This window comes from Tachypleus tridentatus, chromosome 2 (assembly GCF_004210375.1).
Source record: "Tachypleus tridentatus isolate NWPU-2018 chromosome 2, ASM421037v1, whole genome shotgun sequence".
Lineage (NCBI taxonomy): Eukaryota > Metazoa > Arthropoda > Merostomata > Xiphosura > Limulidae > Tachypleus > Tachypleus tridentatus.
The window spans coordinates 94,188,970-94,333,148 of record NC_134826.1 but is presented as its reverse complement, the minus strand read 5'-3'; the positions used below and the strand labels follow the sequence as shown (position 1 = coordinate 94,333,148).

Genomic DNA, 144,179 nt, shown 5'->3' with positions numbered 1-144,179 from the left:
ATAAGCTTTGACTTATGTGGTGAATAGAAATAGTATATTATAACTTGAGAAAATGACGGTATTTACTGACGTAGTCAGTGGAAATAATAGAAGGTATCATCCTTGGCATAAGGACAGTGTTTAGATTTACATATTAACTAGAGATAATGGACTGTAATAAATAGTGTGTAATAATGACAGTTTTGGATAGTAACTAGAGACAATAGTGAAAGTATGGTAACAACTTTGACATAGTAACAGAATCTTCTGATGAGAGGTTTCACTGACATGGTAACCAGAAATATTAGAATGTAAAAGCATAGATACAGCGGTAGTACAAAATGGGAGCAGCTATGATTTGTTTGGTAACCAGACATAATAGAAGGAAACAATGTAGACACAGTGACTGTATGTACGGATGGCAGTTTTGTTGACATGATAATTAGAAATAACAGGAGGTAAGAGTCTCGACACAGGGACTTTATGTAGTGTTTGTTTGGAGTTAAACATAAAGTATCATAATGGGATATTTGTGCTCTGCCCACCACGGGTAACCAACAGTTATAGTGGCGATTTTAAAGTGAAATTATCATATACTGTATAGTAGTAATGGAGCAGAGAATAATTATTAACTTCATGTGGATAATTATTTGTTTTGTGTTGACTTTGAGGAAATTAAGATAATTATTTAAAACTCTGGATACATTTATTGATTGTTTGTTTGGAATTAAGCACAAAGTTACACAATTGACTATCTGTGCTCTGCCCACCACAGATATATGTTTCTAGTGATGTAAGTCCGCAGAGATATAGCTGTGCCACTGAGGGCGCTTTGGATAAAACTGTGATAATATAGTATTTTAAAACAGGCAGGCTGTATGCTGTTTGTTTACTGTTGAAATATTCATAAAACCTGACACATATGTATGAAAGAAACTATTACTTCATATTTATGTTAACTAGGAAATAACTACAGAAACATATAAACACACTTTTTTCCTTGGAAATGATATTAAATTTGATATGTTAGTACTGAACATTTTATTTTTTCCAGTGAGGTCATCACACTCTTTTTTTTTGCTTTCCCTGCTTCTTACCAGTAGCCTTCCAGTAATAAATCTAGAGTTATATAAAAATTTACATATATAATTTGTGTATCCAAGGGGCTTCTTTTAAAATGTTTTTAAGAAAGGGAAAGTTTTTAATTTGATAACTGTTGTAGCTCGGGGCATTAGGGTGCTGACTGTGCAACCATATTATAGTGAGTTCCGGAAGTATGTCTCCCCACAGGAAAAAGAAAAAAGACCAAAATGGTCCAATCTAAGAAGTAAATTACTGGAAATTATTTTTTAGATGATCCACTAGCAAGTAAATTATGGCGAATAAAACATAATCAGGGGACGTAATACGGTTAGTTTTGTTTTTTTCTGGTAATGTCCAAAACGGTAAAATTCGAAGGATACTGAGCTCTTTTCATACCACAAGTGTTCGCTTTGAAATAAAAAGCTAAATTTTGCAGAAACAAAAAATATTATAGGAGGTTGAGTTAAAAATCCAAACAAACTTGGTGTATATATGTTTACAGAATGTAAGAATGTATTAAATGGTTACTAAACTACAGAGGAGTATAAACAGTCTGCGTACAGTTTCATATTTTAATGTTTTACAGTTATTCTGAGTAATGGTTATTTTTGTTTCACCAATGATGTGAAAAATTAAAGCTGAGTCATAAGAATAACCATATGGCTGGTGTTTTAAGTTTCCAGTGCTCTTATTGGATACGTTTTATTTGTTTTTTGCTCATTATTTCATTTGTATGTTCTTGTATCGTGAATATATTTTAGCATTGCCTGTTATTTACCTAGCAAATCAAGTTATACGTTCATAGCCCGATATTAGAAATAGTAGTCAACTTTTAGACTGCACCAGTCATTTTGTTCGTTAGTTTGATGTGGTTAAAAATAGCTTTTAAATTATTTTGTTAATTTATTATTAAGCACAAAGCCACACAATGGATTTTCTGTAATACGTCAATTAATGACGGGTATTGAAATAAGGTTTTTAACATTTTAGCATAAGCCTCGAAACTCAATTTTAAACCACTGACGGAGACTTTTAAATCCACAAACTCACGCATACACACATGTCCAACATGTTACCCTAAGCTTCATAGATATAGGTGCGGTTTATGCCCTTGATAAACAGTGGCTGTTTTATAAGGTAATATTAACTTTGGTATGGTTGGTGTTTGGTTTATTTATCTCGGGGGTTTCTTATGAGACACTCCTATGGCATGAAGTTGTGTATAGAAATATTTGACTGATGGAATCTTTTAGAATGTTTGTAGACTATGAGTGCCTGATGAATGTATTCATATAGACGACCAAACATGATAAGATGTTTATCAGGTAGTTGCAGCTCATAAATACGGTTTTCGAGATTTAATATTTTTCAGAGTATTTAGCAAAATGTAATTTTTATCAATGGATCTGAAGTAAAACATGTAATATAACCAGTGTTGTAGATATTGTTTTAAAATACTTCAGCTACACAGACTTTGTGAAGCCTTCAGCGTTCATTTAAATCACATTTCTATACACTATACCTGATTTTCAAATCTACATTAAGAAAGACTGTAATTTTAAGAGCTACAAACAGAAATATTTGTAGACATAACTTTGTAGTAATCAATTTTGACAAATTTTATATGTTCATAAGCGTCTTTGAAATTCTGTCACTAACATTACTATGGTATATACGAACGCCTTGTTTTTGGTGTTTTCGAACAGATTTATGCGGATCAGTGGTAAGTCTGCAGGCTTAAAGCGCTAAAAATCAGGTTTGGACACTCACAATGAGACAAGAGAGCACAAACAGCTTATTACTTAGCTTTGTATTTAACAACAACCAAGTCTCCATTGTCTGATGATATTGATTTGAAAACAAGGAATGTACTCTTACACTTTGGAACCTATAACGTAAGAGCTCCCTTTCAAGCTGACAAATTGGACGATACGTACAAGAAATGAATAATATGAACCTTGATATGCTAGGACTAGTGAAAATAAGATAGACTGAAAATAGAAAGATTATGGTGGTAGATCACAGTACAGCGTATTCAAGTGGTGTAGGACATAAAATTAAGTAGACATCATATTGAAAATGTGTGTAGCTACATTAATGATTGGTCTTGGTTTGCAGACTATATCAGAAAGAGTAATCATGGTAAAACTACAAGGAAAAACTTTTAATATTAACATAATACAAGTGTATACACCTACACAATATCATGATTATGATGAAATTGAACGATCTCATGAACAAATACAGAATGTTATGAAATATGTTGAATCACGTGATGTAGCTTGTGTTACGGGAGATTTAAATGCGAAAGTTAGAACAAAAGTTTTTACCAACATAGTTAAAAATTTTGGGCTAAGAAATATGAATTAACGGGTAAAAAGGCTACTACGATTCTGCTTACAGAATAACCTGGTAATTTTCGACACTTTCTTCCAACAACCACCAAGAAAACTTCATACACGGAAAAGCCCAGATGGCATCACAAGAAACAAATTATATATTGATAAATCAAAGATATCGAAATTGTATGAAATTACTAAAGACATACCCAGGAACTGATGTCAACTCTTAATTATAATTCAGTAGTAATGAAAGCGAAGATCAAGCTAAAGAAAATACAGAATTTTCAACTAAAATAACTACTAGGTGTTGACCTATGGAAATGTGATAAATATAAGATACAATATAAAAATGTAAAGATGTAAAATACAATGTTGGTATCATAAATAATTTTGACCTGTTCTACGCTGAATAATTAGAACAACAGTAAGACGACACAATGAATGTAAAAGATATGGTAGAAAGAAGATGGAATAAAGTTCTGATGAAATACTGAAGAGCTATTAATACCAGCATTAATACTTATTCTATACACTAATATTCACTACAGAAATGAGAGAATGAAGAAAATGGAATTGAAAAAAAAATACTGAAAGATATGATGCGATAAACAGAGAAATAATAACTGAATGCAGAAAGGCATATAAAAACTAGCTGAAAGACCAATGTCAGAAGACTGAGAAACTTTAAAGTTTACATAGATGTGAAGAAATGTATGATAAATTAAAATATTGAGTAATGTAAAAAAAACAACATAAGAAAAAATAATGTATGGATAAAAGACAAGATTAGGAATATCCTATTTAATCAACAAGAGATTTCAAAAAGACAGGTAGAATACATAACGGAACTACAGTACTGTGTAAAAGTGTTAGGACAAGACAATTTTTTGTCATTATTTCCATTTTGGAATCTAATTCTTCCTTGTCATTAGATACTGTAAATTTTAACACAATAGTAGTGCTTCATTGGTTCCTGTTAACAATTGAATGAGACAGGGCGAGAATACTTACTATTCTTTAGAATTCCCACACACTTGTACCAAAGGCATGTCATAAGGGTTCTGCTTGAATGAACATACTGTGATCAAATTTAGGATATAAAATAATGTCATAGTACATGCAGTATCTTAGCTAAGTAGAAAAAAGCTAGTAAGGTAGTATCATATAGCTCCTGTATATTCTAGAATGAATCAATTGAATAAATCTACATAAATATTCCTAGATAAAAACAGTGTTTTTACTATATATGAAGTTTTGTTGTCACGTCACGGGCCAAAAAACGTAGAGAATTGTCAGAAGAGCAGAGTTCGTATAAAATTTCTACGCGATGCTGATTAGATTCAAGCTGAAGGCTTGGAATGCTCCTCAAACACTGTAAAGATTTCCCTAGATTGTGAGACCAAGACAGGTAAATATAAAAATAGGAAACGAAAAGGTAGAACGCTTAAACTCAATGATACTGATGTTAAGTATCCTCGTTTATTCAGCCTTCGGGACAGAAGGAAGACTACCACTGGTCTTGATCTCAAGCATGAGATAAACAATCATGTATCAAATGACAGAAAAGTGTTCAGATCTACAGTGTCAGGAATATTCAACGAGAATGAAATATTTGGTCGTGTAACAGTTAGAAAAACTTTACTTCGGTCTCCAAATATTATCGAAAGACTGACATTTGCTAAAAAGTACAGAACTGAACTGTTTATTATTGGAAAAGGGTGTTATGAAAGGATGAGTACAAATTTAAATATTTGTTTCAAGGCGTAGGTTATACATCCAGCGGAAGAAAAATGAAAGATACTTACCTCATTGCATAGCACCTACCATGAAGCAGTGTGATGGTTAGACAGTGCTTTTCTGCTGAAGCGACAGAAAGTATTTTCAAAATAGATAGAATAATTAACCAGTGAAAGTACCATCACATATTGACCCGTCAGAGTATACGCAGTGGTTTGCATATTATTCGCAAAGAATTCTACTACCAAAAATATAATGACCCCAAACATTCATTCAACCTACGCAGAAATCCTAGCTAAGAAAGAAACTGCTGGAGTCATACAACTGACGTATATGGCCTTCACAGATCCCTGATCTCAACTGAATTGAGCAAATCTGGAATTTGATAGATCAAAGCCTTAACAAATAAAAAATTACTTTCAAAGAAACTTTATGAAAGTGTGTAAGAAACATTTGGAGTAAAATTCCAAATTACACATAGAATAAGTGTGTTGTAACAATGCATGAAAGACTCTGAAGTTATTAAAGCAAAAAGTGGATACACGCAAAATATTAGCTGTTTGTTGAAATCAAACATGTTCTTTGAGTTCCTGTTGTACTAAATTTGAAATAAAATTTTGATGTTTCACTTGTGATTTACCTTCCACTATTCTTTGAAAGTAGCCTGAAATCTAATTTTCGACTTTGTTCTGATACTTTTGCACAGTACTGTAGATAGTACACATGAACACTGAAAATGGTAAGAGCGAAATGGAAATTCATAAAAGAATCTAAATAGCCAGGAGTGCATTTAACAACATGCCAAAAATATGAACGTAACAACACGGGATAAGACTCTGCTATATGGTGTTGAAACGTGGACAATGTCTTAAGTGATTACTAAAAGGTTGAGACATTTGAATGTAGATCTATAGAGGAATACTGAAAATATCTTGAAGAGAACATAAGATAAAGAAACAAATGTGTGTGTGTTTTCTTATAGCGAAGCCACATCGGGCTATCTGTTGAGCCCACCGAGGGGAATCGAACGCGTGATTTTGAAAATAAAGCATAGAACAAAATTCGACCTTTTTAGGTCGTCTTCAGGTAACAAGGTCGAAATGTTGTTTTGTACTTTATTTTAATTAAAGTTTTAAATACCTACACCAGTCGTCTTTATAATACATTTTTCTTCAAATGGGTTTCTCTTCATCATGAAGTATTAGAAATAATGAAAACTAAAAGAACACTATTATTAGCTATGAAGAAAGGAAAGTGTGAGTACTTTGGACATACTTAGAAGAAATGGAACACAAAGACTGTTCCTAGGAGGGAAAGTTAATGGGGAAAAGAGAAAAAGGCAGACCAGGAAATATGTGGATGGTTAGCATCAAAGGCTGGAAGGGAACGTTATATAGTAACTATATTAGAAGGGCAGAAAGAAAATAACAATGGCACTCTATGATAGGTAATATGCTTGGAGCAGATGATGCATTGTGATGAAAACCCCAAATATTAATTATAAAGTTTTAATTTATATTTATTGCTATTTATTCGTTTACCTTATAGCTTTATTATTTATGAAAGGTTTTCTCAGTAATGAACCTTGCTATTGTTGTTACTGATTTACATTAACTCTTAAAATCTTTGATGAAAAAAACAAACAAACTTTATTTCACTTTAACATCTTTTTTTCCGTTCCGTGTACGTAGGACGCGATTACAATAGGTTACCTGTTGTTTCCCAACAGAAGAAGACCATGCCTTCTACTACGTGTTCGTGACTTTCCCCGGGGCCAAGCAATTAAGTAAAGTACGTTTGACACACCATGAGGTCAAGGACAAAAAGCGAAACTGACGAGAAAAGACTAGCAGTTCCCCTCCTTGAAATAACTTGACCTTATTTTAACTGATATTTTAACAGTTCATATTTCACTGCATGTTTTTCGCTCTATTTTTACGTGTTGCTGATTGTGCTTGTGTGCGTCATTTCCCAGTGATGTCACTGGTTTTGTTAAGCCTTACAAGCTGATGAGGAAAAAAAGTTGGCTGAAAAGTTTGAATTGATCCTTCCTTCATCTAGGAGCTAAAAAAATTACTCTGGTGTCAACTTTCAAAACTTTTATCTTATTTTCCAGAAGCATGTACAAGCCCTCAAATTATTTCGAGTGAGTTGATTTAAATAAAATAGGTTTCAAGTATTGTCAAGAGGACACTCATGTATTTAAAAGTGCTACATCGAAAATATATTTTGGTGAACGTGAATTAGTTCTTTGTTTAATATATAAAATTTCGAAAGCCCCTTTTGGTGCTTAGCGAGAGATGAAGTAAATTGTGACGTCTGTCTAGCAGTTAGTGCGAAATAAATTATAAGAGAACAAACTGAAAAATAAAATGAGATTATTATTATTGTTTGCTGAAAAATTACAGCTTCTTCTTCCTCCTAAGTAACAGCTATGTTACTTGTAATTTTACTCAGATATATATTTGACTTTTTTATGTAAAACCCATAGTTTAAACATACGTATATATAAAACACATTATCCCTAAACGTACACAGAATCGTGGTTTAGAATAGATCTCTCTTAATACACGTACTTCTGATGGTATCTCAATTATATATACACAAAAGCTTAAGGGATTATAAGCTAAAATTCGAGGTTAAATCCCTTTGATGGGCACATTAAGATAGCCATTGTGATTCTTTGGGCTTATCAACAAATAAAATTCATCCGATTGTAACGGATATGCTGTATTGTATGAATATTATTTTTATAACACTTAGAACAGAATTACTAGATTGAAATCGAAACTGTACATTTATTTATTATTATTTTTCAGCTACAAATTTTTGTATGTCTGTCTGCGCCCCACTTCAAAGTTCATACGTCACCTCGTGATTCATATAGCCCCAAATGTACCGACCAAACTCCATCACCAGGGGCATAGCTTCTGTAGGGATGGGGGATACATTCCCCCTTCATTTTAGGTAGGGGGGTATGGTGCATACAATCATCCCCCCCTACAGTTTGGTCTGTTGAATTGTTTTATTGCATCACAGGCCTACAAATTGTGTGTTTGTTCTTGCGATTCTCGTGTTCTTACCAATCGAATTACATAATTAGGCTTGGATGTACGCTTTTTCAGTAGCCGAAATGTATATCTTTAATATAAGTGTGCTTCTATGTTTTTCGATCTAAGCGATACTTCGTAAGTATTAGCCAGTAGGCCTAAGTTTACATGCAAGGCTTGCAAGCACGATCACAGAATCTACCTACGTCTTGTACGTAGTGTAAGATTAAGTAAAATTGTCATCACAACAGATTGAACAGAGCATGACATTCGAAAATATTACTCCCAAGCGTAAACTCCTGTGACCTAGATCTGGCAGGCCATTTGTAGCTTGTAGCCGCATCAATCTTATGTGTATATTGTGCGGTTTTCCTACGCCATTTGTTCTTATACATGTCTGGCCGATTTTATTGTCGAACGCTTTACTCTCCTTAGTTTTCGTAGCAGCTGACTATAGTGTACGTTTAGAGTACAGTTAACGACATGTTCGGGCCGCTCGGATCCAGACGCGCCCTACATCACCCCCCCTCCATTCATTTAGTCTGAGCCTCGATTTTACAACAGGGCTCATTAGACCTGTGTTTGTGGCCCTCATTAATCCATGAAATTTCAGATTATCACCGCCCTCTAATAAAGAAAGTGCTGGTGCTTTATGGTAAAAGAACAATATATTCTCTTATCATAGATAGTAAAAATATTGTATTTTCTTGTATAATTAGAACACAAAAGGAGCGATTTCAACGACCTGAAGCCTCTACTTGAATTGTATTGCTGGTTTTTGTTTAGGTGTTTTTATTTAATATACGTGCTTATAGACATTATATCACAGCGTGTTTGCCTTTTGATGAGCTTTAACAGGAATATAATATATTTGTGATTGTTTATTTTTCGAAAAATTTGCAAATACTTGTGTTGTAACTAGCACACATTATTGTCCCACCGATGCCCAGGCGTTCAGTCGGCTCGGTAGTCACTGAGGTTCGCGCGTTCGACTTAAATGCATTGTACAGTTCAGTGCTACTTCCATTCTGTTCTATCTTCGTTCATTGTACGTTAAAGTTTTTCAATAAATACTGTATTTTAGCCTGTTGAGTCATCTGGGAAACAGATTCCAATTATGACAAGCAAACGTCTGAAACTTTCCGATATTAGACAGTTCTACAAGCCACTTACTAGTACTATAAGTGACAATGCAGATGCAGGCAATCCAACAATCTCAAGCAAAGGAATAGAAACTTGCCATACAGAGGAAATACCATGTTCATCAGAGAACGAGTCTGAAAATGCGTGTGCAACTGTTGCACATCATGAACCACAAGATAGTTATGAAACAAGTTTGTGCAGCAATGAAAAATCTGACACTCCACAGATACAGTGTGGAAAGCCGTATCATCCAGACGGACAACTAATACCACGACAGAAATCAAAATCTCAAAATATCAACTTCCAGGGCAAGTGGTTTGATGAGTTCCCATTGCTGCACTTCGACAATCAGACTTAAAAAAGTCATATGCTTTCATTGTGCCAAGGCGGAAAATAGAGGCCTTTTAACAGGGAAATTGGAGAGACCAGTGGAATATACCTTGATATCCACTGGTTTTTGCAACTGGAAAAAAGGCAAAACAGAAATTCAATGAACACCAATCCTCCTCTCAGCACAGATTCGCTATATCTCCAGTGACTGTCCAGCTACATGATGGAAAAAAGAAGAAGCAGGAGGAATGCAAAAGAAGGAATGCCAAATTATTCAGAAGTTTACGTTTCTTACTGCGTCAAGGTATAGCATTACGTGGACATACTGATACGGAGAAGAACTTCCTGCACTTAATGAAGCTCCTGGAAGAGAAAGGTTCTGAGTTGACAGCCTACTTGCCAAAGAAAACCACATTCACATCACCCCAGGCTCAGAATGAAATAATGGAGATGTTCAACCATCAAATACTGAAGAATATAGCACACGAAGTGCAGCAAAGTAAAATCTTTGCATTAATGGTTGGTGGCACTCAAGATGTTACAAGTGCCGAACAGGAAGCAATATGTGTTCGATACGTAGATGAGTATTTTTAGGGCCATGAGACATTTCTTGGTTTGTACAGTGTTTCCAATACAACTAGTGAAACAATATCCTCGACTATACTTGATGTACTGACTAGACTCAATTTACCACTGTCAGCATTAAGAGCACAAACATATGATGGAGCCGCTAACATGAGTGGTGTGTACCATGGTCCAGTTAAATACTTCCGCCCACTGTGTCCAACACGCTGGTTGTGCCGCCTATCTGCAATTACATGTGCTAATGATCACTAGAGGGACATTCTTGATTCTTTGAATTAGCAAATGAAAACTCAGGTGTAGCAGTGAAAGCACGGGGTCTGCTGGACAGATTTGACAAAGGGAAGACAGTTTTAGGATTGTTGATAGCTCAGCATCCATTAGCTGAATTAGAGGAACTAAACCGTGCATTCCAAACAAAATCAGTGACAGTAACTGGCATGATTGAAGCATCTGCAATGACAGTTGAGCAACTGCAGGTATTGCAAAGAGAGGAAAATTACAATAAGATATTTGATGAAGCTGAGAAAAAGATAACGTTTCTAGATCTGGTGCCTATTGAACTACCACGAATTCGCAGACCCCCCACAAGGATCACAGGTGATGGCTCAGCACACCATTTTGCAACAGCTAGAGATTACTACAGAAGCCAATATTTTGAATTTGTGTTCACAGTCACAGAACATCTGACCACTAGATTCAATGCAGACAACAATGACTTGAAGCAATATTTGGCACTTGAGAACATGATCGCATTTGGCAAGATTGACAACTCGGTTATAAACTTCTATTCAGAAATATCTGCACAACGGCTCGAGTTTCAGTTGCCCATGTTCAAAGGAACAACAAAAGCAGTATCTCTGAAAGGTGCGAAGCATGCTTACTGTAAATGCATGAAACAAGCCAGCAGATGTTTAGTGAAGTGTTTCTTTTCATGAAAATTTTACTTATATGTCCATTATCCAGCTGCGGATGTGAATGCAGCTTTTCTGCATTAAGTCTCTTGAAGACGTGGTTAAGGTCAACTATGTCTCAGTGCTGCCTCAACCATGTGGCAGTTTGTCACATTCACAAAGATGAGGTCGACAAGATAAATATAGAAGAGCTTATGAAAGAATTCATAAACAGATCATCGCAAATGAGGTCTACGTTTGGGAACATGTAGACTAGAGGACTAAATGAATCTTACTTCAATGAAAATTATGAATAATTATGTGATACATTGTAATGATGTGTAATTTTCAAGAGTTCGCAAAGATATTTTAATTATTTTTATCAAACAACATGAACAGTTTTTCAGTAGATATAAACTTATCAAGGGTAATTATTAATTTTATTAATATTTGAAAATGTAATTCTTGCAATGAAAGTTATTAGTAACCTTGTCAAGTATAATGGCCATCTTTTATACTGTGCAGTGTGCAGGAATAAATTCATGTGGCAGTTAATTAGTGTCACATTTTTCTTTATTCTATTAACATTTTGAAAACTGTTCACAACACTTCACTTATACAAATCTACATGAAATCCTTGAAGTATCGTGGGAACAAGATTACTCTGTGACTGCATGTTTACAGCTTTCAGGTTCACGTAATCAGAAATTACTAATTTGCAAATTGAACAGTCCACATAAGTGGTTGCAAAAATCATCTCCCCCATCGGGTGTAAAAAATCTACGCCCCTGTCCATCACTATTCCCAGGTACAAACCCTAAAATAAACCCTTTTAGGGCACTCATCCGAGGCATCTGAACACCTGAGAAAAATTTGGTCAGTGATTAAGGATGTGAAGACAGTTTCAAACATGTCAAACACAAAATAAAATACCATATTCGAGTTTAGCGACCAAGAAAACTACATCTGGACTTCCATCATGTTTGAGTGATTTTCCGAGAGCATTTAAGCGTCCTTGGTATAGGTCAGTGGTCGCCACACTTCGGCCCGCGAGATCATTTTGTCCAGCCCGCCAGCATCTAGCCGCTTGGAAATAAAAAGTGACATTTCATCAAATGTCCGACTGTCATAACAAAATAAATCACACCGATGGTCGCTTTAAGCTGGCAAACACAAGACGTTATGATAAAAAGAAACAAGGCTGTCACGCGCATTTTTAACCAATAGGAAAATTCTTCTTTCGTCCTTGCTGTCCGTTTATTCATATCGAGGCACGTATCTATGAAAGCATTAGGATTTCAAAAACAAGTACAGACTTAACCCTCGTCCTACCGACTCGTCTTTTAAATTCAGCGGCCTAGGGTTACCGCTTCAGCAAACTCATTTCTCTTAGTAGTCGGGTTATACGATTTTCGTAACTCGTTCTTAGGTGAGTGTCGTGGCAAACGTACGTTTCAATATATTTTTGTGCGTTCCTGGACCAGTACAATACTTTTCTCACAGCGTTCTGTGTTTTTCATTTTCATATCCTGTTTGTTTGTTTTCACCCATCGTCATGACTGCTTTTAAAAGAAGAAAAGTGGAGTCTGAATGTCGTGCTTTCAATAAAGAATGGGGAGAAAAGTACTTCTTTGTGGAAACAAAAAACCAGAAAGCTACTTGTGTGATGTGCACCGAAAGTGTTGCCGTTTTGAAAGAGTACAATATTCGGCGTCACTATGAAACAAAACATCTATCAACATATTCGAAATTTTCAGGAAAATTCCGTTCTCAGAAATTTAAATCCATGAAACGTGTTTTTGAATCTCAAGAGAATCTCTTCACGAGAAAGTTTGCTGAAAATGAATCTATCACTTGTACAAGTTACAAAATAGTGCATAGGATGGCAGAGCGAGGAAAACCTTTTACTGACGGCAACTTCATCAAAGAGTGTGTGATGGAAGCAGCAAATGAGCTGTGTTCTGAAAAAGCCAATTTCTTTGAATGTATCAGCCTTTCAGCAACTTCAGTTGTACGGAGAGCAGAAGAACTTGGAGAGAACATCGCAACACAGATACACCAAAAAGCTAGAAACTTCCTATGGTATTCTCTGGCACTGGATGAATCTACTGATCTCTCGAGTACGTCACAACTTCTCGTGTTCATTCGTGGAGTTAATTTGGACTTTCAGATCACGGAAGAGTTGGCATCAGTTTGCAGCATGCATGGAAAAACAACTGGAGAAGACATTTTCATGGAAGTGCATAAAACTTTGCAAGACTATAACCTTCAGTGGAATCAGATTAGAGGTGTAACAGTTGATGGAGGAAAAAACATGGCTGGAGTAAAGAAGGGTCTGGTGGGGCTGATCAGGAAACAGTTGGAAAATCTTCAACTCCCAAGCGCTCTGTTCATACACTGCATCATACATCAGCAAGCACTCTGTGGAAAAGACTTAGATATTTCTTGCGTACTGAAATCAGTCATTTCTGCAGTGAACTTCATTCGGGGTCATGCACTTAATCATCGCCAGTTCAAAGCGTTTCTTGAAGAAATTGATTCGGATTTCTGTGACTTGCCTTATCACACGGCGGTGAGGTGGCTCAGCTGCGGTAAAGTCTTGTCTCGTTTTTATAAGCTGAGAAGAGAAATAGATATATTTCTTATCGAGAAATATAGAGCCGATCCACTTCTGTCGGAACCAACCTGGTTGTCAAAGTTGTCATTTTTAGTTGACATCACATCCCACATGAATGAATTGAACTTGAAACTTCAGGGGAAGAATAACCTTGTCTGTGATCTCTATAGAATCATTAAAGGATTTCGGAGAAAGCTGTGATCGTTTGAAGCACATTTGGAAGGAGGAAACCTCTCTCATTTTCAGTGTTTCAATGAGTTTCATGCTGGAATCACAGAAGATGTCAACCTGGAGTTTCAAAAAAAAGATTATTGGTGATTTAAATAAGCATTTTTAAGAGAGATTTTTGGATCTCGACAGAATCGAAAGTGACATTCTCCTTTTCATTGTATCATTGATGACGTGCCAGTGGAACTTCAGCTGGAGGTCATCGATTTGCAAGGAAATGACTTGTTGAAAGCAAAACACAAGAGAGGAGCAACTTATTGAATTTTACAGCTGCATACCTGAAGATGATTTTCCAAAGCTGAAACAGTTCACATCTGGTATGGCATCAGTGTTCGGAACAACTTATGTCTGTGAACAAGCATTTTAAAAAATGAAGTATGTGAAGCCGGTACATCGATCAAGGTTGACTGATGAACATTTGAAAGCAATTCTAATGATGCGGCTTAGTTTTCACTAATTCAGATATGTACTCACTATGTGGGATGTAACAATTGTTTTTGTTAATGTCACCTTCTTTGATAACCTTTTAGTGAATGAAAATGTTGTTTGTATTTCTGTTTTTTATTATATGTGTGTATTGTATGCTACTCCCACATGGCTAATGTGGTATCCTAAACTCAGTGTTAAGTGTTTCACAGAGAGCTTTCGTTCTAGCTTATGAGTATTGAACATAATGATCATGTGGCCCGTGCTTCTCATTCCTCAAGTAATCTGGCCCCCTCTGAAAAACGTTTGGTGACCATTGGTATAGATGAAGAGAGTATACGTCAGAGAGAAACTAGTTCCAATACTGTGGAAGGTGTTTGCAGACAAACAGACAAGTTCATAAACATACAACGTGAATTAATATTGCGAATTAAACCTATTACGTCAGATTAATACTTAAAGATTTAATACTGAAGTAATTTCAATGCTATTAGAAATTCCTCGCGTGATATCATATTAACGTTATTAGACGATAGAAAAAATTAAGATTTTAAATATTTTCTCAAATGACGTTGATCAACTCTGAAGAAAGAAACAAAAGTGTCGTTAACATCATATTAATAGATGAAATATTCGTCTTTTAATTCGTACATTTATGTGTTTTTATCGTAGAACTTTAAATATTTTGCCTCTACAAGGTCACGACAATAACCACTTGTTAACCTTAACCAGAGTTCACTGGCCACATTTATATGTTACTAGTGTATAAACCCGTCAGAAATGACGGGGAACATATATTATAACCATTGTATAGGTTAACCTCACATTTGATAGCCGACTGAAATAAATAAATTTTGCGAAATCAAGTCTGACCAACAAAAAGCAGAGAAGTGCAGTCGAGGCAGTTAAACATCGGTAAATTCCTCTGTAATCCAATCAAAATTAGACTCTTTCATGAAATGAATTCGCGGCGTATTCGTAAAATTATTATTGGTAAAAATAGGTTAGAAAAATAACTTCTAATATATGAAAAAGCCAGTGGCTTTTATGTCATGTTGCTCGGCGACAAAAAAACAACAATAATGTTGAAAGTTTGATTTGAATTTCGCACAAAGCTACACGAGGGCTACCTGCATTAGCCGTCCCTAATTTAGTAGTGTAAGACTAGAGGGAAGGCAGCTATTCATCACCACCAACTCTTGGACTACTCTTTTACCAACGAATAGTGGATTGACCATCACATTATGACGCCTCCACGACTGAAGAGTAAACATGTTTGGTGTGACATGTAGTCGAACCCATGAGCCTCAGATTACGAGTCGAATGCCTTAACCACCTGACCAGGTGAAATGTAAAAACACCAAAACTGGAAAATAGTTTATTTCTTAATTTCGAGTCACTGTTGATTAGAGAGGGTTTTTATTAAAAACGTTGTAATATAACACAATAGTTTTATTCAGAAACGATATTGAATTGATATTTTTACTTTTATGATAAATTTTATGCAATTCGTTCTAGGCTTGTGTGAACAATTATAAGGTTTTACTACAACCCTCTCACGACCTCTTTCCACCCTTGTCACGTAATAGGCAGATGGTAATCGAACTATTCTATTCGGAAAAAATGATTTTTGGCTTTTATGGTTTCGAGAAATCAAGCGTGATGGTGAAGGAATACCACACTGGCTTTTATATAGGCTAGATCGTTAATGGCAATACGTGTGGGATTCAATCCATCTCGTGTGAGTTAAACAATCAAGCTGTTTAAACGTAGTAAAAAACTGTATATACAAAGTTATCAACATATTCTAAGTCTCTTATTACCATGGAGAAATATAGTTTAATAAAGTATTCATAGTCAAAGCGACTATCTGGTTCATTAAAATATAAAACTGTTGTTGTACAATATATTAAAAAGAGAAAATCCAGGTTTGCTGGTTATGATATTCTGTTTAAGAAACAGAATAATAAATATAAGTGCTCCAGATTATCCTTTAGTCTTTAACTTGATCCTATCCTTTGCCCATGGAAAAACGTGCAGTGTTTTTAAATTTCAAAAATTATGGTAAAAAACGCATGCTTTAGCGTTGAAACGGATTTAGTACTATATATTTAATTTAATATCGATGCTTGTTTCAGTTAACTATATATGTTAAGAAATGTATATAACTTATACTGTTAAATTTGTATTGCGAAACTCACGAATATTCACTAAAGTTGTAGAACACTCTACTGTAAAAATCAACATATGTACTATGTGTATATGTAAATACTAGTGATTGACAGTATTCTTACCAACTGAACTTACGAGAACCCCACATAACGTTTATAAACCAACGCGTCAGGAGAAAATATATTATTGCTGGTTTGCTGTAGTTGGTATACTATAAACCTCGGGAGCTATAATTGTGATAAACGCTTATTAGTCGAGAAACTACAAATGTTTGATCAGAAACGTATATAGATTTTGAATATTACAAATCGTTCAACTTGAATGGATTAACATCGGACGTTACTATTTTTACGAAGACACTATATAACCTCAGCACTGAAAAACTCATGGGATCAGTGAAGAGCTAGCTATTTACCAAATAACTAACTGTACCGACATCAACTTGAAATTAATTTGCTAGTCGTGAATACCTGATGTCAATGAAATTCCGGATCAGATGGAAGAGAAGACTCAATATTCTTTGTAAGTTTGTAAAACTTTGCACATAAATCATTATTTGTAGTAACTATTCGTAATAACTATTATTATAAATCGTATTATTGTGTGCATATAAATATATATGTATTAAAAAAAGAAACAGTGTCTATCAATCTTGTTGCCGAGTGTCATGAGTATGCTACATATGAACATTTAGTTAATTTCTAAATATAAATTACAGTTTAACTTAGTTTTAGGCTGTATGAAATCGTAATACGTAATATAATAAACTGGGGGCTCGTCCTGAATAAATTATAACACGTAACAAAGTCAAAATTCAAAACTGAGATCACGAGCTTGAAGCTGATGCAGTCATTTGCCTAATGGTCTTATCTATTGGTTAAACTTGGGAATTGACCAAGGCCCCACACATAAAAGAGCCCCTGATGCTATGCGTTTTAGTTTACTATTGAGTTTTCTTATCACATTATGGAGCCCCATTTACCGAATTCTGCTCAGAACTCCAGAATGTTTAAGACCGCACCTTATCATATGAACACACATATAGAGAAAAATGTACAGACACGTGCAAATGAGAAGATTGTAATCTAAGCATTAGATTTTTGGATTTCCCAGAAATTTAGGGATCTGAATGTGTTTTTTATTATAACATGTTTATATTTTTCCTATAAAAAGGAACCATTGCTATAAACAACAAAGTAGTAGCATTTATAATTACTTTTATGATGGGCTGGTAACCATAGTCGTTGTTTTTCTGTGCCTGAAAACTAAAGTGTATTTGTGCAACACAAATTTCTTCCTGATATCGTTACACAGGATGATTTACGAAAGGGGCGAGAATAAAGTTTGTCGGAGATACAGAAGTTATCTCCATCATGCTGTACTTATACATAAGCTTTAGGGGTATCTACACTGGGGTGTATTTGTACGTTTATTACATTTGATAGGAAACTGGCATTTGGTCTCTGGAGACTTAAATCGATAATTTTTTGCTGAATACTTAAAAAGAAAATAGATTAAATCCAAATATTTCAAAAGTAGGGTTATAGGGTTTTGTATTTTTGTTTGGTAAGGGTATTTCATTTCCGCCTGTAGTGATTACGTGGTCGTGCCAGATGGTCGATCAACAGAATAGCTCGAATATACTTCTACTGTTTAACTCAAATGTGTACAGTTCTTTTGTTTGAATACATATCTATAGTGTGTGTTTGTGTGACAACACCTGCATGTCTGTACCCGTAAGCATCACATCTCCAAATTTACACCAAAATATGTATAAAAATACTTAGAAGGTCACTTTTTTCCAATTATACACATAAAGATTCTACAGGTTCGTACAGATGGGTTATTTTAGCACGTAAAGAAGACGGTTGTTTCCATTTGTTCAGCTCAGATTATCCACGATATACAGGGGAACACATGTGTCACCTATAAACAGAAAAACTGGTACTGTCTACCACGATTCACATGTCTATATAGCCTAATTGCAGAAAAAACTGGGGGAACAAATTTAGCAAAAAAGAGAAGACACACATGTTGTTGGAATAAAATGTTTTGAAGACATATAACTATTTGTTTAGAGAATAATTGTTTTAACTGTACGAATGTTGACATTGGCAAGCCTTGAATTCGAATAAGGTCCCCTTAAGAATGTTTTTTTTGTGCCTAAAATATGAGCATTAAATCAACTCCTTGAACTGGAAAAAACAAGAATGAAAAAGAAAAGGCAGGAAAATAATTTCATGCGAACATACACTGGTAAGTTGACAGTTAGGAGAGCATATGAAATTGAGCCAACTCATACAAATTGCTACATGGATTTCTTCACTTAAGAGTGAAACTTACCTTGGAAAATAGAATTGTAAAAATATCTCTGTTAAAAAAAGTTAGAGCTGTATAGAGACTTGTTTAAACTTAGACTGCATACAGAAACACTTGTGTTATCATCATATCTTGTTTTTTCCTTGTATACACGATTTAAAGATTCGGTGTTGGTTCTATCGTGCAGATTACTGGTTTTAAGAAATACTATAGCAACCTGAATTGCTATCATGATGCATGAAGAAATATAGACTCGCCAGTAGACAGCTGGAAGCCCCAGTAAAAATATTCGTTGGTTAACTCCCACAGACTAGTGTTTACAGATATAGGAAGATCGATATTAACAGCTGAGGTCATTTATTATTTATTTTGCTCTAAAATATATAGGTGAATATTTTTTTCTAACGACGTCTTCCTTAAGTTTCATTCTTTAGTTAGGTTAATTTAATAATTTTTCAAACTCTTCTCACCCCTTACATTGTTTTATGTGACACTCCCGCTGTTACATCTAACGTGTTTTTTTAGAGTTTTTTATATTCTTAATTCTTATTTTTTGAGAAAGTATTATGACAATTTTAGCAACTTGCCGTAATACAATTTATAAATCAGGGGGTTAACTAAGCCACACGTACAATCGATCCATTAAGAAGTAGTTGATATCCTATCCTACATTTGTTTGCTTTACAGAATCATACCACATTATATAGGTGATATGTAAGCACACTGTCTTTACATGAGATAGACGTTATGTAAAGGTGAATTGTCTGTAACTTAGGTTCACATTTATGTATACTTATATGTTCTTGTTGTTATGCAAAGACAAACCGCATGTAGTTGAGATTAACGTCTTGGCCAGTTTAGCGTTATGTAAAGCCGAACTGTCTAAAACTAAACTGATGTTCAGGTACACTTATTTATGTATGCTTGTTGTTTTGCGAAGATAAACTCCTTATAGCTGAGATTTACAGTTTGATATGAGGGGCCATTTTAGTGTTATGTGAATATAAACTTTATAGCTGAGACAGACGTCTAGGTACACTTATTTCTGCTTCTTATGCAAATTCTGATAGTTTATAGCTGGGATAACGTTTTAGTACACTTACGCCTGTTTGTTCTTATGTAATGACAGCTGTCTTTTCCAATGAATAATGTTTTTGTACATCTGTTTTGTGTTAAGTAAAGACGAGCAGTTTACAGCTGTGATTGACGTTTAGGTACACTGCCTGTTTAGTGTTGTGTAGGTACGAACTGTCTGTAGCAGAGACCGACGTTTTGTTACTCTTATGTTTGCGTGTTGTTACGGGAAGAGAAACTGTCTGTGGGTTATGTTGTTTTGGTACACTTATCTTTGGTTGTTGTTATTGAAAGTCGAACTGTCTGTAATTGAAATTGACGAGTTGGTACACTTATAACTGTTTGGTGTTATATTAATACGAACTGTCTATAACTGACATTGTAGTTTTGGTACCGTTATGCTTGCCTTTTGTTATGTATAAACGAACTGTCTGTAGCAGAGTTTGTCGTTTTGATATACTTATGCCTTGTTTAATGTTCTATAAAGACGAAGTATCTATAGTAAAGATTGAGGTTTCATTGTGAAAAAAAATCAGTATTCATACGTGAAATTCCGTTTTTGGTATGATTATGTTTTCTAATTTTATGTAAATATAAACTGTCTGTAGCTAAGACTAACATTTTGATAAATGTATGGCTGTTTAGTGCTATATGTGTAGGCCTGGCATGGCCTAGCGCGTTAAGGCGTAATCTGAGGGTCGCGGGTTCGCGCCCGAGTCGCGCCAAAATATGCTCGCCCTCCCAGCCGTGGGGGCGTTATAATGTGACGGTCAATCCTACTTTTCGTTGGTAAAAGAGTAGCCCAAGAGTTGGCGGTGGGTGGTGATGACTAGCTGCCTTCCCTCTAGTCTTACACTACTATATCAGGGACGGCTAGCACAGATAGCCCTCGAGTATCTTTGTGCGAAATTCCAAAACAAACAAACAAAAAAAGCTATATGTGTGTTTTCTTATAGCAAAGCCACGTCAGGCTATCTGGTGAGCCCACCGAGGGGAATCGAACCGCTAGATTTTAGCTTTATAAATCCGAAGACATACCGCTGTACTAGCGGGGGGCTTTTAGTGCTACGTAAAGACGAAATGTTTATAGTCAAGATTGACGTTTTGGTACATTTTCGTTTACTTTAGAGTCGTTTTAAACGTCTTTTTCTTTCCTCAGCTATAATTCTGTAGGGAGTTCATATGGCTTGCCCTTTGTAAAGACTAAGTTAAGATCGTAGCTGATTAGTTATCTGCCACATTTATTTTTAAACACATTTATCTACACAGCTGTTATTAACATTTTCTAGAGTGTATACTAATTTTATATACATTTTAATATCTGGTGTAGATTCTTTCAGGAAAAAAGATGGCGTAATCGTTTGTTAGACTGTTTGTTTTTTTTGTTGTTTTTTATATCTGTATAAATATAATAGTACTTTTTGATACTTGTCGTATATCCATATAACTACTTTGAGGCCTTCACCAAATTTGGCGTGGAGGATCGTTTGGTCCATGCAGGAGTACATACAAATTTACAGTTGTGAATTTTGCGGTTTTATGAGGATTTTTTTACCACTACGTCGTCCCCTGTTAATGGATTCTCACCAAATTTGGTTTAAAGTTGCACTGTGTCCATGAAGAGGTACATGCAAACTTACGGTTTTACGTTTTGTTTTTTATGTGTTTTTTTTACCATTTACATATAAGGGAAGAAACTTTTTATGTCTTTAGATAAATTTTTATTAATTATGAATTTACATAACTTCCGTCCACAAGAAGGGTATTTTAGTTAGTATAGAATGTAAACCGATTGCTTTGATATAATAAACATTATAATAATACTCCAAACTATACAAGAACCTTCAGGTAGGTTGTTGTATAGTTCTGTACAGTCTTCTTTAATATTTTATAGTTCTATTTAATATTCTTTTATAAAGGTAGAGATTGAGAATTTAATTAATAGCAATATCAGTGTGGCTTCATTTGCACTTTAAGAAATTTAATGGTAACTGCCTTCCCAAAACTGTCGATAGATAGTGAAAGACATCAGAGTGGCTTGGCATGGCCAGTTGGTTAGGGCGCTCAACTCGTAATCTGAAGGTCGCGAGTTCGAATCCCCTTCACACTAAACATGCTCACCTTTTCAGCCATGGAAGCATTATAATGTTACAATCAATCCCACCATTCGTTGGTAAAAGAGTAGCGCAAGAGTTGGCGGTGGATTGGGATGGCTAGCTATGTTTGCTCTAGTCTTACACTACTAAATTAGGACGGCTAGATAGCCCTAGCGTACTTTGCGCGAAATTCCAAAATACAAACAAAAAAACAGACAATAAGTTGACAGCCTGAACCAATAACGGTAATGCTGTATGTCTGTATATATATATATGTGTGTGTGTGTGTGTGTCTGTGTGTATTATTAAACACATAAAGGGGTATACCATGGCAATAAAAGCAGAATTTTGGCTCTATATGCCATTACACGCCTCAGCAAGGTAACAGTCGTCATAAGTTCATAAGTGAGACGCCCAGTGAGAAATAAACCGTCTTTACGACACAACTAAAATAACTAACCCTGTATATCTATTAGAGGTGCGTATATCATCATGTAATCGATACGATAGTATCTAGATATTCATGTTGCGATACGATAAGTATATATATAAAAATAATCTTTATCGGTGGTTCGTTACAAAGTTTGACAGTCTTGTCTGTAATTTATTATATATATTACTATCACAGTCTTATTTAAGTATTTTACACTTTAAAGTGCTTTTTACATGTTCAGATTTGATCAACTAAATGGCAGCTAACAAGAGAAACAAAATTTAAAAAAGTTAATACCCGTCCATCTATTTTGTTATTGTTAATTTATGTTACTTTCTATGTAATGTTTTGATAAAATAAATAAAGACAACAGTTAGTACTCAATATCATATTTTTTTATTCAATAATTAATTTTTAACAAAAATATTTTATTGGAAAATATGATTTTTTCTATACAAAAGACTTGTAATATTTCCTGAAAACTTGCCAAATTTCGTGAAAATACATCAACTGTATCGCATCGGCCGACATGTCGATACATTCCTATCACGTCTTCGCGATGTGTCGTTGTATCGCCACACCTTTACTATTTATACAAAACACTGTAATGTTATATAAAAACCAAACATCAACAAACGCAAATTAAAGGAAGCCGTTTTAATAGAACAAGTCAACCCTACTCTAAACCAACACCCCGACATGCCAAAACACTGTTACGAAACTGTTAAGGAATCATGACTTTTTTGTTACATACTATATTATGTGTATATATCAATATATATATATATATTCCTGTGCCATTGTAAACTACTTACGTCCGATGGTGACATAATCTTGTAGAAACTTTGTGCATACATAATAAATGTTTTCCTTATTACCCATCTTTCGGCCTCATCTTTCTCCAACCGAAATTTTTTTCTTGATTTTATGTCTTCTTTTTGTACAGATACGTGAAGCTGCAAATGTTTCTAATAATTTGACTTTAATCTGTACGAATATAATTAACAAAATTAAGCGGGTTGTGCAAATAAATCCGTATTTAATACTGAATGGTAATAAGAACCTATGTAGTCCATGTATTGGGCATAAGTTTATATATAAGGTTTGCTTACTCTGTCAGAGGGATGTAAACTAACGTTTCTAACCAGCAACGCCTGAAAATGCTTATGTGATTTGTTTAGTTTTTTGATCACGTTTTAGCAGTAATTAGACAGGTAAAATAAGTTATCTGATATAAAGCTAGGTACAGAATGTTAAACAATCATTTCTTGCTTTTCTTGTCCCAATGTATGTAAAATAGTACATGAAACTTCTTTCTTTCTTAATAAAAAAGGCATAATTTGTGAAACTTTGCACTATTTTTTGTGAAATTAATAAATAGTTGAAAGCAGAATTGTGGCTAGGATATAGCGAGAGGGGCAGATGCCTGGGCTGCAGTTCGAGCACTAATCCTGCTATCCAAGAATTTATGCAGAACTATAAAGATTGGAAACTAGCCCATAGCGCAAATATGATTGGCTTTGGCTTTGGTTGAAATTTTAAAAAATAACAAAAAGTACAATCATGGCAAGAATTTACTTTTAAAACTGGAGAGGCCTGGCATGGCCAGGTGGTTAAGGCACTCAACTCGTAATCCGAGGGTCGCGGGTTCGAATCTCTGTAACACCAAACATGCTCGCCCTTTCAGTCGTGGGGGCTTTATAGTGTTACAGTCAATCCCACTATTCGTTGGTAAAAGAGTAGCGCAAGAGTTGGCGGTGGATTGGGATGGCTAGCTATGTTTGCTCTAGTCTTACACTACTAAATTAGGACGGCTAGATAGCCCTAGCGTACTTTGCGCGAAATTCCAAAATACAAACAAAAAAACAGACAATAAGTTGACAGCCTGAACCAATAACGGTAATGCTGTATGTCTGTATATATATATATATGTGTGTGTGTGTGTGTCTGTGTGTATTATTAAACACATAAAGGGGTATACCATGGCAATAAAAGCAGAATTTTGGCTCTATATGCCATTACACGCCTCAGCAAGGTAACAGTCGTCATAAGTTCATAAGTGAGACGCCCAGTGAGAAATAAACCGTCTTTACGACACAACTAAAATAACTAACCCTGTATATCTATTAGAGGTGCGTATATCATCATGTAATCGATACGATAGTATCTAGATATTCATGTTGTGATACGATAAGTATATATATAAAAATAATCTTTATCGGTGGTTCGTTACAAAGTTTGACAGTCTTGTCTGTAATTTATTATATATATTACTATCACAGTCTTATTTAAGTATTTTACACTTTAAAGCGCTTTTTACATGTTCAGATTTGATCAACTAAATGGCAGCTAACAAGAGAAACAAAATTTAAAAAAGTTAATACCCGTCCATCTATTTTGTTATTGTTAATTTATGTTATTTTCTATGTAATGTTTTGATAAAATAAATAAAGACAACAGTTAGTACTCAATATCATATTTTTTTATTCAATAATTAATTTTTAACAAAAATATTTTATTGGAAAATATGATTTTTTCTATACAAAAGACTTGTAATATTTCCTGAAAACTTGCCAAATTTCGTGAAAATACATCAACTGTATCGCATCGGCCGACATGTCGATACATTCCTATCACGTCTTCGCGATGTGTCGTTGTATCGCCACACCTTTACTATTTATACAAAACACTGTAATGTTATATAAAAACCAAACATCAACAAACGCAAATTAAAGGAAGCCGTTTTAATAGAACAAGTCAACCCTACTCTAAACCAACACCCCGACATGCCAAAACACTGTTACGAAACTGTTAAGGAATCATGACTTTTTTTGTTACATACTATATTATGTGTATATATCAATATATATATATATATTCCTGTGCCATTGTAAACTACTTACGTCCGATGGTGACATAATCTTGTAGAAACTTTGTGCATACATAATAAATGTTTTCCTTATTACCCATCTTTCGGCCTCATCTTTCTCCAACCGAAATTTTTTCTTGATTTTATGTCTTCTTTTGTACAGATACGTGAAGCTGCAAATGTTTCTAATAATTTGACTTTAATCTGTACGAATATAATTAACAAAATTAAGCGGTTTGTGCAAATAAATCCGTATTTAATACTGAATGGTAATAAAAAACCTATGTAGTCCATGTATTGGGCATAAGTTTATATATAAGGTTTGCTTACTCTGTCAGAGGGATGTAAACTAACGTTTCTAACCAGCAACGCCTGAAAATGCTTATGTGATTTGTTTAGTTTTTTGATCACGTTTTAGCAGTAATTAGACAGATAAAATAAGTTATCTGATATAAAGCTAGGTACAGAATGTTAAACAATCATTTCTTGCTTTTCTTGTCCCAATGTATGTAAAATAGTACATGAAACTTCTTTCTTTCTTAATAAAAAAAGCATAATTTGTGAAACTTTGCACTATTTTTTGTGAAATTAATAAATAGTTGAAAGCAGAATTGTGGCTAGGATATAGCGAGAGGGGCAGATGCCTGGGCTGCAGTTCGAGCACTAATCCTGCTATCCAAGAATTTATGCAGAACTATAAAGATTGGAAACTAGCCCATAGCGCAAATATGATTGGCTTTGGCTTTGGTTGAAAGTTTAAAAAATAACAAAAAGTACAATCATGGCAAGAATTTACTTTTTAAACTGGAGAGGCCTGGCATGGCCAGGTGGTTAAGGCACTCAACTCGTAATCCGAGGGTCGCGGGTTCGAATCTCTGTAACACCAAACATGCTCGCCCTTTCAGTCGTGGGGGGCTTTATAGTGTTACAGTCAATCCCACTATTCGTTGGTAAAAGAGTAGCGCAAGAGTTGGCGGTGGATTGGGATGGCTAGCTATGTTTGCTCTAGTCTTACACTACTAAATTAGGACGGCTAGATAGCCCTAGCGTACTTTGCGCGAAATTCCAAAATACAAACAAAAAAACAGACAATAAGTTGACAGCCTGAACCAATAACGGTAATGCTGTATGTCTGTATATATATATATGTGTGTGTGTATTATTAAACACATAAAGGGGTATACCATGGCAATAAAAGCAGAATTTTGGCTCTATATGCCATTACACGCCTCAGCAAGGTAACAGTCGTCATAAGTTCATAAGTGAGACGCCCAGTGAGAAATAAACCGTCTTTACGACACAACTAAAATAACTAACCCTGTATATCTATTAGAGGTGCGTATATCATCATGTAATCGATACGATAGTATCTAGATATTCATGTTGTGATACGATAAGTATATATATAAAAATAATCTTTATCGGTGGTTCGTTACAAAGTTTGACAGTCTTGTCTGTAATTTATTATATATATTACTATCACAGTCTTATTTAAGTATTTTACACTTTAAAGTGCTTTTTACATGTTCAGATTTGATCAACTAAATGGCAGCTAACAAGAGAAACAAAATTTAAAAAAGTTAATACCCGTCCATCTATTTTGCTATTGTTAATTTATGTTATTTTCTATGTAATGTTTTGATAAAATAAATAAAGACAACAGTTAGTACTCAATATCATATTTTTTTATTCAATAATTAATTTTTAACAAAAATATTTTATTGGAAAATATGATTTTTTCTATACAAAAGACTTGTAATATTTCCTGAAAACTTGCCAAATTTCGTGAAAATACATCAACTGTATCGCATCGGCCGACATGTCGATACATTCCTATCACGTCTTCGCGATGTGTCGTTGTATCGCCACACCTTTACTATTTATACAAAACACTGTAATGTTATATAAAAACCAAACATCAACAAACGCAAATTAAAGGAAGCCGTTTTAATAGAACAAGTCAACCCTACTCTAAACCAACACCCCGACATGCCAAAACACTGTTACGAAACTGTTAAGGAATCATGACTTTTTTGTTACATACTATATTATGTGTATATATCAATATATATATATATATTCCTGTGCCATTGTAAACTACTTGCGTCCGATGGTGACATAATCTTGTAGAAACTTTGTGCATACATAATAAATGTTTTCCTTATTACCCATCTTTCGGCCTCATCTTTCTCCAACCGAAATTTTTTTCTTGATTTTATGTCTTCTTTTTGTACAGATACGTGAAGCTGCAAATGTTTCTAATAATTTGACTTTAATCTGTACGAATATAATTAACAAAATTAAGCGGTTTGTGCAAATAAATCCGTATTTAATACTGAATGGTAATAAAAACCTATGTAGTCCATGTATTGGGCATAAGTTTATATATAAGGTTTGCTTACTCTGTCAGAGGGATGTAAACTAACGTTTCTAACCAGCAACGCCTGAAAATGCTTATGTGATTTGTTTAGTTTTTTGATCACGTTTTAGCAGTAATTAGACAGGTAAAATAAGTTATCTGATATAAAGCTAGGTACAGAATGTTAAACAATCATTTCTTGCTTTTCTTGTCCCAATGTATGTAAAATAGTACATGAAACTTCTTTCTTTCTTAATAAAAAAAGCATAATTTGTGAAACTTTGCACTATTTTTTGTGAAATTAATAAATAGTTGAAAGCAGAATTGTGGCTAGGATATAGCGAGAGGGGCAGATGCCTGGGCTGCAGTTCGAGCACTAAGCCTGCTATCCAAGAATTTATGCAGAACTATAAAGATTGGAAACTAGCCCATAGCGCAAATATGATTGGCTTTGGCTTTGGTTGAAAGTTTAAAAAATAACAAAAAGTACAATCATGGCAAGAATTTACTTTTTAAACTGGAGAGGCCTGGCATGGCCAGGTGGTTAAGGCACTCAACTCGTAATCCGAGGGTCGCGGGCTCGAATCTCTGTAACACCAAACATGCTCGCCCTTTCAGTCGTGGGGGCTTTATAGTGTTACAGTCAATCCCACTATTCGTTGGTAAAAGAGTAGCGCAAGAGTTGGCGGTGGATTGGGATGGCTAGCTATGTTTGCTCTAGTCTTACACTACTAAATTAGGACGGCTAGATAGCCCTAGCGTACTTTGCGCGAAATTCCAAAATACAAACAAAAAAACAGACAATAAGTTGACAGCCTGAACCAATAACGGTAATGCTGTATGTCTGTATATATATATATGTGTGTGTGTGTGTGTCTGTGTGTATTATTAAACACATAAAGGGGTATACCATGGCAATAAAAGCAGAATTTTGGCTCTATATGCCATTACACGCCTCAGCAAGGTAACAGTCGTCATAAGTTCATAAGTGAGACGCCCAGTGAGAAATAAACCGTCTTTACGACACAACTAAAATAACTAACCCTGTATATCTATTAGAGGTGCGTATATCATCATGTAATCGATACGATAGTATCTAGATATTCATGTTGTGATACGATAAGTATATATATAAAAATAATCTTTATCGGTGGTTCGTTACAAAGTTTGACAGTCTTGTCTGTAATTTATTATATATATTACTATCACAGTCTTATTTAAGTATTTTACACTTTAAAGTGCTTTTTACATGTTCAGATTTGATCAACTAAATGGCAGCTAACAAGAGAAACAAAATTTAAAAAGTTAATACCCGTCCATCTATTTTGTTATTGTTAATTTATGTTATTTTCTATGTAATGTTTTGATAAAATAAATAAAGACAACAGTTAGTACTCAATATCATATTTTTTTATTCAATAATTAATTTTTAACAAAAATATTTTATTGGAAAATATGATTTTTTCTATACAAAAGACTTGTAATATTTCCTGAAAACTTGCCAAATTTCGTGAAAATACATCAACTGTATCGCATCGGCCGACATGTCGATACATTCCTATCACGTCTTCGCGATGTGTCGTTGTATCGCCACACCTTTACTATTTATACAAAACACTGTAATGTTATATAAAAACCAAACATCAACAAACGCAAATTAAAGGAAGCCGTTTTAATAGAACAAGTCAACCCTACTCTAAACCAACACCCCGACATGCCAAAACACTGTTACGAAACTGTTAAGGAATCATGACTTTTTTGTTACATACTATATTATGTGTATATATCAATATATATATATATATTCCTGTGCCATTGTAAACTACTTGCGTCCGATGGTGACATAATCTTGTAGAAACTTTGTGCATACATAATAAATGTTTTCCTTATTACCCATCTTTCGGCCTCATCTTTCTCCAACCGAAATTTTTTTCTTGATTTTATGTCTTCTTTTTGTACAGATACGTGAAGCTGCAAATGTTTCTAATAATTTGACTTTAATCTGTACGAATATAATTAACAAAATTAAGCGGTTTGTGCAAATAAATCCGTATTTAATACTGAATGGTAATAAAAACCTATGTAGTCCATGTATTGGGCATAAGTTTATATATAAGGTTTGCTTACTCTGTCAGAGGGATGTAAACTAACGTTTCTAACCAGCAACGCCTGAAAATGCTTATGTGATTTGTTTAGTTTTTTTGATCACGTTTTAGCAGTAATTAGACAGATAAAATAAGTTATCTGATATAAAGCTAGGTACAGAATGTTAAACAATCATTTCTTGCTTTTCTTGTCCCAATGTATGTAAAATAGTACATGAAACTTCTTTCTTTCTTAATAAAAAAAGCATAATTTGTGAAACTTTGCACTATTTTTTGTGAAATTAATAAATAGTTGAAAGCAGAATTGTGGCTAGGATATAGCGAGAGGGGCAGATGCCTGGGCTGCAGTTCGAGCACTAAGCCTGCTATCCAAGAATTTATGCAGAACTATAAAGATTGGAAACTAGCCCATAGCGCAAATATGATTGGCTTTGGCTTTGGTTGAAAGTTTAAAAAATAACAAAAAGTACAATCATGGCAAGAATTTACTTTTTAAACTGGAGAGGCCTGGCATGGCCAGGTGGTTAAGGCACTCAACTCGTAATCCGAGGGTCGCGGGCTCGAATCTCTGTAACACCAAACATGCTCGCCCTTTCAGTCGTGGGGGCTTTATAGTGTTACAGTCAATCCCACTATTCGTTGGTAAAAGAGTAGCGCAAGAGTCGGCGGTAGGTAGTGATGACTAGCTGCCTTCCCTCTAGTTTTACACTGCTAAATTAGGAACGGCTAACGCAGATAGATCTCGTGTAGCTGTGCGCGAAATTAAAAAAAAAACTAAACTGGAGTGTTCAGGAGTATTACTATCCCCCCTTCGTCCCGCTCGCGAAAAGGTAGAATTCTGATAAGTTCGTGGACCGTGAGACAGAGAGAATACATCTATGATGATGAAGACATTGATGAGAAGAAGCAAGACGACAAAGCATACCTCAATGAACACTATAGAAGAAGCAAGACGACAAAGCTTACCTCAATGAACACTATAGAAGAAGCAAGACGACAAAGCATATCTCAATGAACACTATAGAAGAAGCAAGACGACAAAGCATACCTCAATGAACACTATAGAAGAAGCAAGACGACAAAGCTTACCTCAATGAACACTATAGAAGAAGCAAGACGACAAAGCATACCTCAATGAACACTATAGAAGAAGCAAGACGACAAAGCATACCTCAATGACACTATAGAAGAAGCAAGACGACAAAGCATACCTCAATGAACACTATAGAAGAAGCAAGACGACAAAGCATATCTCAATGAACACTATAGAAGAAGCAAGACGACAAAGCATATCTCAATGAACACTATAGAAGAAGCAAGACGACAAAGCATATCTCAATGAACACTATAGAAGAAGCAAGACGACAAAGCATATCTCAATGAACACTATAGAAGAAGCAAGACGACAAAGCATATCTCAATGAACACTATAAACAGGGTATACTAAGGGCTAGGATAAACAACTCCAACAGTACTGGGAAATTTATTGACAAGTTTTCATATTGATGTCGATGTTACAGTAGTAGTTGAAAATGTGAATATCGGTGATGATGCTACGGAAGTAGCTGAAACTTTCGTTATTCGTGATGGTGCATAAAATGGCAGTTAAAACTGTTCATTTTTATACTGAAGATAATAGATGCACATGTTCATACAAAGTAATAAAATAAAAGCTAGTTCAGTATAATTAAGCGTAATTTTAATTTGTGATGACAATGTTAATACCCATACTAGCCATCCTGAAATACATAATGTTAATTTCCTTTCAAACCTTTCTGTTGAATTGATAATCTTGGTTATTATATCCTACCAGGACTGAAATTATAAAGAAAAAAGTTAGAGGTACTCAAGATGAGCGATTTGTAATCGTTATTGAAAATGAAAAAAACAAACGAATAAGTAAACATAAAAAAAATGACAAAGCGGCTCAACTACGTCTGGGATTAGTACCGCCATAAAAAAAAAAAGTGCCAGTCCTCAGTACCAGCAGAATTTCACTTCTGGACCTTTCTTAACAATGCAAAGGTGACAACGATACTGAAAGCCACAGACAATAAAGTCTTGTGTCAAATACTAAAGCAGATTTAAAAGCCTCAAAAACTTCTAGTTTTTATAACAAAACACAAATTTTCCAAAATGAAAACCGTTTCAAACGTAAAGGACGTAATTTTCGTAGCCATTTAATCGAACTGTAAAAAAAACATACATAATTTAGTGATTCAACCAGTAGGTTTGTTTACAAAGAAAAGTGGTTATTAGTGGGTTTGGAAACTTTCATGGTAGATAAAGATTTTCTTTGGTTCGAAGGTGACCTTCATGGTTGAAAATTCTTTATTGTACTTTCTTGTTTTTAGTTTGTATTCCGAAGTTTTGTGGCTATTGCATTTATTTTCATAGCTGTAGTTTATTACAACTTACATATTCTCACTTGCATTTCTAACCGCCCTTCTGAATAGGGCGTAATGAGTTGTCTCTGTCTAATTTTTGTGCCAACTGATATTAACAGCACGCCCTTTTTTCACATACATCGTAAGTACCTCACATAGCTTGGTATTCAACTTGTTAACTGCCTGAGTAGGTGACGCACGTTAATTTCTTTTATGTATGACCTTCAGAATTTGCTGCTCCTGTGTCCTCCAGCAGTCTTCATTGTTCTCTCCTCGAAACAACTTGAACTCGTCCAAACCTGCTTGTCTCGCATCTACTTCGTCGTGTGTAATAATAAAGAGACTAGTTCATTGACTCACTCTTTCCTCGATGGAGTAAATACTGGTATGAACGGTGTTAAAATGTTCGTTTTTTTCCCTCTACTTCGTTGTTAATTCTCCTGTACATTTTGAGTAAATCCTCTTGCAGTGTTAGCAGGAGTCTAATCCATTTAGTCAATCAACAAACCTTTCTGAAAATCTTAATGATTTTAAGGGAAATATTATATTGACTTTAACTTATTCAGTGACAAAGTATATTTACGTATTTGTATGAGTAATCGAAAACTATGAATTTTGAAATTCTCGGTCTGAATAAGATTTTGAACTCTAGTGTTACACTGAATTAAAAAAACAAACGATCTTTACTTGGATCTTGTTCTTTACTCCAACACTGGCAACAGTCCTTTAGCACGTGGCGTTCGTAGGATGAGTATTAACGACAATTTAGAAGTGTTTAAATGTATTAATGTTATGAACTTTTAGATTTTTGAGAAAAATAGTTGCAAAAATGCGTTAATATGACGTGAAGAAATGGATCAATGCCGACCGTATTCACTAAGACTAAGTGTAGGAACTCCAAGCTAATGGAAAGCAATTGATGCTTTGTGCTAGAGTTTGAAAGGAGTTGTCTAGACTTAGCGTTAGTGATTAAGCTTATGTGAGGTACGTAAGTGTAGTTTTATATAGCTGCAACAATCGGTAACACTGACAGGAAAACTGTTTTTGAAGATATCTGTGATAATTTATTGTGTTTAGTCCTACTGCCAACCGATAAGAAATGAGCAACGTAAAGGCTTTGTCTGCAGGTCATATTGGCAATTCTGTTTACGTTGAAATGAGGTATGTGACACTATCAATTTAAACTAAGTTATAACGTTAAGCCTAACTTAATTATATTGTGTGTAAGTTTAACGTTTTGCGATATTTGCTTTATCAACGCTAACACGAACAGTGCATTACTTGCTGAATTTAATTATATCATGGTTAAGGTATAAAAGCTTGATTTCTTTAAAAAGGCAGGTAGATAAGCTTTATTCAAAACACATGTTTACTATGAAGCATTAATTTCATTCTTCAATAATTAGTTGCAAATTGTACAGAGTATACAACTTGCAGGACTTAACGTGAATATTAGTAATCTTGATTTAGTTATTTAAACTCCATTGAAAATTTCATAAAACCTATGCTATCTCGATGATTACATTCAGTGTATAATTTTTGCAAGATATCGGATTCATAACCTGTTTCAGATATATTATCAAAATCTAGATTAAAGGAAGAAACACTTACTTTCAAAACTTGCACGTTGATATTTGATTGACACGTGGTCAACCACATTAGTCTATTTTATATTTATCTCAAATAAATAATAACGTTTAAATTATCTTCAATCTCGCTCTTTTTCCATACAACACCAGAGATGCACTACTTTTTTTTCTAGAAATCAAGCACTAATGAGATCAAATAAGAAAGTATTTTATTTAACCTAGTTATTATGACATTGAGAATTGTCTCGTGAAAATATTTATTTTATTCTAAATGTCCATTCATCACGAGCTTTTGATAGTTATTATCTGAAATAGTATTCAGTCACTTTATCACAGTCCTTTGTTACGGATCTGCATGGTATGTTTCACGAAAAAAAAATATCAAGGTAGAATTTTTGAGAAGTTGTTACATAGTTTTAATGGCCCGGCATGGCCAGGTGGTTAAGGCACTCGACTCGTAATCCGAGGGTCGCTGGTTCGAATCCTCGTTACACCAAATATGCTCGCCCTCTCACCATTGGGGGCGTTATATTGTGACGGCCAATCTCACTATTCGTTGGTAAAAGAGTAGCCCAAAAGTTGGCGGTGGGTGACGATGACTAGCTGCCTTCCCTGTAGTCTTACAATGCTAAATTAGGAACGGCTAGCGTAGATAGCCCTCATGTAGCTTTGCGCGAGATTCAAAGACAAACAGACACAATTTAAAATCAATTATAATTTGATATATCAAAATTCTGAACAAATTAAAACTCAAGGTGTTAGTATTGCCTTATAAAATGTACACGCATATAATTTAAGTATTTTCATTGAAAAAAAACCTCAACGTTTAGTGTTATACAGTTTGAAAATAAATTGTATAGTTATTCGGAATAAAAAATATCATACGACTTGCAACTGGTATTCATAATTTAGGTTACTCCAGTAATTACATCTAAAAGTGATGAATAAATAAAGTTCCTCAAGGGGAATGAATTGCAAAGATAACTGTTAAAAAATGGATGTTGGATGAATGTAGGTAGAATTTCAATCAGTTATATGTTGTTACCAACAGGTTAGAGTTGTCCAGTATAACCAGTAGTTTTCAAAACAGATCTGTTCTAACGTTATTTTGTTGGATTTTTTTTATAAATATAATGGATATGACTCAGCATATTTATATGGTATTTGTTATAAACAAAAACAAGCGCAAACGAAAATTTAAAAAATGATGCACCAACAGAGAGGATTCGTAGGGTACAGACTGTAATGTGGGATTTAAAATTTACCCTACGTTTTGGAGGTGACTGCGAAAGTAGGACCAACATTGCAGTGGGGATACACCGTCTATCAATCTTAATCTCCGTTCACCATTCCCACGTGAAGAATAATTAAATAATAAAGTAGCGAAAGGAATAGAAATAGAAATTAGGAGAGCGAGACGCGGACGTTCAAGTCCTCAACGTCCCACGTCTATATAGGTCTTCACTGTCTTGTGAGAAGGTGACTGCTCTATAAAGTAACAAACAAATAAATAATAAAGAAAAAATTATGAGCCTTTTGTTTGGTGCAGCGTTTTTTATTTGTTTATAACAAATTATCATTAGGCAGAGGTTTGTTTTAGCATTTTTAACGTGGTCCTTGATATATATCAAGTTATTACGCTAGATACTTAAAAGATTCCAAGCTGGAACCATAGGCACAGTAAGTTTCCGCGTTTTAGTATGATAACGTTCTTGGTTTTCTATTATGATCTTTCAAAACACTAACTGTGGGGACTCTGTGACGCTTTTGACCCAGAACTATTGCGAAGTATACGATGTTGAAGCGGTAATCGATTTTACATTAGTTGCTACACTAGATAATATTTTGTAAACAAAAATATCGTCTTAACTCGGTTGTAATTTATACAAATCACACTATGTAACACAAGTTTTGTTCCTGGATACTATGTATTATTTCTTAATTGCTTATGTTGTAAAAGTACAGAAAATGGCCATTATTCCCTTCAAACTTTGCTTTTGTGACCTGAATAATGATATTTAGAAATTAACCTATTTTCTATGTAAAAAACGAGCAAATTTGCACATTTTTATTTACATAAGATGTGAATCAAGATTTACATGTATTTATACTAAAGTTGTACTAAAACGAATAATAATGTTTAGAAATGAGTAGTTTTTTCGAGATTTGCGCCTGTAATGTAAATCACTTTCACGTATCAGCCACCAAAGTTTCCCTTCATGCTTTCGTTATATGCTCCCAGGTCACAAAAGCAAAGTTTGAAGAGAAAAATAGGTCTTTTTCCATTTACTTTAGGCATAAGCAATTGGGAAATAACACTTTCTGTCCAGGAACAAGAAAAAAGTAAAAATTTTGTTACATGGTGTTACAGAACTATTGCAAAGTAAAAGATTTCCGTGTGGCAGATGTCTCAAATAGTATATTAGTTCCAGTATGCATCTCTTTAGACTAGTAACACTACGAGAAAGTTGAATTTGAACACAGGTTTACAGTTCAACATCCATTTTAGTTCATAGCTAACTCTAGTAGACAGAAACGTGTACCCTGATGACATACAACAATCAAAAATGAAACGGTGGTGAATGTTTATGGTGGACACTTCAAATAAAAGGAATATTTCTTATCGCCCAGTTTAATCCCAATTTTAGTAAGGACTGTTCTGTCACCGAGCTATATTTACAATTTTGTGATAGTAAATGTTGGATTAAAAGGGTACGTAAGGGGAAAGATTATCTTTAGCATTACGTTAATGCAAGCTCATGTATTGAGTCAATGACAAAATTAAGTTATATTAGTATTTTGATCTTTCGACATCAAATGTTACACGTTAAGATATTCTCTTTTTGCGGGATTAATTTGATTATCTAATGAAACGTCCTGATTATGTATAATTTAACGACACTTCAATCATAGTATTTTTTTTAACATTCATGTTTTGAAGTTGCGCAAAATATTACATTATTACGCAATTTTACATTTTTAAACACCCAAGTTAATTGAAAAAAGATTTGTGATTAATCAATTGTCGTGGCAGTTAATTGCAAGTTTCAGATTATTTAGATAAAGAAGTATTACAACAAGACATTTGGATGATGTACATCATCAAACATCTAAGTTGAAAGCCTACAACGTTTTAACGTGTTCTATCATACCATCATATTTTGTTTTATATATCCTTAGGTGTTGCAGGAAAGTAGAGCGTAGATAATTAGTCTGGTTTCGGAATCAATTTTAAACCCAGAGCTAGGCCTTCCCAAACGTTTTTATTTTCTTGTAATTTTTTTTTTTTTTTTTTGAATTTCGCACAAAGGTACACGAGGGCTATCTGCGCTCTTGTAATACTACTAATGTAACGCGGTAATTTAATGTAAATTTATTAGTATTTGGTGATCATGTTTCATTATTAGTGACCTATTTAAATAAATATTTATTACGAAACTTCCCTTTATCATGATGCGTGGATTTATTTTATTTATTTATTTATTAAAGCCATTACTATCTTTCGGAGCTTGGACGTGTAAGGCTTCTGTTTTTAGTTTCCAATTCACTTCACTGAATTTGTTATTTTGCTTGAATGAAATGTGAAATATCAAATAATAAATGTACGTTTTTTTTAAATCTCTTGCTATGTAATAAAAGAAGGGTTTCATTCCTGCAGTTTTATCATCCAAGGCGATGTATGCTTGTTATTTTCTTGAATATGCATTTGTTTGTGTTGTATGGTAGAAAGACCTGTAAATTTTTGTGTAATTCGTTTGTATGGGTTTCATTCAGATTTGAAGTTTAACGAAATCCAGAGTAATATATATGTATATTAATAGACAGTGGCGTATTTAAGTAAAGGTAGAGAGGGCTCAGTCCCAGAGCCTATAGTCATAATGGGGGCCCATTGATAATTTTATTCAATGTATAATTGCATGGGATGTAGGGCCCACAAAATTTATAAGCTCCTGGGCCCACACAACCTTAAATCCTCCACTGTTAATAAAATTGTCTCGATCAGCTTTGTACTGTATTAAAAAAAAAAAAAATTCCAAACAATAAGTCTGTGATTAGGCAGTCTTAGTTTTTATCTGTGTTGTGGCTTGTATTTTCGGTCTTAAAAGTGTTGTAAGGTATTTTTAGTGTTAACTGTATAAATATCTTGATGGAGCATTAATAATGTTAAGATATAAATATCTTGAAGTGAAATGCTGTAACTAGTTTCGGATCCAGGACAATGTCTCACCTGCATGATCACGGACTCGCTTTAAAACAAATTCACTTTTGATGTTGAATTCCTATTCATAAATAGTTTTACAAAAATGTGGTGTTCCTTTGATAAACATAAGATACATACTTTGTGAAAAATTATAAGACTTGGATGTGATAATCAAATAAGTCAAACACCAAAATTTCCCTAATTTTTATGAATATTCAGGAAGTTGTTTTGAACGATGTTTCGCTTGTGGGCAGTTTCTCTAAATTTTCTTTACGTGAATAGAAATATCTGTGTTTTGTGTTCAGACAAAATTGGTTTTTTTTTCATACGTTTGTATTTTCCAATCATTGTTTGAAAATTTTATTATCTTGTATTCGACTGACAAAATGTATTTGACAATTGTTTTATTGAAATAAAACCATTTCTTTCTATTGAGTCGCCAATTTTATGCAACAAAGTACCGACTTTTTTTTTGCAACAATGTATAATTTTTCACCTTAAAATACAAGCTATAATAATCAGATTACCTAATTGTCTGTTGGAAACACACTTTTTGAAGTAATTTTCCTGACAAAATTAAAGTTCTCTCTTTGAAACAAACAAACTTTCAAGATAGCTTTAAAAGAAAGTAATAATAAATAAAAAAGGTAGACTATATAAAAAACATATGGATAATACATTATCCTTTTTTTCAAAACCTGGCGTCCGTATCCAACTTCATTCAAATATGATTTAGGTTTGTTATACTTCAGACTTCTATGAGCTTGCTTTGATCTTTACAAGAACATGTAATATTAGTTACTGTTTTAAACCAAGATTAAAATGTACATATTCCGTCTATGAATGATGAGAAGTGGTAGGATAGTAAAACGAATTTATTAAGTACCATGAAACTAGCACTGCATTTGGAAATTACTGTTGCAACTTTCCTGCAACTTCTTTCGGTCGGAATAGGTTTTTTTTTCAGTCAAAAATTCATATTTTGCCCAATATGCGAGAGTTATGACTTTACAAAGAGTATTACTTTCCTCGTTTTTCTATTTATTTATTTTGAGAAAGAAAAAAAAAAAAACAACGTCGCGTGAAGCGTCCTAAATGATGGATTGAAGGGCTTATAAACAAATCTAATCGCACGTTACCGAAATAGATTTAGGCCAAATAAACGACTGTATCATTTTATCTGTTAAATGCGTCCAATTATAGATATGTTGATACTTTAAACATATCTATCGCAAGAGGGATTCATTATACACAAACTAAAGTTATTTATGCTATACAGATCATTAAGGTCTCTTTTATCGTCTATAGTTTCTTGTGCTTCGCGAAATAGGCAACAGACCTTCTTGACCAGTGGAGTTGAAGAATCGAGGTTTCATTGTTAATTGTTTTTGACACCTGAACGGCAATAATAAATATGCCACGTGGGTGCTCTACTTTTCTGTCTCACGGGGTGATTTCCGGAAACCAGTACTTTATGGTAGCTAGGTGTGTCGGGAAAAATAGTTCCCTCGTTTTTGTAGTTTTATGGTTTACTGCTAATTATTAGAATGAAACTTTTATAGTCCAACTTGAAGAACCATAATGTTTTAAAACTTTTGTAAATTCTTCTGTTCAGTTTAGTAATATACTTAAAGCTAGGTAGCGCATTTATTTCGTAAATTAATCAGGAATTTCGATGGTGTAGATACGGTGGAAAGGCGCTGGAGTGAGATTTATCTTTGGTTAAGTTAAAGATAGAAACCAATCTGATTTTTATCTTCACTTTAATTACTTAAGTCTACAGTCTCTTCTAAATCAGCTATTGTGATTATTTATATCTCAAAACTGTCATGATGACAGATGATTAATTACTTTGTAACCATATTATTCAAGTATTTCATTGTTTTTATGACTTAAAATGGCTCGAAGAGACCGTTGAAACGTACTAAATACAAATTAAGAGGTAAAGGTCCGACTGAGTATTTATACTTTCTAAGTGTTATTGTCACATTTTATGTTACCATTTTACATCAAACTTGGATAATAATTTTCGGTTGATATTCGAACTCTCGATCTATTCTTGCGACATTGGGTAACGGCTACTTTTTCTCAGAGTTTAATATCTTATGTTACATCGAAGGAATAACTCGCTTAGCTCATCCGGACAGCTGAACAAGCACTAAAGTGTAAGAGCCATCTTGCCTTTGACGACATTCAGGCGTTCCACCAACAACAGCAGAAACATTCAAGATAGAGCTCTTAGAAGTCTGTTAATGGATTACGAGGGGCTAAATAATAATAAACGTATTTCTTGATGACGAGAAACCCACTTGAAATAAAAAGGTATCTCAGAATGGCTGGTATGGAAATTAACACTTTTTGTTTTATTCATAAGTGTTAATACCAATACCAGCCGCTCTGAGATACAATGAACGTATTTAATGTAAATAACTAATAACCAATCCAGTTCCGTTTATTATTATTATTATCTAAAAGCTATTTATGCCAGGTTTTTAAATATTAACTTATTTATCAGTCATATTTCGTTGTGTAAATATTAACATTATTCTGTAACAAGTATTATTTTTGTAGAAACACTGTAACTACTCTTCATTTGCAGTGGGCATTAAGAGAGAAAAACCTCTGAAATGCTATTTATATATGAATTACAATACGTTCACAACTATAGTTTAACTGCTGAAAGCTGGCTTGGCATTGGAAACAAGTAAGCCTAAAATTTGTGATTAAAATAACGTAGCCTGCAGAATTCGTTTTTTTACATTCTTTTAAAATCAGAGTTTAGACCCCTGTTGGACAGCAGTAAGTCTACGGAATTTCAACGCTAAAATACGGGATTCATTTTCTCGCGGTGAACTTAGCACTTACCCTAATGTGGTTTTACTCTAAAAACAAAGTAATCAGACCAGAGATGTGTGTAAATAGTATTTCGGATCCATATTTTGTCTACCACAATTGAATGTCCAGTAGGTGAATTTTAATAACAGAACTCGTCAGTTGATCTGGATTTTTAACACACTTTAGGCCGAAAAACTAGCTAAATTTTTTTACCTGTTTTTTAAAACTTTGTTGATCTGATGAAATTTAGTAATTTAGCTACTTTTTTAACGTTTCGCATTTTGTCTACTTTTGGAGCTCATATCAGAGGCGTGGAACGTGACTTCTTAAAATGATTATATAACCAGCATTTCAGATAAACTTTACTCATTGTCCAGTGCAATTAACGAGTTTAGATATTGAATGAAAAACTTCCTGGATATTGACATAGCGTGCAACAAAAATAGATAAGAAATACTGTTTTTGCACATTTTTGACAGGAATTGCGATGTAGGGAAATAAAGAAGAATATGACAAAACTAATTAAAGTTTACTTAATTTTATCACAAATGCTTCAAGACGTTGTCCGGTATGCGTAAGGGAAGAAAATCACTCTGTCAAAAGTGTGAACAAAGTTGTCGCTTTCGTGTTCATAGTGCTTATTTATTGTCTTGTTACTATAATGGAGGTAACATATGTCAGTATCTCTGTATGTAACGAAAACTTCTGAGCTATCTATTGAGTGGCACCGCAAACAAATATCCATAAAAAAAAGAATCGCATTTTGGGTATTCAAGATTAAACAATTATAAATATAACTGTAATATGTGTAACAACATTTTCTTTATAAGAACAGTTTTAGATAAAGGTACTCTCTTCACACAAGAACGCGATTTTTACTAGAATTGTATGTAAAGGTTTGATTAATATCTTTATTGATGTGATTTTTAAATGTAGTATTGAGAAACTGGGTTTAGAAAAAACTATTGTTTCTGTAAACGGTACAGTTTTTAATGTATAAAAACATTTTTTTGTAGAAAATGTTCACTTTTCTCAATTTTTTTAAGGAGGGATGAATATTACGATTAGACCGTAGAGTAGTGTTTCTGCTAGTTTCAGTAAGAAGCCTTAGATAATGCGAGTTCAGTGCCTGACTGTATTTTTGTAAACGTCGCGTACGTGTTTCGTTCCCAGTGTTTGGTAATGTATGAAGGTGGAAAAATTTATTATAACTAGCTTACCTTGGACTGTACTTTATTGTTTTCGCTATAATATATTTCATCTAAAGAACAGCACGTGCAGTACCGGCATAACAAACAACACCGATATTCGAACAACGCGTGCGAGAGCTGTGTGATAAATGAGAGTGACGCTGTAAATAAAACTGCAGTAGTAATGTACCTACGGATAATGAGTGATAAAGAAAAAAGAAATACTGCGTAGTTTTCGAATAGTCCAAAGTTCAGGTGGAAAGAAAAGTCTAATAAGAGTTTAATCTAAAATTTTGTGAGTAAACACATTGTCCCTAACTATAAGCACATCACGAATGAAACTTCAATCATCTTGAACAAAATACTAGGTTATTTATAGTCAACGTAATATGTTAAAAATAGGACATCATTCGCTAAAAAAACATGTTGCACCTCGCTTAAACTAGTGATGTCTTTCTAGGCTAACCTCACACCGGTTAGAAGTTCACTTCTTATCGAAGAGGATATTTAATGTCCTCGTAGAAACAGTAACGTCCGAAGTAATTCACTGAAGTTAAATGTTTGTAATGTACGAAATCTACAACGTTACTGGTCAAAACTTGTAGTTTTCCCAATAATAGAAATTAAACACAGTTATAGGTTCCTAGATCTATAGGTATTGACTGTAGCTGTTCAATAATAATAATTTACTTCCTTCAGCTAGCCGCTTTATTATAGTAATCACGCAACTTTTTATAACTATCGTTAAAATTCTTGCGTGTTTTCGTCAAACAAGCATTGTTGATTCCTACATTTTCTATAATTTTTGACAAGTTTCGAGAACAGGCAGGATTTGCGCAATACACAGTCAAGAATATACGTCAAAGTAAAAAATAACAAGTTTAGATACTACAACAAACTTATAATGGTTAATCCGTTACAGAACGTGTATAAAAAAAATTAACGTTTAGTTGCTTTAAGTATCTTTTCGTATGATATGCAGTGTCAAATACTGCTGCTGAGATTCTTCATCAAACAGGTTTCATCTTCAACCTTTCTCAGGGTGTTTGCACATATTTTATAACTATAACCATTACCCTGCCCACCAAAGAAACCATACTGGTCGTTTGCTTTGTGCTGACTCAACTTGGGGTATCGAAAACCACATTTCAGCTTATAATTTTCCAGACTTGCCGCTGTGCCACTGGAGGGCATATACACTCAGTGACCTCTTTATTAGGTATACCTATCTCTTACCGGGTAGGATCTCCACCCCTTTTGCATCCAGAACAGCCTGAATTATTCGCGGCATGGATTCAACAAAGTGCTGGAAACATTCTTTAGGGATTTTGGTCCATGCTGATTCGGTAGCATCACGCAGTTTCTACAGATTTTTCGGCCACACATTTATGTTGCGAACTTCTTATTTTACCTCATTCCACAAAGGTGCTGTATTGGATTGAGACCTGGGGACTGTGCAGGCCATTGGAGTACACTAAAGTCACTGTCACGCTCATGTAACCAACTTAAGATGATGTGTGCTTTGTAACATAGCGCATTATCCTGTTGGAAGTAGCCATTGGAAAACGTGTAGACTGCGGCCATAAATGGATGCACATAGCAACAATGCTCAAGTACGCTGTGGCATTCAAATCAGTTGGTCTTAAGGAGCCTAATGTGTGCCAAGAAAACTCCCTACACTATTACACAACTACCACCAAACTGCGCCGTTGATACAAAGAAGGATGGATTCATGGATTCATGTTGTTTATGTCAAATTCTGATTCTACTATCTGCATGTCGCAACAGAAACTGAGATTCGTCAGATCAGGCAACGTTCTTACAATCATCTATATCCAGTTTTGGGGATCTTGTGCTCACTGTAGCCTCAACTTCCTGCTTTTAGCTGACAGGAGTGAAACCTAGCGTGATGTTGTACTGCTGTAGTCCATCCATTTCAAGGTTCAAAACATTGTGTGCTCAGAGATGCCCTTCTGCACACCACTGTTGTAAAGAGTGGTTATTTAAGTATTTGTGGACTTCCTGTCAGCTTGAAAGAGTCTAGCCATTTTCCTCTGACCTCCCTTATTAACAAGGTGTCTCCGCCCACAGAACTTTCGCTCACTGAAAAATACAGGTCTAGAGACTGTAGTGGTGAAAATTTCATGAGGTCAGCAGTTTCTGAGATGCAGGAACCATCATGTCTGGTATCAACAATCGTTCCACGATCACAGTCGCTTAGATCACGCATATTTTCCATTCTGATGTCTGCATGCTTTATATATTGAGTTGGACCCACATGATCCGCCGTTTGTCTATTTGCGATAAAGAGCATGTTTACCTAATAAAGTGGCCACTGAGTGTATTAGTCGTACTCACTTGTCACTCGGAAATATATTGTTACGTTATTACAATTTATCTCGAACGAATGTTCAATTCATGATGTTACATACATTACGTGTTACGATTTCAAATAACCGGAAATTTGAACTTTAAAGTTAATTAAATGTTGATATATATCAAATTTATATTTACCAACAAGACTGATACACACAATTATATTTTAGTATATGAATAGTAATGCAATTGACATTAACGGTTATTACAAGTAACAGTTTATATACGAGTTTTACAAACTTGTAAACTATAACGAGTATTTTGTCTAATACAAAACTGAATATTTTATCGATGGTTCAGGTCCAGGATGAGCAAATTAATTCTGAGTTGATATTGTTACCCCTCACTTAAGTTAACGTTGTCTTTTCTTGGCTTGCCTCACACCCTTACAAGCTGATCTTTTATAGAGGAAGATATTTAATGTCCTCGTAGAAATACTAATGCCCGAAGTTAATTCAATGAAGTTGCACGGTTTGTAATGTTCGAAATCTTTAATCGTTTCTGGTCATTTTTTGGGGGTGATTAATAAGTGTTACCCACAATTTTAGCTTCCAAGACTTCTAGTATACTGATTGTAGCTTGTTTGTTTCTTGAATTTCGCTCAAAGTTAAACGAAGGCTATCTGCGCTAGCCATTACTAATTAGAGGGAAGGTAGCTAGTGTGTGTTTTTCGTGTAGCAAAGCCACAAAGGGCTATCTTCTCAGCCCACCGAGGGTAATCGAACCCCTGATTTTAGCGTTGTAAATCCGGAGACATACCGCTGTACTTGCGGGGGGCGGTAGCTAGTCATCACCATCTACCACCAACTCTTGGGCTACATTTTTACCAACGAATAGTGGGATTGGCCGTAACTTTATAACGCCCCCACGGCTGAAAGAGGCGAGTATGTTTGGTGTGACGGGGATTCGAACCCACGAACCTCGGATTACGAGTCGAGCGCCTTAACCACCTGGCCATGCTGGGCCGACTGTAGCTAACCAATAATATTTGTCTCTAGGCGCGTTGGTTTATATAGTTTAAGGCGAGATTCTCGAATGCTCAACACAGTTCCAAGACACGCCTAAATTTTCGTAAACCACATATTGTTGATTCTTGCTCTTGAGAATCTTCTACAAATTTGGAGAACAGACTGGACTTTAGCAATACACTTCCAACAATATACGTTAACTTTGGACTTTAGTATTTCTACGAATACATGAGATATTGTCGTCGGAAAGAAGCACGTGTGAAGATTAGAGCTAGCTCGCCATCCCATCAAGTGAAGTGTATCGGTGTATTAATATAAAATTAATTTGCTCGTCGTAGACCGGGAACGTTGATAAAATATTCACTTCGAGACCTGATATAAAACTGAATATTCTTCGTGAGTTTGTAAAACAATAAACAAGGCCTACTTTACAGTACATGGTCATAACCTATAAATCACTCATCGTCACATCTCGCTACTTGCAGCTTATCAATGTTAACACTAGCTAGCTAATGCAGTATGCCTAAGCCTTTGGTGGGTTTCCACATAAAACTTGTGGAGCCGAATTATTGACATATCCCATTTCCTTTCATTTTTCTGAACAGGAGGGAATTCTCAATAACTGCAACACTTGAAATTATTTTAGGCGGGATTAGAGTAAATTAATATACGAGATATTGTTTTCCTTTTTATTAGGCCAATGTTTTTTTTAGTTTAGTTTTAAGAATTTTTTTTCCCAATTAAGGTAGATGTCAGAGTAGAAAAAACATAAAAGTAAGATTGTGACAACAGCTGTGTGAAACCCCTGACCGTGTCATTCTCGTGTTCGTCTATCAAGTCACCAGTGGTTTTATCCAAATTAATTTTTGTGTTTGATGTCTCACGATACCATAAGTTTTCCTTCATTACGCCATTTTGCACGCCATCGTGTCCGTAGATTTTGAAACGTACGGCGGCAATTTCGTCGTAAACTTTTACCCTGCAATTTTTACTTGACAATTAAAATGGGGTCTTTAGGTGGTTGCTTGATCTTCATCTTGAAGTAAAATAGCGGAAGACATTTTAAAGTTGCTCATCATATTTTCGATTTTAACGGCACTTTTATAGTCGTGTAGAGATTATTAATACACCTGTAAACCGAACGTTGATTAAAATGAACTGTTATTATTACTATTGTTATTATAAGGAGAGGCAAACGATAGAAGTTGGCGAAGTTGTGGAACGGTAGGCATACACACGCTCGCGCGCATTATATTGTTCCAAGCATCACGCGATATATTTTTATCATCGTTTACGTAACTAAGGTAGGCTGCAGGGGCGTAGATCCTGGGTGGATGGGGGTATATAACCCCCCTTCATTTTACGTGGGGGGTATGGTACATACAACTATCCCCCCTACAGTTTGGTCTGTTGAATTGTTTTATTGCATCACAGGCCTACAAATTGTGTGTTTGTTCTTGTGATTCTCATGTTCTTACCAATCGAATTACATAATTAGCCCTAGATGTAGGCTTTTTCAGTAGTAGCCGAAATGTACATCTTTAATATAGGCGTGCTTCTAAGCTTTTCGATCTAAGCGATAGTTCGTAAGTATCAGTCAGTAGGCCTAAGTATACATGCAGGGCTTGCAAGCACGATCACAGAATCTACCTACGTCTTGTAGGTAGTGTAAGATTAAGTAAAATTGTCATCACAACAGATTGAACAGAGCATGACATTCGAAAATATTACTCCCAAGCGTAAACTCCTGTCATCTAGATCTGGCAGGCCATTTGTAGCTTGTAGCTGCATCAATCTTATGTGTATATTGTGCGGTTTTCCTACGCCATTTGTTCTTATGCATGTCTGGCCGATTTTATTGTCGAACGCTTTACTCTCCTTAGTTTTCGAAGCAGCTGACTATAGTGTACGTTTAGTGTACAGTTAACGACATGTTCGGGCCGCTCGGATCCAGACGCACCCTACATCACCCCCCCCCCTCCATTCATTTAGTCTGAGCCTCGATTTTACAACAGGGCTCATTACACCTGTGTTTGTGGCCCTCATTAATCCATGAAATTTCAGATTATCACCGCCCTCTAATAAAGAAAGTGCTGGTGCTTCATGGTAAAAGAACAATATATTCTTTTATCATAGATAGTAAAAATATTGTATTTTCTTGTATAATTAGAACACAAAAGGAGCGATTTCAACAGCCTGAAGCCTCTACTTGAATTATATTGCTAGTTTTTGTTTAGGTGTTTTTATTTAATAGACGTGCTTAAAGACATTATATCACAACGTGTTTGCCTTTTGATGAGCTTTAACAGGAATATAATATATTTGTGATTGTTTAAGTATTTTTCGAAAAACTTGCAATTACTTGTGTTGTAACTAGCACACATTATTGTCCCAGCGATGCCTAGGCGGTCAGTCGGCTCGGTCGTCACTGTGTCACACTTAAATACATTGTACAGTTCAGTCCTATTTCCATTCTTTTCTATCTTCGTTCGTTGTACGTTAGAGTTTTTCAATAAAGACTGTATTTTAGCCTATTGAGTCATCCGGGAAACAGATTCCAATTATAACAATGTGTTATAATGTTAGAATGTGTTCGAGATTCTATCCAGTGGGTACATGAACTTGGTGTCTTGCTTCAGAAGTCAGGCAAATACAAGACAATCTTTGAAAATATTGTATCGTCAGACAGCCACAATGGTCCAGTTAAATACATCCGCCCACTGCGTCCAATACGCTGGTTGTGCCGTCTATCTGCAATTACATGTGCTAAATGATCACTACAGTGACATTGTTGATTCTTTTTCTGAATTAGTAAATGAAAAATCAGATTTAGCAGTGAAAGCACGAGGTCTGCTGGACAGGTTTGACAATTCCTTTGTCAGTTTTAGGATTGTTGACGGCTCAGCATCCATTAGCTGCATTAGAGGAACTAAACCGTGCATTCCAAGCAAAATCAGCGACAGTATCTGGCATGATTGAAGCATCTGCAATGACAGTTGAGCAATTGCGAAGAGAGGAAAATTACAACAAGATATTAGATGAAGCTGAGAAAAAGATAACGTTTCTAGATCTGGTGCCTATTGAACTATCATGAATTCGCAGACTCCCCAGAAGGATCACAGGTGATGGCTCAGCACACCATTCTGCAACAGCTAGAGATTACTACAGAAGCCAATATTTTGAATTTGTGGTCACAGTCATAGAACATTTGACCACTAGATTCAATGCAGACAACAATGACTTGAGGCAATATCTGGCACTCGAGAACATGATCTCATCTGGCAAGATTGACAACTCGGTTATAAACTTCTATCCAAAAATCTCTGCACAACAGCTCGAGTTTCAGTTGCCCATGTTCAAAGGAACAACAAAAGCGGTATCTCTGAAAGGTGCGAAGGATGCTTGCTGTAAAATGCATGAAACAAGCCAGCAGGTGTTTAGTGAAGTGTTCCTTCTCATGAAAATTTTACTTTTATGTCCAGTATCCAGCTGCGAATGTGAACGCAGCTTTTCTGCATAAGTCGGTTGAAGACGTGGTTAAGGTCAACTATGTCTCAGTGCCGCCTCAACCATGTGGCAGTTTGTCACACTCACAAAAATGAGGTCGACAAGATAAATATAGAAGAGCTTATGAAATAATTCATAAACAGATCATCACAAATGAGGTCTACGTTTGGGAACATGTAGACTAGAGGACTAACTGAATCTTACTTCAATAAAAATTATGAATAATTATGTGCTACATTGTATTGATGTGTAATTTTCAAGAGTTCGCAAAGATATTTTAATTATTTTTATCAAACAACATGAACAGTTTTTCAGTAGATATAAACTTATCAAGGGTAATTAATAATTTTATTAATATTTGAAAACGTAATTCATGCAATGAAAGTTATTAGTAACCTTGTCAAGTATAATGGCCATCTTTTATACTGTGCAGTGTGCAGGAATAAATTCATGTGGCAGTTAATTAGTGTCACATTTGTCTTTATTCTATTAACATTTTGAAAACTGTTCACAACATTTCAGTTATACAAACCTACATGGAAACCTTGAAGTATCGTGGAAACAAGATTACTCTGTGACTGCATGTTTACAGCTTTCAGGTTCACGTAATCAGAGTTTACCAATTTGCAAATTGAACAGTCCACATAAGTGGTTGAAAAAATCATCCCCACCATCGGGTGTAAAAAAGCTACGCCCCTGTGTAGGCTTAGCTTCGAATAATTAAATATGTATGTTTTTAAACTTGGGACGAATTTGTATTTCACTTCATTGTTTTGTTGTACCCAAATAGATCTATTTTGTGTTGTTACTAAGTTTTTAAAGTAACTTTGAGTAAAGATATGTGGTTTGTTATTGTTATGTAAATAACTAGCGAACCCATAAGTCTATGAATCACATTTATAGGGCCGCTATAATGGAAGTTTAATATTTGAACTTTTATTTTGCACTCTTTTCAATTTAATGATTATTGTAGCTATAATATAAATTTAATATCTTCAATCAAGTTACAAACGGTAAGTAATTAGTAGGCCTACTTGTTTACGGGGTGTAACGTAAATCAGTGCCAAATATTTGATCTGGTCTCGTAGAATTCCCATCCTATAAAAATGTTTTGGTGAAATACTCGACTTCCCAAAGGTGATAAGCTTTATCTTTCTGTAAACCTCGGGGCTGGGACGACTTGTTTAGCACCATATAAAAGTTGGTGAGGCCAGCGGTTTAGGAGTTCAGTACGCGTGTGTGTGTCACGGAATCGTATTATACAGATTAATGACCTCATAAAGTTAAATGTGAGGTTTGGTCTTATTTATTACCCAGAAAAATCTCTATACGACCGTTGTTGATACGTTTTATTCATTTTGGTGTAAGGATACTAACCATCGGTTTTAATGACATGGCTTCCATGTAAAGTTTACTTCGGAAACATGAGTAATACAAGAATACTTAAAAAAAATTAAAAAGGGGAAATAGGGATCTTCAAAAATTACAGAAACAAGATATCTGAAAGTTAAAAGTACTCCATGTATAAAAGCTGTAGGAATTAGGAGAGTTTATTTACTTTTTGTGATTGCATTTTCACTTTAAGCTACCTATCTTGTCTCTGTGTTTTTGAAGATCCCGATTTAAATCAACAATTTGAAATAATCTTATTTCTTTTGTTTTTTACGTCCATCATGAACATAAATATGTATAATAACAATACTGTTTTATTTGAAACAGTTTTGTTTATTGAATTATGTAGTTGGTGCATGATACTGTGTTTGGAAACAATGACAGCTTTTGGATTGGCTTCATGCAGATTGGATGGCTATTGCTCCTGATATCATGGTCAAAATGTTATATTTGATGGTGGTATCACATGTATGATCACTATGATGTATGGTGATCAACATACCACATGCTATGTATATACTTGTAGAATATATATAGCTAATATATATATATACTCTGTACACGTATGAGAGGGGTCTGTAAACACTGGATTGTAGGGACTTCTGAACTGTATTGGAAAGATGCATAGACTGTTGTGGGTGCTGCTGACTGGCTTACTACCTGCCGCCTTTTGTCTGCCGTTCTAAATTAGGTATGGCCATGCTTGAGTTATAAGGACTTGTGACGTGGCTGTTTGACCCATGTGTGTCATAAAGTGGTTGAAAATATAAAATACTCGCGCTGTGATCAGTTGTTAAATCACTTGTTATATATAATTTAAGATAATTTTATGAAAAGAAAGTAACAGTTTCAACTCGGAATACTTTATGTTAAAGTTTACACACGAATACGATAAATTAAAAACAGTAGTTTTATTATTAGTTTTATAAGAGGTGAATACTTGAAATATTCACTGAGAGTTAGGGTGAAGTATTATTGAGTGTGATATTTCGGGTCTTCTCGTGCTGGAACTTACTCGACATGAACACCTTTAGAATACATATATATTTACAGGTTTATCATGCAGAAACAAAAATACGTTTGTGTATTTGAAACATCTTTTATATCATATGATGATTATTTGTTATCAGTCTGAGCATAGCGGCTCATAGAATGGCTCCCAGTTTTCAAGTATTAACGTTTAATTCATAGCTTCGTCATCTCTTGGCTGATTTGATATCTAATTACAGTTTTGGACGTATGAAATCAAACCCTTTCGATTGATGCATTTGACCACGCCCAAGGTCTTATAGATTAATTTACTCTAATCCTACCTGTTGTATATTATAATTTATCTCTGAGTCTCCGATTTATTATGTTACTTGTGTTACCCTTTTTGAAATTTCTCCAGTTCATACTTTGGGAGTGCATATTTTAATAGTGATAAGTTCTGCAGATTCTCTTCTTGCTCAGCGATCAGTTTACTTTTAGCAAACGGAACTTCACCAGCTAAACCAGATCCCTCACTTTCATCATTGTCATTCATCAGTGAATTGTCAGTAGGACAATTATTCACAAGATTTTTGTCGGATCCAAAAAAAATGTCTGAGACATATCTGTAATGTCCTCTGCACACGTCTATCATTTGTTTTGGCTTAATTTCTTCCCTGAAGCTTGAGTCACAGCACACGAGGGAAACTCATCTGGTTTCTCCTCAACAACAGCATCATCCTTAGAGGTAACAGTGATCAGCTCACTAACCGCTTTGTGTTCGGCAACAACTTTCCCTCAGTCAAATCGTTTTTCAAGAATAATGACACACCCTTAATTGGCAGAGTAGATCTTATTTCAACCACAATTGGTTCTGAGACTAGGTCTGATGTCAAATAAATGTTATGAAGAGGAACATTAACAAAGCCACCGTCAATACTCTGAGCAACAATAGACTCAATAACGGCAAAATTCGAATCGAAGGGCAATATACACTGTAAAAACAATGATCAAACCACTCCAGTATCATGTATAATGGTATGGAATTAGTATTATTTGTCAAAGGCACAAAAGTAACAGACATAAAAAGTTTAAATTATTCCCTAACTATATCAGTCTTTTTAACAGTGGCCAAATAACATTGGGTGATCTTTTAAGACCACTTCTGTATGTGGTGGACACGAACGCACTGGTTGTTGCCTCTCTTTCTTTTTTAAATTACAACAATCAGACATAACACGACCAGGTAATTTTGTACAAAAATGGCAAACAGGCCTTGATGATTTTGATGAAACTTTATCATTTATGTAATAAGAATTTGAACTGGAGAAGTTGGATTTTTTAAAAGAACCCTGAACTTTATTGGAGTGAAGAGAGAGAAATTTTTGTACAAATGGTAGGAATTTCTTTTTAGAAAAGTGAGTTTACGTGTTAAATTGAAATCACCGGAAAGAGTAGCTGCTGCTTCTAGTGTTTCCACTTTCTTTACATCCAAGTAAGTTTTTAGGTTGTCACGGCATTTAAATACATCAGTTAGACATAATTGTCTTAATTCGTCGAAAGCGTTGCCTATATGCATAGAATTCGACCATAAATCAAAATAAACTCTTTTGTGGGCGAACTTGATATAAATTTTATTATCTCGCTTGCGATAGCCTCGAAACTTTTTGGTGATTAGCCTCCAGTACTGACTCGTATGATTTGAGGATAGCTGCTTTAACATTATCATAATTGGTGCAATCTTCTAGAGAGAGCAGCATAAGATTATTGTGTTTTACCAGTTAAAAATACTCTGTAATAATAATGACCATTTTTTGGTGAGCCATTCACTGGTTTGGGGAACTTTCTCGAACTTTTGGAAATATTTATCAACTTCATTTTCATTAAATGGTGTTAATTTAATATATCAATTGAGTTCAAAGTTATCATTTTGCCTTTGTCAATCAGAGATGAGTCTGAATTCCATTTCTTTATCGGCTGCGAGACGTTTACTTTCTCTTTCCGCTTCGATGCGGACTTGTTCAAGCTCGATTTGTTTGAGTTTTACTTGGATATTATTTTTATCACTCAACTCTGGTTAGCTTGTGGAGACACTAGAGTATTCTCCTAATTCCTTCCTCAAAAACAAATCATCGTCAACAGATATTTTAACAATATGCTTTTTTTAGTTCATTTTTCTTGTTAATCTTTTAACTTCTTACGTACCGTGTTTCTCCGAAAATAAGACAGGGCTTATATTAATTTTCACTCCAAAATATGACACTAGGGCTTATTTTCGGGGGATGTCTTATTTTGATATATTAAAAAAATGAAGTTACAAAGTAAAACTATTAAACTAACCATTTAAAATAAACTATTATTAAACTATTAAACTAACTGATTAATACTTAAACAAACTAATTAACTAACTATTAAACTAATTAATAAATTTTTATATTTATTTCTTTCCTCTTCCTGCCACTCTTAACTAGGGCTTATTTTAAGGGTAGGGCTTATATTAAAACTATCCCCAAAAATCACACTAGGTCTTATTTTATGGGTAGGTCTCATTATCGGAGAAACACTGTATTACCATTTATTTCGAACGAGTTTCCGATTTATTGCATTACATACGTTAACGTATTTCAATTTCATGTAGCCGGAAATTTGAATTTAGTAGTTAATTAAATGTTTATGTATTAAATTTATGTTATTTACCAACAAAATTGATATACACAATTTCCTTTTTTAACACACACATATTTACATACAAACAATACAATTTAAAATAACGGTTATTACTAATAGTTATTACAAATGACTGTTTATGTAAACCAGTCTTACAAACCAACAAACAGTATTGATTCTTATATTTGGTTTAGAACTAAATATTTTATCGACGATCTAGGTCCACGACGAGCAAATTAATTCCGAATTAATATTAGCACATGCTTTACTTAAATTAGCTAGTTCGGTTGGCCTACCCTACCGACGTCGTTCTTGGTAGCTTCACGCCCTTACAAGTTAATTTTCTGTCCTCTCAGAAATAATAACATCCGAAGCAATTCGCTGAAGTTGAAGGGTGAATAATGTTCAAAATCTACTGGTCAAATTCTGTAGTTTATCGATTAATAGACGTTAATGAAAATTATAGCCGGAAATTTTATTTTTTAATTTATAAGTCAGTTAATAGTCGGTATGTATTAAATTTATGATTTATGCTAACAACAATTTTTTTTCTTAACACAAAAATATTTTAATATACAAACAACAATACAAGTTATAATAATGGTTATTACAAAAGATTGGTTTATATACAAGATTTTTACAAACTTGCAAATTATATAGAGTCTTCTATCTGGTCTAGAACTGAATATTGTACCGACGGTTCAAGTTCACGACGAGTAAATTAATCATGAGTTAATATTGTTTCACATCGCTTTAATAGCTAGCTGCCTTTTTGGCTGGCATCACACCGCTTATAAGCTTAATTTTTACCTACGAAGATATTTAATGTCCTCGTAGAAATGTTAACTATTTATTATTAACAAAATAGTTATCGTCGTTCACGGAGAGCAAATTAATTCTTTGATATACAGGCACACTTCTCTTGATGGTTTGAAACACACGTACGTGTTTCATCGACGACAGTATCTAATGTTCTCGTCCAAAGTTAATTCATTGAAATTGGGTGGTTTGTAATTTTTGAAACCTATAAACGTTCCTGGTCAAATTCTGTAATTTTTTCTGATTAATAAGCGTTAATTACAATTATAGCTTCCAAGGATTATAGTATACTGGCTGCAGCTGACCAACAATATTCTATCTCTGTTTCTTTGCTCGTCGGTTTATAAAACGTTTAGGCGAGGTTATAGAAAGTTTAATTTGCAACAATACTGGCAATCACAAGTATCTTGTATGCATCGTACAGCACTGATTCTTACACTCTAGAAGTTTCTACAAATTTAGAGAACATACGGGACTTGGGCAATATACATTTAACAATATACGTTACATGAATTATTAACTATACATTTAACTGGAATAAACATAGATATTAAAATAATATTAAATCCGTTACATGCATTAACGAATTTCAAGAAAATTGAATCGCTTGCTATTGCTGGCACAGAAAACTATGACTAATAACAAGGAAAAAGCAACAACAAAGTCTTGGAGATTAATTTAATCTAATCCTGCCTAAAATATACTCTACAAAAAAAGAAACGCAAAAGGCAAAATATGAGACAAATTGTTAACAAGTTTATTCCGGGTAGTTCTGTATGACATGTGTGAAACTTTGCACATTCACTGCTGAACATCCAAAGTCTGCAAAGGCGAAGTCCACGCTCACTAGGTAAAGTTTAACGTCACTCAACGTCAATAACGAGTATGCCCCCGTGAGCATCAATAACTGCTTGGCATCTCCTGCCCCTGGAAGCGATGAGATGACGAATCACATCCTGTGGAATGGCTGTCCACTCAGCCTGCAAAGCTGCTGCAAGCTGAGGTAGAGTCTGCGGTTGAGGTTGTCGTTGTCGCAGACGTCGGGTCCAACTCGTCCCAAAGATGTTCGATGGGGTTTAAATCTGGCGATCTGGAGGGCCAGGGAAGAACGTTGATGTTGTGGTGTCTCAAGAAGACAGTGGTGAGTCGGGCTGTGTGAGGACGGGCGTTGTCATGTTGAAAAACGTCGTTGACGTTTACCATGATGGGTTGCACAAGGGGCCTAAGAATCTCGTCGACGTATCGTTGAGCCGTAAGATTCCCTCGAATGTGCAAAAGGTCTGTTCTGGCATTGTAGGCGATGGCAGCCCACATCATGACGCTGCCACCACCAAATCTGTCAACATCCTGCACACAGTTTGCTGCAAAACGTTCACCTCGGCGACGGTAAATACGGGTCCTTCCATCCTGCCTACGAAGCATAAAACGTGATTCATCGCTGAACCAAACATGCCTCCATCGTCGATAAGGCCATACCCGATGTGCCCGAGTCCACTGCAGCCGTGCTTGACGATATTGCTGGGTGAGGATGACGCCTCTGACTGGACGTTGAGGTCGGATTCCTGCATCTCGTAGACGGTTGCGTACGGTCTGATCGGAAATCCTACGCAGCCCTGGTATGGTTGAGGCAGTATACGTCGCAGTGGTGGTCCTATCCCGAAGGTGACGTAACCGGATGTTGTGATCTTGTGCGGGCGTGGTCACACGAGGTCTGCCAGATCGTGGCCGGTCACGAGTTGATCCATGTTGTTGGTGACGATTCCATAGCCTTGTGATGGTGCTTGGGTGGACTGGACATTTACAGCTCTGGCAACATCTGATCGAGATTCGCCTGCTTCCAAGCGACCAATGGCGTTGTTGTGTTGTGCTTCAGTCAGTCTTGGCGTAACTGTATTGCGTGTCGGTGGCTTAACACTGAGCTATGGAAACCGAGAACCCGTTACTTTTATAGGGATTTTGCACATGTTGCACTTGCAGAACATGCAGATCTCTCAAACAAATTATTGGACACGCATGCGTTTTGGTGAAAAATTCGATGTTTTCCTCCGTTTTCAAAGTGCACAACTTTTATTGTCATTTTGGTCTGACAATCAGTGCCTTAACTCGTGTAACATCACATACTCTAAGCTTGTAACGTTATTACATATATTTCTCTATAAAATAACAAAAATATCCCTTTTGCGTTCTTGTTTTGAAGAGTATATTTCAAGTATCGCGGCTGTTGTGCATTCTGTCTTGTTTACTCTTCAATACTGATGGCTTATGAACATTACTCTGATTTGTTGATTTATTAATTGCGATTTTTTCCACGAAAAAATGTACAAGAATTTGATTTTGAATTTCATGCAAAGCTATATGGTACAGCGGTAAGTCTACGGATTTACAACGCGAAAATAAGGGGTTCGATTCCCCTCGATGAACTCGGCAGATAGTCCGATGTAGCTTTGCCATAAGAAACAGACACACACTTATGTAAAAGTAAATATGACGTTTTGTGAAAACATGGATGTGATGGAGGAAAATGGACATCATTTTCAGATTAATGCAGAACGTAGAAACATTTCAATAGAATAAAACCATCGCAGGGCTATATAATTGGGATTTGAGTAGCTTTAATAGGTCTTTGACAGTTGGATTATACCCATGATATGCAAACTATAATTTGTTCTTACTGTTGGTGAAAAGTGTTTAGTTACGACGTAAAATATGTTTGTAGGTAATAATCAGTATTGCAGTAATATTCAAATAATGGTTTTATATAAAATGTGTATAAGAAGCTTTAACTGGTAACAAATCAAAGAACATATTTAAATCTGAACTTTTCTTCATTAAAATTGACGTTTTGATGAAGAGAAAAATTACCAAATTTTAATATTTTTAAACGTATCTTTCAAACCACAGGTGTTTGCATACACTTGGAAGAACAATTAAAAACCTGTAAGACAAGAAAACTGAAGAGTTTGAAGTAATCGACTTTTTTTCTTTCAAAATGAGTACACTGTACCTGTTTACTTAGGTTGTATGTTCAGGCTAGCTTTTTTCTGTTCTGGTTATGCTTATTCAGTGAATATGGGTTTTATGAGAAACTGCGGGGTTTCGATGGCACAGTGTTTTTTAAATATTGATTCGCGCCGGTACATTGTTTACTGCTAAGTGACATCGCTACAACAGACCAGTGAGCTATTTTGGGTGAATAACCGCATGGTGTAATGCATTCAATATCCGGTGCGTCGTACATCGTATCCTATTTAATGTACAACATTATTAAAAGTTAATAATCTGCCACTTGGCATGCGCCTTTGTAATTACGCTGGACATATTTTTATTATAATCTGGTTAAAAACATTCAAAGTTGGTAAAAATCTTTACTTCTTCAATACGACAGTAATGTTATTTCATTATTTTGCGAAGTAGATACATATACACTGCAATAATATATATGTATATGAATTCCTAACACATAGGACATGTGCTCCACCCCACACAGAATGTTTCCAGTTAATGTACAATACACCATTGTTAACGACTATATTAGATTGACAAGTGATCAAACTTATGATCAGTCTCACTTTTCATTCGCAAAAAGTAGCTTAAGAGTTGGCAGTGGGTGATGTTAACTAGCTGCCTTCTCTCTAGTTTATCACTGATAAATTAAGAAAGGTTAGAGTAAATATCCCTCAAGTAGCTTTTTTTGAAATTTCAAACTCAAACAGTTTTTAATGTATCCTTTACGGTTTCATGTACCGTAATATTAAAATCATTCATCAAAATATCGTAAGTTCATACTTCTAGTTTGTTTTATTTATTAAAAAGTACTCGTCTTATTGAAATATTGAACGTAATATATTACAAAATTTCCTAGAAAAATTATTTTGAAACGATAGATAAGGTGGTTACTTTATGTTGCCTTATGTAATAAATGTTAATTTCCGATCAGAGCGAGCTACCTACTCAAGTAGGTTCTACGTACATGCAATAATACGTATAAAATATTAGTATCTTTCGGTTTCCAATTATTGTTACTAGGATATTATTTCAGAATCACAATGAGTATTAATAATATTTTATTTTTTAATTATATGTCTTAAAGTTTTTTAACCGTCATTTTACCAATTTTTTTTATTACCGTTCACATCCAGTGGGATCTATGTCGTATGCGCCAGTGTATAATATGATCATTTTTATTCTTACTATTAAAATACCCTACCCTCAGTGGCACAGCGATGTGTCTGCGGAGTTACAACGCTAGAAACTGGGTTTCGATACCCGTGGAGGACAGAACACAGATAGCTCATTGTCAAGCTTCGTGTTTAACTACAAACAAATGAAATTTACTTTCAAAACAATGCTTGAATTTTACCATTCATTTTATACACAGGCTTAAATATAGTTCCAATAAGAACTTTCCAGTTAATAGCATGTTTAACCAAAACTGCGTTGTACTTTTTACTTTTGTTTGATTTTTAATTAAGTGGGTTCATATCGTACCACCTACTGTGTTACGATAACATAACTGTAATTGTATCATTTGTCTCAGTTCTTCATAACTAGAAGTTATTTATCGTATACTGTAGTTACAGTATTAGGTTTGATGTTTTGTCGCATATGGAAATCAGGAATAATGATGTTTTGATTCCAGATTTAGAAAGGATACAACAAGAATTACATGTTGTGAATTGAGTTTGCCGAGTTATTTGAAGACTGAGGAAATGTAGAAAATTTGTAAAGAAAAAATTTCAGTATTCAAAACAAATATATTCCTTACAGAAAGAAAAGGGTAGTTGCAAGTAAAACAACCAGGTTGGCTCACAAAGAGTATAAGATAAAAAAATAAAGAAAATAATCACAAATTTAAGGAAAGTAAATTGACTGGTACTGTAAAGATCTAGAACATTGTATAATATTATAGACTATCAAGAAAGAGTTCATGAAATTATGACATCCAAAAATATGTATAAAAAATTGGCTGAAAACATAAAAAATAACAGTAAGAGTTTTTAAAGTACTTTAGGGGTAAACAAAATACTAGGATGGGAAAAGGACCCTTGAGTGGTGACAAAGGAAGGTTAGTATCTGATGATTATTAAATAACTAGGTTATTAAATTCTGCTTTTTCTTCTGTTTTTACTACTGAAGACTTAAGCAGTATTCCTCATCTTGAACATTTGATAGATGAAAACAAAGTTGAACAAGTCAACTGCATAAATTCTAAGCTTGTTAAAATAAAATTGGGAAGTTTAAAAAACGATGAAGCTTCTGGGCCAGATAATATTTCTTTGATGGTTTTAAGCAAGTCAAGGATTAGATATATGAGTTGCTTGCAACAATTTTTGCAAGTCTTTGAATATTGGACAAGTACCAACAAATTGAAAATTAGCTTTCGTCACTCCTATTTTCAAAAGAGGTAATGGAAGTTGTCCCAATAATTATAGGCCTATTAGTTTTACATCGGTTGTGAGAAAAGTTTTGGAAAGTCTGATGAAAGATACTTTATGGAATAGTCAACATGGTTTCACTAAGGGGAAATCTTGCCTTACAAATTTTTTGACATGCTTTGATAATGCTATTGCATATATAAATGAGGGTAAGGGTGTAGATTTGGTGTATCTGAATTTTCAGAAAGCATATGACAAAGCACCACATTAAAGACTTGTAAAGATAAACGTGTAGGATATGTTAACTAACTGGGTAGAAGAGTGGCTTAATGGAAGAAAGCAGAAGGTTCTTATAAATGGTGTTCAGTCAGACTGAATAAATTCAGCTAGTGGAGTACTTCAGGGCTCAGTCTTGCAACCATTGATTTTTTTTACATACATTGATGACATAGATGAAGGAGTGGCCAATAAATTATTTAAGTTTGCTGATTATATCAAGAAGGTCTTGAGTGTTGCTTGCTGTGAAGAGAATTTACATAATTTAGTGAGTTGCAAATAAATGAGAGAGTTTAAATTATAATAAATGCAACATATTGCATGTGGGTAAACATAATTGAATGATAAGTATAATTTGGATGGGAATAACCTCTACATTGTCATGAAAGAAAAGAAACTTGATGTAATGGTTGATCAGAGTTTTAAGCCATCCAAGCAGCATGATGTTGTTGCTTGTGGTGGAGCAAATAGGATTTTAAGTTGTATTTACAAAAATATTGAATACAAGTCTAAAGAGGATATAACTTCATTGTATAGATTACTGATTAAGTCACATTTGGAATACTGTATTCAGTCTTGAGCTCCTTACCTTAGGAAAGACATTGAATTATTGGAAAGAGTCAAGGGAGGATTATGAAAATGGTTCTTGGGATGGACAGGTTGTCATATGAGGAGAGATGAAGATCCTTAAAATTTTCTTTTTTTTTAAATACGAGTTTGGAGGGGATTTGATTAAAGTATTTAAGATTATAAAAGTAATTGATAATGTTGATGTATTTACATTTTTCATACTTAAAAGCTAGTTATAGAACTTGGGAACACAGATGAAGATTTAGGCAAAGTAGAAACTCTCTTCAGCTAAGACAATTTTATTTTTTAAATAGGGAGGCTGGCCTATGGAATTGATTACCTTTGGATCTTGTGGAGGCAGTAAATTTGACTTAACATTCATATACCTACCAAGCCATCTTTTAAACTAAGGGCTGGTTTTACTTTTCTTTTATTTAATTATTTTAGTTTGGCTTAGAGGATGGGACAGCTCAGATGAACCAACATATCTCTTGTTTTCCATAAACATATGAATACACTAGTCGTTCTATGGTGGATGACTATAGCATGTAATTGAAAATGGACTAAATTAATGGCTTTGTGATATGCCACCAAATAAATGAAATGTTGAAACGCGTTAACTGTTATGGTTGTGTGTTATTCTTAATAGCGGACTTGTATCGCTTGTGTATTTAAAGGTAAAATGATTACTAAAATAAAACTTTTTCATGACATGTGCCCAGGATTTATGCATTAAGTGAATTACGTTTAAAGATATCCTGGCCGTTTTTTTGTGTCCAGGTCCAGTTTAGGTAAGGAGCCATTTGATTAACTCTAAATTAAATCCGGTAAGATAATGTCATCTGTAAGACGTACAAATGATAAAACACTGGCCTTTAGGAATAGCTCTTAACAGTATCAGATAAACACTGGTTTTCATGCTTGAATTATGTTTAAGCAGAATTGCAAGAAGCGAGTTAGTTTTGGTTTAAGTTTTTTAGATATTTAGCACATAAGTAAGATTACTATAGTCTATTAATTATTCCTTCCCCTTCTAGTGCATATAAAAGTTGAAAAACGATAACGGCTTAGTTTCTACGGCGTTTGTACGATTCGTGCTTTAAATATTAATTATGCGCTTTTTAATTTTTTATATGAAGGGAAAAGTAAACATGTTTAGCAACCATTGAACTTCTTTTCGTAATTTTTATTACTCTTGTTTGTGTTTCAATGGCACTTTCGAGGAGCTTCAAAGCTAGATGACACAAGTACTTCTCTAATATTTTCTGGTCGCCACTGTTTATATATATATAAAACCGGCAGTCTAGGATTATAGTTGGATGTGAAATACGATTAGAGGAAGCTAATTTGTCAACTACTGATGGCCCTAGTAGCTCAGCATTACGTCTGAAGGCTTGTATAGCTAAAAACTGGGTTTCGATACCCGTGGTAGGCATAGCACAGCACATTTTTTGGCTTTACGCATGGCAAACAAACAAAACAGTTACTGATAAGTGTCTATGCACTTTCATGATTTATCTTGACTGTTAAAATAACTCACACTAGAAACTTGGATACTCCGAAGGGTTTCAGTATGATTCATTGTAATCGTAAATCCTTCTCTTATCCTGAAGCTTCCATCTTATTATTTTAAATAAAACAAATTGTTTGTTACATGAATTCATTTACTTGATTACGTGATTTATAACTGAATAAAGTACTTTGGTTTTAAAGCGGAAAGTTTCCACCATCTTTATTTACTTGTATAAAATGATTAATCTTGTAGGGATATTACAAATTAGTAATCTGACCTAAAAATTCCCCGCAATTTATGTCATATAATTAACTACTATTTTAAAAAGGTTAAGGCAACATTCAACTGTGATCAGAAGTTTCTGGCGAGAAACTAGACTTGAGGAAAATACGGGCTTTAAGATTAGTTTGCGATACAACCGGTGTTCGGTCTCCTGAATTTATAGTCAACACACGTGTTTTTTTTGTTCGTCCTTGACTAGGGCACTATGGCGCACATTAAGGTTCTTTGTTGAGAAATCATACAAATATCTTCTCGTCTGACACTTGACTTGGCCTACTTCTTTCAAGGTAACGTAACTACCCTGTATACGAGTTATGTTCGCTCTTTTTTCACACACATACACCACGGAGTTTGTTATAACTATTCGGTTTCGAGATGATAAGAAGTTATACTTTTTTTTTTTTTTACTGACCAATACGAAATCTAACCGTGATACGAAATAATTCCCCGCGTAATTCGTATTTTATCATGCTTGCCATTAATACTTCTCTAATGAATTAGAAAATACTCGTCTTTGTCTACTAAGTTCCCGCCATATTATTTTCTTGTGTGACGCTCTGCCTTTATATGACAGTTTGTCTTATGGCTTTAGGTATTATATTTATAGTATTTAATGTTTCGGTTAAAACATTATAGAATGTACTATTTCAACTTTCCTAACAAGAAAAAAGCAATAAATGATTCTGACAAGCGATAGCGTTCATGCACTTCTCCTTTCGTTGGTTATTGTTTCAAAAAATCCAACAAGCTTCAGTATCTATATCAAAAAAAAAAGAAAAAAGGAAGCTTCATGTACGAAGTAATATACCATATGTACGTATATATATTAAAATTTTACACGTTTCTCTCACTTTATCAGGGTAAAGAATTGGTAATTTATTTTTGCGAGCGTCATCCGGTATGGCATAATGTTGTTTCCAAGCAACGGGGAATGACGTAGGAAGGAAGCAACTGCAATGTCGTGATTGATCTCGAAAAACCAGGGCAGCTGAAGTACTATGCACTTGTTGATGTTAGTGAGGTGCCTAATATTTTTTTGTTTATAGCTATTTGCTGTGTATATAACAGTAAGTTATTACAATCGGTGCTTCTTTAACTCATCAGTCTGCTTTACATGAAAATAATCATAAACAAAACAGTAATGTTTATTTGAATACGTTTTATTATGGTTTAAAATCTGAATAGAGACCAACCTCAGTAATACAGTTAACGTGTTAGTTTAATATTTAAGTGAAAAGTTAACTTCAATGATATATTATGAACATAAGAACATTGGTAATTTGATATTAAACTGACATTCGTATGTGTTGGAGAAAGATTTTAAGTGTTAAATGAATAAATATCAGAATCAGTCTTGAATTATAGAAAAATTAAATTATTGGCGTTTTTAATTTAAAATTATACTGTTGTTAGTTGTTGGCAAAAAGAAAAGATAGGGAGTAAATTACTAACAGAAAAAAGTTCAGTTGTGGAGTTAGAATATTTTTAGTATGAATTGAAATATAATTTGACTAAGTATGTACACTTAATGTTTTTTAATGTTTTCTGTACCATCATTAGCAGTGAAATGAAGAATTAATCCATTCTGTTGAATATACACGATTGTTTAGTGTGAGTTGTTAAATAGTTGGTTTAGTGATCTAATATTCAATGATTATTTAGTTTTCACAATAAGTGTTAAAATAATTATGACAAATTTCATTACACAACTTGGTAACAGTTGTATATTGTGTGTGTATAATTCAGTTGTAATTTGACGTCACATTACGCGAACCTTCTGTATTCTTCTCGTTGTATTAAATATTATTATACATCATAGCTTCTCGTAGTTTGTAGAAAGTTCTTGGCCCTGGGTGGAACAAGCGATCGTAAGTTAAGAAGAAAATGTTAAGTTAGTGAAAGTAAAGTTAAACTGCGTGATTGTTGTTTTAGCTGTAACTGGTAATATTCAATGTGAATTTCACAGTTTAACAGATCTAAAGAGAGTAATTTCTCTTTTCAAATGGTATTCTAAAGTAATTTATTTGTTTGTTTAGAATTAAGCACAAAGCTACGAATTGAGCTATTTGTGCTCTGCCCACCACAGGTATCGAAACCCAGTTTCCGCAAACATACCGCTGTGTCACTGGGGGGGGGGGGTCTAAAGTAATTGAACCCGTCTGTGTAAACTTTGACGAAAGGAAGACAATTACTTGAAGTTATGGATACAACTATGATAATCCACGGAGTAACTTAAGTGATAAAAGAATAGACAGTAATAATTCATCTTGTCAGTTGGATTCGAAAGTAATTTGATCCAGCCTGTGTGCACGTTTAACAAGAGAAAATTATTTCGAATTTTAGATACAACTGTGATATTGTGTAATGTATATATTTGTTTAAAGTAATGTATTAAAACAAAAACAAAGTTAATTTTGCACTGTCTAATGTTTTAATGTATGGCCAACAAATCAGACACTTACTTACTGTAAAATCACATTCCTGAAAGCACTTGGGATTCATTAATTGATATTAAACAAAATTATTTTAAACTGTTTCTAAGCGTTTTGAAAGCATCATGAAGATGTTATGAACAGGTTTTTTTTTTTTTTAAATAGTGTTTCAACTACAACCGAAGGTCAAATTTAATAGTGAATCATATACGTGATATTTTTTAATGATATTTTTAGGACTCAAACTAATATTATTGAACTTTGATAGAAAGACGTTAGAAATATTTGTAGATTATAATGATTTCTTGAAATTTTATTTTGGGTATTATTAAAGTTTAGAATTGTTATTGTTTAGGTATTTTAGTTACGTTTGCCAGAATTGGGCATTTGCGGATTTTATTATTGTAGGTGCATCTTGACTAGGGTTGCGACATTACATAATATAATATGCGGATAGTGTGAAACCGTTTCGTGCTTCAAGGTTGTCCTGGAAAACCCAAACTTGGTAAAATTTAAAAATTTAAACTTACCCTTTACTTTCCAATAAATTTACGATATCCCACTTAAACTCCTTTAAAGCATCCACTACTGCTTACAAACAATTTCAAAAGTCAAATACCTTCCAAGAAAAATAACTCTCTTAACTAGAGCTTAGCATGTAGATTTGTATAGAACGTTTAACAGAAGTTTTAGACTGCGTGCAAATAAAACTTGAGTTTTATTTACTTTATTTTAGGGTAATTGTTTTTTGTCTTGTAATAACGTTTGTTATAAGTACACCTTAAAATTCTGTTGGTTTTACTTTTAGCAACAGAGCATTGCTTCCGTGGCTTGAGGGACTTATCCAACACTACTATAAGAAAATTGGTTATGAAAGATGAATAAATGGCAGATTAGAAGCAGAAATTAAGGATGCAAGATAGGAAATGAATAGTTAGAATAAAGGTTGCTTTTGGAGAGGTGTGAGAATTACAGTTGTTCAGTGCACAAGATATTTTTTTTTTTTTTACAAATACACTTAATTCGCATTCAAGTACAAGTATCTAATGGATCTGAACCTCTTGTTGCTGGTAATAAGTGGCAAGATGATCAAGAACTTAATGTAGTGTGTAACGGATTTATTATCATGTATTTCGAGATCGATGTTTGTTTTAGTTAAATATATATTTAGAAATGCATATAACTTATGGTGTTAAATATGTGTTGCGAAATTCCCATCTATTTTCGAAATTTGTAGAAGATTTTTGTGAGTAAGAATCAACAGTGTATGTCTTACATTACCGCCAACTGAAATTTCTAGAACCTCGCTTTGACGTTTATAAACAGCTTTATATTAACTGCTTGACCAGAAACGTTTATAGATGTTGAACATTACAAACCATTTAACTTTAGTGAATTAACTTCAAACGTTAGTATTTATACGAGAATATTGCTTTCTTAATTTCTTTGCCTTTGTTGGCTTGCCCCAAAAAATTTAGTTTGATCAGGGATCATGTTTTGTGTCTGGGTTGTTTACCAGCACAGTCCAACAGATTAAATCTAGTACGTACCATCCTAAATCACAAGGTGCTCTTGAGAGATTACATTTTACACTGAAAATTATGATGCTGACTTAATATCTCGATGACAATAAATTAACTCCATCCCAATCCTTATTATTATTTGCTGTTTGTGAATGAGTTCAGGAGTTATTAGGGCTTAGCCCTTTGAGTTAGTGTTTGGTTATTCAGTGCATAGCCCTTTTAAGTTGTTGAAATAACAATGGTTGGAAGATGACATGAAAGAAATGCACTTACTGGATTACATTCCCAAGTTTCGATCCAGACTGTTAGGTTCTTGTGAACTGGCTCGAGAAAATTTGAAGTCATCCCAAGATAGAATGAAAAACTCTTATGACCGCAAGGCTGAAGAGCGTAGATTCCGTCCTGGTTACATGGTATTAGTCTTTATCATAGATTTTCCAAACAACCTCACAGAGGTCATGGTACCTTGCCTTGAGTGTATGTCCCACAGAAGGTAACAATACTGTTGTAAAAAAGATCTAAATATCTACTTAGATATGCATGTAAATTTTTGCCTATTCTCTAAATTTATAGAACATTTTCCAGTGTAAGAAACAACAATCAATATATGCTTTATATTTTTATCATCTGAAATTTCTAGAATCTCGCCTTAACATTTATAATCGACGCGAGGGCAGAGAGATCTTTATTATTGGTTTGCTAAAGTTAATATACTATAAACCTCGGTACCCGTAATTGTGATTAACTCTTATTACTCGGGATAGTACAGATACTTGACTAGGAACGTTTATAAATTTTGAATATTACAAACTGTTTAATTTCAGTGAATTAACTGCGGTCATTAGTGTATTTCTGAAAGAACACTGCAAATTTTCGTCTGTAAAAGACGCAAGTGTGAGAAGCGAGAGAGAGCTTACCTGATAAGTGAACTGTACCAATATCAACTTGAAATTAATTCGCTCATTGTGAACCGTCGATAAAATATTCAGTTACAGATAAAATAGAAGCCTCAATATTGTTTGCAAGTTTGTAAAACATTTATATATAAATCGTTTATTTGTAATAACCGTTATTATGATATAAATTGTGTTGTTGTTTCTATATTAAAAATATTTGTTAGAAAGAAAACTGTGAATCAATCTTGTTGGCAAATATCATAAATTTGATACATACCGACATTCAATTATCTTCTAAATTAAAATTTCCGGCTATTTCAAATCGTAATACATAACATAATGAGTTTGAGTCTCGTCAGAGATAAATTGTATTACTTAACAAGTGAAAGTCTGTTTAAGTATACATTTTGCTATTTGCAGTGGGAAACATAGGAAGAACATGAATACAACTTGCCTATCAGGTATTGAAGTACAGGGCATTATAGAACATTTTGTACCATGGTATCATGGGACATTTAGTTTTGTTGCTTATTTAGGAGCGAATGATAAATTGCAAATAAAAAGAGCTTCTTAATTAACATGAACATTTTCAAATTTTAGTGATTTGAATAGATATGTGGCCCTTTTGAGAGATCTCCCTTGGGCTAGATGAATTACTTAGCAGGATCCAAGGCTTGATAGACTATCCAGGACAAACTTAGAAAAACCGTTGGGTTGGTTGGACCTGAAGGAAAGTATATAGGGTAAGGATGAATATAAATGTTGGGCTCCTCTCAAACAGGCTAGGGAGTACGATGTGAAGGTATTCACTGAAGAAAGTTTAAACTAAAACTTGCACAGTAGTTAGGAATCTTGAGAAATTGATAATAATTAGCTAAAGCAATGAGGAGATAGAAACTATATTTAGAAAATAGTGTTAAATAACAGTTTTAAAGATAGGTGTATGATTTGAAAATAAGCTTTGACGTTCAAGACTAAGCTCATTTGTTATTATTTTAATGTTAGAAGTATTAGAACCAAAATGGAAGATTTCAGGGCTCTAACTGAATGGAAGACTTTGATGTGGGAATAGGAATTACTAGGGGATAAACCCGCGATTCTCGTATATGTACTAAAATTATTTGACTATTGAAAAATTGCTTAGCAGAAAGAAAAGGATATAGACAGGATTGAATCTTCAACCTCCCCTGTACAAGCGTGTTGTGTTGTGTTCTATATCATATGAGCTGAGGCCCAAAGACCCTTATCACATATACGGCATTATTAAGTGGAATATTTTACATATATATTTTAAGTAGATAAATCCTTTCAATTACACTGTCATTGTATTTATGTAGTTGGTCATGAATGAAGCAAAAATCTATTAAGTAGAATGTGGAGTTGTTTTTTTATATTTAAAGTATAGAAGTGTAAAAACATAAAATTACTATAAACGAAATGTGTACCTGTACAAAACATTTTTTAAATTATAAATACTTTGTTTTTATGAATAGTCATAGTACTTACACCCTTGTGCAAATTAATTGAAACAAATGGTCATTTTATAATATTTTCAGCATGGCGGCCGATGTAGGCTCGCTGGACCCGCTGACTTCCTTTAATAGTCATTTTTTCACACAGACAGCGTCATTATCTGTGTTTTGCAGTACGGTCGATCTATTTTTAGGATATATGACGAAATTTTGAGGAATATTACGTCATTCGAAATTGCGTTAGAAGGGTAAGGAGACCAGTCAAAAAACAACTTCTTACCAACTCAATGAAGAAAAATCGGTATAAATGGGGTCTGAAATACAAGAACTGGACTCAAGAACAATGCAGGAAGGTGTTATTCAGTGACGAGACTAATTTCTTTGTACAGGGTCAAAGAAGTTTGCATGTTCGCAGATCTCCAGGTGAGAAACTTCGAGAATCTCACATCAATCAGTTCGTAAAACATCCCTTGAAGAAGATGTTTTGGGGCTTTTTTAGCTACTATGGCATCGGAGGCTTACATGTCGTAGAAGGATCACAGTACATCGAAGTTTTGGAGACAAGAGTCGTTCCAGAATTGAAAAGGATTTCCAGATGGATCTGGTATTTTTCAGCAAGATCTGGCTCCGTGCCACACGTCAAAACTTGTGAAGAATTTTATGACTACAACGCGAATAAAGGTGCTGGACTGGCCTGGAAACTCTCCGGACTTAAGTCCTGTTGAAAATCTTTGGGCGATTTGTAAAGAAAGACTCCGGGGAAAAGACTGTACTACGAAAGATAAGCTAATTGAGGCCATAATTGAGGTGTGGTACCGCGATCCAAAAATTAGTAAAGATTGCAGTCAACTCGTGGATTCGATGCCAAAGCGGATTAATGATCTTCTGAAAAATAAAGGCAGTCATATCATGTATTAATTTGTAATTTTTGGATTCACAGAAATGAAACGCAAAAAATTGAAAAAATCGTAATTTTCCGTCTTGTTTCAATTAATTTGCAGAAGTGGTTTTACACTTCTTGGTACAATAATTTTAAAAATTCACTGTTTTATAACGTATCTTCATTAGGAGTTCGTACAAGAAGTGTAAAACAAACCACATTTGTTTGTCGTTATTTCATTTATTTTTTCATTTTCTTTTCATAACGGCATAGCTCTTATTTTTTCTTACTCTATCTTTAAGTATTAACACTATTACTAATAACGACAATGGTGTAATATTTTATTCTCCTAGTAGGTAAACTCATTCTTCTCGTACGACGTGTATTTAAACTTTAGGCTATTTGTCGATTTTTTGAGTGCCTTGTTGGAAGCATAAGTTATAATGAATTTTTAAAAGTGTGTTGTAAAGACGTTTTAAGAATTAACGATCATGTTTTTTTGTACATTTCTTGTATGTAAATTGCATTTATATATCATCTGACATGTAATTATTTTCTTTCGTGCGATGCGTTTGCTGTAAAATATCGATGATGAGTGAAATTTTGGCAATGACTAATAGTAATATTATGAGAAATATGGTTAATTGCAGGATAAGAGGAAGTTCTTGCTTCGCGTACGGCGTATGTTTAAACTTGTATAGACGTAAAAATACCGTTGTCTGTAAATAGCATTTGTATATTATATGAAACCTGTAATTATTATCTTTCGCGCAATGTTTTACGTACAGAGCATCCAAAATGAATGAAATGGTAGTGAGTATTAACGTCGATTGCCTCAGATTGTTTAACAAGTAAACACGCGCATAGTGTGAAGCGATTTACACTTTAGGTGAATTAGTCGATTTTTAGACACCTGTTGGAATTTGTATTGAGATATAAGTAATGGTATTGCGTTATCCTTAAGTCATGGAAAGGGAAGTAATTAAATTGGTGTATTTGCTTTCGTGTTTGTTTATGTTACTTAAGTAACTGACTTTAAAATTTATGTTATGAATGTCGTTTACTTTTGCGTTCGTCTAAACGTAAAAGCACCACTATATAGGAATATTGGGTTTCCGTGTGAGCTAGCACGCATACACACATGGACTGAATGACAGCCTTCTTTTAATTATGTGTTTTTGAACTTCCGTGTTATAACTTATTAAAGAGTGACAAGGTGTTTAGGAGAGAGTTTGGAGTGACTATTTAAGAAATGAACTGTAGTATGTTGATACTGAAGAAAAAAAAATTATAATTAAGAAGTTGAATAAATGAGTTACAACCAAGGGTTTCAAGGGTAGAAGGTTTTTAATTAGCAGTCGTTATAGGCCACTTGAGCAGACAGATGATTTTAATGAGAAATTATAAATTGTTGTTAATAAAGATACTGATGCATATTTTTTTCTAAGTGAAGTGCTCCGTAGTGTGATCGGAATTGTACTAGGGCTGTTCAAAAAATACGCGGACTGACGTCATAAAACAAAATGTACTTTATTTAGAAGTTACAGGTCTGGGACCCCTTCAAAGTACTCTCCTCCCCAACGCACACACTTATCCTAACAGTGTTTCCACTTGTTGAAACAGTCCTGGTACGCTTCTTTTGTAATGTCCTCCAGCTCCTTCGTCGCATTTGCCTTAATCTCGGGAATCGTCTCAAATCTTCTTCCTTTCAAGGGTCTTTTGAGTTTGGGGAACAAGAAAAAATCGCAAGGAGCAAGGTCAGGTGAGTAGGGGGGGGTGGGGAAGAACAGTGATCGAGTGTTTGGCCAAAACCTCACGTGTTCTGAGGGCTGAATTTCGCAGCAACGCGGTGCATCTTCAATTTTTCGGTCAAAATCTCGTAACAAGATCCAACTGATATTCTACACTCTTCAGTAAGCTCCCTGACAGTCAGACGTCGATTTGCCCGCACCAGGGTGTTGATTTTGTCGACGTGTGGGTCGTCAGTTGACGTGGAAGGACGTCCAGGACGCTCATCATCTTCAATGGACTGTCTACCATCCTTAAAACGTTCATGCCACTTGAAACATGCCGTACGCTTCATAGCAACATCACCGTAAGCCGTGTTAAGCATAGCAAAAGTTTCAGTCGCAGATTTTCCAAGTTTAACACAAAATTTCACAGCAAGTCGTTGCTCCTTCAGGTCATTCATTCTGAAATCCGCCAAACGAAAAAATCGCACTTAACTTAAAACCGCGTAGCTAATACACAAATGAAGATATCTCCAATCGTAATCAGCTGATCTCTGCGAACCTAGCAACACCAAGCGGATTCCCCTGAAACCAACTGGAGCCGCGCAAGTCAAACAGTCCGCGTATTTTTTGAACAGACCTCCTATGAACTCAAGTATCAATGGAAAAAAAAGTTTCTGAAATAAAGATGAAATAAAAATTTCAACTGTCCGATAGAATATTATGAAGTTGATTAGAAAAATAGATTGGGAAATAGAAAAAGGCTTATCAGAAACAGCTAATAATTATAAAACAAATTAACAGCAAGGATGTTTTTAAGTAGGTTACAGATAAACAAAATTTGAAATGGAGGTTTGCTGAAGGCAAGATTTTTTTTAAAGACTGCAATGGTTGAGCTTTTAATTGTTTTCTTTTGTTATTTTATGTATTGTTCTTGACCTTCAACCTTCTTTGAGAAATATTAGAATTGATCTCAGTGATAAGTAAAAAATTTGAGAAATTAAAATTAGATAAATCTCTAGAAGCAGATGTAGTTTGCCCCAGAGTTTTAAAAGAAATTAAAGAACAGAAGTGCAAGCCCATCTCTTTAATTTTTGATAAGTCAGTAGACAGTGTAATGGGAAGATACCTGAAGATTGGAGATTTGCAAATTTTACTCCAAGATTTAAATGGGAGATATAAAAGGTGCTCTGGAAATTATAGACCAGAAGTCTTACTTCTATCATGAAAAAAAAAACTATAGTATAATAAAAGATGCTTTGAAGTATGGTATAAAAGGGAGTGACAATGGATCCATTAAAGATAAATGTTGTTTTACTTATCTCTTTACATTTTATTGTGGAAAGGGTTTGGACTTGATCAATTTAAATTTAAAAAAGTTTTTAATAAAATATCACACAAAAGACAAGTTAAGAAAATCACTTTGTTAGGGAAAGACTGGTTACTTGGATTGTAGAGTAATTGGATAAGAGAAAGAAAAATAAAAAAAAATGTTTTTACTAAAATCCAGTGAAACTGAATTTTGTTATTTGTGGAGTGCATTGAGGCTCCATGTTTGGACCAGTATTTTTTTATTTACTGTAATGATATTGACAGGGCATAATTAGATAGTGAAGCAGATGTCTCACATTTTAGTAACAAATTAATGGTGTTTTCAATCCAAGTAAACATAAACAAACATAGAGAGTAACAAAAAAAGAGTTTGTAAGTTTTTATTACATAGCACATGTTTAATTGCAAGCATTCCTTGCATTTTCTACTTATAAATGAGTTAGTTTGCATTCAATGAAGGAGAATTTTTAATAGTAGAAAGTACAATACAGGATCTACAAACTAATAAATTTCAAAATATTTTCTTTCATTTAAGTATTTCTTGTGTTTTCTTGTTATTTTATTCCTATTAGTGTGACAGCATGTTACAGAACTTGTTCTATAACTCCTTAAGTGTACAACTTTTTTGAACCTTAGAAGTTTAATTCCATTATGTCCTATGCAGTATTGTAGGAAAGTAATAGTAGAAAATGATTATAAAAATTATATGTAAAAAACAAAGTTGCATTGAAGATGCAAGAAGGGTGTTATTATTTTATTATTTTCAGTTTTTGTCAGAGTTTTGCAAGGAAGATTTTCATGTAGTAAGTTTAATGTTTGAAATCAACTTTTGTAATTTTATAAAACACTGATTAGCCTTTTGTCATATCAATACAAAATAATATTGATAAAGTTTGTGCATAGATGAAACCTTAATGCCCACAGAAAAGTTTGTAAAATAAATATGGTTTGAGACATGGGACAAGTTATTCTAGGAAATTGTGTAAAGTGGCTTGGCTAGAAAATGGGCAAGCTGACTAGTGAATTATGTCTGGTGTTCAGGAATTAAATGAGTGTCAGGTCTTTTAATTGTAAACTTAATAATGTCATTAATAATTTTTGAAGCTTTGGATTTTATACAAAATAATATGAAAGGACAAAAACCTTTTGAAATGTAAAAAAGGTTTTCTGAACATTGTGCTGACTGTGATATCAACATTACAACACACCATAATCCCACTATGAAAAAGAATGTTTCCTAAAACGACAACATAGCTTTTCTAAAATTTATACATTTCAGTAATCTGATTGAAGAAAACTGTCAAGAGATCTTATTTAAACTAAGTAACCTAACTAAACCTGCAGAGTTAACTAGATTAAAAACATTTTTGGTTTAATGTATGAACTTTTATTGAAGAATTTGATTAAGTGCTTTATAATCCTTCTGATTATCATTTGGGTGACATGGAGAAGGTTCTAGTCAGGAGTTTACAATGCTCTATTTTGCCCCAAAAGGTGTGGTTTGTATATATATTTTACACCATTAGAAATATTCTTGATAAATTTAGATGAGCTCTTTATTCAGTAATGTAATGTAAACTTTAGCTTTGTATTTGATTTCAGGTTTTGGTGTAGAATGTTTCATGATCATTAAAACAACTACACTATATATATCTGTATATTGAGAAAAGCAGCAGCTTTAGAAACTTTAAAGAATAAAGAAGACATTGTCATTATAAATCCCATTAATATAATGCCATTATAATCCAGCATAAAGAGGATTATACTACTTAAATTTTGGATATATTAAAAGATTCAACTAAATTTATGAAACTAAAAGAGGTTCTGATAGAACAAATAGAAGCAAATTTACAAGAAGTTTTGTTAAAGGTAAGAAAAAAATGTTTCATTGATGGTAAAACCCTGTAGGTTTACACTATGATGTATTATGGTTCATCAAAACTTTGTAAACGCAGATATCCTTTTCAGGCCAATAGTTTTCAGTAACAGCACTTTTAATCACAAACCAGTTGAATTTTTAGGTTTTTTTTTGATTGAACAGTTTTACAATGAATGCACAGTTAAAGATGGTTTTGAACTCTCTCTATATAAACCAGTTAACATGTGACTTAGCTTTTAAAAATACTGAATATGCTAAAAAAAATTAAGTAACCAAGATTTTAAAACATATTAGAATTCATCACAAAACAATCTTATTTGTCAACAAACTATATATGGATTCAAAGTTGACTCCCTACTTGGACCATTTGTTTTCTTTTTTATGTGCAAAAGCAAAAACATATGAATGAAAACCTGACCAGAAGCACTTATATACATATATTGTACATAAGATATGTAGGTGACAATTTGTTGTTTTTAATGAACAGGTCCCAGTAAAATTGATTTTTTTATCTGAATAAACAAATATACCATATTTAATTTGCCACTAAAGAACAAAGTAGCTCACAGTTGTTGTTTTTTAATACTAATGTTGTTATTCTGCATATTCTTTCAAGTTTACTGATTGAATTTTCACAAGAAAACTTTTCCAGTATTATATTCACCATTTAAGAGTTTTGCTCCAAAGCAGTTCAAGAAAAATTTAGTTAACCTTACTATTCATAGAGCATGGAAAATAACTAGCTTATAGAGCTTATTCTGAGAAAACTTGTGAACATCAGATGCTTCTTTAAAAAGAAATGTTTCCATTTTATTTTGTTAAAGATGTGCTTAATAGATTTTCCATGGCAGCCAACAATTCCATTCATCTAGTACCAAATTTTCCACATTGTTTTGTGACCCTTGTATTACTATATATAGCTATGTGTACAGACTATCTAAAAATAAAATTAAAAGGTTGATCAAGAGAACATACTCACAAATTAATGATTAAAGATTAATTAGTGAAATATAGATGTGCTGTCATCTATATAAGAACATGTGGGAAAATCTAATATTCCTTTTTGCAGCAACCAGTTTTCAATTATTAGTTCAGCTGATTGTGAGAGAATGCTTAGGTTTAAAGAAACTTTGTTAATTTGTACCTTAAAACTGGAGCTTAATTTAAACCAATCTTCAGTACCATTAAGGCTGAAAATGGAAGTAAAAAATGCATTCTATGATATTGTGTGAAACTGAAAGCAAAATGATTCAATAAATTATAAAACCAAAGCATAATTGAAATGAAACAACCATTAAATTATGGTATGATTAGTAACTTCATAAAGTTTGCTGGTAAAATTAAATGTATGAGTATTTCTAGGTGTATTACAGACTATAAAGTTCTACAGAATGACCAAGTAGTAAACAGATATTTGGCAAATGACTTAATTATAAGTGACTTAAATTATAAAGCAAGTTAATTTCATCACAGATTATTAACAAAATATTATCTTAATTAAAAACCCTATTGATGAATTAGCTAGTAGAAAAGAAGGAAGTGATTATGTTATAGTGAGTTATTAACAGTATATAGTTCTTAGTATTTTTGAACTTGAAATTGGGTGGGTACAAATTGCCATCAGAATTATTGATTTTTTTCCATTTTGTCAGGTTAAATGGATGACTGACTAAACTTGTATCTGAAAATGTCTTTGACTGTATTTATTGAACAATGCTCAAGAAACAGAATTCTTGATTTTGGTAGAAATTTAAATATTACTGTTTTAAATCTTGTTAAAGCTTCAATAGGAAGAAACATTATGGTTAATATTTAGTTCCATTAAAGTTTCTGTAGACAATACTCTAACCAAAATCACTTTATGCATAAAAAAAAATTGTGGCCAGTAAAAGATTGAATGTTTGACTTAAAAGAATGAAATCAAAGTTTAGATCAAACTGGTAGCTACTCTTGTAACATTGATAAGAATTTTCCAACAAATATTTATTCATTAGTTAACCAGACCACAATGTTTGTTCAAATTTTTTCCCACACCACTCTCTTTCACACCTAAGGTGTTTTTGATTAGGTTTTGTAATATTTTGTGTTGACACATACTTATAACTCACAGCAAGTAAGAAAGTCATATTTGATAGTAACCCATAATAGCTATAGGATTGCAACCCTATTATTTGGAACAGACCTATACTTTACAGAACCAATCAGATTCTTTGAAATATATGGTGGCAGATTTTCTTCAAAAACAAAACAAAACATTTTTAATGATTACCTTTATAGTAATGACATGGAATTTAGATTAACAGCTTGTCATCACTCTTGTGCATTCAGTATAGCCATATCAAACATCATTGTTTATAGCCATATCAAACATCATTCAGTATAGCCATATCAAACATCATTGTTTATATTAATTGCTTAAGATAATAACAGGTAATGCTAAGCTCTTTAATTGGGATAATTTCATAAAATTTAGTAAATTTGTGCTGAAAAGTTAGCAACAAATAATTGGTAATAACCATCCACCTGTATGATTATTTTGAAATCTTAAGCTATAAACTGTTAATCTGGTTTGCTTAGCGTAACCAATTTTAATGTATCTGCACATACATTTACCTTATAGTTTTGCTGCTCTAAACCAGCTGTCTTTCATATGAATAACAAAAAACTAAAAATATCAACTTTTATGCTTAGATAAAGCTGTAGTAAAATTCTTATACTAGTAGTAGCACATATGACTTTTTATGCTTAGATGCACACAAAAGTTTTTAAATTTGAGTGGTTGTTGGTGAATAACTTTACACATGTGGCTTGTATTTATACCAAATGATACTCTTAATTGTAGGTTAAAAAGATCTATCAGTGTATCAAATTTGAAAAAAAGTCCAAAAAATTGAAATGTTTTTTATATCAGATAAAATTCTATACTTTTGGTGTGAATTAAAAAGAAGAAAATCAAAGTTGGAGATGTTATATCTTGGGTATTTCTTAATGAATTGTCTTGAAATTTGGTATATGAAGTAAGAGTTTTGTCTTGATATTCTGGTTAATACAAAGCTTCATTAAATAGACATTTTACTGAGAGTTTCTCTAGATGAAGTTTCACCAGACAGTGATAGTCAGGTTTATACTAACCTATAAATACAAAGGTTTTGTAATTTTTGCTTTGATGTTGAAACTGTTGATAATACATTTTCATATCTGTTACATTCAAGACTCAAGTGAAAATGATTGAGTTAACAGTTTGATTGCAAGAAAAAGCTCTTCTACCATAACTAACCTACAGATTATTGTTGTTTAAATGAAGCAGTCTTCGTGATGTGTAAGCAAAGTTGAAATGGGAAGCAACTTGAGAAAAAAGTCTTAGAGGATTAGTTGAAAAAGTAACTTGTGGAAGGGAGGAACTGTATATGAAAGGCTAAACTCTCAAAACATCATCTTTTCCATCTGAGTTACCTTTGTAAGTTATTCCACCAAAAATTTCTTTTGGAGTTTCACTCTGAATTTTACAGTTGCTGCCCATTTAGTTTTTGTTTGTTGCTCTATAGATTATTGTGCTGATTAAAAAAAAACACAAAAAAATCTTCCATATTCTGACTAGTTTTTCAAACTTTTATGTTTTATTATTATGGTCAAATATGATTTTCTAAATACTAATCTTAAAAAATAAATCTTAAATTCAGACACATATAATTCTAGTATCAATCTACTTAGATGAAATAATGTATTGAAGGAAATCATGCAAGTAAATAGATGTATTTATATCTTTAAAAGATCAAGGATTTTATGAATGCTTAGTGACCAAAGGAAGGTTCTTACAGCATCCTTCATTATTTCTTATTAAATTTGTATACAGTTAAATATATATTATTGCCTTTCATTATTTGTTTTTTTTAAAACATGTATATTCCTCCAGTAGGGAAGCTCAAATCTTAATTAAATTTGAATTTTAATATCTCTGTTTGGTGCAGTATGGGTAGTCCATTATGTCACTGTACTTAAAACAAAACAAATTAAACAAAAAAAGAAAACTGTTCTTCAAATGGTAAACTATTGTACATAGTTGCTTCCCTCTTGTATTTTAAGGATTAAATACCTGAGTTGTTAAGTAAACTGAATTACACTCATTCACTCTTTTTATTTCTCTTTCACACACACACACATGCACACGTATGTGAATGATAAATTATTATTGATAATTAATGTACCATTCTCAGTTTCTATTGTGACTAATTTCACTTTTAGTATTTTTTGGAATGTTGTGTGGGAAACACATATTTAAGAGAGCCTTTCTTGTGAAGTAACATAATTCAAAACCAATCTTACACTTGTATGTGTGTCTTTCATTTTTTGTAGACTAGTAAAAATTTGCTCCAAGCATTGATGGTACTGAGTTATCAGCACTTTTTCCATATCAAGAATAAGTGTTGGCTGTCTTTATTTGTCAATAATAATCTATTGCATTTAGTTACTTATTGTTTTTGAATGTTGATTTGTTTTAGAACTGCAAATGAAGGAAGTGCATCTTACAGACGACAAACAAGCCCCTTGAGTCTTCCAGTGGCATTTACTTCTACTTACTCATTTCCTCAATATCCCACCCATAACTCCTATCCCTATACATCAGCACCTCACACTCCAGTATCTTTATATTCAAAGCTGTACAAGGATGCTTCTTATCACGTGAGTTAAATCTCAATATAAAGTAAGGTTTTGGTACTCATTGTTATCATTAACTCAGAAAAAGTGAAGTTTTACAGTTTTTGTCTTATTGGGAGTGTGTACATTGATGGGGGAGCAGGTGCAAGGCCTAATCAGTTTTTGGAAGGCATTGAGTTTGACTAAAATGAATTAATACTCATTTATTCTTGAACTAAGTTAATGTAGGTAAATTTTTGGCTAGTGAAGGATGTTACAAATACTTTCCACAGGTAGAATGTAAAATCAGTTAAATTTGTCTTAGAGGACTGTGACTAGGAATTTCATGAGGATAAAAACATGTTATTTTTGTTTCACAAAATTTATATAAAGTTTTTCTGAGTAGCTTTATTCCATTCAATTTTGTAGCAAATATTTCACTCTCTTTGTTGGTCCACTGAACATATAACTTTGACTAACTGTTTTGGTGAGTGTAAAGGATCCTAAATGTGCAGATTGACATATGTCACCTTGATTGTCACTGAGAAAGGTATATATCAGAATCAATATTATATTACTTGTGTGGTCACAGTGAAGCTGACATAATTTATGATACTATATTACTTGTGTGGTTGTGAATAAGGAAAATAAGTAATTGATAATATATTACTTACAGTTATAGTGAAGCTGGCATGTAATTGATGACATCATATTACTTATGGTTGTGGTTAAGCTGGTATCATTGATGATTTTATGTTACTTATGTGGTTGTGATGATATAAATGTAATTGATATCATATTATTTATGTAGTTGTGGTGAATTAGACATAATTAGTGTTGCTATAATTACTTGTTTTTTCACTAAAGCATGAAAATATAATTCTGTGGAACAAGTAACCCAAAATAACCTGTTTGCTGTTCAACAGATGGGAATAGTAAATGCACTTAATGAGACAGCTTAAGTAATACATTTTGTGTTATCATGAGCTATTTTAAGGCAATACTTTTATTATGTTTCTGTATCTTGAGAGATAATTAATGTCCAGTTTTTACTATGTTTTCATGTAGGCAGAAAGTCCCGCAGAAATTGCATACAAACAAATCAGAGAAGCAGAACACAGCAAGCACCATATTCAAGGTCAAATTCAGCACCAAGGAAGATGTTGTCCAACTCTTCTTCCTACTTCAGAAGTCAGTATATGTAATGAACAACTAGACCGAGAAGGGTAAGCTGGATAAATGCATTCATAGATTATAACTAGAAAGTGTTTTGACTTTTTATTTCTAAACTAATTTATAAAACTTAGCTGTTGTTTAGTTCTGATTTGTTAAGTTTTAACACATTGACATTCTGTTATCCTTATGTGAAATGGTCCATACTGAATACTTCACTTTAATTTCCAAGGATTGATGCTAACTTAAGTATGTTAAAGAATTACACTTGAGAATTTTCTGGTTAGAGTTTTAGAAACTATAATCTGTAGATTGTATCTATATATAAAAACATTTTACTTAAAAAACTTTAATATTAAGTTAATCCTAAAAGTTCAAGCCACAACAATTTAACAACAATAGAATGGGAAAATAAATATTGGTGATGCTAGGTGAATACTGATGAAACTGTTTTAAATATTTCTGCTTCTACTAGAAATATTTTTAATTTTAAGCATAAGAACCTTCTTATATTGTTTATTTAGCAGTTAATACATTTTTGAAATTTTGATATAGATTGCTCTTCTGTGGAGGGGCCTTAAAGACTAACTGAGGATACCAATTAAAAAAGCAAAGACTATATAACGGACAATGTTAGTTAATGCCCTTCTTTCTTTTCTTGTTAAATCCATGATGGCCTCAGTGACTTCATCAGATGGTAACTGCACATCCTTTTTGTGAAAAGTGGTAACTGACAATTTAACTGATTAATACTTATCTCTTCAAATTCCAAGCTAAATGCCTCTTAAATAATAAAAATGGGAATGTGCCTTATTTCAGGGTGTTTTTAATCCACCCTTCATAGGCAAAAATCACAAAACAAAACAGCCCATATATACTATTGGACAATTTCAATTTACTATACAAAAGAATTACGATAATATAGACAGCCAACTGTAGGTGAAGTACGTCAAATGTTTATTTAAAAAAAAAGAAAAAAAAAGTGGTATGTGTGGCATGTCAAGGTCTTTTTAAATCCCCTTCTTAGGCACAAATCCTAAAACAAAATAGTTTCTAGTTGTCATTAAAAAAAAGAAAGAAAAAAGTACTGTGATTGAATTAGCCAACTGTGGCTGATGTATGTTAACAAATAGTGGATCATCTTTATAGCATGATATATACATGCATAAACATGCACTTAATTTTTTGGATCAATGTTTTTTTTGTATATCATACAATTTTTTGTTTTCACCATGTATATCTACTGAAATGGTATTATGGATTGTGGTATTAACTTGTCTTTAATGACAGCTCATACCAGGTGTCATACAGAGGTCAGAAAAGCTTAAAGGGAGCACGTATGCATGTGGCATAGAATATTTAAATGTCATGTAATACATTATTGTATAATTCAAAATATTCTAGATATAAAGTTTCTTTTCCATAAACAGTAATTGTCACATATGTACACACTCTCTGATTTCTTTAAGTATTGCTATTGAAGTTGCAAAATATATTGTTTTGGTTTCCATTATATTTGGTTTTCACAGAAGATAGTGAGATATTATTTTAGGAGAGTTTAAACAGAGGTTAAAAGATTTTAATGCAAAATTTAACACTATAGTATCAGCTGCTAGAGAAAATTAGATAAGTAGACTGATTTTTTTTATTATGCATAGAGCAAAAGGAATACTTAGGTACCAGTATTCTAAAATATAAAAGATCGCTTATTAAAGGAAAGTTTCATATCATAATTTTGAAAATGAAATGGACTGATTTCATTGTATTGAAGGTACAGAATGATTATGTATTTGAATATTATTTAAAGAATTATAATCATTAACAACTTATTTGGTATGATTTTCATACACAATTATTCTGTGTGCAGTTTAAAAGAATAGAGATTTAATTTTTATGTGTGTGATTCAAATCCACCGATCTGAAAGCTCAGTTAGTTAACGTACATGTAGTATGAATGAATAGTTGATAGATAAATTATAGATGTTAATGCCATTTTAATTGTACAAAAACTAAGTATATGGTACAGGGTTCTCTTACTTTTAATATGTTATTAAACTTTTTAATATACAAATTTCATCTCTACTAACAAGCATTGTTCATCTGAAGAAGCTAGACTTTGTGTATTATTCATATCCAAGGATTTTGTGTCATAATGATTTTGTATTTTTGGCCATCGTAATGTATCTAACGTAAATATTATCATTTTGTTAAAACTGAAGCAAAATTATGTAATTTAATTCAACTCAGTGCCATAGTATTTTTAATTTTAATAGTACTAATACTGCTTTTATGATGTGTTACAAAGTTTAATACTTTGAAAACTTGTATGTGGAAGAAACTGTGACTATATACTTGAATTTCCTTTTACTATCTGAGAAATGTAATAGGAGTTTCTGTCTCAAAGAAATAGTTTTAAACCTTCAGTATAGGTTTTTTTCATTTTTCTTATAACTTGTATTATTTTATCACTTGTAGAATTAATTTTGTCTAAATAAGAGTATCTTTATAATCATTAGTTGCTAATCTCTTTCAGGAGGGTTCTATAAGTAAGTGTAAACTAGTGTTGATAATAACGTTGTTACATTTTAGCTTCACAACAAAGTATATCCTATTATAGCAGGATTTTTAACTCAACTATAATTTGCTTTACGTTCAGCTTCAGTGCCAACGGTAAAAATAAACACTAACAAGTGGAAGACGTCCAGCCTAAGCGAGCAGTAGGCGAGAGACTGAAGTATATTAGTGGCCTTGAAGTGATGTCGAGGTTTTTCATTGTTTTTTTTATCAAGTAGACTTAGCTCAATCCTTTCTTTTTCAGTAAGAGATGAACTTAAGTAAATATCTCCTCCCACTTTTATCTGTTTAACGTTGGAGAGAGATTTTTACAGTATAATGGTTATCATGTACGTGGTCAGATGTGTAAGAAAATAGTAACTGGTGTGACAAATTTGACCAAATGTTTTGAAGTAACTTAGTACAAGAGATAAGTGTTATATCCTCAGACATCACATATGGCTCTATACCTTCCACATTAACTTACGTCTCTTCGATACAAGCTGCTTTCATAGGATTCAGCCTCACAGTTGTTCTTGTCACTTGTTTATTTTTTTTTAGTTGAAGCATAGCGGCTTATAGAACGGCTCTTGCGTTTATTTTATGTTTCGTTTTCTCAAGTACAAATTTTTAACTCGTAGCTCCGTCGTCTCCAAACCAAATTGATTTCTAATTAATGTTGGACTCAAGAGGTCAAACTATTTCGATTAATATATTTGACCATGGCCAAAGTGTCGTAGGCCCTGCCTGAAAACAAATTCAGTTTGAGGGTAAGTTAGTAGAGATTCTGATAGTAAAAAAAAAAAAAAAAATCAGGTGTACGCGCATTCCACGTTTGGTATTGTTCGCGCATAACAATATAGCTAATAAGGAGGGGAAAATGGTCTACAGTCTCGTACGTTAATTTACCGTAATCCTGCATAAAAAAGGAATGTTAAGTAGTGCGTGTTGTGTGTGAGAGAGAGATAGAGAGAGGAGGGGTAATTATATCTATTAAAATACGACATAAGCTTGACTTGTATGTCACATTTCTTTGCGGAAAACTTTAGAATCAGTGCATATTAAACTGCAGATTTTTAAGACTATAGGTCTAATTTTGTTTTTAGTGAATTTTTTTATGAAACAGTAAAATTAGATCTGAAACATGAAGACCAACGAAACACCAGGAACTCTATAGTCGAATATGTAAAGATGAACAAAAAGTAATCATTAGGATTTAGCGATCAAAAATGATATTTTTTTTGGACAGAAGGATTTGTTTTTATAATTACAAATCCTGTCAGTTTTTAGTGTAATTTCAATCATAATAACCTAAGAAACAAATTGCTATATTAGGTTTTTAGTGCCTTTATAAACTGTAATAAGTGTTACAAAAGAAATGAGTCGGTTTAGCATATTTTTTATGAGAAGAAAAAGAATAAATAGCTTATTTTAAGTGTTTTCGCAATTTGGAGCACTTGTCCTTTACATATTTTTTACGATGTGAACACGATTGATGACAAGCATGCGCAGATACTCATGTCAGTGAACTATATTTCTATAGGCCTGAAAATACGGTGGAATATTACGTTTGACTGCAGACTCTTTACACTTTAATGTAACCCATTAAATATCCGTACTTTTTGTAATTCTTTGGAAACTTGTTCCACTTGCATTTATACTAACAAATATACATTATTTGCTTGTTCTTCAATCATTTCTTCACTGTCTTATAATGTTAAAATATCAGGTCATCCCTTAAGTAATGTCCGATTTTTAGGTTCAGAAAAAGAGAAAGGATTTCAAACGCTTTTAATGTTATTTAATCAATAATGTATGTTCCATTATTATTAATTACTTCCTGCCAACGATTCACAAGCTTCTGAATGCCACTTCTATAAAATTCTTGGGGTTTGGAGGAAAAGAATGTAAAAAGAGTAGTTTTGATATCTTCATGTTTTCCAAGCTCTTTTCCATCAAGATAGTTCTGCAAACTTTGGAATAAGTGATAATCAGATGGAACAAGGTCTGGAGAATAAGGAGGATGTGGAAGTTTTTCCAGTCTATCTCTTCAAGCTTTGCAGATGTGATCCTTGCTGTATGGGGCCGTGTATTATCCTGATGTAACACACCTTTACGTATCTCAGAACGGGTGGTATGGGCATTAACACTCTTACTGATAAGGAGACAACAACGTTTCGACCTTCCTAGGTCGACTTCAAGTTAAAAAAAGATAGAGTTTGCAAGTGACCGTTGCCGGACACAGTCTTAAGATCGAGAGTATAAACGGGTACGGGATTGTAAGGGGCGATGCAGGAGGATGTTAGGTTATTAATTAGTATAGGTATAAAGGTGATCCTTTACATTGGTTTTTGTTGCTGTATAAGTAGGACTTATTTGATTTTGCGTTTGTTTATATTTGTTTCCATACTTAGTATTTGTGTGTCTTCTATGGTTATGTTGTGTTTATTGGATTTGCAGTGTTAAAAAACGTGTGAAGGTGCTTTTTGTGTTCTTTGAATCTAGTTTCCATTTTTCTGCTTGTTTCTCTAATATAGAAGTCGTGGCAGTTGTTGCATTGTCTTTTATAAATTATGTTGGTGTTGTGTTTGTCAGTGTAGTTTTTACATAGTATGGACTTTAGTTTTGTACCTGGTTTTTAAATAAACTTGGTGTTTACTGGAATGTTGTTTTGTTATAAGTTTCTTCCAAATGGTTGTTAATTTTTCGCTGATGCCGGGAACATATGGTATGCAACAGTATTAGGTTTTGTAGTTTGTTGTATCTTGAGATTTTTTGTTGTTTGTTTGTTGTTGATCTAAGTGTGTGCGTATAATGTTTTCCACGGTTTTTTGAGGAAATTTGTTGATGTTGATGAATTATTTTTATTTTATTGATTTCACTGTTAATTTTATCGGGCGAATGTAGTTTTATGACTGTGTTTATTTGGTTTCTTAATATGTTGAGTTTTTGTTTTGTATCATGTGCTGAGTCCCAGATAACAGTATGGGTGATTTTTCTGTGGATATCTGTTTTGAATTGTGTATCAGTTCTAGTGATCTTGAGGTTAAGAAATGTTATTTGGTTAGTTTTTTTCCCGTTCACAGGTGAACTTAATGTTGGGGTTATGGAGTTAATATGGTTGGGAAAACTAAGTATGTGTTCTGTAGATGTGTTAATACCCAAACCAGCCGTTCTGAGATACATTTTTATTTCAAGTGGGTTTCTCGTCGTCAAGAAGGAAAACACCTTTACGACTGATCAAATCAGGCTTCTTTTCTTTCAGTGCAACATTCAAGCGCTCTGACTGTTCATAATAGAAGTTTGATGTAATCGTTACATTGAGTGGCAGCAACTCAAAGGGGATTACACCAACAATGTTCCACCAAACGCTTAACAAGACTTTCCTAGGGTGGAAGCCCATTTTCGGCTGTGCTTTAGCCAGTTTACGTGTGTTGAGCCTTTGTTTGGAGCGCTTAACATTTGTATAAAATATCCATTTTTCAACTCCAGTCATTAACCTGTCCAAAAATATGAGAAGTGCAGATGTCCACTCTTGCTCTAAGGTTGGCTTCTGTCAAATCATGGGGGACCCATTTTCCAAGTTTTGACACCTTTCCAAGCTGCTGCAGATGATGGTGAACTGCTGAATGGGTTGAATTAAGCTTCTATGCTCGTTCTTCAACTGTTCAGTTCAATCTTCATTAAGTTCAGCCAGCAGCAAGTCGTCATTAAACTGAACAGGATGACCTGAACATGGCGCATCACTTAAGCTGTTGTAACCTAATCTGAACTTCTGAAACCACCTTCGACATTTTCTTTCATTGAGAGACTCCGCACCACAAACACCTTGAATGTTTCGTGTAGTTTCTACTGTACTATTGCCTTTTTTAAACTCATAAAGCATTATATGCTTAATGTGTTCCTCAGATACAACCATCTTTATAAGGGTTTATTTGATTAATGATCTAAAAAAATGGAGTTGGGTTAATTTATTTTATTTGTATGAACATTTTTATACACGTTCTACTACATATCTAAGTCATTAAAGCCTTCTACAAAGACAGAAATGATGTACTATCTGTATTAAATTTATCGGACATTACTTATGTGATGACTTGATTTTGAAAAATGTTTAGGGAGGCATAAATAGAATAGTGATTAAGTAGGTGCCAAAATAGCATTTTGCCTTTGGGTGTTTCATAAAAACATGTAACGGACTTGTAGTGTGAATCACTTGTATAATCGTGTAATAAATGTTTATACATAGAGTAGATTTTTTAATCAGAACATAAATGTTTGAAATGTAAGTATATGTATTGTATAAATTGTTTAGTGTAATAAAACTAATAATTTTGGTAATTAGCTTGTTCTATTCTCTTGAATTTGAACATTTTTAAAGGTTCGTTATAATACTAAAGATTGGATTATAAGGATGTTATTTTACTTTCACAAGGCAGGTAGTATTTGATTGTTTCTAGTTTTTCTGAAATTGAAAAAAAAAAACTGTACTGGTAGAGATTTAAATTTCATCACTTTTATGTTCATCCTTGTTGTAGAGATGGTTGCAACAAATTTAATTATACAATAAAAGGAAACGATTGAAACGACTATTTGTATAGATGCATATTGTATAATATAAAATTGAGTATGAGTGACTTGTTTACTTTTCCACTTTAATCTGTAGCAACAACTATCTCAATGTCTGAAGTGTTGTCTAAACACAAACAATATTAAGTAACGTTACTCCAATAAAAACATGTTCGTAACATTATGAGATTTGTCAAGTACGTTATTCCCACAAAAACCTGTTCATGACGTAATATTTCTCGGAAAGTAGTGTTACTTTAATAAATACCTGCCCATCTGTTGAGCGCATAAGACGTTTCCGGGAAAAATGACGTTCGTATTGTCTTTTCTTGATCGTTAGGACATAACGTATTAGTAAACCTCATCAATTTTGATTATAGGCAAACTAAGCTTCAAATAACATTTTATTTTTCTAGCGGAAAGGGCTATTACGTCCTAGAATTTACATTTCTTTTTGTTTAAAGTAAAAAAAAAAAGTCTATAACTATTTCTGAATGAAACTTTTGTCCCGTCAGACTACTCCGTTACAGAGAAAGATATATTTTATATGAAATATGATACATACAGGTAGATAGGATGTTACAACATTAAAGATTTCAAGATTTTTTTTACTGAAGATTACGCTATCTTTTCACAGGTTTCATGAAGCCTACAAGTATTCTGAAGAATGTAATTTGAATATGTCGACAGCTTCCGGAATTCCTTCAGCAGCTCTCGTTCATTCAGTCCAAAATCATCTAGCGTCCTCAGTGGCAGGCAGAGTAAACAGCATTTCAGCCGAAATGAACATTTGTCAGATGACAAAACGGCCGCGATTGGCTGTGGAGCAGAAAACACCATTCTATCAGCCCCTGCTTGTTAATACAAGAGATACGAGTGGGATTAGAAAGGTAGACAACCTTGTGACAGGGTGTTTTATTTTTGTTTTCATAGTCTTAACAAAACTTCGTTTATAGCAAAGAAGCATATAATAAATCATATTTTGAAACGTAACATGAAAATCTCAAATATTCATAAAAGTAAAGAAACTGTAGTTATAAATGGAAAATATAAAGTGTTTATATATGCTAAAACGGCTGGTATAGTTTGAGAAATTTTATTATGTAGAGGAGCGAACAACGTTTTGACCTACTTCGGTCATCATCCGGTTCACAAAGAAACAAAGAGGTAACTGACCACATGTTTAAAGGGTGTTGTGTAATTGAATGTAGGAATGTAGAGGGCGTAAAGGTGTTCCTTTGTATTGGTTTATTTTGGGCTTGAGTTGTTGTACAAGTAAGGCTTCCTTAATTTTGCGTTTGTTTATGTTTGTTTCTTTATTTAGTATTTGGGTGTTTTTTTATGTTTTGTGTTTATTTGATATGCAGTGTTTGAAAACGTGTGAAGGTGACTTTTTATGTTCTTTGAATCTGGTTTCCATTTTTCTACTTGTTTTTTCAATATAGAAGTCGTGGCAGTTATCACATTATTTATAAAATACAATGTTGGTGTGGTGTTTGTCAGTGTAGTTTTTACATAGTATAGACCTTAGTTTTGTGCCTGGTTTTTGAATAAATTTGGTATTAACTGGAATGCCATATTTTGTTACTAGTTTTTGCCAGATGTTGGTTATTTTTCTGCTGATGTCGGGAATACATGGTATGCAGCAGTATATGGTTTCGTGATTTTTTTTAATTTGTGATATATATTTACTTTTGCTAGTTGATTTTGCTTTTTGTTTAGGTGTGTGCGTAAAATGTTTTCTACGGTTTGTGGAGGAAATTTATTAATGTTGATGAAGTATTGTTCTATTTTGTCTAATTTGTCGTTAATTTTTTTTTGTGAACCTGATGATGACCGAAGAAGGTCGAAACGTTGTTCGCTCCTCTACATAAAAATTTTTTCTCAGCCCATACCAGCCGTTTTTACATACATATTTTTCTCTACAAGTGGGTTTTCTCGTCATCACGGATTACAAAGTGTTTACCTTTTTGAAATGCATTTACCAAAACAAACAAGCATGCTGCTAGGGTAAGATACTTTAATAATTAGTTAACTTGCGAAACATGCATGTAGGATAATGGTAAATGTGTAAAACAAAAGTAATAAATCAAACAAAAACTTGTGTTTGTAGTTCCTAATATGGAGCTACATTCATCAGTTGATATGCTTATTTGAAGATGTCCGTTTTGACCCAAAATTCAATATTTATAACTAGAAAAACAACGTGTAGTGGAAAAAAAAGCTATTTGTAATTGCTTGGGTTTTTATTTGATAGCAGGCCCAATATATAATTAGAAATTTCAGCTGAGAAGCTTCGAGAATTTTGACCACGATGGACAGTTACCTTTTAAAAGGAAGAACTATTTGACACGCATGCACAGCGCACACGAGTGTTGATTAATACAACAAACCGTATTGATTTCACAGTATATATAAAATCTTACAAGTCTGTAGTAAAGACCTTAGCAAGTTTTAAGACTTGTGTATATAAACATGTATTCCCACACATTAAAGAAAACACAAATTTACATATGTTTATTTTGTATATTGTTGTTAAGAGATTGACCTATATAGTTAAGCATGATCTACTGTTGCATTTACTGATATATAATCAACTGTAGATACGGTTAACATAAGTATAATTTCGACTAGAGATCTAAATGATACTGACTGTTATTCATGTTTTGTTATTGACCTACACACAAAATGGACAAAAACACGTTAATGTATATAATGTTATACTGAAAGTAAGCATTTCGTGCTCATAATCACGTTCTACGGCACAAAATATTACGGGGAAAGCGGATAGTGTAGTTTACTTAAGACTAAAAGTGTGTGTTTTTGGTGTTAAGAAAAAAATTAATTTATACACAGTGTATCTGTAGAATAAGTGATTGGTAATACTAGTTATATTCGTACAATATATATTTTTATTTACTTGTGGTGAACGACGGAGTATTTTAGTCTTTTAAGTTTAAGATAAAACGTAATTGTAAGTTTCAAATATTAATAAACTTGAAAAAGAATATTTTTGTTTTATTGTCACTCGTGGAAGGAGTCGTTACAACGTTGTATCTTGTAAGAACGTGGAGTTTCTGTCTGTTGAAATATGTAACAAGCTTGGTTTATTTCTGTCTACTACCGCAAACGTGGCCCGGCATGGCCAAAGTTAGGGCGCTCGACTGTCAATTTGAGGGTCGCGGGTACGAATGCCCGTCCGTCACACCAAACATGCTCGTTGGTAAAAGAGTAGCCCAAGAGTTGGCGATGGGTGGTGATGACTAGCTACCTTCCCTCTAGTCTTACACTGCTAAATTAGGGACGGCTAGCGCAGATAGCCCTCGAGTAGCTTTGCACGAAATTCAAAAAACAAACTTCCGAATCTTCTGTATACAGCTTTAAATTGAGATGTAGTAAAAATGTCAAATATGAAAAATGGTTGATTGCTGAAGTTGTTTAAAACCATCATGTTGGAGAACTATAATTTTATAGTCAGGGACTTTCAATACCGATAACTTTGTAAAGTAAAATTCAATACGGCCAAGGCTAACTACTCCTTCAAAGGCAATTATCTGAATGCCTTTACTTTTGAGGATCATAAAGGAAGGTGTTGCAAATAATCTACTCTCTCTCTTTATTTCTTATACTATGAATCAATTACACAAGTAGTGTACTGAAACTGTGCATCATTGTAAGGCTTATGCTTTGTGTGAAATCAGAACATAGTTTGACGCTTGAACCGCTGTATTGGTTAAGGAAAAAGTATTCAAGACCGGATGTTTGTATGTGTGTGGGTATGCTTCAACAATTTGATTAAAGAATCAAAGAAAAAATTTTTATTCTGCAATATTTTATATGTAGAAAATGGATTAAGTTAAAACTGAAACTTGCGAATTTTGATATGTATACGCGTAAGAACGTCAAAAAACAAAAGTGTGTGTAAGCCCCTGAGTTTATATATAAATGTATGTGTATAGTTTTTATCCCACACTCACAACTTTATGTTACTTAGTAGAACTCCTGGTTAGGAGCTTGAAGGTAACGGACCCGTTTTAGGTAGTAGTAGTAGTAATGTTTAGTAGAGCAGAACGGTGGTCTGTGAACCTACTTCGTTTACTGTTGTTCTTTTTAGATTTCTTTGATCACTTACCGAAGCAAGGAACAACATCCTTGTGACGTTTCGCACTGCAGCTCGAGCGTTGCAAGCCTGTAGTAATTCTATTTTGTCCTTCACTTTCATCCGGCACCCCTACGTGGGCAACTTTCAATCAGACACGGTTCGTCATGTTCTCTAGAAACGACCTGATTTACGCATCACAATTTGATGACAACATCTAGGAAGGGTCAGAGAAACTTTATTACGTTGGCAACATGCTCATGATAAGCCTTGATACCGGTAACGAGATAAGATGCCATCTCATGCCGTTAGGCATTGTAATAGTTCCATGCTCAAACCTTGTTTTCCCTCGTTCTGCTACTTATAAATTACCCGTTCAATTTCTACAGTAACATTATTTACTTACTACGCACGCACACACACACACTTACTCACTCACTTTGTAAACTGCACTAGAACTTTGGCAACCCCGGATTAAGACATGGGCTTACCGGGCTGAAGCCCGGGTCCTCATGTTATGACTATAAATGTATTGCATGTAAAATTCGATCTCGAGGAGGCCTCTGTAACTTGAAAAGCCTAGGGCTAATAAAATGCTTAATCCAGCCTTGGACTTTGGTATAAAGATAAACGAAGAAAACCAAAATTGCAAGTAAAACATGGAAATCAGGACGATTACTCGTGAATTCATCGAATCGGCAGGACAGGTCTTGTGTATATTTTGTTTGAGAAAGGGTCTACAAGCCACGGTAAATTCAGTGTGAAAAACTATCAAGGTATACCCTGTGGGTATTAAAAAAACAAAAAAAAAAACGAGAGGACGCGCCAAACAAAGGGTTAATTAATGTCTTATTTCTTTGTTTGCTGTGTTAGATTTTGTGCAAGGTTGTTCAAGAGTTATATGGGCTAGCCGCCTTTAATTTTGAAGTGATATTTAGGGAATGCAACTAGTGAACACCACTCACTGCCAACTCTTCAGCTACTTTCACCAACGAAAAATGGGATTGGCCGTATCATTATAGAGTACCCACTGCTGAAAGAGTGAATATTTTTGGTGACGGGAATCAAATCATGATTTCACACATGTAGAGAGAGCACCCTAACTACTAGACCATGTCAGCCCTAATTGATACTAACAAGTGAACGGTAGTTTTATTAATCATCGCAATTGTTACGTATTAGAGATGTTTCTTTTCCCCCACTAGGATACAGAAACATTTTTGCCACAACTTCTTGTAGTTTATTTTAGAATATACTTCGTCATGGCTATCATAGCAACGCAGAAATAAATATCTGATGTGTTGATGATGTTTATGCACAGTGGTGCCAGGTGTTATCTTGACATTTCTTGTTAACACTCTTCCTCGGAGTGAAATAGAAGAGGGTTGGTTGTATGTGAATATCGTGCTCTGGTTAGTCGATAGGTTAATACGAAGAAAAAGGTAACCAGTTGTGTGTGTGTGATTATTAGAATCAAGTCGAGTCTTGCTTGCTTGTTAGTGTAAAACATTATTTCGTCACGTTTAACTCATTACTTTCTCTGTGAGATTTTTATGAAGGTGAGTTTAATGGTGTGAAGGCACAGGAGGTGGTGGTAGTACACCGTGCTGTCGTGAGTAATTGAGGGAAGGGGCGATTAAAGGCTACTCAGTCATGGTCACTCGTATCCCGTCAGTTTGATGGTACCAAAGAAATAAAAAAAAAACAAGAATATTTGTCAATGGTAAAATATTATTGATTGTCCTAAGACAAGTAGTCGATTATGAACTATTTTAAATATGTTGCAATCCTGTCAACAGATAAAGTTACTGCACAAAAATCAGCGAAAATATTTATATTGTGTGATAACTCTATCAGTAAATATACAGAATAAAAAAATGGATATTTGATAATTGACTATGCACAATTATTAATGTGTTATAACTTATTTATAGCTGCGTAATAATGCTATATTAAAAGTTCATTAAAATGTATAATTCCTGACTCACTGTTTTCATTGTGTTAAAAGTTGTGGTTTATTATGCCCATGATTAATTGGTGGCCCACAGATAATAATACGTGGAAATTACTGGGAACTGTCATGGTTTTTTAGTAACGTGCTATGTAACATTATTTGAAGTGAAGTATAACTGTTATTCGATGAGATATATAGAGAATTCACTTTTATTAATGTCGTACACTCCAACACTATTCTATGAATACACTTCAGTATATGGAAGCCACATATTTAATATCACACTCAAACTAACTTTTTGATATACCTAGATGGACTGATACATGCAGGAACTTAAGTAATATTCTATATAATGTAGATTCCTTATATTTTTGTTTATGCTTGTAGCTTTAGTCGTTTCCCTGGATGTCTAATTTGTAGGATAACCCAGAAAACTTTTAACTTAATTTTATTTGATTTAGTGCACTAGATTCATGTGAGATCAATGTGTTGTCAGTTGTTAATTATACAACTTGTAAAGGTTTATCTAGCAACAGGAAGGAAACTTATGTCCAGTTATTTAAAATATAAATTATATACTTTCTACTTCAGTTTTGTAACAATGCTCAAGGCCAAATCAGGAAACAAAACAAATAAACTAGTCAAGTAAGATCTGCAACATTGGGACTGAAGCTTCTTATATGTTGTTTTGTAGCCTGTGAAATAGTGGCATGTTTAGTAAGCTGTCTGTAGTGGTCATTTTTCAGTATCAGTTGATGTTTTGTAAGTTAATATTTGCCAAAAGCACATGCTAAACCTATGAAATAATTACATTAGAGAAGTGGGTGCATTGTTAACAGAGAAGTTTCAAGTTGTTAAATCATTGGATAAGTAATTACTAAACACTGAACTCAATGACACCTTAAGAGAGTATAAAAGTCAGTACTTAGGCAATTGACAAGAAATGTGATTGTTTGGTTGAAACAAACTGAATATCCAATTATTTGTTTGAGATGCTTGCAAAAGTATGGGAGTTAAGGTTGAAAAAGAAATACAGTTCATGACTTCAGTTAGATATACTGATGATTTTAACCAGATGTGTATTATGATATAGAAAATATTACTTAATATCTAATATATATTTAGATAGAGATTTTATAAACTATGTTATGTTCTATCGTAATTATTTAAAACCAGATTTAGTTTTATAGTATTAGATAGTAAATTTTAAAATTATGATTCTCTTCATGATTCTTAATATCTGTGAGATATAATACAAAAAGATGACACTGTTATTGTAATATGATTGTTACAGTTTATTAGATTAACAAGACACAAGTGAATGCTTTAACTTTTAGCTATAGCCTGCAGTAACCAGTTGCCAGTTTCTAATATTTCAAATAATTTCTATTGTTGTTTACTAGCTACATTTTGTTTATTGTTCTCATTAGCTTTACTAAGATTTAATGTTATTTGTGTTTTGAGTTTTCTAGTAAACAAGCTCTCTTAGTTTAGTAAAAGTAAAGTTGAGAGTGGAATTTTTTAAGATATTGTAGATAATTCTATGCATATTGAGGTTATTAACTGAAAAATAACTTGTTAAAAAACATTCTAGATATGATATACTTGTTGAGCTTTGAACTGAAAGGTTTGTTAAATTCTTTGCTTCAGATTCTGAAAAAAACTCAAGACTCAAGAAGATAAAGATGGGTCCATTCCATGCCAATTCGCCCAGAAAAAAAGAACTTTTCCAAATTAATGCCATAGATTTTCTGGAAAAAATTCAGGCAAAATCTTCATTTTGATTTATTCAGCCATGTAAAATCCTAAAGATGTACTGCAAATAGTATTTTAAATACGATTTTTTAAAGATCACCACTCTCAAGCAAAAATCTGACCTTGCCTTTTATTGCACATTTGTGCTTTTCAAGACTTTGTAAAACAATGACTGTTACTACCAAATCTATGAATACTGTTCTTTTGTAACATACCCTAAAAGTAGGGCCAGAAATATGTTCCATACCCATATCCCTGCAGCCAGTAGCTTGTAGTGAGTGCCTAAAAATGGCTATGAAGCTGATTTTCTTTTTTTCTTGTTCTGAAATCGCATGTTAAATTTTGACTTTAACTGCTCACAGAATGCTTGAATCTGCATGTATTGAACTGAAATTTTTACTGGTTACAAATAAAACCCAGAAATAATACTTCACTTGCAATAAACTTCTTTCATGCCAATAAACTCATACTGCAAGTTGGTTCAATGAATGGTACCTATTTTTCATATCTGAGTGTGAAATTGCTTATTTTTGAAATTCAATACATTGGTCACTTTTTGATATTATCAAACAAAATTTTGAATATATGTAGTATTAATACAGTTGTACCTTTCTGTATGTAATATTCAAAGCTATACTTTGACTTAAATTGCTATTCACGCTAGAGTACCTTGAAAGGGACAAATTCTATTTGCTCCAAACTTTTTACTTAGTAACAACTTTTACTTTTCTCCAGTATATCTAAAAATTACAGATGTGTTAAGACTTCATAATGTACTAATATTTTGAAAATATGGCATTCTGGTGCCCTTTGCTAGTTGTAGTACATAATCCTACTATGTAATATTTTGATCGGATTGGAAAAATAACTTTTCAAAAACAGGTGTTTTTTTTATAATCTTGGAAATTTATATTTATTAGTTGCTCATTGTGGTGAATTCTGCTTCATCTGCCAGATGACTTCAACCAGTTTATTGCTCATCTTAGGATGTTTTATCACACACTAATTTACTGTGATGCAATCATTTTGAACATGTCTGGACAAGATGGACAACCATTGTTTCCACTGCTTCATGCTTAGAGATGACATCATCATGTTCAGCACTTTTGGGCAAATCCTAGTCTACAGCAGATTTTGACAGATTTTCAGGGATTCCAAAATGCCATGCAATGCATAAAAACAAGATTCTGTTAATCATGTCATTCAGTGTTCTCATGCAAAGGTCAGATCATGGAACCATGCTCTGTTGGAAAAGTTCTACAAGAGGATGATTACTGTCACAAGCCAAGCTACATGAATGGAAAAGTTGCTCTTTCGAGTTTAGCAGAATTGGAATCAGAGGAAAAAGAAATACTGAAGTGGAGAAGTGGGCATGCCAACCTTACAGATGATGCCACAGTTTGTTTGCACCACCAAAAATATATTTGGGGAAGTACAACTTCCTACAAAGACACCATTGTGATCCTTTTCATTTACTGAGGAACATAAGCAACAAAAAGGCCAAGGAGCTTACAGCATAGGCAGGTAAAGCTGTGAAACCAGGACAGAAGTGGTGCCCTTTTTGTATTCAGAAAATGATGGTGATGCAGACATGACTGGTTGGGAAGAATATAAACCAACTTCAACAGCTAACAGAGATGAAGTAGCAACTATTTCATTACTATATGCTTGGAAATTGGACAGGTTCAATGAGAGCCTGATATCTGCTGGATTTCCTCCTTTGAAACCTTCAAGTTAGAGTACAGTTTTGAATATTAAAGGCAGAAATGTATAACTTGTGGGTTTGATACAACTGTGTTAATTCTACATATATTCAACATTTTGTTTAAAAATATCAAAAAGTGACCAACATATTGAATCTTTGCACTCAGGTATGAAAAATGGATACCATCTATTGAATCAACTTGCAGTATGATGAAAGCAGTTTATTGCAAGTGAAGTATTATTTATAGTATTTTATTTATAACCAGTAAAAATTTCAGCTCAGTACATTCAGGTTCCAACATTCTGTGAGCAGTTAGTCAAAATTTAACATGCAATTTCAAGAAAAAGAAAAATCGGCTTCATAGCTATTTTTAGGTACTCACTTATGAGCTACCGTTTGCAGGGATATGGGTATGGAGTACATTTCTGGCCCTACTCTTGGGATACATTACAAAAGAATAGTATTTATAGACTTGATGGTAACAGTCATTGTTTTACACAGATTTGCAATAAAAAATGAAGGACAGATTTTCACTATAGAGTGGCAATCTTTAAATAATCATATTTAGAAAACTATTTGGAGTACAGCTTTAGGATTGTGTATGGCTGAATAAATCAAAATGAAGTTTTTGCTTAAATTTTTTTCAAGGAAATCTATGATATGAACAGGGAAGTCCTATGTGAGTTTGCATGGATTGACTGAGGTGTAACCCCTGCATATGTTCTTACGTTGATCACTGGCTAGATTTGCAGTTTGACACACAGAGTTTTGATGAATGAGCTCATATAAAGAAAGAAATTCTTGGTTGTTGCATTGTATGATTATCAATCTCAAACTTAATTAGATTTTAAAGCATTGTTATGCTACAAAAGTTGAATGAAAACATTTAAATTGGTCTTAACTATACTTTGATTAGAAATTGGTTTATATTTCTCATGTTTAAGCAGTATTCTCTGTGGTTTATTTGAGATTTAACTTTTATTAGTTTTGATATTATTTTTTTTTACATATTTCAAATTAAGGCACCATCTCCTACATAAACAGTTTGAATCTTAATTATTGTTATTTATTTACTTAGAAATCTCTTATGTTTCAAGGCAGCATTCCACATTATCACATTAATGGAGTCTTAACTGTTATTTATATAGGAATCTGTTTATACACCTCAAGTTGAGGCAATATCTCCTACATTACCATATGAAGACTTGCAACTTAATCAAACACTTCAGAGGACTTTTAAGGATGAGTTGTTGCAGGTCATTAATAGGTTAGATCGAGAAATAGCACAAGTGCATTCACAGACAACAAATCTCAAGAAAAAGCAGGCAAGTACCATGTCTGCCTATCTTCTTAACTAACTTTTGGTAGTGATTTAGAGTAAAACTAGATAGTTGAAATTCTACTCTTTCCTTTGCTGTTAGAGTATTTTGTGTGTATTGCTTTTATTTTAAAGCAGTAGATACATTTAGCCTTTTCAGTTGAATTTTAATATGATTGAAAAAGAAGTAGGTTTCATATGAAATGTTCTCTTTTCGTTGAGCAACGTGCATAAACAACTACTGCATTCAGTCTCAATCCAAATAAAATAAGCTTCACCATTTTGAGTTTAAAATTGTGAACATTCTCACAGCTTTGATTTTTATATATTTTTCTTTTTGCTGTAGCTATAGTGTCTACTTTGCATCTGTTTCAAGGTGTATCTTTATTTTTTAAATAGCAAGAACTAGAGATGGAAGCTAGTAAAGCACCAGATTCAAAGCCACATGTCCAGGAAATGTCATATTCAGAACCAAAACAACTTAGTTTAGCTCAGGTGATTTATTCTGATAACAGGGTAGGTATAGAACTAGAAATACACGACATGACTGTAAAAATTTTAGAGCTTAGAAGTTTTAGAAAATAGAAGAAAGACGTTGAAACCAAATACAAAGAATTGCCTTTCCCATTTGTCAGGAGAGGGTTTAGAGAAAGTTGGTTGTTGTAAACTTTTATGGTGTTCTCTACTTATTTCTTGTTTACAAAAACGTTGAAGTCATCCAGTTTGTTTCAAAACTTTAATGGCGTCTTGTCCTTTTCACTTAATTGCAGAAAGTTATCCAAGGTTTCACAGAAGTTCTTAACTGTTAGCAGAAGGTTTACAGAAGTCATCCAGTTTCTCACAGAATCTTCATGGTACCCTTTCTTCTTTTTTTGAATGTTACCAGAAAGTTACAGAAATCATCGTTTTTCATGTTTATTATTAGAAGCTGCTGCCTTGAGAAAATATGAAAATTACTGAGTATTATAACTGCAAGTTCTCTGAACTGTTACTTGTTCCAATAGTTTCCTCAGGTTTGAGTAAGAATAAATATCAAAAATAAACCCATACAAACTTTTGTGTTAGAAGGTAAGAATTGAGTCCATTTGTAAAAGAAAAAAAAAAAAGGAGCAAGATTTTGGTAAAACTTAGCATCAAAAGCTTATAAATATTATATAATATGGTAAAGTTAAAGCATAGGTTAGAGACCTGGTTAAAGCATAGATTTTGTTAGAGACCTGGTGAAAACAAATTCTTTTGTTTTCTAAACAAAATAAATGGTAAAAAAAGTAAATAGAAGTCATAGGTTTGAAACTTTTGTAAGGTTAATGTATCAAAGCAAATAGTAATTGAAGAGTATATCAGTGACAATGGTAGAGTATCTATTGCAGTGACAATGGAGTTTTCTCTAGTTAATGGGTGTTAGTTGAAGTTTTGTAGGTTCATTACACCTTATATGATGTTTCAATGTATTTGTTTAGACATAAAAGGCATTTTCTTTGTATTTCACTTTATTTTGTTTTGAACTTTGATGTTTAAACTTGTTACTTGCCAGTTTTCTAGTAATGTGAATTTTTGGTGGTTTTGTTGCTGCTAGAAGTCATGATGATTTAATCATTGGTGCGTGATGAATACAGGTTAATGAACTGTTCACATGTGTGTACAAAAAATAACTGTTTGAGAAGCTGACAGTAGGAATTTCCTTTGAACAACAGTGCAGTGGCTCAGTATAAAATTTATATAAAATTGAAGCAAGGCTATTTACCTCAGACATTCAGGACTAAAACCAGTTTGTTGGTGGTTTTTTTGTGTTTGAGTGTTTCATAGTTGAGAAAGAATTTTACATTCCATAAATTATAATATCTATTGTACTATTAAGATTAAAAAAGTACATTTAACATGAAATTTACTTTTTTTTACACTTAATAGCCTAATATTGTGTGGTTAGTTATTAAGTGAAAAAAAATGTATATTTTAATAAACATACTAAGTCATAAATATTTCAATGTAAGTTGTATCCAATTACATTCATTGCAACCATTTTAATAGAAATGTTGTTATTAGTTTTCTTGTAACTTGTGTAACCACTTTTATACAGATACTAAATGCAAAAAAAGAAACCTAACAGCTATGACTCAGTTAACAGTTGTGTGTTAAATGCTTCTCAGATAAACCATTTTTTTTAACCCTAAAAATATTTGGGGATTTTATAGACACCAATTTTAAAAATATTTTACAATTGTATTATGTTAAAAATGTAGCAACAGAAAACTTGAAATGATTCCTGTCAGACAACATAGATTTAATACTGGCGTAATAAATGAAGTGTGAAATAATAATAAAAACTGTAATTACTTCATTTTATGTTCTGCACTGTACACTATTAAATACAGCAACTGTAGGGAAAATAGTTAGTACATTCAATAAAGTTTTAAACTATTAAAATTAATGATAATGTAGAATTAATTAGAAATGTATTTGAAAAATCTTGCAGTATTTTGAAATAAATCTTATTAATGTACTTTAGTACCATCTTCTATGTTTAGAAAAAAGCCCAACAAGCTCACAGGATTCTAGAGAAATTAGGTCTGAAGTTAGAATTGGTAAGCCTAATTTAGGTCTTTAACTTTTAAAATTCTTTCTTTATCTTGTTATTGTGTAAATCTTTCAGAAAATTCTGTGCTTATTGATAATGGATAGTCTGATAAAAATAAAAAAATGTGCCAAAAAAAGTACAAAAAGTTCTAATTAAAGATATTCATAACTAAATACCATAAAGTGTTCTAAAAATACTGGTTGTTCTACTTGTCAATAAACATCAGTGTCTTATAATAAATAGACTATAAAAGGTGAACTAAAACTAAAGTTTTTTTTTGATACACAAATACCCAATTGTTTAAAAATCAATGCACTTCAAATGTTGTTATAATAACAAATATCAAAATGTGTGCTGATTAATAGACAAAAAAGTGTCTCCTAATAAGTGACAAACAATAGTGTATACTGATATACAAATCAATAAACACCAATAAACATCAATAAAAATCAGCAAACACAAGAATGTTTACAGATACACTTATCATGACTAATCAACAAATAACAAAATGTGTACATGTATACTAGCCAACAAACACAAGAATGTTTACAGATACACTAATGAACAAACAACAAAATGTGTAATTGTACACTAATGAACAAACAACAAAGTGCTTAATTTAATTAATAAACACTAAGTGACACTGTTGGGAAAATGTTAATTGATAATGAAATGCCAAAGGTTTATTAATTAACAGACACAGTAAAAGGTTTATTACAGTAGACACTACAGCTCCTGCTAGTTAAGAGACACAAAGTGAAAGTTTGATTAATAAAGAAATGTTAAAGCTTTAGTAATTAACAGATACTAAATTGAAAGTTTATATTGATTAAGAAATAGTAAGTGTTTAGTAATTAACAATTACTAATTAATAAAATTCACAAAGTGAATAGTTTTGATAATATAGTAAGCACAATATGTGAAAAACACAATAATTAGTAGACACAAAAGTAAAATTTTTATTAGTAAAGAAATGCAAAAGGTTTACTGATTTACAGACATGAAGTTAAGTTTTTGTTTCATACAGTAAACACCATAAGTTTAGTAATTAAGCTAAAGTAAAAGCATGGATTAATAACATAAACATCACAAGTCTACTAACTAATGGACACTAAAATAAAAGTTTGATTAATAAAGATATGCCAAAGTGCAAACTAACAATGAAACATAGAATCTACTAACAGACTATTCCTAAAATACTTGTTGCTAATTGCAGAAGACACACTTTGGCTAAATGGTAAGCTTTGAAGTTTATCATTGTTTAAAAATTACCCAATTGTTTAAAAATCAATACACTTTTAATGTTGTTATAATAACAAATATCAAAACATATAGAAACTTGATTTTTAGAAAGTTAACTGCATAGTACTACTTTCTGCTTAATAACAAGTGGACACACAGTGTGAGAAAAAAATGTTAAACATTGTATCAGTTAGTCTCTACCATTCTTGCACCTTGTCAGAAAACATTAAAGTTTGAATTAACTGTGAAGAACATAAATTATAAGATAAATTGTTGTATTACTCTTATAAGGATACGCTTTGTATGAAATGCTTCATAGGTGGAACTTGCTGTTAGACAAGTGGTTATAAGAGTTTATTACTGAATAACTAGAATATAAGATGCAGGTTAGTTTTGATTTTGTTACATGCTGAAAACTTGGCTGTTTTAAGTATTTAGTCATTCTACATTTGTACTTGGGTGTTTGAAGGCTAGTGTATTGGTTGTAATTTTGTTTTTCAGATAACTTTAAATAAATAACCAAGCCTAATAAACAAATTAGAGATGCATGTTAAGTGTCATACATCTTGCAATATTTTGCTTTTTTTGTTATTTGCATTTTAAATGCCTCTTGATCATATTTTGAAATGTAGTTTGGACCTTCTAGTGTTTTTTTTTACCATAAAGTGAGATACAATTGAACCTGAAGCATGAAGAACCGTTTTATTGTTTTCTTTCTTGTAAACTGGATTTTTTTGCTTCTTTTTTCAGCCAATATATAACCAGCCATCAGACACTGTTGTTTTCTATGAAAACAAGAAACAGTAAGTATATATTTAACTTACACTTTTTAATCCTTTTGCTATGGGATCAGTATAATATACACAAGTTTGTCTACATGCTTGCACACATTAAGTATTAGCTCTATAACATTTGATACAGCTTGTGCATCTTCACAAAATTTGGTATATAAAGATTGCAAGTTTTTTATACACAAAAAATCAGTTTTTAATAAAATATTTTTACTAAAGGTTTGTTTGTGAAAATAGTCTGTTTCATCACTATTCTGAGTGCAAAATCTAAGAAAATTGTTTTTAATCCAAAAATCTCAAATATTATTTGAATAATCTCTAAAATCTCTTAAATAATTTCAAATGTTTGTTTTGAATAAGACTATATATTTTATTATTTTCTTTACCCTACGTGAGGTCTGTCTGCCACTTGACCAACCTTATCACCATCATAAAAAAAAAAATATAAACTATGCTTTTCTCGTTCTAGAATGACTACATATTATAGCATGAAAATACATGCTTAGTCTAAGTAGCTTAAGCCTCATAATGCTGTTTATTTATTATTTTTTTAATATATTGACCTTTCAGTCATGTCTGGCTAACATTACATGATTTGCATTGACATGGTGAACGTGCATTCATGTTACATATCTAATAATATAAAAGTAACCCTTAGTCTTCTCTATCTAGGCTGTTTTAGTAATTAGTACTTTGTGATATACAGTCATATTTCAATTATTATACATTATATATATATGTGTGTGTGTCTGTAGATTATTGCTATTTAGAAATAAATTATTAAACTTATTGTACTTAGAATATAGAACAATAAATCTATAAGTAAAGCAAACAGTTATCTTTTCTCAGTTAATGCTAAACATAGGTTACTAAACTTTTTAAAGTTTCACATGTGGAGGATATAAAAAATTTTTTTAAGGTTTTATATATACAGTTGAATAACCAAAAAATCATAAAAAAACTATGCTAATACCATAGAATTCCACTATAATTTATCAAGCTTAGTAACTTAGATATATTTAGATTGAAAAAATATGAAATTTTAGCAGACTAAAGACACAACCTATCTTCATGAAACTAAAATGGCTGAGAAAATCACTCTGGGGACATTTTAAGCTGTCAATTGGTTATTCACATGTCATATTCTGTAGTAAGAACATACAAGAGACTGTTTCAAAAAATGGAAAGAGCTGAACGGGGTCACTGTTTGACTCGGTACATAAGCCATATCTCAGCAAAATAAAAGGATATTAGGTTCTTATTTTATATTTTAGCTTGTCAATATTAGTAATTCAAGTTTATAATTTGTATAAAACTATAGACTTAGCATTTTGACATTACAAACATCTAATTTTAAACAGTGCTGCATTCAACATACCATGTGACTCATTAAAATCTATATTTCAGTGTGTTTTTTTAATATTCACTTTTAAATTAAGAAGTTAACTTATATGACATTAAAATTTGAATATAATCTACATTTTGATTCCAAAGTTATTGACATGAATTTATAAAATAGTAGTTCAATAAAATTTTGAATGGAAGCCAACAAATATGATGACATGGCCTGTTGTAAAAGGGTTACTAGTCTGTTTTAAAGAAAGTCTACAACATAAGTGCTGAACAGTACCAAGATATGTGGAATTTGGAATCACCTTAGATAGTACTGAAAAGACGTGTAAAAGTTTAAAGTAAAACAGATAACAAAAATCAAGTATAAAAATATAGAATGTAAAGAAGAAACTTGTCGTAAAAAAGTAGATTAACTTATAAGGTGAATTTTGCCAATTTTTAAGTGTTGGTACACATAATCTAATTAGAATATTTTAGTAAGGATAATGAAGGCAGTTTCATATAGACAAAATAGTTCATTTAAGGATGATGAAGATAAGTTCATGTAGGCAAAGCAGTGCATTAAGTGAAGGTGAAAGTAGCCTTATTTTGTTTCATTAATGATTAAATAAATAAATTTAGTAATAGAACAGAAATGGTAAACTGGTTTATAATTTTATGTATACAATATTTTATATGCATTAAGCATTTTTATTAAATATGGATTAATATGCTGTAGTAATATGTGTTTACATCAGAAAAAAAAGTTTATTTGTCTTATCTGATAGTTATTTCCCTAACATTATAATTTTTTTGTATAATGTGCACACTCTTTCTGTATTAGTTGAGAATATTACTTCATTATTAAACATTTGCTGTTTTTTCTTAGTTTCTTATGTTTCAAGAAGAGGTTAATTGTTCACTTAACACAGAAGCAACGAGAACGACAGCAATGGGTAGGTGATTTTTAAGAGATTGAATGTGGTTACCTGTAAATGAAATGACATTTTATCATAGGTTATTAGTATTTAGCAACTTACAATTGTCATTGTTTTGCTTGAAGAGAAAAAAGAGAATAAGAAATTAATAAAAAAAAGTACTACTAACAGTTTTATTTGATAGAATTTGCTGATATATCCTGACTACTGTAATGCTTCATTAATTCTTGATTTCTTTAGAGGTTTTATTTATGTTATTACATTTTGTTACTCATTACAATATGCAAAGTTTGAAAAAATGTTACTCTCAGAACACTGAAATACTTTATTATAAAAAAAATACACAAGTAAATACCTTTGCTCATGGCCAATTTTGACACTTTTAAGCCAGCACGAATTCAATTATTGTATAAAAGTAAATTGTGTAACTGCTAGGATGGTTGAACAACTGTGGAGGAGAAAAAATTCAAATGAAACAAGAGGTATTTACAGAAAAGAACAGGGCAAGGATTTGAATTACAACATGAATAAAAGAAGTTATGACTTTAAGACTAGAGATGGCTAACTAATATAGCTTGTAAGTAGATTTGTGCAAAAATTCAACAACAGCAATCAACTTTGCTTCTGCGTTGTCTTGTTTGCTGTCTAGTAAACTTACATAAAACGAACAAAAACAACAAAAGAAACAAAAATAATTACTGTAAAAAACACTAAATTATTTGGTTATTTGCTGCAAACCCTCCAAAAAGGAAAGTCTTTTAATCTTAACAAGCAATATGTTGTAATATAATGACTTCCTCAGCTTTAATTACTGTTCTTGGTTATTAAAGAATCAATAATCATCCTCATTGTGGTCTCTTAGGAGACTTATCTCACCAAAACGTACAGTTGGCTAATGCAATCCTGGCAGAAAAGGATGGATAAAAAAGATATCAATAAAAGGTGAGTATATATCAAAGAGTTGTCTGAGCTCTTGATATGTGATGTAGTTTACTCTTCTATTGTATATCTTGTTTATGCAGGTGGTATATAATTTGATAAAAGTTAAACTACTTGTAGGAACGATGCTGTGAAAAAAGTATTGTTACTTTGAGGTACCAAGAGTTGTATGAGATATTTGATATGCGATGTAGTTTACTTTTATATCATGCATATTCAAAAGGTATTTAATTTTGTGAAAGTTTAGCCACATAAATCAAGTATAAGATTCATGAAACTTATTACTCATAAACAAAATGTGAGGGAAGAACATTGGAAATGTTCTTCAGTCACATTACTGAAAAATTAGGATGTTTTCAGTTGAAAACTAATTGATGGAGAAAGGGTTTGTTGTTATTACAAACTAAATTGAATGTACATTTAAGTTTTCCTTACTCACGAAAAAAAAAGATAACTAATACATCAAATATTGGAAATGCCCATAATTTTTCTTTAAAGTGGGGTTGTGCATGTTAGTCCGTGTCTGCCCAGGCATAGTTTACTGTACATGTCACAAGATTTTAGTGACTTAAAATCAAAATTTTATCAAACTATTTTGTCCATACTATATCAATTAGTATAGCATAAAATCATAGCTGATAATCCATATTTCAAGAGTATATACTTTAAGTTCTTAATTTTATAAGGCAATATATAAAAAAAAAACAAAAAAAACCCTGAATTTTCCCTAGTGTGAGAAATGTCATATATTTTCTCATGGAATACCCTTTTCTCTATTTTGTTCACCACCCCTACAACAAGTATAAAATTTAACATAAATTACTCTCTATAAAAGTATCATTGCTCAGACAGACCATAATTTTTATAGCCTTCAATTTTATTTAGTTACTGAGCCATCAAATCCTTTTGCCACATCCACTTGTCTCACGTTATTTTCTGAACAGAAAATTGTCTATTGTTAATACAAGCTCTGTTCCTATGGGGAAAAATAATGTCTAACTTGGACGAATTTGTAACAGTTCTTGTCCTATAGTTAGAAAGCCAGAAAAAATTGTTATAGTTAGGGGAATAGGCTGCTTCTTTGCTTGTTATTCTTCTATGTTCTTTGGTGCATTATTTAATTAAATAAAATGTATTTAATGCTCGCTGCCATACGTATTAAAAAAGTATGGGTAAATGGTAGTGATGGAAAAATAACAAACCTGTGTAAGTACCCTGGTTTATGTTTTTCATGTGTCTTTATTTATTACTATGAAAGTAACTAAATTTAAAAAATAGGGAACTTTTAGGTTAGGTAACGTTAGATTAGGTAAAATATATATAATAAAACATAAATGTTTCAATAGGCATACATGAAAAGCTCATGGTTATTGTAATTTGATATAAAAATGTGATTTACATGTTTCACGAGTAATTCACAACTTATAATTATTATAATAGTAATTACATAGTTCAAAGGGCAATAAAACAATAAAATTTAAATATAAATAGTTGTATACTGTAACGAGTTTCAAGCACCTTAGGATAAACAAATGTAATGCCATGTTACTATTCAAAGTCATTCTAGAAAGACAAAAAACAATTTAGATTTCTTTCTTCTTTTTAAGTGGCCAACTTTGTATAGAGTTAGGGAAATAACAGATAAAATATAAAGTTTTATTGGAAACAAACATTTAAAATGTATTTAGGTTTTAGAGGTTATGCAAATGAATTTTGAGATTTTTGAGATAGTTAAAATTATTTTTAATCCTAACATGAAAATTAACATGGATTAGTCAAAACAAATACTCAATGCATTCAAGGATAAATCTTTTTTTTCTAGTCTATTAAAAATACTCCACTTGGAAATATGACTTTTGTATGTGAAGAAGTTGGAATGTTTACTAAAAGCTTTGTAATGAAATATTATATTAATCCTGTTGCCATGACCATTCTTTACTGTGCATGATACAAGGTTTTAGTGTCTTGCATTCATTTTTATTAAACTACTTTTTGTTTTTATGTTATACCAATTAGGATAGTATAAAATTTTAGCTAATAATCCATATTTGAATGACATACAAGTTCTTAATTCTAATAGTCAATATTTAAAAAATTCTGTATTTTCCTTAGTGTGACAAACATGACACATTTTGTCTCAGCATGTTGTCTTTCCTATTTTATCTACTACCCTCATAAAAGTACAAAATTAAATGCCAATCACTGTAAAATTGTCATTGCTCAAACAAGCCTTCTTTTTAAAAAAGTATCTAATTCTGTTTGGTTACTGAGCTATCAAATAAAAAATCAGACACCTCCTGCTGCACATACTTGTCAAATCCTTCCTTTCATGATTCATTAATAGTTTTTTTCTTATCTTTAGTTATGGATTATCATTAACCAATAGAAAGGTTTTCACCCCTTTAAATGAAGTATTGTTTAATGTTATGTTATGAGTAGTTAAATGTCAATTACTCAGAGTACCAACATTTTTTGTGAGAAAGTTAACGACTAGTTAGAAATCCAGAAACATTTTGAGAATTACGTGAATTTATATATTTTTTGTATGTTATTAGTCTATGTTGTTTGGTGCATTATTTAGTTAAATAAAAATTAAGTGCATTACTATCATTAGTATAAAAAATTTATGGTTAACTTTCTTTGACAATTGAGAACAAGAAAAAAGATTGGTTAAGCATTCTATTTCTTGTTTTTCATGTTTATTCTCTATATATAATTATAAAAGCCACTATAATGTTAAAATGTGGATCATTTTAGGTTGTTTATGATTAGCTTACATAAAATAAATAATAATAATATCATAAAAATGTTTCATGAGGCATTTAAGTCATTTTAGAAAGAAAAATGGGTAATTTAGATTTATTTTGGTGATTATATGGTCATTCAAATTAACTGATCCTGTTTTGAGTTAGGGTAGAGGAAATAACAGATAAACTATCAACTTTTACTGAAAAAACCTTTCAAATGTATTTAAGAGGTCTTAGGAATTACACAAAGGATGTTTGAGAGAAGAAAAAATATTTTAAATTTTAACATGAAAATTGCTTTGCAAGTGGACTGTTCAAAACAAATATGCAATATGTCCATGATGAAATTATTATTTTCTTTTATTAAAAGTACTTCACTAGAAAAGTATGATTTTTTTTTGTATGTAAAAGACTTATAATATTAACTCCTATTAAACAACAGGAATGTGGTGGGTAGCAACATCAGTTAATAATGGCTGCCATTTAAGGGTTAACTGAAAGACTGCCAAATGTTGTGAAAATGTAAAAATGATATGGAAAGTTAGAAGTACCAAAACTAAATATACTTTAAAAAAGTACAAAGAGGTCACATGGTTAGGGCCCGGCATGGCCAAGCATGTTAAGGCGTTCGATTCGTAATCCGAGGGTCACGAGTTCGAATCCCAGTCGCACCAAACATGCTCACCCTTTCAGTCGTGGAGGCATTATAATGTTACGGTCAATCCCACTATTCATTGGTAAAAGAGTAGCCCAAGAGTTGGTGGTGGGTGGTGATGACTAGCTGTCTTCTCTCTAGTCTAACACTGCTAAATTAGAAACAGCTAGCGCAAATAGCCCTCGAGTAGCTTTGCACGAAATTCAAAACAAACAAACACATTGTTAGTAAACTCAACCGAGTCTGTGTTGCAAGAGTTAAGGTAAGTTTAAGCAAAGGTTAGACTTTTGTTACTAATATAAATGGATTTATTTTCTTGTTGACAGGAGATTATTGTCATTAAGATAAATGGTTGAAAAACTGGATATATGGTTAAAAGTTTATATTCATTTTTATTTAAGCTTAAGCAAAATATATATATCCTAAATTTCTTTTTTTAAGTTATGCTGTTTATAAAACTTATGGTAATGTTTGGTTGCTTTACAAAATAATTTCAATATCATTGAAAGTACAATTGAACTTTGATTTCTTGAATGAATGGTTGATGCCAAAGTTGAAATTCAGTCCTATCCATTTATTTTAATATTTATTGTATTTAATACTCTACATTACATACAGATCAAACTATATACATATATAGCTAAATGTCCAAGAATAATTTTTGTCAAAATTCTTGTTTCAAATAAACTCCTGATTTTTGAAGGCAAATGACTTATTACTGTTCAACTGTAAATATTTATTTCATCTGTAGTATTGTTTATGATGAATTTAAGGTCTTAGTTTCCAGTGTGTTCTGTAGTGAGTTTTATATGACAGTGTAAAGTAACAAACAAAAAGTCCCATCCTGGTAAACACCCATTTACTGTATTGTGTTAATGTTGGTACATGTTATCACTCATGAGAATCTAAAATTTTAAAAATAATGATATACATGTGCTAAAATCTAATGTAGCTAGTTTACAGGAAATAAAATTCAACTTTGTTCTAAATATTTTGTTGTTTTTAACTACCTTGAATACTGGGTAAAAACAGGAGTTATTTGCCATTACATATATTAGTTTTACATTAATTACAAATACAAAAATATTTCACACAGGCTTAAAGATATCAAGGTACGGGAATATTTTGAAAAACAATATCTAGAACTTAGAAAACAACGAGAAGAAAGAGAACGATTGTCAAGAGTGGATCAGAGAGTTCGGAGTGATGCAGAAATGGAAGAAATCATGGATGGATTACAAGAACAAGAAGTATTAACATTTTTCTGTTGTTCTAAAAGAATTTTAAAAAATCAAGGAAACTTTTATTTTAATTAAGTCATAAGAAACAGTGGTATAAAAAGGGCAAAATACTGTTTTAAACACCTTATTTTTGAAATTTTCCTAGTTTTGTATGTGTGTTTACTTTTCAAGTTATGAAACTATTATTATATTCATAAATGCCATATAAAGTTACTTTTAAAGTTGTGAACCTCTTTATTCTTTTAGTAAATGCCACATTAGTGTTATTTATGATTGGGGACTTTTTATTACAATTTGCAAAAACATTATATCAGTTTGCTAATAAGTCATTTTAACCTAGTTTTGCTCAACAATTTAGGCTTTTATTGTGAATATTCTACTGAAAATTTGAACAATGGGATGTGGAACATGATTTATCTTATAAAAATACAGTATGAACTTCTTAACTATAAGATAGAAAGTTTGGGATAATAAATACAGGAAATGCAACATTGTGATTTTAATATGTTTGTATGAAAGGTGATATTAACATTTTAAAGTATGCCTGAAAGTATGACTTTCATGTTTCTGGTAGTTGGAAGATAAAAAGATGAGAAATTATGCTGTTATTCCTCCCATCTTTTTTGACCATCGACAAAAGAAGATTCAATATATTAACAGAAATGGACTTATTGAAGACCCTATGGCAGAATACAAAGAAAGGCAGATGCTAAATATTTGGACAGATCAAGAAAAAGAAGTTTTTAGAGAAAAGTTCCTTCAGCATCCGAAAAATTTTATTATAAGTTCATCACATTTGGAGAGAAAGGTTGTTTTTCATAACTCTTAGCAACTTACCAACAGATAATGTATCATAATAATTTTAATTAGAATGTTGAAAACAGTTTACTTTTCATACTTCTATAAATTTTAAGTTAATGGTTTTTATTGTTAAGGAAACATTCCAATAATTGATACTATTTATTGGAGAATAATATGAACTAAGATCTCTAAGGAATTTATATTTTTTTTTCTTAACGATTTTAAGTTGTTTGACTGGAAGTGTTAAGAAGTTGGTATACTTGTGTATATTATTTAAAAAAACTTAAAAAATACATGTACCTCCATACATGATAATAAACTGCCTTAAGAAATAAATGTACTTTCATACCTGATAAAGAAGGAAGGAGCCTTAGAGAGTAGATGTTCCTTCATATGTCAAAAAGGAATTGTAAACAGTAGGTATGCTTTCATACATGATTAAGAAAGGGGAAACTTTAAAAAAGTAGGTCTACATCCACACATTATTATAAAAAAAGGGCCTTGAAGAAGATAGTAAAGTAGATTTAAAAAGTATGCATGATTAATCAACTGTTTAAAAAAAGTACTTCCATATGTTTAAAAAAAATCGTTAATTCTAATGAGTTGTCTTGTATTTGGAAAACCATTATTATTCAGCTAGCAGAGATTCACAAAATGTTTGCTGTCGACTTAGTATCTTTATTGCAACAGTACTTCTTTGAATAGAATATTTGTAGAAAAATTATTAATTATACCAAAATGTATTAGTCCACTTGTATTTAGTTTGCACCTTATAAAACCATAACTAATAGTAGGTATTAGTATGATTATGAAATAAACTAATGAGTTACTGAGTACATTTCTTACATAAGTGTAGTTGGGACTAAACTATTTTGCAATTAATGTAAATAAATTTATAATATTATTCTAGGATCTAACATTACACCTTTTTGAAAACTTTAAGCTATTAATGTTATACTAAATGGTTAATAAAGGATATTTACATCCACCTCTTTTTGTTATTTCCTCGTTCATAGAGTAGTAGTTGTTTGTTGAGCATTACAGCTTTCTGGTGCAGGCATGTGCTTGAACTTTTTTTTTTTTGAGTAAAATACTTTCTGTGTGTGTTTATAAGGCATACTGACAGAAGAATTATTGCATGACAAGATTTTGGTGTCTGCAATTAGAATTCTTTTGTATTATTCTAGAAATCCTGTATTTAAAGAAGTACTGTTGCAATAAAGACACTAATTTGACTGCCAGTGTCTTGTGGGTCTTTGCTAGTCCATTGTAATAACACTCACTTTTTGTCTTCATGATAATGCACATGTGCACCTTACTGTCTAAGTGTGCATGTTGAGTACATATAATTGAAAAACTAAACATAGTTAAAGCAGCAAGTAAGTACTTAAAGTTTTTTATAGTATTTAAGCCACATAAAAAATAGTTTCTTAAACTCTTTTCTAAACTCTTGATTGTACTGTTTTATGGTAAATTTCAAAATGTAAATCTATAGCTAGAGGCTTTGAAATCAGGGGATCAAGAAGCAACCTCATTTGACTTTGGAGTTGCATTTTTTGTTATTAAACTTTTATGTAAATAAATAACTCACAGTAGCTTAGATTTTTCAGATATCATTGTTTGAGTACTTAATCACTTAGTGTTTTTGTTGTTAATCAAAGCAAGTATATTTCTTTGTTAGAACTATTTAATATCCAAGTTATTGCAATGTTATAATTAGTTTTGGAATTATTACTTGATAAACACTGAATACAAAGTTTAATCAACTTTTTATACATAAGGAACATAATTTGCCTTAATTATTTGTAGCTAGCATATTATTTCTAAATTGTTGTTCTATTTCAGAGTATAGCTGACTGTGTTCAGTACTATTATCTAGCCAAGAAGAGTGAAAATTATAAACAGCTTCTGAGGAAGACTACGGTTAGAAAACGAAGTCGAACCCTTGTAAGACCTCCAGCTCAGACTGACACTCAAAGCCAAGAGAGTTCACAAGTAAGTTGTATTATTCATATTTAACTAGGAAAAACAAAAACTTGTACTGACAGGAGTTTTAAAAGGTTTTCTTCTTCTTGTACAATCTTTGTTATCTGCTATACTATTGCCCAATAAAAATCTCATCTCTTGTCTTGGAGTTATTGAATCAGTAATAATACTGATCAAGTTATTTCTCATAGATAGATAACCAAAAGATTCTTGATGTGTTTGTACTGAAGGAAATATAGTTTTATTCTGTAGTTAATTCATAAAGATTTGATTTGCAATATAATTGATAAATGAGTATCTAAGTAAGCATTTCAAATCAGTGGAATTTAACTATAAATAACATACAATTGGAATGTATGAAATAGGATAAGATATTTCTGGATTAGGTTTATTGCTGGATTGTAGAATTTAAGCCTAATGTTATGAATGTAAAAGACTAAAGTACAATACAAGCCTAAATTTACAAAATATTATGAGATGTTTACTTTCAAGTCAGAAATGTTTTACTTAATATTAATGAGTGACTTTTTAAAACTAAATAGAGAAATGTCTTACCATATTTGTGAAAAGAAGTGGGGAATTAGCAAAATAATTATCTTTATCATCTACAACATTAGACAGTATAACTTCATTTATACTTAAATTTTATTGCCCACAAGCTATTCCAAGCCTTGTGAAACATTATTATGTTATTTTTATTATATATTTTACCTTATCTAACCTAAAGATACCACTATTTTTTTATTTTAATTACTTTTATAATAATAAATAAACAATAAATATGGAAAACAACAAGGTACTTATCCAGGTCTTCCATTTATTGCTGTTAGCTGTTGATGACATTTATCTCCTTTTTATTATATGAATGATAGTAATGCACTAAACAATTTTTATTTAATTAAATAATGCATCATAAAGCATAGAATAATAACGTGCTAAAAGCAAACAATTTCTCCTAACTATCACAGTATTTCCAGATTCATAACTATGCAACAAAAGCCATTGCAAACTCATCCAAATTATTTGTTATCATTCCCATAGGAACAAAGCTCTTATCAGAAAACAACATAGTATAATACATCACTTGATAGATGAAAGCCTTGGCTTTCTGTTTGTTATACATAAGATAGTATTAAGCATAAGAGAGAACTATGTGATAGGTGGGTATGGTGAGAGAGGTTGATTTTGTATTTGATAACCTAGTAACCACACAGGAATGAAGGCTATAAAATTATGATTATTGTGCTTTGTCTGAGCAATGAAAATTTTATAGTGAGCAATTTATATTAAATTTATTATTTATTGGATGGTTGGAGAATAAATTAAAGAAGAAAAGATGCTAAGAGAAAATGTCACATTTCTCACACTAGTGGAAATTCAGGATTTTTTTCAATATTGCCTTATAAAATTAAGATCTTAAAACTTGCATAGTATTTCAATGTGGACTATTATCTATGCTTTTTTGCTATACTATTTGATATAATATAAACAAAAAATAGTTTAATTAAAATTTGAACGTAAGTCACTAAAATCATGTGACATTTAGTAAAGAATGGCTGGAGCAAGAGGGTTAAGTTTGTCTACTTGAAGTTATATACTTATGATTAAGTTCTACTTTTTCTCTCTCAGTCAGCCATGATGCCAGCTTCTTTAGCTCTAATGGTAACAATCCCAATAAGTTGCTGTCATACAACTATTACCACAATGACTGTGTCTGTGACTAGACCAACAACTTCATCATCCATAAGCAGATCTTCTCTGGAAAGTAATCTCAGGCCCATCACTAATAATAATTTTGACCAAAGAGCAGAGACTGATAGTAAATCTAGTTCAAATAGGTAAAATTTTGTTGTTGTCCTAATCCAATGTAGCTTTGTAATAAAAATTGTGCTATTGTTATGTCTTAAAACATTCTATCAAATGTGTGAAGATACACTATCAAAAATATTAACTTATATGTCTTCAAAAATTATTTGAATATTTTTTTTGATTAAAAGTATATTTTTGTAAAACTAAAATTATGATTTTTATATTCTTTCTTACTGTTTCAGTGAAAAGAAAGACATTGAAACCAACAAGGCAAAACCACGTGGAGGTGATACAAACTTTATAATTTCTTTATTTTTGTATATGTTAATTATTATTCTTTACATAGATAAGAAATTATCTTTAAATCTGTTACAAATGTGCAATGTACTCAAAATGTATATTTATGTGACCCATTGTTTAATTACAATAATAAAACTGTATAATATCTGCAAAGACATGCCTGGCATGCCTAGGTGGGTTAAGGAGTTTGACTCATAATCTGAAGGTCGCAGGTTAAAATCTCTGCCACACCAAACATGCTTGACCTTTCAGTCGTGGGGACGTTATAATGTGAGGGTCAATCACACTATTCGTTGGTTAAAGAGTAGCCTAAGACTTGGCAGTAGTTGGTGATGACTAGCTGCCTTCCCTCTAGTCTTACACTGCTGAATTAGGGATGGGCTAGTGCAGATAGCCCTTGTGTAACTTTGTGCGAAATTCAAAAACAAACAAATGTGCAAAGATATGATACTATTAAAGTTCAATGCATATGCAATTATTTCTTGTTTATGACTAGTTTACATATCAGTAATGAGTAAAAGACATGAACTGGACCAAAATGTACAGAAATAATGTGGAAGAGACCATAACCATGAACTGTTTAATGTTGCCAGTAAAAATTACAAAAGTTGACCAGATCATGAGGAAATAGTGATGTTACCATTCTTCAGTTGCTTTTGATTTACTATAATTGAATGTTGATTTCTAACATTGTACTAGAACACCTTATAAACATGGTGTACATAGACAGTGAGAATGCCAGTACTATTAAAGTGCTGAGTGTTATTGCACTTTATAAGAATGGAGGTTCAGATTTCATGCCATCATTGGAACTACTACTTCTATCATTGATCATATTTATTCTGATGGCTATGGATTTGCATTACAGGTTTCATTGTAACTAGTTTCTTGACAAATTTGCCACTGAAGGTGGACAGCATAACCTTGCAAGACAATATTAAAGCAGAACAAAGGCACTAAAATTTATTTGGAGCCTTATCTGAACAACTTACAGGCATGCAATCTAGTAAGGTTGCTCTAATTTCAGTATATTCAGACAGCTCTCTCATGACAGTGTATATGAGTGAAAGTTGGTAAACTTTTGGTTTGTCAATATTCATCAGTTGTAAATACTTATTATGTTGTTAACAGTACAGAAGATATGCCAAAATTCATTGCATGATATTTTTTTGGGTTAAAAGATTCTTTTGTAATGATAATTTTGGAAACTTTGCTGTATATATTCTGAGTTTTTCCATTTTCCTGAATATATTTTAATATATTTATTATGCATGCCTTTCATCAAAAAGGTCTGTGTAGTATTGAAGAAGCAGTATTGTTCTGTTGAGTTGAGTGGTTGGAAATTTGCCCTTTACCAAGTTTGTTATGGCAAAGTATATTGCCTGTTGTGTCATGACACACCACTGTGTTATTAAATCGTTGTTATAAGGTGTGATTAACGTTTCAAGTTTTAGAAATCTGGCCATTATCAGTTCTTGATTTGATAACATAAGATAATTTAATATATTTATTTTTAAATCAGTAAATCATAGGAAAATAAGAAAATTTACAGTTTTAAATTTGTTTCTTTTTTATTATTACTATCATGTACAGATTAAGCTTATATTTCTTAATGATTATTGGTGTTATATATTACAATTTTATTCAATGAAAAATTTATCTTTAAGTAATTGTGAATTTTGAAGTAAAGCAACTCTAATGGTCTGAAGAGCAATAATAATTGACGTTGTAATGTTTATTCTAAAGAGTTCAATAACTGTTATTGTATTTCTACCTAGATGACAGCATTCATGCTTGTGTAGTATGTAAAGTCCATGTGGAAAATCATTCTCAGTTTCGCCCTGTCACTAAATACAACTGTGATACATTTAATGTAAAGGAGTCAGATGTGACTCCTTATATGTGTGTTTGTGCATCATGTCGATTCAAAACTGTGCAGAAAAAGTAAGTAATGAATAATTGAAAACTCAACAAGTAATATATAGTACTGAAGTAACTAACAAATACAGATGGGGTGATAACTAATAAACATCACACACACACACACACACACACACACATTGTGACAGATTGACTATTGTATGTCAGTTTCAAATTCATGTTTATTTAAGTTATATTTATGAACATGCATAACTCATACTGTTAAATCTATATTACGAAATTCCTCCCAATCCACTAAAATTGTAGAAAAGTCTTAAGTGTTAGAATTGGCAATATTCATGCGTACATAAACACTGGTGTATTTTCTATATTGTTGTATAAGCTGAAATTTTGGGAAACTCTCCTCATGCCTATAAATATAACCAAGACAATACCCAAAGAGACAGTGTATATTTGTTGGTGTGCTATAAACCTCAGAAGCTATAACTGTGATTTTTATAATACTTAATAATCTAGAATTTCAGGTACTTGACCAAGAACATTTATAGATTTTGAACATTAGAAACTATTTAACTTAAGCAACTTCAAATTGGACATTAGTATTTTTATGAAAACATTATATAAAATCAGCAGTGGATAATTTGGCATGTGACTGGAGAAGAACAACGAACACAGAGCTAGCTAGCTTTCCCCTTGATGTTGATTCCTGAATGTAGTGAGGGGGCATCCCAGAGAAGGTTCTGTACTTTCAGTTTACTTCCTCTGGGATCTAAACATCCACCTGTGTGTTTGCCATGTCTAGTGATCCGTGAAGGGGAGGAGAGGATTCTGATGGTTGAGGGGTCCAACTCCAACACATCACTTTGTAATTCAAGCCTTGAATTACTGTAGATGGGCAGTCTTGTGATGCCACCCCCCCAAGATCAATCAGCTACTCCATTTGGCCCAGGGTCAACTGAGTGCCAGTGTAGGATGTCCTCAACAGGTGTAGTGGAAGTTACAAATGTTCTAATATTAATATTTACAACATTATGTCCTCCTACCACAATCAAGGCAAGATATTTGAATTGTAAGGTATGGCCTTATATTCCTAACCCTGTTAGATGTTTTAATTGTCAACGATTTGGTAACTCGAAAACATCTTGCCATGGTTCCTTAACATGTGCCCGTTGTGCTGGTAAAGACCATGATGCTTTTGAATGCCAACTAGAACCACATTGTGTTAACTGTAATGGTTCAAATCCTTCCTATTTTACTTCTTGCCCTAAATGGGTTAAAGAGAAAGAAGTACAACATCTCAAGACAGTTTATAACATTACTTATCCAGAGGCTTGGAAATTACTATTCCCAATTCCATCTCAGACTTATGCTATTGTAATCCATTCCATTACTACAGTAGGAGTCCAGACAGACCTTTCTGTGCCTCCTACAAAATCCTTAACAGTGCATCTTAACCAAGTACCCTCCAAAATCAACAAAGTTAACGAATCAGTATCTACTACTATCTCTGTCCCTACCACATCTTCCAGTCATTGCCCAACTTCACCTTGTTCAAGCCCAGGTGTTTCCATGGGGTTTTCCTCTCTTGACACCTGAAAAGTTAAACAAACCATTCGTTCATGTCCTCAATCACTGGAATGTATGTCTACAAACACTGACATGCCTACACGATCCAGAGCAGGATCACTAGAGAGTGACCAACCCACATCCAGTAAAGAAAAAAAGCATGGTCGCAAGCAAAAGGTCTCCATGCCAAATTCTCCTCTAAAATAAAGAAAAATGGCCATGCTAATCCAATAGAACTGTCGAAGTTTTCCATCAAATGTGAATGACATCAAGGATTTGATTGACTTTTATCTTCCCAAATGTCTTTCTTTACAGGAAACATTTTTAAAACCTACTAATACAGTCACAATTTGACAATACTCCTTATACCAAAATGACAGGTAATGTGTAGGACAAGGACATGGGGGAGTAGCACTGCTGGTTGATCAACATGTGCCTACCCGGTCCTTGTCACTGAATATGCCCTTGGAGGCTGTAGCCATCCATATCTTCTTGGGTCATTCCATCACTGTTTGTTCTCTGTACCTTACCCCTGGAAACAATTATCATCCCTCAGACCTTGATGCTCTCATTGAGCAACTGCCAACTCCCTTTTTAATTTTGGGGGATCTTAATGGGGATAATCCCCTCTGGAGTGGTTCTAGTATTGATGTGAGGGGTCGTGCTATAGAGCATATGTTCCTGAATCATAACCTGTTTCTCTTTAATACTGGCTCTTACACTTATTTTGATGCACCCAGTCAGTCATTTACTGCTGTAGATCTTTTGGTCTGCTCCCCTTCACTTTTCACTTCCTCTTCTTGGGAGGTTGACATCAATCCACGGGGTAGTGATCATTTTCCTATCATATTAAGAGAGATTGGCCGTGGTCAGTGCCTCCTAACCCGTGTGCCTCAGTGGAAGTTGGAACAGGCCAACTGGCCCTTTTTCACTGCTTTCTTGGAACTTGAACCTGCCATCTTATGTAAATCATCAATAGATGATTGTGTAGCAGCAGTAACTAACTGTATTGTCCAAGCAGCTGCTCAGTGCATCCCCAAAACCTTGACATCTTTCCCATGACATCCTTGCCCTTGGTGGAATTCTGCTTGTTTTATAACATGAAAAAGCTTAGAAACGTGCTTGGGATAAATTTCATAAATATCCCATGCTTACAAACCACATTGCATTTCAGCAAGCCTGTGCACAAGCTCAGCTAGTTAGACATCAAAGCCAGAAGGAATCTTGGATTAAATTTACCTCCAGCATTTGTTCAACCACCAGTTCAAAAGTCATATGGGACAATATCTGGAAGGTGAGTGGATGGTATACCTCTGCCCCCCCTGTTTTAATATTCAATGGCCATTAAGTTGCTGATGCTTAGAGCATTGCCATTACTTTGGTGAATGTTTCTCTTGTGTAGCTAGCTCTTCAAACTCATCTGAGCTATTAAAACATGAGTTAAACATCTGCCTCTTTCCTTTTTGATTGATCATTTCTATAACTTCAATTGCCCTCTTACACTGGTGGAACTCAAACTTGTGCTTCATCAGTCTGGCAATACATCAGTTGGACCTGATGATATACATTATGAGATGCTATGGCACCTTTCTCCTGCCTCTCTTACTATTCTTCTGGCTGTCTTTCACTGGACATGGCAGGAGAATGTTTTTCCTGATGCTTGGCACCAAGCTATTGTACTCCCTATTCTTAAACCTGGGAAGGATCCAAAGATTTCTTCAAATTACCATCCCATTGCTTTGATGAGTTGTCTCAGTAAGACCTTAGAGAGGATGAATAATGCTTGCCTTGTATGGTTCCTTGAATCAAACAACCTTCTTTCACCTACTCAGTGTGGGTTCTGAAGACAACGCACGATAGACCACTTAATTCTCCTTGAAACAACAGTTAGAGAAGCATTTTTGAAGTGACAACATCTTGTTTCTATTTTTTTTTTATTTAGAGAAAGCTTATGATAAAACATGGAGATATTGTATCTTGCGAGACCTTCACTCATACGGATTGCTTGGCAACTTGCCACTTTTTATTAAGCATTTTTTAATGGACCGCTGATTCCAGATCTGTGCGGGCTCAACACTTTTCCATTTTTTCCCTACAGGAACTTGGAGTCTCTCAGGGCTGTGCTCTGAGTGTCACACTTTTCATTATAAAGATTAATGCCATCAGTGAACAGCTACCCCCTACAGTTGCAAATGGTTTTTTCCTTGATGACTTTGACGTCTCATGTCAGTCATCAAACATGAAGTTTATTGAGCAGCAGCTACAGACTGCAATTAATCATACGCTTAAGTAGACCACAGCAAATGATTTTCAGCTTTCTCTCTCTCAAACTGTTTGTGTACTTTTCTGCCACCAATGGGGGTATTCATCCAGATTGAGAACTTCATATTGATGATGCTGTACTTCCTGTCATCCATGAGACAAAGTTCTTAGGTGTTATATTTGACTGTAAATTAAACTTTATTTCCCATATCAAGCAACTTCGTGTTAAATGTATAAGAGCACTAAATATCTTCCATGTCCTCTCTTTCATCTCTTGGGGAGTGGATTGATACTCCATGCTTAAAATTTATCGTGCCCTTATCCATTCCAAACTTGACTATGGGTCTATGGTTTATGGTTTTCCCAGAACCTCAGTAGTGAAAATGCTGGATCCTATCCACCATCATGGGCTTTGGCTTTGCACTGGGGCCTTTCATACTTCTCCAGTCCAAAGTTTGTATGTGGAATCCCATGAACCCCCTCTGTATATTTGCCATTTGCAACTGTCTCTTAGGTAAGCTTCCAAACTTCACTCTTTACCATAGCATCCTACTTGGGGTTGTGTTTTCCATCCCAGTGGGCCACAGTTTTCTATAATAGAAAATCTGCTATTGTTCCCTTTAGCTTTCATATTTAGGCACAATCAGAAAAATTTGATATATTTTTGAATAGCATAGCAGTATCAACAGTTTGGCTTCTTCCACCATGGCTAATTACTATCCTCAACTGTGACCTATCTTTCAGTTATCTGAGGAAGACTGGTACTTCTGATTGGAAATATCACTTTTTATTTGCTGAACTTCTTTCAAATGATTCATCCATTCCCATATATACAGATGGTTCAAAATATGGTGACTCTGTAGGCTCTGCAATGGTTTGTTACAGTTTGATTGTAGCACACAGAATCCCCTCTACAGTTTGTGTTCACTGTTGAATTGTATGCCATTTCTCTTGCTCTGAATCATATTGAAACTATGCAATATATGAATTGTACAATCTATACTGATTCACTCAGCTGTCTATTGGCCCTTTATGTCATTCCATGTTAGTTACAATCCTATCCTTATCAATATCCAAAACAAACTGGCCCATCTCTCTCTATCATCTACCTCTGTCCTGTTTTCTTGAATACCAGGTCATGTTGGTATTCGTGGGAATGAGCTAGCTGACAGAGCGGCAAAGTCCATCTGCTCTGGCTCTGTTACCACTGTCCCTGTTCCATACATGGACTATGGTTCAGTTATCAAAACCTGACTATACAACAATTGGCAATCAACCTGGAGTAAGTAACAAAATAATAAGCTTTTTCAAATCAAGCCTTCTTTAGCTCTTTGGCCATATTGTTTCTATAAAGGTCAAAGGGAGGAAGTTGTTTTGGCTAGGCTACACATTGGTCACAGTTTTTTTTTTAACTTACCACTATCTTTTATCTGGTACTGATGCACCAATATGTGGTCTCTGTGGAACTCAGGTCACAATTGTACATATTTTATTATCATGCTATCGTTACAATTAATCATGATGATGCCATTTTAAACATATTTTTAAGATCGGTTTGCCCTTGACATTAACAAATGTCATAAGTGATATTTTAACTTAATTTAAGGATTTTTTTGACTGTACACTGTTTTAGCATGATTTCTTTTGGACATTTTAATTTTATTTTTACCCAGGACTGGAAAGGCCAACTTCAGGTGACTGACAGCACGTTTGAACTTAATGCTTCAGTCTTCCTGGCAGGTCATAATTTGATATATTTTATGTATTTTTACCTTCATTTTCATATACTATTATAGTTTACTACATCTAGTTTGGCACAGATAGTATAGTATGTTTGTGCCAATAAACAGGAAATAGCTACCTAGGTAGCTTCTTTTTAAGTGAACTGTATCTACATCAACTTAAAATTAATTTGCTTATTGTAAAACCTCTATAAGATATCAAGGAAGTTCCAGACCAGATAGGAGACTCAAGATTGTTTTTAAGTTTATAAAACTTTGCATATAAATCATTATTTGTAAGAATCTTGTTCTTGGAAATTGTGTTATTGTTTGTATATGAAAATACATTTGTATTAAAAAAAAATGTATGTAACAGTCTTGTTGGTAGGTATCATAAATTGGGTACATATTGATGTGCATTTAACTTCTAAATTTAAATTATCATTTAACTCACTTTCAGGCTATTTGAAATTATAATATCTTCAATAATGAAACACACACACACACACTTTTAATGTTACTTATGTTTATCAGCAGAACAAAACACCCAATAATGTGACTGATTTCAAGAGGAGGAGTTCTTTTAAGGCAGTTGAGTTATTGGGTGTCTTGCATTTCTTTTTTTACATTTTGTTTTTTTTATTGGCATGACTCAGTTTATCTGTTTTAATGCAATGCAGTAAAATATATAGATACAAAATACATATAATTCAGTATTATGTAGACACAAAACAACAATGAAGAAACTGTATTTAAATTGTTTATAAATTCATTTTTCTGTCTTCTGAATCATATCACAAATTCCATATTTTATTTAACAGTTTTTGAGCTTATTTTTAGGGACAATTGTTCTTTACATAGTAAAGTTCTTTTTATCATAGACTCTTGTTCTGTACCATAATTTTGCTGAATAATATTTTTAAATTTCAAATTCTTTCCTTTATCTTTTTTTGGTTAAAAATTGCCTTAGTTACCTTATGCAGTAAAATTTCATATTAGACTAAATTTCACATGACTAATAATTTTTTGTAAAGGTTATCCCATTTTTTGTATGTTGAAAGTTAGCTTAACAACAAAACCATTTTGTTTACAGTATGTGTGTATTAAAAGGGAATCAGTTTGACTGAATTGTGATTAAAACCAGGAGCACAAAATAAAACAGTTCCATTTCGATTATTAGTACATATGAATACATCTAAATTTTAGTGATATTTCACTATCTTATTGCAAGAAAGTTGACACTCAAGACTTCTAAAAATGTTTAACTCATATTTTTGGCTTTTAGGTATTTATAATATTAACCTTATAGTGGAGTAAAGTATTATGAGATTTTAAAAAAAAATGCAATCCTTTTAAACTACTGAAGATCATAAAAGAAGTATGAAACAACAACAACAAATGTTTGGAGGATTCACAGCTTTAATTAACTTTTAAAAATGTGGGAGTAAACGTGAAGTACAAATCAAACAGAATATGACAGCAGCAAAAAAAAAATCATATATACTTTTGATGACTATTTTATTTTGTAGATGATACGAAAGGTATAATCAATTGGTAATGTTATCAGAAAATTTTCATACGAGACATTTCTAATTAGGAATAGTAAAATCATTAATCATTCCCTGTTCAAATATTTCCATATTTATTAACTTAATTTCTCTGTAGGTGTCCTATTCCATCGTGTAGAACTCCCAAACGAAAAGTTAAACGTTTACGGCTATTGCCAGGAAAATGGTTTGAGTTACTATGGGGTCTTAAAAGGGCCATCATTGAAGAATTGTGTAAGTTATAGTTTATATATTTAAACTTGCAGAAAGAAATAATTCTTAACATTTATTTGTGTACACCTCTAGTTAAACATGCTGTATGTTGTCTACACACCTCAAGTTAAACTTCTTGTTTGTTTTCAACACATTTATAAACTTCTCGTTTATTCTCTAAACACCCTAGGTCAAACTTTGTGTGTGTTATCTACATATTCCTTTCCAAATGGGTCATGGGTAAAAGGCCTTGCCATTGCATTTTTTGACTTTTGTTCAAAATTTTATTAAATAACTATTTTATGAATTTATGTTATTCAGTTGGGTATAAAACTGTAGATTATAATTCAAATTTTTATATTATACTTTATTTAATTTCTTAATTTAGAAGTAAATTAAAAAATACACCTAAACATCTATTTCTGTGTGTTGTGTGGTACAATGAATGCAGCACTGCTTTAGTTTAGATGTTTTTGATGACAAAATGCAAAGATTGTAGTTTTATACGAATTAGAAACTCCAATTACCAATATTGACAAGCTACAATATAAAATAAAAACTTTACCTTTTTCATTTGCTGACCTATCTCTATATTTAGTGAATCAAACACAATAGCTCCACTCACCTCTTTCTGGTTGTGGAACAGTCCCTTATATAAAGTTACTTATGTATATATAACATGTGAATAACCAATCAGAAGCTCAGAATGTTCCCTTAGTGATTTTGTTCTCAGCCATTTTCAAGTGAAATTGTACTCTCTTTTTGTTTTCAAGACAAAAGTTTGGTAAGTTGAGTCTTTAGCCTGCTTGAAATTTCATATTTTTTTAGACTAAAATACAGCTTAGTTACTAACATAATAAATTATATGGTATTGATGAAGCAACTTATGATTTTTTTGGTTATTCAAATATGTGTGTGGGTGTGCATCGATATGTGTATGTATATATGTATATATAAAACCTAAAAAAATTATTTCATTTTGCATCCTCCATGTGAGAAATTTCTTGAGACTTAGCAAGCTATAACAAATAGCAATGAAATACTAAGGTCATAACTAGAAGAGATAACTGTCTGCTTCATTTCTTTACTTATTGTTCTTTGTTTTAGGAAAAAAAAGTTTAACAACTTGCTTGTAAGTAGTAATAACCTATACACATATATAATGTGTAATAATTGAATTTAACTATATTTTACAAAATACTAGTTTGCTAAAACACAGACAAAACAGGTCACATTGTATAGATTAAAGGTCAGTTTTATATTGGTGGATACAGTAATGTGAGTACACACACACTGCATTATTGTAACTTATGAGTTGTTAGCTGGGCATGCTGAAAGGTCATTATAATAAAAATAATAAATATGTATATATGAGAAAAAATGTATTATGTTATGCGAGTTAAGCTATTTAGTCTAAACGTTTATGTTTTCGTGTTATAATCTGGTGTCATTCTAGAATGAAAAAGGTATAATTTATATTTATTTCCTAATTTTTATACTGTGGTTATGAGATCTATCACACAGATATTTTAGTGAGAATGAAATATGAATTTAAAAAAAACATTTGAAAAACTATCGGGACATTATAAGGATTGTGCATGTGAAATTTAAAAACTTTCTGATGTATAAAAGTAATTTTAAAATGCAAATTGCTTTGTATGTTGGATACACAACATGCAAAAGAAGAAAGTCATGAGAAAAACACTGTTTAACAAACCTTCAAATTTAATAAAAAAAACAACTGATATTTTCCGTATGAAAGTACTTAAATGTTTACTGATAATTGGTCAAATTTCATTAATATATGCTTTCTAATTTAAAAGGAAAAGCATACAAACTATAACAAGCACAAAACAGTTATGAGGACTGAACCCATGCTGAAAGGATTAAGCTTTCTGTGTGTTGTCTACATACTCCTAGTTAAAGCTCCTATGTATAATCAACATACCTGTATTTAAACTTTCTGGGAAAGGAAAGGTTTACTGTTTGTTGATTTTGCTGATGTAAAAAAGAAAAAAATTAACTCCAAAGAATGGAGTATTTAGATGTTTTCTTTAGTTAGAAGAAATTTAAATATTAGTCAAAAAAATAATAAAACATGGATGGCTGGATAAATAAATATAATATCTTGATTTTTTTTTATTTTTGAGGAAATCAATTATTTTACCATTAAGCTACATACAGAAATTACAATTACTGCTTTGTTAATTAAATATAACTGCTTTCATATTGTTGTGTGTGTGTATAACCCTGTAGGCTGCAGTACAGTATATTTTCTTCTTATCTAGCTCTCACACCTGAAATAACCAAATGTTGTATTGCTTGTCACAACCGTATAGTTAGAAAATTGAGAAGTACCCCTAATTCTGAAGGTAGGTATAAGGTTTTTTTATTGTCAGAATATTCCCTCAATTATTTTTGATATACATTTTTCTGTTGTCAATTTTTCCTGTTCATGAAATTTTGCTCAGTGAATATTTTCAAGGTGGTTCACTAAATCTGTAGCAACATTAACTTGAAAATTACTCTTCATATTCATTCATTAGTTAGATGGTCTGCATATTTTGTTCCACCAACCATCATGCCTTGGCTAATTAATAAATGAATATTTACTTTAAATATTTTATCAGTGCCATAAATGTAGCTATTTGTTTGGCTACCAGTTTTCATTTAATTCCTTTAAGTTGCATACTCAGTCCTTTTCTTGGGCTGCACCTTCTTTCCACACCTAAGGTGTTTTTGATTAGATATTATAATGTTTTGTCGGTACACACCAACAAACCACAGCAAGTAAAAAAGTGACATTTGATAGTAGCCCACATTAGTTTTATGAATGCTACCTCTCTCATTTGAAACAGATCTTTAGTTTACAGAACCAATCAGATTCTTTAAAATATGTAGTTGCAGTTTTTCTCTTGCAAACAGTGTGAAAAAACTGTTTATAGTAATGCCATGGAATTTAGATTAACAGCTTCTTGTTATCATTCCAATGTAATCAATACAGCACCATCAACCATCACTATTTATGTTAAATGTTTAACCCTATTGACCTGGCTATTCTTTACTGTGTGAGACACAGTTTTAATGTTTATATTCAAACTTTTATCAAACTATTTTTTATTTGTTATATCAATTAGAACAGCATAAAATCTTAACTAATAATCTTAGTTTTAATAGCATATAAGTCTTTCGTTCATAATTATACTTGGCAATATTTAAAAAAAATCCTGAATTTTTCCTAGTGTAGCACATGACATATTTCTCTTAACATGCCATCATCCATATTTTATTCATCACCCCTCGAATAAGTATGAAATTTGACACAAATTACTCATTATAAAATCATTATTGCTCAGATAATTTACATTTATAATAATCTTCAATGTTTTTTGGTTAATAGCTGCCAGACCCACCTTTCACATTCTCTTTCATAATTTGTTAATAGTTCACTTTTACATTGAATTATACAGTACCTATAACCAATATAAACTCAGTTTTCATCTCTCAAATTAGGGTTTGTATAACGTTATCTTCTGAAGAGTTAAATGTCATTTCACTCAGAGTATGAACATTGTTTCTATGAGAAAGTTAAAGACTAGCTTGGGTGAATTTGTAATGATTCTTGTACAGTTAGAAAGCTAGAAAATTTTTAAGAGGTAAGGGAATTTGTATACTTTTTGCATGTTATTAGTCTATATTGTGTAGAGCATTATTCAATTGAATAAAAATTAATAATTGCAATCCTATGAGTAGTACAAAAACTTAGGCTTAATTCTCTTTGACAAATGAGAGCAAGAAAAAAGAAGATTAGATAAGTATTTTATTTCATGTGTTTCTCGTTTATTCTTTATGTATAATCATAAAAACAACTAAAATGTAAAAATGATGTTTTTATGTTAGTTAAAATCAGATCAAGTAAAATAAATAGTAATAGTAATATAATAATGTTTTATGAAGCATGCATTTGAACTGCTTGTACTAGTTGTAGTAGCAGGTGGATAATGTAATTTGATAGTGTAATGTGAGTTGCCCATGTTCTAATTGATTTACAACTTACAATGGCATGGACAGAAGTTAGTTCAAAGGGCAATAAAACAATAAATTTTATTATAAATAGATGTATACTGTTATGAACTTAGTATTACTTTGGATAAGTGAATATGGTTTCATATTACAGTATGAAGTCATTCTAGAAAGAAAAAAGGATGACTTAGATTTATTTTGATCTATTTGGTGGTTATGAAGTCGGTCAAATTGACCGATCCTGTTTTGAGTTAGGTTAGAGGAAATAACAGATAAACTATCAAGTTTTACCGAAAAAGACGTTTAAAATGTATTTAAGAATTTTTAGGGAGTACATAAAGGATGTTTGAGATTTTTGATGTAAGGAAAGCATTTTTAATTTTAACTTGAAAATTACTTTGCACATGGACTATTCAAAACAAATAGTTAATATGTTCTGTTCATGGACAAATCTTTATTTTATTTTATTAAAAATACTTCACTAAAAATTATGATTTTTTTATGTGAAAGTTTTACAATATTAACTGAAAGACTGCCAAATGTTGTTAAGATACACAGACTATATTGAAAATTACAAGTATTAAATCTAAAAAGACTAATCCAAGTACATACAGGTCACATGGTTAGTCATATAGACCAAGCCCATGTTGAGAGGGTTAAGTTAAAATTCTAGTGATACTAAATGCTCTGAATTAAAATAACTATTAAATTTAATAAATTTGTACTGGAAAGTTGGGCCTGGCATGCCCAAGTGGTTAAGATACTCTACTCGTAATCTGAGGGTCACAGGTCTGAATCCCCGTCACACCAAACATGCTCACCCTTTCAGCCATAGGGGCATTATAATGTGACTGTCAATCCCACTATTCATTGATAAAAGAGTAGCCCCTGAGTTTGCAGTGGGTGGTGATGACTAGCTGCCTTCCCTTTAGTCTTACACTGCAAAATTAGGGATGGCTAGCACAGATAGCCCTCATGTAGCTTTGTGCAAAGTTCAGAAAACAAAACAAACTGAAAAGTTGGCAATGAGTAATCAGCAATAACCATCCATCGTTATGATTCCTTTGAAGTCTTGAAGTAGATACTGCTAACCTAGTTTGCTTGACCTAACCAATACTTGTGTATCTGCGTATACTTTCACCTTATAGTTTTGCTGCTCTAAATCAGCTGTCTTTAATCTGAATAACAATAAGCTAAAAATGTCAATTTTTAGGTGGTGATACAGTAAAAATATTAAGCCTTAATGTTAAATGTGACTTTCATAGGTGTGGGCAAAAATATTTGTTAAATTTGAATGGGTTTTATTGAGAAACTTTGTGCATGTGGCTTATATTTATACCAAGTGAGACTCCTAATTGTTGGTTGAAAAGATCTATCAGTGTACTAAGTATGAAAAAAATCCATAAACAAAAAAGTGTGATTTGCTGTCAAATAATGTTTTCATACTTTTGGTGTGAAGGAAAAAAATGGAAGAATTTCAGAAAAACTGGAGATGTAGATCTTGGATATTTCTTAATGGATTGGCTTCAAAGTTGATATGGGAAGTACAGTACATTCATGAAAATATGTGATAGTTTGTATTACAAAAGTCCAAGGTATAGAAGGTAGAAAACTGCTAAACTATCAATTTTGTTAATAATACACAGTGCCCTTCAGCAAGTTGTTTTGATTGCACAACACAATACTGTGTGTCTTGATAAACAATTATAGTTTCATATTACAGTTTGGTGTGTTTCTAAAAAGAGAAAAAGGTATTATAGATTTATTTCAATTATTTATTTTTTTTGGTAATTGTGAGGGTGGTTAAATTTATCATCCTTGTGTGGAGTTAGGGTGGAAAAAATGAAAGATAAAATATTTAAAAGTTTTTCTGAAAAAAAAACACTAAAATCTATTTTGGAGGTTTTTAGACAATATGCAAGAGAAATTTGAAAATTTTCAAATGTGTATAAAACATTTTAATCTTAACATAAAATAATTTTTTACTCAAATTAGTAAATATATTATATATATTTACAAATAAATCTTTAGTAAAAATACTTTTAAAAAACATGATTTTCTATGTACAGAAAACTTGTTTTGTTTGCTAAAAGTCTACCAAATTTTGTGAAGATGAAGGCATTGTATTAAAAGTTATAGTTCAAAAACTATAATGATTACAAAACAGTTACAAGGTCAGTCAATTCAACTGACCTTATAGTACGAGATATAGTCTTATTTTGAAAGTTATCGTACATTAACCAATTGTGCATGTGGTCAACACCATATTGTAGAAGATATGTTGATAATAATTCCAGATTTTCTGCATGTATATGTGTGAAATGTGGCATGCTTGTAGTAAAATGTATTAGTCTAATGTGTGCAAAAATCAGATGTCTTACAAAAGTCTGTACTTTAGATCTCTCTGGAAATTCATAATATCAGTCTGACTCAGACTGAAAATTTGGAGAGCAAAATGATGTTCATGTTAATAATTAAAAATACTTTTGTCTCTCATACAATTTGCATATTTCATTTATGTAATCTGTAGAACCTCTGACATACATATCTATGATTTTCTTTTCAGTTTCCCTGTGTATTGTATCTGGTATTTACATAGGATTAAAGATCTACAGTATTTTTAAATTCATATTTCTCCAATATATTTCTTGTATTAAAAATTATATGGATGTCATATATAAATATATTAATAGCAGATTACTTTTGTCAGATCAACAATTGAAAATAGGAAGCTTAGATCTGGATTAAATAATCATATCTGGTTATTACAGAGCCAATTACAAATTGTGTATGAGCTATGCAGAAGGAGCTCTGGAATGAATATTGTTGTATGGTCCTTCCCATCAGCTTGTAGACTTTTACATACTTCTCCCAAAAGCAATAAATTTTTGGTGACAATATGCTGCTACTTACAAAATACCAAAAATGGCAAAATGTAGTTCTGTTCCATGCTGTTCCACCATGACTATGTATCAGCCACAAATGACATGTTATTTTCATATGTAAACACACACTGTATACAAAAATTGATAGTTATCCAGTAAATAATCATCAAAACATTTGAGGGAATAGATATGTAACTCTTACTATAAATTTTGTAAATAGACTGTCATTTGTTACAGCAACAGAGTCATCAAGGTGGACCAAAGATGAGATAGAGGTTGCAAAAAGAGGCTTGAGAGAACTAGGAACCAACTGGGTAGCTATTGCAAACATGGTGGCCACTAAAACAAAAGAACAGTGCAAAATGTTCTACTTCAACTACAAGCATAAATATGGTCTGGAAGAAATAATTCAAGAGTATAAGCTGGTAAGGAACTTAATCATGTTGCACCAAACCACTACCTTTCTTCTCAGCTATGTACAGAAAGCTGTACATTGGAAGAAAACAAAGATTTATCTACTTTATCTTTAATTTTCAGTAAATTTATCAATTAAGCTTATGACTGATGCATTATTCATGAAATTATACCAAGTAAAATATATTTGTAGTAGCCTCAAACCATCTTGTTTGAATCATATGTTTTATTAAGAAAAATATATTTTAAAAAATGCAGCCTCTGGTACAAGTGAGACAGTGAGGTGCATTTTATATTTTTAGTTTTTGGAACTCTACAGAGATTCTATCCTCATGTGTTATTGAGAATGAAGAACTATTTCCTTTTCAGATATACAAAAAAATCACATTTTTTAATATCTCAATCTCAATTACCAAATGTAGAATCATGAAACAAAAGAAGAGGAATACAAAGCAGATGGAAGAACTGCCAGTGATGAGGATGAAAGTGGAGGGACATCAAGTTGTGAAGAAGATAATGGATGTAGTAGTGACACTGCTAGTGCTCCAAGTCCATCTAACAAGAATCCAAAAGAAGGTAAATTTTCAAGTCATAAATCTTAGATTGAAGTTTAATTAACTATTTCATTTCCAGCCAAGCTTTTATTTGTAAAGAAGTGTGACTACATTGTATAAAATGTTTCTATGAGGAATAATGATTTTAATTGTTCTTGAAAACTTCTTAAATTATAAAAAACGTTAAGAGCTTTGCAGTGATTGAAAAAAAATATACAAGTTCTTTGTTTGAGTAAAGAATTTGTAGTTTAATGTTTACGATGCCAACTTGCCAGTGTTCAGTTTTGAAAACCCTCAGCTTATAATTAGGTCAATACAGATATAAGTGACATTTGCACTCATTGGATGTTTTAGGCCACTGGATTTGCAGCTCATTTTATGTGTTCTGCTTATCCAATTACCAAATATATTGTAGCAGGTTAAGGTTTTGGAATTATTTTTTCAAAATAACAAATATCTCTTTGAATATTCATGACAATCTTTATTTCAAAATCTTAGGAGAAGGTTTTTTTTTCTTTTTTCTGCCATAGACTAAGATTTATAATATCTAGCCTTAACTGATTGATTTGAATAAATCAGATTTCAGTAGCTGTTTGTGCTTTTGCTCATACTAGATAATTCCACTTTATACATGTTGTAAAAGTAATTGAATAAATACAACATCCATCTCATTTTTCTTGGTCAATTGTTCCAGTGATCAATTCTCAGTTCCAACAAAATTGTGGAAATGTTGCCAACCTGCTAAAAAATGTAGAACTTATATATGTATTATTTTTAATAATATAAAGTAATTTTTAGATAAACAATTACACTATGTGCCTCCTCAAAACTTAATCAGTACTGTGAGGGTTAAAAAACAAATTTTGTGAAAGTTATAAGCATTTATTTTTGTGACAAATACTTGAAGTTTTGATATAACTATTGTCTAAGTTAAAATTAAATTCATTTAATTTTCAAATAATGAGTTGAGACCAAAATAAAAGAAAGGTATTTTGAGTTAAATAAATTTTTCTCAATTTTGGTTTTAAACAGTGTTTACTGTTACAAGGTTTATTTTTAATACTTATTTTGAGCTAAGTTTTTGATGCAAGTACTTAAGAGATCCCTAAGTTGTTACACATTAATTTCTGATATTTCAGGGAAGGACTGTTGTTGTAAGCAGCAGGAAAAAGAAATGCAAGGGAAAAGTGTCTCTCAAGATATTCTTGTTAGCTGTCCAGATAATGACAGCAGTGCTACTGTAAGTGCTGATGAATGCCAAATTCAAGCAGATAGTGATGTTCAAAGAAGTAGGGGAAGAATAAGTAATTCTTTGGTTGCACAAAATGTTTCCAATCATCAGATCACTTGTTCTAATAAACCTCTTCAATATTCAGAATTCAAAACAAGTCAGTTTTCATCACTTGAGTCAAAGCACAATCAATCCCAACGAGAATCTCCAACAATGATGACAATGAACAATACGACGCAGGTTAGTACTAGTTCCAAAGAAGAGCCAACATGTGTCAGAGACTTGATTGATAAGGCTATTAAAATAAGTCTTCAAGGATCAGGCAAGAACCAGTGTAAGGATTCCACTGTGTTTCAACTTCCAATTAAAGAAGAAGGGCAGGAAGTGGAGGCAGAACAAGACACAAGTGAAGTTTGCATCATTGGTCAAGTACCAGCTGCTAATAGGTCATCATGTTTAGGCTGTAAATTTCGATCATTTTCCCTACCTCGTGCTGAAGGGCTGGCCATAAAGGCTCAACATTTAGTATGTGAACCTAGTCAGAACCTTGAATGTGAAGTACAAAACCTTAGCAAGAAGGAAAAACCAAGTTCAATACCAGCTCTCATTAGGGAGAATAGGGAGAGAATCACACCTATACCCCATCCATCATCTGGATTATCTCCTTTTTCAATGCAGGTACCTCTCATGCATTATAGTGCTCCTCCCCCAGCCCATTCCAAGCAGTATAACTGTGCTCCAGATATTCCACTCCAAAGAGATCTTTACCCTAATCAAGTTGGAAAACTTGGCTCTAAAGTAACTTATCCCTTAACAGATCTTTTACATTCTCAGCCCCCACATCTTGTTCAACAGGGATCAGTTCACAATAATCACTCAAGTATCACATCTTCTTGGTCTTTTCCAAAATGCATTTCAAGTAAATCTCCAGTTCCTCCACCACCACCACTAATTACGAACTTGAAACTAGCTTATAAAGACAGAACTAGTCATTGTGAATCAATTATTCTTGGCACTCCTCTGAATCAACAACCTGCATCTCCAGTAAGCATCTCATCTCATGAAGGCCTAAAACAGTTCACTTCTCCTAACATCAAAGATGGAGGGTCAATTACACTGGGTACTCCAGTACTTCCTGGGAAAAAGGCTGAAGCCTCATTGTCATGTCCAGAACTCCATCCTTCTTCCCCTGCATCATATCAAGATGGAAATGCTAGATTTGTTCAATGTTCAAGCTCAGGAATGCCAGTGGTGTACAATCCAGCTGTTGAACAGTATTACGAAAGAGTGTCTTCCTCAGGCCCCTATCCGTATCCAGGGTATTCTGCATCCACTACCACATCCACCAATCAAAGGTTTCCCAGTGAACTTTCAAGTTCCAAGCAATTAATGATTGATTTTAACACTTCAAAACAAATGCAAAGAGGAAGTGTGTGTGGTGGTCAAGAATCCTCATGGGAAAAAGAGACTAGCCCACAACAGGATCAAGTAGCAATAAATGGCTCTGATCCTCAGATGCATCCCATGCATTCTGTCATGCCATGCCAATCGTCAGATTTTCAAGGGCAGACATCCCAGTTTTATTCAGCTATAGGTGATACCCATTACTTATCTCAGCCCAACACTACCAACAGCCCTGTGTTAAGTCAGTGGTCTCCTTGTTTATCTCCTGTACAGTCAGCCTCCAGACGAAATGTTATTCATAATCAGTCACTGGGAACAGAGGATAAACCTTCAGTTATTCAGACCTCCCCAAATGTTTCAGCCTTATGTAGAAATAGATCATATTCTTTGCTACCTCCAAGTCATGTGGCTTTTAATACACTTGTGGATGCTGCTGCAGCCCAGCCAAGCCTCACCATTCTTAGAAATGAAAGAAGAACCCATTTAACTAACTCAAAAGTAGTCCAATTAGACATATTACAGTCTGATCATGAGGACATCACCAGTTCTTCTACAAAATTTCAACAGTGCTCAAGGTCTTACACAGAATCAATACCTTATATTCATATTCAGTCATCAGGTGAACCAAACAGATTGGAACAAATATCTGGAAAAACTAATACGGATATAAAGCCATGTTTCAGGCAAAGAGGTTATGGATGTATGATTGATTTAAGACATAACACAAAGCAGACTTCTGAGGTTTTGAGACACCAACAACCTTCTGCTGCTCTTCATCCTTTCACCCAAGAGAAATTTGAAAAAGAAATGCGGTTACAAAACTTAGTTAGTTGCCAGAACTCTGAAGGAGGCCAGGATAAATACCATTCTGTTCCTATGAAGAAGATAAACTTTAAATTGCACCCTTATCATATAGATGGTTCTCCACATACCACATGTGCTCCTCAGAATCAGCCTGACTTAAACATGGAGGCAGCTATGATATTATCTCAGTCCTTTCAAAAAGAGAAACCCAAAACTACAGCATCCACTAGAGGAGTAACAGCAGGGAATCTGATTGATGCCATCATCACTCATCAAATAAACCAGCCTTCTGAAGGTACTTTAAAAAACTCTGAACCAGAAAGTGTTTTATTTCAGGGGCAGGAGAGTGGCAAAGATGGAGACTTAACTAGAGTTTCCTTTCTGAAAAAGAAGATTATAACAATAGATGATGGACCTGAACAAAACATGAGTAGTAAATCAGAGTTTTGTGTTTCAAATCATGGTTCAATAAGACCTAACAATATGATTGAAAAGAATTTCACCCTTGGTCAACACATTGAAGCAATCATTTCTAAGAATTATAGTCCTGGACCACCTGACAATGTGCACTTCTCTAAGAATGAATCCTACTCTGAAGGAAGATTAGTAGGTGTTACTTCTCAAATGTCTTCCTACAAAAGTTCACAGGTAGCTTCATTTAACTCTCAACGTATTGATGTTTCTACAAGAAGACCCTTGGAAGGCATAACAGTAGCTGCGGCTGCTGCTGAAGGTTTACATGGAAATAATGATAGATGTTCTATATCAGAAGATAAAAACTCTTTGACACCAACTCTTGCTTACCAGAGTTGGAAGCTGAGAAGAGCTCTTCAGAAAGATAGAGAAAGAGCAAAGCAGTCACCAAGTGGATTTCCAAGACCTAACAGTCAGAATCACCCATCTTTAAGGACACCGAGCCGTCCACATTCCTCTCCCCTTACTTTTTGTACTGTGGAACCCATCTCTCTTCCAACCCAGTTCAACCTTGATGAATTGAACACTTCCAATCTTCATTATGAATTGCCAACTAGGTTGTTCCCTGGCCAAGTGACTGCTAGACTAGAGGCATTAGTGATCAACCCTGCTGCAAATCAGTGTGCACCAGGTCTATCAACCTTGCACAGTGGCAGTCAACATCAGCAAATGGGACTATCTCCTTTGGACTATGTCAAGAATAAAATAGTTGAAGTGATGAGGACAGCAGCAGATGAGACAGGAGAAGCATCAAATCAACTCCATTCCAAGCAAGACAGAAAAGAAAAATACTTGCCTTTCCCTACTCCTAAGAGCTTACAAATGCGAGAAAAGTTGGAACGACCCCAAAGCACTGGAAGTGCTATCCAGTCACGAGATAGACTAACACCACAGCCACGCCTTAGATATAGTCCTATTTTGGGAGAAGGTTCTTCCTACCTCCTGCCACGACCTCCAGTTTTTAGTAAAACACACGATATGACAATGGATGGTTTTTTGGGTCCAAAGAGAAAAGTGGATGACATTTCTAGTCATAATGGGTCTACCATGAACAGTAGTGGGATACAATCAAAATCAGCATCACCTGTTTGCATAGATCAAAAAAAGCAAACTGAAATCATGAAAAAGAGGCCAAAAACAGAGAATCACTATCCTCATGAAAAACATCCCAACCTTTACCAACATCCAGCTTTAGACAGTTGTGGGTATGATAATACCAGGTCTGACATAATATGGCACTTGCAAGATGAAACTTTAGTAAACAAAACTTTACCTCTAAATAATACTACATGTTCTAGAATAGAACCAGTGTCTCCTACCTCAGCTCCTCAGAGTGTAACATGTTCCACTGAAGATGGCCAGAGTTCTGAGAATGCTGTTAGTATGAGATTCTTATCATTGAAGTGTCCTGGTGTTGATAGTTATTCTTCTCCCTTCAGTGCTTTACCTTCAATACCAGATAACAATACACAACACACATCATCTCCTGCAGCTGTTACTGTATCTTACTCCAACTATTCAGGGGTTTCAGTTCCATATGCATATCCATTCTCAGCTCTCAGTATCAGTAAATCCACATCTTCTTCATGCAGCAATTCACGTTCCCCTCAAAATTCTGTACTTAAGGTGACTTCTGCTCACTTGCCTCTGCCAGAACGACAGTTGCCCCAACTGTTATCATCTCAGTATGAGCCACTTTCAGATGAAGACTGATTTTTACATATTAATGCCATACCAGCCCCTTTGTGGGGAACGTTTTACATTTACAGGGTTGTGTAGAGTGATTAGCTAGAAACAGTAATGCGTTAGTCTATATATGTTTTTGTTGTGCAACAGTTAACACTTCTGTCTACTAAGCACACAAAAAAGGTGGTTAATGTTGTGATATCCAGGTTTGATATGAATTTTAGATAACTGTATACAACATACCACTGCCAGTGCAGTTAAATAATATGGCCCTGAAGGACAGCAAGATGTGTCATTGATTTTTACTGACGAATGCACTGTGTCTTGATGTTAGATTCTCAAAAAGTAAGCCTGAAAAAAAAAGGTAAACAGCTGTTAACCAGCTTGCTTGCAGATTGGTATTTCACTGTGATCCTGTTTTAAGTGATATATCATTGTTACATAGACAAAATAAAACAAAAAAGGTTTTGTTGAAGATAAGTATTTAAGACATTTTAAGTAATTATTTCAGCGTTTTGTACCTGCTCTTTAACACGGGAAGAAACTGGTAAAAACTAAAGGTACGTAATAGTAAACTCCATTCTTGCGGGTTCTTTAAAACATCAAATCAGAGATAAGGAATGCTAAACACTAATGTATAGCTTATGTTTAGTAGTTGGTACTTTGATGACAAAATAAAGATGTTGACAATGCTCGTAATGAACAAAAAAGGGAAGCCTTAACAGTTGTATTGTTCAGTTACATGGGGAAATATAATTTTTAAGAATATTTTACTTTGGTATAAAAATGTCATAAACAACTTATTTTAAGTTAGATTCAAATTAAATTTGTGTATTATTATATGTTTATAAATAAGTCTAGTATATTTTCTGTAATTACCATATTAATTAATACTAGGAAAACAAAAAAAGGCTTCAGCTGACATCTCTGCTGGTGACAAACGAGAAACGTATTACCGTTTATAAACGAAAATATCTAAAACCTTGTTTAAAAGGAATAAAAATATTATTGAAAATACACGCACCTGTAAGTCCATTTCTCTGATAGTTTAATGTTTTTTGTGAATTTTCCTTCAATAAGACGCGTTAGTAAATGTAGTAAAGCATGCTTTCTCAAGTGAGAAATATTCCTTATAGTGCAACGACACTTTAGTTGATTTTTTAGGGGGGTTTTTTTCCTTATTATTGTATAGTTTGGTGTTAAAATGTTGACAAACAGAACATCGAGCTATTGTGTGAAGAATCGATTAGTTTTCACAGTTTTGCCCTCAACCCCCCTCCCAAGGAAAATTGTATGTGCTTAGACTTTTACTCTTAAAAATCTGGTTTCAATACCCGTGGTGGACAGAGCATAATAGCCTTTTGTGTTGCTTTGTGCTTAATAACAAGCAACGACATTACTTTTTGTTATACGAAAGGCTTTAAGAGATGAGAATAAAGAGAAATGTAAATTTAATCATAGCATGTATCCTTGGGTTCATGCTAATTATTTCCTTATCCACGTTTATTAAAAAACCAAGCATACATAAGTAACAGGTTTCGAATCCCATCCACAACTAAAGTTAGATTATGAGATTTTTAAAAATTGAAGACTATTGCGAATAATGGTTTAATAGTGTATTTACCTAAAAGAACAATGTCTGGTATTCAGTACAAGCGTGTGTGTGTGTGTGTGTGCAAGCTCGCACCAAATATTTCTGTTGATAAATTGTACGATGGTTATTTAACGTTTATACGAGTGCAAAAGTGGAAGACGTTTACCATGTTTACATGGACGTTTAGTTAAAATACTTTTATTTGCGATTTTTGATCCTCTCACCTAAATTTTTATTTATCAGTTATTTATGACTATTGCCTAGATACCTATATTAAAACAGTGTTCCACAGTTTAACATATTTTTATCGTACAGTACACTGTTGCCCAATGAAAGCTCCGGTTAGAGGACAGAAATCTCGCAAATAAAATTATTGTAATGGAGAGAAAAAGTCAGTGTACAATTGTACACAATAATTTGCCTGTGTTACTAGCCTTAAAAAAGAAATTTAAAGATAACTACTTCAATAATATAAACAAGAAGGGAAACACATTTGATTCTTCACATTTCCGTAGATTACACTATGTAACACAAATTTTGTTCCTGGATAGTATGTGTTATTTCTTAATTGCTTATGTTTGTAAAACTTTGCTTTTATGGCCTGGATAATGAAATTTAAAAATTAACCTATTTTCTATGTAAAAACGGGCAAATTTGCACATTTTCATTTACATAAGGTCTGAATAAAACAACATATGAACCAAGATTTACATATATTTATACTAAAGTTATACAAAAATGTTTAGAAGTAAGTAGTTTTTCGAGATTTGCGACTATAATGTAAATCACTTTCACGTATCGGCCCCCAATTATAGTCTCCTATCATGTTTTCGTTATACGCTTCTTGGTAGCGGCGTTCAAAGTCCAGTATATTTTGGTGGAAGCGCTCGCCTTGCTCCTCTGAGTATGCTCCCATGTTCTTGAATTTATCAAGATGAGCGGACATTTTGCCGTAGGTCTTCACAAGAGCCTCAATTAGTTCCACATAATTTTCGGCATTTTGATTGTCCAAGAAGTCCCGAACCACTGCGACAAGGCTGTCCCAAGCTTTTTTCTCTTCCTACTGAGCTTTTTTGGGAATTCTGTGCACTCCAGGATCTTCTTTATTTGTGGTCCAACGAAGACCCCAGCTTTGACCATCGCCTCAGACAGCTTAGGGGAAAATTCTCGAAGGTACTTGAAGGATGCAGACTCCTTATTAAGAGCTGTGATAAATTGTTTCATAAGATCCAATTTTATGTGCAATGGTGGGAACAACACCTTCTGGAGGTCCACTAGTGGCTTGTACTTGACATTGTGCCTCCCCACAGAGAAGTCGGTTCGTTGTGGCCAGTGCTTCCTGTTGTAGTGCACTGCAGTGTCCCCGTTGTCCCAAAGGCAAAGATAACAGGGAAACTTGCTAAAGCCTCCTTGGAGACCCGTCAGGAATGTTACCATTTTGAAGTCTCCGATAACCTCCCAGCCATACTCATCATACTTCAATACTTCTAACAAGGTCTTGACGCTGTTGTTAGGCCTGGCATGGCCAAGCGCGTAAGGCGTGCGACTCGTAATCCGAGGGTCGCGGGTTCGAGTCTGCGTCGCGCTAAACATGCTCGCCCTCCCAGCCGTGGGGGCGTATAATGTGACGGTCAATCCCACTATTCGTTGGTAAAAGAGTAGCCCAAGAGTTGGCGGTGGGTGGTGATGACTAGCTGCCTTCCCTCTAGTCTTACACTGCTAAATTAGGGACGGCTAGCACAGATAGCCCTCGAGTAGCTTTGTGCGAAATTCCAAAAAACAAACAAACAAACAATGAAATATAGAGGAAGACTTAATACTCTCGAGCGCTCTTACTCACGTGTAAAACGAAGTTTGACGAGAATGTGCTGTTGTTGATTGCCTTGTACCTTGATGTTAAAAATATTGAACGTGAAGTCATGATGGGTATTAAAGCTTTCACGTTATACAGTTATATAGAGATATGTATCTTGTGTATGTATATTAATTTTACTCTTTTACCACTAATCACATTCACCACCAACGGAGCTTTAAGTTATGATGTATGTTCTACAAAGATCCGACATAATGACTGTGCAATAGAGACGGCAATTCATAATTCTGGATAACTTGTGTTTGCTAAAACAGAATATTTCATTTTCCCTTATCTACTATCATTGAGCTTTCATATTGTTGTTCGGATGAATCATGGACAATGTGATAACAATGAGAGCGCCCTCTCCCATCGTGAAGATTGCCAGTATTTTTTATTATTATTGTTTTCACGAAAAATTAAAAGATTTAAACTCATGTGCACTGTCTTAAGCCGATTCTAATATATTGAAACCAGACGGAAAGTACTAATTGCAACTCATTTTTTGTTGTTATTACGAAAACTAAGAAACCGAATGTCTTGATACTGGACTTATTTTAAGATGACTAAACAGCCAAGCCAACTCGGTTTACCACTTATCTCTTTAAATGCGACAGAACGTATGTTGGCATACGGTGGTATCGCTCTGTTGAGTAAACATTAAGTTCTCTGTACTTATTACTACGTAAAGCAAACAAGCTGTAATATTATAACGTTCAAAGAAGGCCGGTTTGGAACAAGAACTTTAAACCTGATTTTCAGGTTAAACGTAGGCCGAAATAAGTTGCATAAAATTGGTGATTTATATTTAATTACAATTCACAAGCGTTGTCATGTAAAAGAACAACGAACAGAGGTGTCTGTTACCCATTTTAAAACGTGGAATATGCCACGCCAACAAAAATTACATCCATCGCTTGTTTGTTTTTGAATTTCGCGCAAAGTTACTGGAGGGTTATCTGCGCTAGCCGTCCATAATTTTGCGGTGTAAGACTAGAGGGAAGGCAGCTAGTCATCACCACCCACCGCCAACTCTTGGGCTACTCTTTTACAAACGAATAGTGGGATTGACCGTCACATTATAATGCCCTCACTGCTGAAAGGGCCAGCATGTTTGGTGCGACCGGGATTCGAACCCACGACCCTCAGATTACGAGTCACACGCCTTAGCCCACTTGGCCATTCCGGGCCTAGTGCCATCACCAACCTTAGTTTGTGCGTGTATCACGCTAAAAAGTAGAGACGTTCACCGCAACTTTAAAACGTGACATGTCTTGTCAACAAAATAGACACATATCGCCAACTTTACAATAATGTACATTTATTGTTAAAACGTTCAAGAATCTGATATTAAGGTTTTTAAAACTGCACTTTACCATACTTGTTGCAAATATGAAAAAACACAAACACATATCAATAGCGCTTTTTAAAAATACAGCTTTTAGCAAAGTGAAACTTAATTGGATTATATTAAAGTTCCAATAAGTAATCACTAAAAATGTGTTTAAGAACCTTATCTTCTGTTTATAAGTGCGGTAGTGTTTAAGATAACAATTTCATTCGTTGTAGACAATATAAAAACGTAACTATAATTTCACATGGAGATCTAATAGGGGGTGTAAACATGTAACTATAATCTAAACGAAGATCTAATAGGGGTGTAAACATGTAACTATAATCTAAAGGGAGACCTAATAGGGGTGTAAACATGTAACTGTAATCTAAAAGGAGACCTAATAGGGGTGTAAACATGTAACTATAATCTAAAAGGAGACCTAATAGGGGTGTAAACATGTAACTATAATCTAAAAGGAGACCTAATAGGGGTGCAAACATGTAACTATAATCTAAACGGAGACCTATTAGGGGTGTGGTTTTGTTTCTCACCCTTTAAAACTATTGACAAGAAGCATCAGATATTGGAGAGCAACAAAGCACGAGAAAATTATAGCTTTAGAATACGTGACTAACACTTTGAAGGTTATAGTTTTGCATTACATGGTTATAATTCTTGGTAATATCGAAAAAAAGTGTGATTCAAGTATTGAAATTAG

At 33.1% G+C, this 144,179-nt stretch overlaps 1 protein-coding gene across 8 annotated transcripts; it reads left to right on the top strand.

The window, feature by feature from the left end:
- Positions 1-32,556: 32,556 nt before the first annotated feature.
- Positions 32,557-139,697, top strand: LOC143244584 (uncharacterized). 8 transcript variants are annotated; one of them, XM_076489543.1, is made up of 21 exons: positions 32,557-33,385; positions 79,397-79,577; positions 80,601-80,758; positions 88,465-88,717; positions 98,489-98,665; positions 99,058-99,153; positions 101,184-101,240; positions 103,226-103,278; positions 105,488-105,554; positions 106,399-106,478; positions 110,974-111,127; positions 111,693-111,926; positions 113,765-113,914; positions 115,535-115,743; positions 115,957-116,000; positions 117,793-117,958; positions 125,110-125,225; positions 127,493-127,576; positions 132,350-132,537; positions 132,949-133,102; positions 134,220-139,697. In XM_076489543.1, exons 1-21 carry the CDS (start codon positions 33,324-33,326, stop codon positions 138,704-138,706), a joined length of 7,170 nt encoding a protein of 2,389 aa, XP_076345658.1. In that variant the 5' UTR covers positions 32,557-33,323; the 3' UTR covers positions 138,707-139,697. The 8 variants fall into 8 exon arrangements, with proteins under 8 accessions (XP_076345658.1, XP_076345657.1, XP_076345661.1 ...); XM_076489542.1 differs by having other exon boundaries at positions 32,558-33,385; positions 99,058-99,174; XM_076489545.1 differs by lacking the exon at positions 32,557-33,385 and adding an exon at positions 63,655-63,765 and having other exon boundaries at positions 99,058-99,174.
- The last annotated feature ends 4,482 nt before the right edge of the window (positions 139,698-144,179 follow it).

Bases quoted from the DNA above. Each gene is read 5' to 3' on its own strand.
- LOC143244584 (XM_076489542.1), top strand. From the start codon at position 33,324: ATGAGCAACGTAAAGGCTTTGTCTGCAGGTCATATTGGCAATTCTGTT. The intron at 79,578-80,600 runs GTGAGTTAAATC...GTTTTCATGTAG, and splicing joins ACAAGGATGCTTCTTATCAC to GCAGAAAGTCCCGCAGAAAT. The intron at 117,959-125,109 runs GTAAGTAATGAA...ATTTCTCTGTAG, and splicing joins TTCAAAACTGTGCAGAAAAA to GTGTCCTATTCCATCGTGTA.